General features: G+C 45.2%; 1 protein-coding gene and 1 long non-coding RNA gene across 4 annotated transcripts; both read left to right on the top strand.

The window, feature by feature from the left end:
* The first annotated feature begins 5113 nt into the window (after positions 1-5113).
* On the top strand, positions 5114-35330 carry LOC139357712 (uncharacterized). Of its 2 annotated transcripts, XR_011611318.1 has the most exons (4): positions 5114-5266; positions 6604-6657; positions 34011-34224; positions 35025-35330. It is a non-coding gene; the product is annotated as an uncharacterized lncRNA (long non-coding RNA). The 2 variants fall into 2 exon arrangements; XR_011611317.1 differs by lacking the exon at positions 35025-35330 and having other exon boundaries at positions 34011-34311.
* A 26145-nt stretch (positions 35331-61475) lies between these two features.
* LOC105465311 (hexokinase 2) lies at positions 61476-116715 on the top strand. Of its 2 annotated transcripts, none has more exons than XM_011713717.2 (18): positions 61476-61996; positions 81176-81338; positions 93021-93169; positions 97595-97714; positions 98569-98664; positions 99156-99255; positions 99575-99758; positions 102233-102388; positions 103726-103959; positions 105307-105611; positions 106743-106891; positions 107152-107271; positions 110814-110909; positions 111579-111678; positions 111775-111958; positions 113157-113312; positions 114505-114738; positions 116053-116715. In XM_011713717.2, exons 1-18 carry the CDS (start codon positions 61934-61936, stop codon positions 116195-116197), a joined length of 2754 nt encoding a protein of 917 aa, XP_011712019.1. In that variant the 5' UTR covers positions 61476-61933; the 3' UTR covers positions 116198-116715. The 2 variants fall into 2 exon arrangements, with proteins under 2 accessions (XP_011712019.1, XP_070933069.1); XM_071076968.1 differs by lacking the exon at positions 61476-61996 and adding an exon at positions 62938-62957.
* The last annotated feature ends 27464 nt before the right edge of the window (positions 116716-144179 follow it).

The raw sequence follows: 144179 nt of genomic DNA on the forward strand, positions 1-144179 counted from the left end.
ATTGACATTTATTAAATGGTATTGGAATGATTGACATTTATTAAATGGTATTGGAATGATTGAAAAGCCATTTGGAAATACATGGAGTTGATTTTCATATCGCATTTTACCTTAGTATAAATTTCAGATAAATCAAAGACTTATGAAAGATGAAATCTTAAATATACAAAAACAGGCTGGGCGCGGTGGCTCAAGCCTGTAATCCCAGCACTTTGGGAGGCCGAGACGGGCGGATCACGAGGTCAGGAGTTCGAGACCATCCTGGCTAACACGGTGAAACCCCGTCTCTACTAAAAAAAATACAAAAAACTAGCCGGGCGAGGTGGCGGGCGCCTGTAGTCCCGGCTACTCGGGAGGCTGAGGCAGGAGAATGGCGTAAAAACCCGGGAGGCGGAGCTTGCAGTGAGCTGAGATCCGGCCACTGCACTCCACCCTGGGCGACATAGCGAGACTCCGTCTCAAAAAAAAAAAAAAAAAAAAAAATATATATATATATATATATATATACACACACAAAAACAGTGATTCTCAATGCTGGCTGAGCTTTAGAATCACTGGGGAGTCTATTTAGGAATTACCAGTGTTTAGGCCGGGCGCGGTGGCTCACGCCTGTAATCCCAGCACTTTGGGAGGCCGAGGTGGGCAGATCACCAGGTCAGGAGATTGAGACCATCCTGGCTAACATGGTGAAACCCCGTCTCTACTAAAAATACAAAAAGAAATTAGCCAGGTGTGGTGGCGGGTGCCTGTAGTCCTGGCTACCCGGGAGGCTGAGGCAGGAGAATGGCATGAGTGAACCTGGGAGGTAGAGCTTGCAGTGAGCCGAGATCGTGCCACTGCACTCCAGTCTGGGCAACAGAGCCAGACTCCACCTCAAAAAAAAAGAATTACCAGTGTTTAAGGCTGGGCCCGGTGGCTCACGCCTGTAATCCCAGCACTTTGGGAGGCCAACATGGTGAAACCTCGTCTCTACTAAAAATACAAAACGTAACTGGGCATGGTGGGGCACACCTGTAGTCCCAGCTACTTGGGAAGCTGAGGCAGGAGATTAGCTTGAACCTGGGAAGCGGAGGTTGCAGTGAGCCGAGATCGCACCACTGTACTCTAACCTGGTGACAGAGTGAGACTCCATCTCAAAAAAAAAAAAAAAAAAAAGAATTACCAGTGTTGACCACTGGCCCCTATTTCCCCCCACAGCTATTTAAATCATAATCTCTGGAGGTAAAGCTAGGAATTTGTATTTTTTAAGTATGCATTATGATTTATTTTTTTTTTTAACTTTAAGTTCTGGGATACCTGTGCAGAACGTGCAGGTTTGTTACATAGGTATACATGTGCCATCGTGGTTTGCTGCACCCATCAACCTGTCATCTAGGTTTTAAGCCCCGCAAACATTAGGTATTTGTCCTAATGCTCTCCTTCCCCTGGCCCCCGACCTGCCGACAGGTCCTGGTGTATGGTGTTCCCCTCCCTGTGTCCATGTGTTCTCATTGTTCAACTCCTATCTTGTAAGTGAGAACGTGAAGTGTTTGATTTTCTTTTCCTGTGTTAGTTTGCTGAGGATGATGGCTTCCAACTTCATCCATGTCCCTGCAAAGGACATGATCTCATCATTTTTTATGGCTGCATAGTAGAAATTGGTATTTTTTTTAAGTTTCTGTTGATTGGAATGCAGCCAGGGCTAAGACACAATGACAAAAGGGATAGATTTTTTAAAACCTGAGAAAGGAGAAAGCTTTTTTATGTATGATATAAGCCCCAAAAGTTCTAAAGAAAAAAACTGATACATTCAGTAGTGGAGAATTATTGTTTAATGGGTACAAAGTTTCTGTTTGGGAAGATGAAAAGTCCTGGAGATGCATGGTGGTGATGGCTGCACAGCAACGTGAATGTACTCAATGCCATCAAACTGTACACTCAAAAGTGGTTAAATGGTGTGTTTCATGTTATGTACAGTTTACCACAATAAAAAATGGCATTACAAAAAACATCATAGAGCCGGGCGTGGTGGCTCACGCCTGTAATCCCAGCACTTTGGGAGGCTGAGGTGGACGGATCACAGGGTCAGGAGATCGAGACCATCCTGGCTAACACAGTGAAACCCCGTCTCTACTAAAAATACAAAACAATTAGCCGGGCATGGTGGCAGGCGCCTGTAGTCCCAGCTACTCAGGAGGCTGAGGCAGGAGAACGGTGTGAACCCAGGAGGCGGAGCTTGCAGTGAGACTGCACTCCAGCCTAGGTGACAGAGCAAGACTCCATCTCAAAAAAAAAAAAAAAAAAAATCATCGGCACAGTCCAAATATAAATAACAGATTGGAAAAAACAGGTAACTCACTATAAAAAGAGGCTTATATATAAAGAGCTTGCATGAATCAATAAAAGAGCAACCCAATGTAAAGATGGGTAACAGATACAAACCATTTACAGAAAAGAAAATATAAATGTTTCTTAAACATATGAAAAAAGCCCATTCTCACTAAATGCAGGAGAAAATAAAAATACACTAAAATATCATTGTCACTTAGATTGAGAAGTATAAAAACAGAGTTGGGACCGGGCGCAGGGGCTCATGTCTATAATCCCAACACTTTGGGAGGCTGAGGCAAGTGGATCACTAGAGGTCAGGAGCTGGAGACCAACCTGGCCAACGTGATAAAACCTGTTCTCTACTAAAAATGTAAAAATTAGCTGGGCATGGTGGTGCTTGCCTGTAACCCCAACTACTCGGGAGGCTGAGGCAGGAGAATTGCTTGAATCTGGGAGGGAAGTGGAGGTTGCAGTGAGCAGAGATGACTCCATCTCAAAAAAAAAAAAAAAAAGGTTGGATAACTCAATTGTTGATAAGGGCCTGAGGAAACAGCCATTCTTATTATTTGCTGATAGGAGTATAAATTGGTGCATTTTCTGTGGTGGGCATATTTGGGAATATCAGTAGAAACTTCAAATGCACACACAACTTGGTCTCATAATTCCACATCTAGGAATTTATCATATGAAAATATTCGCATACAAAATGACACATGTACAGGGCGATTAATTGCAATTATTTGAAATAGCAGGCCGGGCGAGGTGGCTCACACCTGTAATCCCTGCACTTTGGGAGGCCAAGGTGGGTGGATCACCTGAGGTCAGAGTATCGAGACCAGCCTGACCAACATGGTGAAACCCCACCTCTACTAAAAATATAAAAAGTTAGCTGGGCATGGTGGCGGGTGCCTGTAATCCCAGCTACTCAGGAGGCTGAGGCAGGAGAATCACTTGAACCTGGGAGGCGGAGATTGCAGTGAGTCGAGACCACACCTATGCACTCCAGCCTGGGCGACAGAGTGAGACTCTGCCTCAAAAAAATAAATAAATAAAAAAAAATAAGTACAATTTGCTGTTTCTGCTGCTGTTTGCTAAATGCCTGGGGGAAAACTTGAGTATGTTCAAGTGATGGAGGGATAACAGCAGTAGAAAGGAAAAGGCTGATGGAGCCAGTTATCTGAGGAGGAGGAGAAGAGGGAAGGCAGGATCAGGAGGAGGCAGGCATTAGCTCTCGGCGGGAGCAGACACACCTCCTTCCCTGAGATGGACGAGATAAGAAGAGGATTCGTTCCTAAAGAGATAAAACCAGGGCCCTGGGTGGGGTTGATGGAGCTCCTGCCTCAAGGCCTCTATTATCTATGGAAAATATTAGATAGGTTATCTGCTACTAGTGAGGCAGGAGATGGTGGCCAAGGGGGCATGAGGACCGTGGTTAAAATGGTAAAGCAGCTATTGTTGAAGGCCCCATAAACCTGGGTGCTGGCAGTCTGTGTGACTGAGAAGCTTTGTCTAGCGGTTTTCACTAACTGGGAGCCTCAGCAGAGGGCCGGAAGGAAGTGAAGAAGGAAGGGGCCAGTGGGTTGAGGATGTTAGACAGTGAGCAAGGTCTGAAACTATGTGGGAAGAGGGTAAGCAGTTCTATCCTATGGTTGCCTGTTTGTCTCCCCAGTGAACTGGAACCCCCTCCTCCTCCTAGGGCGCTTTTCATAGTCCCCAGGGCCTGAGTGGATGCTTGGTCATGGGACACAGTTCAAGGAATGTTTCTCAAATTACTTAATTGACCCTGCAGATACAAAAACAGATGAATAAACGAACCCTAAGTCTTACCACTTCATCAATGCTGTGAGAAGGTCTTTATCCCATCTGGCATTATCCAGCTTATTTACCTACCTTGTTCGCAAGATTTGTTTGCTCTTTCCAAAGATGATAGCTACCCTCAAGGGAAGGAGACACTGGGGTTATGTGTTTAAAGATACCGCAGGCTGCGAGGGCAAATACTTTGGAGGACTCCACTGTATCTCCTCCTCTTTCCTAACATCACTTTCATCACTTGTGTTCGAAATCCCACTCTCAGTGGTCCATGGCTGCATGCCTCTCAAAGTGGGTGTGGGGGGTGGGGCAGGGGGATGTGGAAGGAGGGTTCTGCAGAGGGAGGGGAGCACAGCACCCTGGGAGAGGTGACACTTGGTTACCGATGTCCTAGTATTGGTGGTTTGCAGTTGAAAGGGAGCAGCGGACACTTGATGTGGGAGGAGTTAAGAGGGGAGGCTCTTAAAAGCAATCTGATTATCAATGTGTGCCCTCTATAATTTGGGGGAAGGCCTACCCTTCCTCTACTCCCGGCTCTGCTTTTCTCTCACCTCTATCAGCAGAGGAGCTTACTGTAGTGTGGGAGGGTCTCTCCTTCACTCATTCTTCCCACTGTAGTTGAGCACTTGCTGCAGGCCCGACCTATGGAAGGCAGAGGAATGCAGGGGCCCCTCCTTCGACGGCCCACAGACAGGAGCCTTCAGCTCCAGCTGGTTCAGTGTCCCCTGATTGCCTTTGGACATTATTATCTGAATCCGGGATTAACAGCTCCTGAACCCTGAGCAAGTGAGAGACAGCAGTGCCCTCCAGGGACCTGGCAGAGTGCACATGCCAGGCAGCACGTAGCTGCTACTGCAGGCATGGAGGCGTTGCCGTGGAAACTGCCCAGGCAGCCTTTCCACTCACAACCTTTAGGTTCCTTTGTTTGTGTCATCCGTTTCTAGGAGACACGTGTAAGGCGGTCTCTCCTCCTTTTTCTCATCCCTGGAAAGAGTTGAGAGGAGAAGTTGCTGGTGAATGGGGTGGGAGAAGTCAAGTGCAGCCCGGGTGGGAAAACAGCTGGTGGATACCAGGGTTTCCAGCGACCTGTAGGGCAGTGGCTCACAGCTCTCAGCTCTGCTGCTGTGGTGGGAGAAGCCCCTCATCGGTAATTACATTCCACCAGAGCCGCTGCCCTCTCCTCTCCCTGCACCCACAGGCTGCGAAGTGCTTAGGGTCACGGTCAGGCAGAGCTGGATTTGCTGTATCAGGCTTGGGTACTCCAAGGCAGTGAGGTACAGTTAACAGAGCACTGGAATTGGAGACAGGAGGCCTGAATTTTGGCTCTAATCATGGCACAGCGTAACCTTAGGCAAGTCTTTTCCATCCTCCTGGCTCAGTTTGCTCACCTGGAAAGTGAGGGCTGGAATAGAACAATAATTCCAAAGTGCTGCATCCGAATCATCTGAGAAGCAGATGAAAGCTACATTACACAATGCAGATTTCTAGGCCCAACCCCAGAGATTCCTATTAATTATGTCTGGGTGGGGCCTGGCAATATGTATTAAGGGGAATGTAAATTCATTTCATTATGAGACTCTGTTGACACGCTTGAGATAATAAGAGACACTTGAAAGCAGTCACACCAGAACTGTGAATCACTGAATTAGAAGTAAATGTCAAGTACACTTGAAAAATCGAACAGAATATACTAAGAATATCTGATTATCTGATTAATCTGATTATCTGATTATCTGATTAATTCCAAGGCTTTATGGCAACGATGCCACTTATCTCATTATGAAATGTCTTTTAGTACAAAAAAAATGACCATCATTGAAAACTACTCAAGCACGCATGACCTCACAGTGTCCTTTAGCATCAGGAATAAATGGGCACTCATCCGCCCTCTCTCAGGTGACCGTCACCTACCAAATGCCACACCTATGTTGCAAGAGGTGGGGCAAAGAACAGGACACCCAGCTTTCTTGAAACTTTCCTTCCTTCACTTTAGTAAATCCATTTCCTCTAGGTCTTTCTTGACTCTTCAACTTTTCATTTATTTATTCAGTAACTACTGGTTGTATGAGTACAGTCAGACTCTGTGCTGGGCACTGGGGATACAGTGGAGGGCAGGGTTTGTGGGCCAACTACAAGTTGATGTCATGAGTGCTGTGAAGGTGCCATGGAGTGCCTAGGAGGGGGTCTCAACCCAGGTGGACCCCAAATATCTTCTTGCCCTTCTCCTGCCTCTAAGTATTGTCACTTTCTAAAACTCATTGATATGGTTTGGCTCTCTGTCCCCACCTAGATCTCATCTTGAATTGTACCCCCATAATTCCCATGTGTTGTGGGAGGCACTCAGTGGGAGATAATTGAATCATGGGGGCGGTTTCCCCCTTACTGTTCGCGTGGTAGTGAATAAGTCTCACAAGATATGATGGTTTTATAAGGGGAAACCTTTTCACCTGGTTCTCATTCTCTCTCTTGCTGCCTCCATAAAAGAAGTGACTTTCGCCTTCTGCCGTGATTATGAGACCTCTCTAGCCATGTGGAACCGTAAGTCCATTAAACCTCTTTCTTTTGTAGATTGCCCAGTCTCAGGTATGTCTTTATCAGCAGCATGAAAATGGACTAATACACTTATTTTTGTGCAAACCTAAAATGGCATTTATTGGCAGATTATTGGTGCAGGACAGGGATGGCCATGACCAGCAGACTGGCTGGATTGCAGGTGGCCCCAGCAGGGAGACTCTTAGAGTTGGTGATGAGAAGTTCACACTGTAGGTCCGTCAGTATCAAGAAGGTTCTAGCAGCTGGGAAGAGATGAAAACCCTGGTGGGCAGGTGACAGCTTGATAGGCAGGTGTTCCATGAATCCAGCAGTGGTCACGTGGATTCAGCCTCAGCATTCTGGGCCAGGACTAGGATGGGGCTTTATCCAGAGAGACTGGGAGACTAAGCAGGGGATACAGGCACGGACACAGACATGGGCATGATGGGGAGGGGTGGTGGTCAGTGAAGGATTCCCTGAAGAAAGGACGTCTGAGCTGAAACCTGAAGGCTGACTCAGAAGTAACTAGACAAATAGAGGAGGAAATGATTCCAGGAAGAGGGAGCAGAATGTGAACCTCTAGAGAAGAAGCTACCAATGCCTGCCATCTGAACAGAATCAAGGAGTTCCCTTTCTACGGAGATTGACAGCTCAGAAACCTTACACACCTGGAGAGTTTGGCCAGGCCCTGAAAGACATCAAGAAGTCTGCAAAGGGGACAGAATCCGGGAGTGACGCTCCTTTCTACCCAAAGAGAATATTAATGACCTTTGCATGGTTGACTGGAAGGTTGTGAGGTGGCCAATTTTCAGGCTCTTCTCTCTCTTAGGGATAGCTAAGGTGATAGGAAAGAAAACAAGAGGCTCTTATATATTTTACTTCCACAAAGTAAAAGTGGAATCCCCATGATGGAGTGTTTTTCCTTTAAACAGTCTTTTAGGGGTCTGGCCGGTGGCTCACGCCTGTAATCCCAGCACTTTGGGAGGCAGAGGCGGGAGGATCACAAGGTCAGGAGATCACCATCCTGGCTAACACGGTGAAACCCCGTCTCTACTAAAAATGCTAAAAATTGGCCGGGCGCGGTGGCTCAAGCCTGTAATCCCAGCACTTTGGGAGGCCGAGATGGGCGGATCACGAGGTCAGGAGATCGAGACCATCCTGGCTAACACGGTGAAACCCCGTCTCTACTAAGAAATACAAAAAATAGCCGGGCAAGGTGGCAGCGCCTGTAGTCCCAGCTACTCGGGAGGCTGAGGCCGGAGAATGGCGTGAACCCGGGAGGCGGAGCTTGCAGTGAGCTGAGATCCGGCCACTGCACTCCAGCCTGGGCTACAGAGCGAGACTCCGTCTCAAAAAAAAAAAAAAAAAAAAAAAAAAAAAATGCAAAAAATTAGCCGGGCGTGGCGGGCGCCTGTAGTCCCAGCTATTCTGGAGGCTGAGGCAGGAGAATGGCGTGAACCCAGAAGGCGGAGCTTGCTGTGAGCCGAGATCACGCAACTGCACTACAGCCTGGGCAGAGCAAGACTCCGTCTCAAAAAAAAAAATAGGCCGGGCGCAGTGGCTGGCGCCTGTAATCCCAGCACTCTGGGAGGCCGAGGCGGGCGGATCACGAGGTCAGGAGATCGAGACCATCCTGGCTAACACGGTGAAACCCCGTCTCTACTAAAAAATAGAAAAAATTAGCCGGGTGTGGCGGCGGGCGCCTGTAGTCCCAGCTACAGGCTGGGACTGCCCGGAAGCTGAGGCAGGAGAATGGCATGAACCTGGGAGGCGGAGCTTGCTGTGAGCCGAGGTCGCGCCCCTGCTCTCCAGCCTGGGCGACAAAGCAAGACTCCATCTCAAAAAAATAAAATAAAATAAAAAATAAACAGTATTTTAAAAATTTAAGAAAAGAAAGACAGATATTAAAAGTATTTCCCAGCTCTTTACTATTTTTGATGCTCTTCATTCCTTCCCGTAGATATGAATTTTCATATGGTATCATTTCCTCTCGGCCTGAAGAACTTCCTTTAACATTTCTCTTAGGTGGATTTATTGATGACAATAAATCCAGTTTGTATTTGCCTAAAATATTTTTTACGTTCAATTTTAAAGGAATTTTTACTAGATATAGAATTCTAGTTTGACAGTTATTCTTTCCACACTTTACAGGTGTGGTTCTGTTGTCTCCGGTCTCTCTTGTTTCTGGTGAGAAATGAGTTGTCATTCTTATCACTAGTTCTCTGTATGTAGTGTTTTTCTTCCTTTTGTACTTTTTAAGATTTTGTCTTTCTCTTTTGTTTTCAGAAATTTAACTGATAATATGATTTCCTTTGTATTTATCCCACTTAAGGTTTGATGGACTTCTTAGGTCTGTAAGTTTATGTTTTAAATAAAATTTGGAAAACTTTTTGTCCGTGTTTCTCTAAGCATTCTTTCTGTATAATTTTCTCTCTCATCTCTTTCTGGGATTCCAATTGCTTGTATGTTAGACTTCATCTTGCAAATTGTTGAGAGTCTATTCATTCCTTTAAATTTTTTTCCTTTGTGATTCAATTTGGATAATTTTTATTGACCTGTTGTTAACTTCACCAATTCTTGCTTTTATAATACATTGTTTAATCTTTATTTCATCCAATGAGTTTTTAAAGATTTTACATATTAGAATTTTCAGTTTTGTAAGCCCCATTTGGTTCTTTATTAGCATTTCATTTCTCTCCAGAGGCATCTCATTCTTTCATCTATCACACCCATCCATAGGTGCTTTAATACATTTATTATAGTTATTTTTAAATCCTGTCTGCTGATTCCTGTATATAGGTTGCCAAGATGTCTGTTTCTATTGACTGTTTTCACTTGATTATGGGTGCCAGTTTCCTGCTTCTTCACAAGTTTAGTAAATACTTTTTATCGTATATTCATTATTGTGCATGTTACATTGTAGAGATTCTGAGTTGACCTGTCTTACTCTGAGGAGAACAGAGTTTTGTTCCAGTTGGCAGTTACTGAAGGATCACCTTGTTTATATGAATATTTCATTTAGACTCTGTATGGCAAGTCTATTTTACTCTGAATCCTAGGTTTAGGCCTTAGTCTTGAGATGTGGCTCTTATCCTAAGTTATGGCCCTTCTGGAGTTTCACTGTAAAACTAAGGCCCTCTGAATTAGTGAGAGTTCTTCAAACTCAGTCTCCCCAGCACTAGACAGCAATGGAAATACCTGCACAGACTTTCAGTCTCCCATTTGTTGCTTTCTACTGGATTTCTTGGACCTTTCCCTGAACATGTACAGTTCAGAGTCTTCCAAGGATTTGAGGAGAATTTGCACATAGATTTTGGGCTTCCTCCTTTGAGACTCCTTCCTTTCCAGGATTTCTCTCTCAATATCCAGCTGTTTTGCCAGTCCCAAACTCTGACCTCTGACTCCTTAGCCCAGTAAGACTGGTGGTTTCTGCCTGAGCTCTATTTCCATACACTACACCACACAATCCTTAGGGGAAAATGGGATAAATATGGATCTCATCCGCTGTGTTTTTCTTCTTTTATTTTTATTTTTTTGGAGACAGAGTCTTGCTCTGTCACCCAGGCTGTAGCGCAGTGGCGCAATCTCGGCTCACAGCAAGTTCCACCTCCCGTGTTCACACCATGCTCCTGCCTCAGCCTCCCGAGTAGCTGGGACTACAGGCACTCGCCACCATGCCCGGCTAATTTTTTGTATTTTTAGTAGAGACAGGGTTTCACCATGTTGGCCAGGATGGTCTTGATCTCCTGACCTGGTGATCTGCCCACCTTGGCCTCCCAAAGTGCTGGGATTATAGGTATGAGCCACTGCACCCAGCTTGTTTTTCTTCTTTTAAAGGTCAAATCCTCTTAAATTTCTGTATGTTCTTCACTTCTCTCCAATGCTTTCAAATAATTGTTTTTTTTATTTTTTTAAATTTTGTTTGGAGTTTAAATTATCAACAGGAGAATTAATTCAATATAGAATTACTGGGACAGGGATAGCATGGAAGTTGATTTTATTCTGTGTATCTGACTTAAAAGGCTGTGATTCCAAAGCAAAAGTGGCAAGAATGCTCAAACAACCTTTTTTTTTTTTTTTTTTTTTTTTTTTTGGAGACGAGTCTCGCTCTGTCTCCGAGGCTGGAGTGCAGTGGCGGGATCTCAGCTCACTGCAAGCTCCACCTCCTGGGTTTACTCCATTCTCCTGCCTCAACCTCTCCAGTAGCTGGGACTACAGGCTCCCGCCACCTCGCCCGGCTAGTTTTTTGTATTTTTTTTTAGTAGAGATGGGGTTTCACCGTGTTAGCCAGGATGGTCTCAATTTCCTGACCTCGTGATCCGCCTCCCCAAGTGCAGGGATTACAGGCTTGAGTCACCGCGCCCCGCTCAAACAACTTATTTTCGTAGTAGGGGAGTTTAAGAGCCAAACCCGGCCTTTTCATAGAGTCTGAAATTGGCATTGAGGACAGTGAGCATTGAGAGCAGTTAGGAGGCTGGGGTCTTTGTGTAGGCGTGTGTTGAAGGCTTATTTTAGAGGGGTGGTGATGGTAACAGGGATGGTACAGGAAGGTTCAGCTAGACAAGAAAGACCTGGGTCTCACTGAACAAGGAGGAAAAAGGAGAAGGAAGAGACAGAAATGACTCTTCAGTTTTGATCTTGAAAGACAGAAGGGCACAACTCTTGAGAAAGGCATGGAAATTGGGAAGGGTTTTTACAGGTGAAGGTGATGAATACTTCATGGGGAGGAGGCAGTGTTGAAGGTCAGTTAGGGTGGAGGTAGTGATCTCTTTTTGGGAGAGTGTAGAGAGAGCCATGTGGAGACCTGGGGACTGATCCTGGGCAAATACTGCCATTTAGAGGATGGAAGAAGAAAGTAGAACTTTGAGAGAACCTTCCCTGGAACTAAGCTAGAAGAGGCATCGGAAAGGTAGAAGGGGATCTATAGGAGAATCTGTTAAGAATAAGGAGACCCGGAGAGTGGGGAAAGCTCAGAGGCCTAAAGTGGAGGAGTAGGGACAAGAAAAGACCATTAGAGGCAAGCAGGTGGTTAGCAGTGACAGTGGTGAGAACAGAAGTCACCATAGGTTAAATAGGAAGTGAGATTAATTACTTTAAAAAAATTGTCTGCCTTTAATGCAGCCCTATCCCTCATCCCCCAGCTCTGCCAATCTCAGGTCAGGCTCTTTGTTGCCTCTGGGAGACTGGCAGTTGCAGTGGTTGCCAAGTGGCATTTACAGGCTCAGCTTCCTGAGGATTAACCACCCAGAAGAGGATTCGGCTCTGAGGACAGAGAGATGAGCACACCAGTTGAGCAGCCTAACCTCCCCATGTTTGGAAGATAAATACTTCCCATCCCGGAATTTTAATTTGAGCTTTCCAACCTTTCCTGCTTTCCAAACATTTGGCTAAGATGATGGATAATGTTTAATTGTATACCTGTCTTCCTCAAAGCATTTTAAACAACCTTCTCCCAGGATCCAAATTGGCTGGAGATAAGGCAGAAGGGAGACTTTGTTCCTTAAGCACCATTTTCCCTTTTACAATCTCATCATCAGCTTTTTGGAGCTGGTCTCAGGTGACATTAACGTAGAGCTGGCTGTGGACACAGCAGGTTCTGGGCCCTGATTAGGGTGCCCCTCCCAAGCTAAAAGACTAAGGCATGAGTTAACTGAGAATAAGGAGGAGAAAAGAGGAGCTGGAGATGCTTTCTGGCATCCAGTTTGATGAATGGAGAGGTCATTAAGCAAGATGGAGAATATAGGAGGAATGATGTGTTTGGAGAAGATCATGACCTCAGTTCTGAACTGTTTGGTTGGAGGAGCCTGTGAGATCCAGATGCTACCCAGTAGTCAATGTTATCTATGAGTTAGGGTTCAGAAGAGAGCTCAAGGGTGGGGATAAAGAGTAACTGGGACATAGACTGTTGGGCGTGGTGTCTCTGATGCTTGATTGAGTTGCTCCAGTCTTTCCCATGGATTAAAGAATGCTGTCCTAAACAGCCTGGATGGAGAACCACTCTAAGCAGAATTTTCAGAATTGAAAAAGCCCCCAGTAGAGAGTCAGGATAGATGGGTTCTAATTTCAGCTCCGTTTTAACTTACAGTGTGACCCAAAGCAAATAGCTTCTTGTCTCTGGGACTTGATTTTCTCATTTGTAAAATGAGGGGATCAGCTTTCGTCATCTTCCTCCGCTAGCGCCTAGGCGTCCATAGCAGTATCTTAAAGGGGTCTGCAAATGAGGTAGGTTAGAAGGAATGAGACACCTTGACAGAATACAATCAGGCCTTAGAGCCCTAGAAAGAAACTTGGAGTGGTATCCTTGAGAGCAATGGAAGGAAATAGTACTTTTTACCAACTTGCTGAGTACTTACAATGCGCCAGTCACAGACAAGGGCCCTCTGCATCCATCGTGTTTGGTCCTCACAATGCTGAGCTTCTGTGGCTTAGAGAGTAAAGGAGTTAGAATTCAAATCCAGGGCTTCCTAATTCCACACCAGTGCTGGTCAATACCAGGCATGAAAGAAAGAAAAAGCTGAGAAGAGGGGTGGGAGCCAGAGGATCATTTGGCATAAAACCTGTCTTTTCCTTTGATCCTGTTTATTTTATTTTTTACTTATTTATTTTATTTTATTATTTATTATATTTTATTTTTGGGATGGAGTCTCGCTCTGTTGCCCAGGGCTGGAGTGCAGTGGCACGATCTTGGCTTACTGCAAGCTCCGCCTCCTGGGTTCACGCCATTCTCCTGCCTCAGCCTCCAGAGTAGCTGGACTACAGGTGCCCACCACCATGCCTGGCTAATTTCTTTTTGTGTTTTTAGTAGAGACGGGGTTTCACTGTGTTAGCCAGTGAACTGTGTTAGCCAGATGGTCTCGATCTCCTGACCTCGTGATCCGCCCTCCTTGGCCTCCCAAAGTGCTGGGATTACAGGCATGAGCCACTGTACCCGGCCAATCCTGTAAACATTTTTTGATGTTGTATAGGTAACCAGTAATATAATTTAAAGAATTATAATTTCAATTTTATTTTAGATTCAGGGGCTACATGAGTAGGTTTGTTCCATGGGTATATTGCATGATACAGAGGTTTGGGGGTATGACTGATCCCGTTACCCAGGTGGTGAGCATAGTAGTCGAAAGTTAGTTTTTCAACCCTTTCCTCTCCGACTCTTTCCCCCTCTAGTAGTCCCCAGTGCCTATTGTTGTCATTATGTCCATGTGTACCCAATATTTAGTTCCTTGTTATAAGTGAGAACATATGCTATTTTGTTTTCTGTTCCTGCATTAATTCACTTAGGATAATGACCTCCAGGTGCATCTATGTTGCTGGAAGAGCATAATTTTGTTCTTTTTTTGATGGCTGTGTAGTAGTCTATGATGCATATGTACCACATTATCTTTATCCAGTCCACCATTGATGGACACTCAGGTTGATTCCATGTCTTTACTATTGTGAATAGGGCTGCATGTGTCTTTTGGTAGAGTGGTTTATTTTCCTTTGGATATATACCCACTCTATATATACCTTTGGATATATAGTCATGAGATTTCTGAGTTGAATGGTGGTTATAAGATTTTTGAGAAATCTCCAAACTGCTTTCCACCGTGGCTGAGCTAATTTACATTCCCACCAACAGTGGATACATGGTCCCTTTCTCCATAACCTTGTCAGCATCTGTTTTTTGACTTTTTAATAACAGTCTTCTGCCTGTTGTGAGATGGTATCTCAACTTGATTTTGATTTGCATTTCTCTAATGATTAGTGATACTGAGCATTTTTTTCATATGTTTGTTGGCCACTTACATGTCTTCTTTTGAAAAGTATCTGTTCATGTCTTTTGCCCACTTTTTAAATGGGGTTCTTTTTTACTGGTTGAATTGTCTAAGTTCCTTATAGATTCTGGATGTTAGACCATTGTTGGATGCATAGTTTTGCAAATATTTTCTCCCATTCTGTAGGTTGTCTGTTTACTTTGTTGATAGTTTCTTTTGCTGTGCAGAAGCTCTTTTATTTAATTAGGTCCCGCCTTTCAATTTTTGTTTTTGTTGCAATTGCTTTTGAGGAGTTAGTCATAAATTCTTTCTTAAGACTGATGTCCATAATGGTGTCACCTAGGTTTTTTTCTAGGATTCTTATATTGAAATATTTACATTTAAATCTTTAGTTTTTTACATTTAAATCTTTAATCCATCTTGTGTTAATTTTTGTGTATGGTAAAAGGGGTCTAGTTTCATTCTTCTGCATGACTAGCCAGTTATCCCAGCACCATTTATTGAATGGGGGAGTGCTTTCTCCATTGTTTATTTTCGTTAACTTTGTTGAAGAACAGATGGCTGTAGGTGTGTGGCTTTATTTTTGGGTTCTGTATTTTGTTCCATTGGTTTATGTGTCCTCCTTTCGTACCAGTACCATGTTGTTTTGGTTACTATAGCCTTATAGTATAGTTTGAAGTGGAATAATTGGATGCCTCTGGCTTTGTTCTTTTTGCTTAGGATTGCTTTGGCTATTTGGGCTCCTTTTTAGTTCCACATGAATTTTAGAATAGTTTTTTTCTAATTCTGTAAAAAATGACATTGGTAGTTTGATAGGAATAGCATTGAATCTGTAGATTGCTTTGGGCACTATGGGCATTTTAACAATATTGATTCTTCTAATCCATGAGAATGGAATGTTTTTCCATTTGTATCATCTCTGATTTCTTTCAGCAGTGTTTTGTAGTACTCTTTGTAGAACTATAGATTATTTCAATTCCTTGTTTAAATGTATTCCTAGGTATTTCTTTTTGTTGATTTAGCTCTCAGCTTGAACGTTAATTGGTGTATGGAAATGCTACTAAGTTTTATACATTGATTTTGTATCCTGAAACTTTACTGAAGTCATTTATCAGTTCTAGGAGCCTTTTGGCAGAGTCTTCAGAGTTTTCTAGGTATAGAATCATGTCATCTATGAAGAGAAATAGTTTGACTTCTTTTCCTTTTACTTTTTTCTCTTGCCTAATTGCTCTGGCTAAAACTTCCAGTACTATGTTGAATACAAGTGGTGAGAGTGGGCATCTTTGTCTTGTTCTAATTCTCAAAAGAAATGCTTCCAGCTTTTGCCCATTCAGTATGATGTTAGATATGAGTTTGTCATAGATGGCTCTTACTATTTTGAGACATGTTCCCTTCAATGCCTAATTTGCTGAGGGTTTTTGTCATGAAGTGTTGTTGGATTTTATCAAAAAGATTTTCTGTGTCTATTGAGATGGTCATATAGTTTTTGTTTTTAATCCTACTTATGTGGTGAATCATATTGATTGATTTGCACATGTTGAACTAACTTTGCATTCCAGGAATGAAGCCTATTTGATTGTGGTGACTTAACTATATGATAGCTGCTGGATTCAGTTGCCTAGTATTTTGTTCAGGATTTGTGTCTATGTTCCTCAGGAATATTGGCCTGTAGTTTTCTTTTTTTGTTGTATATCTGCCAGGTTTTGGTATCAGGGTAATGCTGGCTTCCTAGAATCAATGAGTAATTCCTCCTCATCAAGTTTTTGAAATAGTTTTAGTATAATTGGTACCAGCTGTTCTTTGTACCTCTGGTAGAATTTGGCTGTGAATCCATCTGGTCTGGGGATTTTTGTGTGTGGGTAGGTGTTTTCATTACTGATTCAATTTTGGAATTTGATATATTGGTTTATTAAGAACTTCAATTTCTTTCTCATTCAATCTTGGGAAGTTGTATATTTCCAGAAATTTATCCATTTCCTCTAGATTTTCTAGTTTGTGTGCATAGAGGTGGTCATAATAGTTTCTGAGGATATTATGTATTCCTGTAGGATTGTTTGTAATGTCACTTTTGTTGTTTCTGATTGTGCTTATTTGGATCTTCCCTCTTTTTTTCTTTGTTAATCTAGCTAACGGTCTATCAATATTGCTTAACCTTTCAGAGAATCAACTTTTGGTTGTATTGTTTCTTTGTATAAATTTTGGGGTCTCACTTTCACTCAGTTTTGTTATGATTTTAGATATTTCTTTTCTTCTGCTAGCTTTGGGGTTAGTTTGTTCTTGTTTTTCTAGTTCCTCTAGGTGTGATGTTAGAGCATTAATTAGAGAGCTCTCTAAGCTGTTGAGGTAGGCATTTCATGTTATAAACTTTCCTCTTAACACTGCTTTTATTGCATCCCAGAGATTTTGGTATATTGTGTCTGTTTTCATTTATTTCAAATATTTTTAAATCTCTGCCTTAATTTCATTGTTTACCCAAAAGCCATTCAAGAGCAAGGTGTTTAATTTCCATATAATTGTGTGGCTTTGAGAGATCTTCTTGGTATTGATTTCTATTTTCATTCCACTGTGGTCCAAGAGTATGGTTAGCATGATTTCAATTTTTTTGAATTTATTGAGACTTGCTGGCCAAACATGTGGTCAGTCTTGGAGTATGTTCCATCTGCTGATAAGAACAATGCATATTCTGTGATTGATGAATAGAATTGATACTACAGGCCAGGCGCAGTGGCTCATGCCTGTAATCCCAGCACTTTGGGAGGCCAAGGTGGGTCGATCACTTGTGGTCAGGAGTTCGAGACCAGTCTGGCCAACATGGTGAAACCCCATTTCTACTAAAAATACAAAAAAAAAAAAAAATTAGCCGGGCGTGGTGGCGGGTGCCTGTAATCCCAGCTACACAGGAGGCTGAGGCAGGAGGAGAATCACTTGAGCATGGAGGCAGAGGTTGCAGTGAGCCGAGATCACACCATTGTACTCCAACCCAGGCAACAAGGGTGAAACTCCGTCTAAATAAATAAATAAATAAATAATAATGACAAAGATAATACACTTTCTAAAAGGAAGGTCTCTTCGTAGAGATACTCAGGAAATACTTAGAAAACATCCCTCTAAAAAAAACTCTAGTCCTTTTTCAGATAAGGAAAAGATCACCTAACCCAATTCTAGTATAATGACAACTTCTAACTTCTAGGACCATTAGAGGTCCTGCCCCAATGCCTCTCCCGCCTCTAATCCAACAAGACTGAGTACAGAAATTATGGTGGTTCTGAGCTGATCCTGGGCAGGAAGATGGTTAAAGGGCTCCATTAGTGGGCTATGAAAGGCTGGGTGAGATATAAGGTAGTGGAATAAGTTGGTGTTACTGTGTAGGAAACAGGCAGGACATTATAGAAAAAAGCACATTGTGTGGCACATATTTTGCACTTAATAAACGTTAGGGACCATATCCATGAAGGCAGGGTCAATGGGGGTACAGTCACCACCATATTCCTGGGGGCTAGCAAGATACCTAGCACATAATAGTTGCTTAATAAATATTTACTGACTAAATAAATGAATACATAAAGTCAGGCCAAAGCTGTTCATCTCTTCAGAGATACAGCCCAATGAACTGGTTAAAAACACAGACTGTGGAGCTGAACTGCTTGTGTTTATAGCCTGGTATTGACCAGCTGGGAAACCTTGGGAAAACTACTTAACCACTCTGGGCCCCAGTTTCTTCATCTGAAAAACAGAGGTGATAATACAAGTAACTCCCTCAAAAAGTTGTGGTGTGGCTTAGATGAGTTAATATCTGTGATATGCCTAGAATAGTCCCTGGCATATAAGAGCCATACAATGGTTTGCTATTATTACTATCTCTTTGAGGAACATGTGCATTTTAAATGAGATGCAAGGCCAGGCGCTGTGGCTCATGCCTGTAATCCTAGCACTTTGGGAGGCCGAGGCAAATGGCTCACAAGGTCAAGAGATCGAGACCATCCTGGCCAACATGGTGAAACCCTGTCTCTACTAAAAATACAAAAATTAGCTGGACATGGTGGCATGTGCCTGTAGTCCCAGCTACTCAGGAGGCTCAGGCAGGAGAATCACTTGAATCCAGGATGTGGAGGTTGCATTGAGCCAAGATTATACCACTGTACTCCAGCCTGGAGACAGAGCGAGACTCTGTCTTAAAAAAAAAAAAAAAAAAGACTCAAAATGAGACGACTGAGTTCAGCCCAAAGAAGAAATCATTAATGACTGAATTCCAATCTTTCAAAAATATACCAAAAAAGCAATGTCAACCCAAATCCCACTTCAGGTTCTATGTTTCTGGGACTGAGAGAGGATTTAGAAAAATTGGATGAGCAGAGTGGCTCTTGGTCCCAAGCAGCTAGCAAAATGATTGTCTTCTGTTTTCTAGAGAGGAGAAGCTTGAGGGATGACCACACCAAGTCTCGTGTGGAGGGTGGGAGAGAGAAGGTAGCTCAAAGTGATGATTATCCAACTGCCTTGAACACAGTCTGTACCTTCCTGTTGGCCCAAGACTTGAGAGAAATTTTCACAGCAATGGAGCCTTGCATAATTAGATACTCTTCCTCTGCAGATTTTCATTAAATGAGAGGATCATACATGGCTAAGAATAGAAGTTAGGAGTTAGGATAGAGACGTGTTCTTCACCATTAATCCTGTCTATAATAAAGTGTGTTGCACTACTTGTCTCAATCAGGGTTCAATGAGGGAAGCCAAACCACTGTGAGTATTGTGGATTAAGGAATTTGTTAGAGGAACTAGACCTTATGCAATTGTGAGAGAATCTGGGGAAACACAGGTTTGTGAAGGAAGTTGAAGAATCAGAGGAAGAGTCACTGACTGGCCCCTGTGCTGGCAAATGAACTGAAACTTGCAGGGAAATCTGGAAGCCAGGCACGTTCTACCGTTGATGTAGAAGTCAATGGAAGGTGGACTCAGAGTGGCCTCTGTAGATTTGAAGTAAACTGTCTGATAATGGGGCCTGGTCTTACTACTGGTCAGCAAGGTTGGCAATCAGGAAAGAGCTAGAAGGAGAGCTAGCCACAGAGTGGGGTGCCTGCCTGCACCTCTGTGGTGTCTCTCACCTCCTTTGACATATGACAAATGCAGAGCTTGATGACTGTAGCTTCTGTCCCCCACCTCTCATTCAGCTTTTCCTCTGACCCAGGACCATACAGGTTGAGGGGTTTTGTGAGAGAGTTCTCAACGTAGCCAAGTTGATGATAGAACCATTAAGCACATTATTATAGTGATGTAATATAATCGATGGCTGCTTTGGTTTGTTTTTATATTTACTAATTCATATTTTGCCTCATTTCAAAGTAGGATTTTTGAAGCAGCTTAGAGAAACATTAGAAATTGAGCGAAATTGTAAAAGGAAGTGATGGAGGCAGAGAAAAATGTATAGGGCAATAAAATAATTCAAACATGGTGTCAGTATTCAAGAAATCCATTTAAGAGCCTGTTTCATTGCAGATGGGGCGATGGATTGGGCTCAGAGCATCCTCAGAGCCAAAGCAAATATTTTGTGACAAGGATCATCACCAGGGGAGTGGCAAAGATTTTCCTGGTCCTGTGAACTAAGGGAAATATCTCCTACGGGTCCTTAAAAATATCCCTTTATAAGGTGTCTTGGAACCATTCAATGAAATCTGTGCTCTGAGGAATTAAAACAAAGAAGACCTGGCATGTGCTCCAGGCTTTCCTGGCCTCATCCAGACCCTATCCTGCCATAAAGCGGCCAGGAGACAATTTCTAAACATTACAGCTACATGAATGGATGGTTTGTATATTCTTCAAGCTAGGAGTTGATGAGCTTTTTTTTTTTCTTTTCTTTTCTTTTTTTTTGGAGATGGAGTCTCACTCTGTTGCTCAGGCTGGAGTGCAATGGCACGATCTTGGCTCACTGCAACCTCTGCCTCCCAGATTCAAGCAATTCTCCTGCCCGAGTAGCTGAGATTACAGGTGTCCACCACCATGCCTGGCTAATTTTTGTATTTTTAGTAGGGACGGGGTTTCATCATGTTGGCCAGGCTGGTCATGAACTCCTGACCTCAGGAAATCCACCCGCCTTGGCCTCCCAAAGTGCTGGGATTACAGGCGTGAGCCACCGCGTGCAGCCGAAGAGCTTCTTCTGTAAAGGGCCAGATAGTAAATATTTTAGGCTTTGCAGGTCACTAGGTCTCTGTTACAGCTACTTAGCACTGTCATTATAGCATAAATGCAGCCATAGAGAGTCTGTAAACAAATGAGTGTGGCTGGATTCCAATAAAACTTTGTTAAGGAACACTAAAACTTAATTCTAATTTCCAGTGTCGCAAAATATTAATTCTTCTTTTCAGTTATTTCCAGCCATTTAAAATTGTAAAAACCATTCTTAGCTGCAGACGGTAGCCATACAAAAACAGGCAGCAGGGTGAATTTGGCCCATATGCCATGGTTTGCTCACCCCTGTTTCAGGTGGTTCTCCATAACTGATTAACCCATTTCCCGTTTAGAACAAAAAGTGCAGCTTGCAACCAGCGCTCATTTAATTTGACGTAAACATGCTCTTTGATGCTGAAGCAAAGCTGACTGATTTTCATTGTGAAAATAAAATATGAAAACTTGGAGTTATTTCTAAGCAGAACTTGTCTCTAATCCTAATGTAACGGAAATGTATATGATGTTACACTAGGATTAGAGATGAGCATTCTCGGGGCAAATGGAAATGAGTTAAGAAAGTGGGAAGTAAGAGTGTCTTAGTCCATCTGGGCTGCTATAACAAAACACTATAAACTGGGTACCTTATAAACAACAGAAATTTACAACTCAGTTTTACAGGCTGGGAAGTCAAGATCAAGGAGCATTCAGGGTCTGGCAAGGGCCCACACTCTGCTTCATAGATGGCTGCTTCTCACTGCATCTTCATATAGCAGAAGGGGCAAACAAGCTCCCTTGAGCCTCTTTTATAAGGAGCTCTGCCCTCATAACCTAATCACCTGTCAAAGGCCCTACCTCTTAATATCATAACCTTGGGGGTTAGAATTTCTACATATGAATTTGAGGATGGGGCAGAACATAAACATTCTGACCATGGCAGGAAGTTTGAGGTTAGTTTGAGTAACACTAACCACTATATCAGACAAAACTCAAAATTTCAATGACTTCCTGTGAGTCTATTTCTGCTCATGTAAAGTCTGATCAGGTATTTCTGATGAGTGGGCAGCATTCCTCTGAAAGGTGACTTGGGACCTAGGCTCCAATCACCTGTGGCTCCACACCCAGTCAGCAGATGGGGGAAGACAAGGTCATGGTGGGTCTGCTTCTCAACCACATTAGCCCAGAGGTGACACATACAACTGGGCTATATTTAAATGCAAGGAGTGAGAAAGACATTACCTGTCTGGCAAGCCACTTTCTGGTACTGATGCTCCCCTGTGGAAGGGAGCTCATGTCCGTGGTGTTGTTATCTGTCCTTGTCATGGGAGTGTTCTTTAGAAATAACCTGAGTGTAGATAAGGATGCTGATTAAGTGCGGTTCTGTGAGCCAAGCTAAGTGGAGAGAGGACATTCTTTTACGAAAACTAAAGCTACGAACCAGGCTATACACCTGGGATACGTAGAAGGCCAAGATTTCCATTTGAAAATGCTCTTGTTTTGGGTGTGCCCCAGTACAAGTGCCAGCAAGTAGACGGTAGAAGCCTCAGCATTCTCCACTCAAAAGCATGACTGTAACATATTTTGTCTGGAAAAGTTTCAAAGAGTTTGACCAATTGACCAATAGGGCTATAGAAAATCATCAACAAAGAATCCAGGGAACTGATTAAGCAACGTGGCTGGGCGTGGTGGCTCACGCCTATAAATCCCATCACTTTGGGAGGCCGAGGCTAGTGGATCACTTGAGGTCAGGAGTTGGACCAAAAATGTCTCTATGTCTCTAGACGTGGCCAAATGTTTCCTGGGGGAGAAAATTGCCCCAGGTTGAGAATTACTGTGTAATGGAATTATAGAAGCTGTCGAATAAAATTGTTGAATATGAATGCACTAAATATCACAAGACCAAAGCCATAAATGACAATGTTGATTTTACAGGGGTTGGTCCTGGCCTATTCTTTCTGACAATGAGTTGGGCTGGTCTGTTGAGAACCTCTCGATAAAAGGTGCTAACACCCATTCAGCTGCACAGACATGCTAACTGCCTTTAATGCATTGCTTTCAACTTTCAATTGCAGGTCATTCGGCTACACATGCCAAAGTGGTTTCATGTAAATAAATTTAAAGTAACTAAAACAAAGAGATCACTTGACCTCACCCAGCTCAAGGGATCTTCCCATCTCAGCCTCCTATAGCTGGGACTACAGGCACATGCCACCATGCCCAGCTAATTTTTAAATATTTTGTAGAGCCGGGCGCGGTGGCTCAAGCCTGTAATCCCAGCACTTTGGGAGGCCGAGACGGGCGAATCACAAGTTCAGGAGATCGAGACCATCCTGGCTAACACGGTGAAACCCCGTCTCTACTAAAATACAAAAAAAATTAGCCGGGCGAGGTGGCGGGCGCCTGTAGTCCCAGCTACTCGGGAGGCTGAGGCAGGAGAATGGCGTGAACCCGGGAGGCGGGGCTTGCAGTGAGCTGAGATCCGGCCACTGCACTCCAGCCTGGGCGACAGAGCCAGACTCCGTCTCAAAAAAAAAAAAATAATAAATAAATAAATAAATAAATATTTTGTAGAGAAGAGGTTTTGTCAGACGGGGTTTTCTCAGGCTGCACACTGTTAAAAGGGCAAATTATTGTGCTATATTAATTAGATGTGGAAAGTTGGGGAGAGGAGGGAGGGAGGGACGGAGAGACAGAGGCAGAGAGAGAGAGAGAGACCATGAGGAAATGGATATGGTGCTTTATTTGCTTCCCTTTCTAGTTACTGTCTCATGCGTCCATATCAAGAGACCACCAAACAGGCTTTGTGTGAGCAACAAGGCTGTTTATTTCATGGGTGCAGGTGGGCTGAGTTCGAAAAGAGAGTCAGAATTATCATTAGTTCTTACAGGTTTTAGGATAGGCGGTAGAGTTAGGAGCAATGGTTTGCGGGCAGGGGATGGATCTCACAAAGTACATTCTCAAGGGTGGGGAGAATTACAAAGAACCTTCTCAAGGGTGGGGGAGATTACAAAGTACATTGATAAGTTAGAGTGGGGCAGAAACAAATCACATTGGTGGAATGTCATCAGTTAAGGCTATTTTCACTTGATATGTAGATCTTTTTTTTTCTGGAGACGGAATCTCGCTCTGTCACCCAGGCTGGAGTGCTGTGTCGCGATCTCCTCTCACGGCAAGCTCCGCCTCCCGGGTTCACGGCATTCTCCTTCCTCAGCCTCCCGAGTAGCTGGGACTACAGGCGCCCGCCTCCACGCCCGGCTAATATTTTGTATTTTTAGTAGAGACGGTGTTTCACCGTATTAGCCAGGATGGTCTCCATCTCCCGACCTCGTGATCTACCCGCCTCGGCCTCCCAAAGTGCTGGGATTACAGGCTTGAGCCACCAAGCCCGGCCAATATGTGGATCTTCAGTTGCTTCAGGCCATCTGGAGGTATACGTGCAGGTCACAGGAGATATGATGGCTTAGCTTGGGCTCAGAGGCCTGACAGTCACTGGAAGATCACTGAAGATCCCTCCACTGGTTTTGATGGACCCATAGGTTTGGGGCTGCGACCTGTGCTTTGCTGAAAACTTGCCTGGCTCCAAAGTCAGACAGATGCCAAGTGAAGTCAAAAGCAGGTGCTGTATAAACCAGGACTTCCTTTCCATGGATGGCGAGGCTGGCATTGCAATAGCAATGTAGACTGATGCCCTGACTTTCTGAGAGTAGGGGGCAGAGGTAGAAGCCCCAGGAAGGCAGGGCCTAGTAGGCAAAGTGAATAATGAGGTTTCTACTTCAGGAGTACACTCTCCTAAGCAAGAGGGATGGAGGACAAGCTCAAGGCCTGGCTCAGAGCCAGATGCTTGGGAGAGGACTAGAGTCTCATGGGAGTGGTGATGATGGTGTCAGCACTTAAAGTATGATTTTTCTATTGTCAAAATTGCCTTCAGAGGCCCTGAATTTTCCCACAAAGTCTAATGTTTAGGATAACCATATCCCACCCTATTTAGAAATTCTCTTTTGCTCACTAACATTTAAGAGCTACTAATATGGTGGCACAACACTGCAAATGTCAGGTATGCCGCTAAATTTTACTTTTAAAAATAAGTAAAATTTTAAATTACTCATTTTGTAATTTTTATGTTATGTGTATTTTATTACAAGAAAAATGATAAATTGAGGTAAAATATAAAAGTGCATACTAATGTTACATTTATTTTACCACCACCAAAAAAAAAAAAAAAAAAAAAATCACTGAACTGGACTACAGGATGGGAACTCTCTGTGGATGTGGGCATTTAAAGAATTACCCTTTTAGTCTCTAACAGTAGGGTGGGTGGACAATTCCAAAGAGCTTTTTCTTGTCTGCAGGAGTTATTCTATCCTGCTTTTTTTTTTTTTTTTTTTTTTTTGATGGAGTCTGCAACCTCTGCCTCCCAGTTTAAGTGATTCTCGTGATTCAGCCTCCTGAGTAGCTTGGACTACAGACACGCACCACCATGCCTGGCTAATTTTTGTATTTTTAGTAGAGACAGGGTTTCACCATGTTGGCCAGGCTGGTCTTGAACTCTTGACCTCAAGTGGTCCACCCGCCTCAGCCTCCCAAAGTGCTGGGATTACAGGTGTGAGCCACTGCGCCCGGCCCTCATTCTGGCTTTTTTCTCTTTGAACTTTTTACTATGGAAATTAAGAACAAAAACGAAACACTCAAATAGTGAAGAGAATCCAACAATGAACCGTTTTTGAGTCTGGGACCCAGCTTCAACAACCTTTAAGGTGTTTTGTTTTTTTATTTTTTTTGGAGATGGAGTTTCACTCTGCTGCAAAGGCTGGAGTGATCTCGGCTCACTGCAGCCTCTGCCTCCTGGGTTCAAGCGATTCTTCTGCCTCAGCCTCCCTAGTAGCTGGGACTACAGACATATGCCACCACACCCGGATTATTTTGTGTGTTTTTAATAGAGACGGGTTTTCACCATGTTGACCAGGCTGGTCTTGAACTCCCGACCTTAAGTGATCCACCTGCCTTAGCCTCCCAAAGTGCTGGGATTACAGGCATGAGCCACTGCACCTGGCATGTTGTTATTGTTTTTTTTTTTTTTTTTGGAAGGGAGTCTCGCTCTGTCGCCCAGGCTGGAGTGCAGTGGCCAGATCTCAGCTCACTGCAAGCTCCGCCTCCCGGGTTTACGCCATTCTCCTGCCTCAGCCTCCCGAGTAGCTGGGACTACAGGCGCCCGCCACCTCGCCTGGCTAGTTTTTTTTTTGTATTTTTTAGTAGAGATGGGGTTTCACCGTGTTAGCCAGGATGGTCTCGATCTCCTGACCTCGTGATCCGCCCGTCTCGGCCTCCCAAAGTGCTGGGATTACAGGCTTGAGCCACCGCGCCCGGCTGTTATTGTTAATATACCCCTCCAATGTTTTTCAAAATTCTCTCCGTCCATCCAGGGCATGGCAGGAAAAGCTCAAGCCGGGGTCTAAGGCGTGAGCGGGTGAAACCTACTGTGCAGAGAAGTAGATGAAAAATGATCTGAGCTGGGAATAGAGTGAATGCAGGTAGTCACTGGGCAATGGGATGTAGAACCCCAGCTCTCTGTATTACCCAGCTCCTGAATCTAGACACTTTCAACTTAAAGTGTGGTCTTGGGATTGGCAGCATCCATACAACCTGGAAGGTTGCCAGCCTTGCAGAACCTCAACCCCTGCCCAGACCTGCTGAATCGAAAACTCTGCGGGTGGAGCTCAGAAACCTGTTTTCACACACCCTTCTGAGATTCTGTTGCCTGCTCAAATTAGAGAGCATCTTAAACAGCAAGTGAGGTGTATGGGAATGTAGGATGATATCCCCAACTACATGATTCATAACAAGTTGCTGATAGATGAGTAAAGGAAAAGGCAGTTGGAATAAATGAGCAGATGGAGTAAAATTACTGTATTATTGGGAGAATAAATGAGCAGTTGAAGTAAAATTACTGTATTATTTATTCATTTATTTAACACACATTTGTTCAGCCAGGTGTTATTCTGGCACTGTGGATATAACTATAAAGAAAATGGACAAAAACTCTTGGCCTTGTTCTCGTGGGGAAACTTAATAATTGAAATAAAAAAATAAAAGATATGGGCCAGGCACGGTGGCTCATGCCTGTAATCCCAGCACTTTGGGAGGCCGAGGTGGGGGGATCACGAGGTCAAGAGATCAAGACCATCCTGGCCAACATGGTGAAACCCCGTCTCTACTGAAAATACAAAAATAATAATAAAAAAAAGTACAAAAATTAGCTGGTCTTGGTGGTGTGCACCTGTAGTCCCAGCTACTCAGGAGGCTGAGGCAGAAGAATCACTTGAACCTGGGAGACGGAGGTTGCAGTGAGCCGAGATCGCACCATTGCACTCCAGCCTGGTCACAGAGCAAGACTCCATCTCAAAAAATAAATAAATAAATAAATAAAAATAAAAGATGTGGTATGTAAAAGGTGGAAAGTGATAGAGACAAACAAAGCAGGGAAGGGAAATGGGCAGCATGTGGGTGGGGACAGAGAAAGGGTTTGCTGTGTACCAAAAAGTGGCTAAAGAAGGCCTATGGTGGCTGGGCACAGTGGCTCACGCCTGTAATCCCAGCACTTTGGGAGGCTGAGGCGGGCGGATCACCAGGTCAGGAGATTGAGACCATCCTGGCTATCACGGTGAAACCCCATCTCTACTAAAAATACAAAAAATTAGCTGGCTGTGGTAGCGGGTGCCTGTAGTCCCAGCTACTGGGGAGGCTGAGGCAGGAGAATGGCGTGAACCCGGGAGGCAGAGGTTGTAATCCCAGCACTTTGGGAGGCCGAGGTGGGTAGATCACGAGGTCAGGAGTTCAAGACCAGCCTGGCTAACATGGTGAAACCCCAACTCTATTAAATATACAAAAATTAGCAGAGCATGGTGGCATGCGCCTGTAATCCCAGCTGCTGGGGAGGCTAAGGCAGGAGAATCGCTTGAACTCGGTTGGCAGAGGTTGCAGTGAGCTGAGATTGCACCACTGCACTCCAGCCTGGGTGACACAGTGAGACTCTGTCTCAAAAAAAAAAAAGTTCTGAGTGAGAAAATGGCAATTCAATAAAATCCTGAAGGAAGTGAGGGAGGAGCTATATGTGTACCTGGGGAAGCTCATTTCGGGAAGCAAGGGGACAGCCAGTGCTAGAGTCCTGAGGCACAGCACTAAGGAGGGAAGTGTGGCTGGAGCACAGTGAGTAAGTGGGGGAGAACTGCAAGAGGTGTGGCCAGGTTGCTAAGAGCGGACAGGCCATAAAGGGTCTCACAGACGTTAGGAGGACTTTGGCTTTTACACGGTGTGAGATGGGAAGTGTATTCATTTTCTTGTTGCTGCTATAACAAATTACCACAAATTTCATAGCTTAAAGGAATGTAGATTTATTCTCTTTCAGTTCTGGAGGTCAGAAGTCCAAAAATGAGTTTTCTTTTTTTTTTTTTTTTTTGAGACGGAGTCTTGCTCTGTCACCCAGGCTGGAGTGCAGTGGCCGGATCTCAGCTCACTGCAAGCTCCGCCTCCCAGGTTCACGCCATTCTCCTGCCTCAGCCTCCCGAGTAGCTGGGACTATAGGCGCCTGCCACCTCGCCCGGCTAAGTTTTTGTATTTTTAGTAGAGACGGGGTTTCACTGTGTTACCCAGGATAGTCTCGATCTCCTGACCTCGTGATCCGCCCGTCTCGGCCTCCCAAAGTGCTGGGATTACAGGCTTGAGCCACCGCGCCCGGCCCAAAAATGAGTTTTCTAGGGCTAAAAGCAAGGTGTCTTCAGGGCCAGTTCCCTCTGGAGACTTCAGGAAATGATCCAGTCCTTGCACTTTCCAGCTTTGAGAGCCCACTGGCACTCCTTGACTAGTAGCTGCATCACTCCAAACTCGGCTTCTAATGTATCTCCTTCTCTGACTTGGACTCTCCTGTCTTCCTCTTATAAAGACACTCATGATGACATAGGGTTCACCTGGATAACCCAGAATAATCTTTCCATCTCAAGATCCTTAATCACATCTGCAACGTCTCTTTGACTGTGTAAAGTGACATCATCTCAGGTTCTGTGAATTAGGATGTGAAAATATTTGGGGGGAGCATTATTCAGCCTACCAGGAGAAGCCATCAGAGCCGTGACACAGTGTGATGTGTGTTCTAAGAGTCATTACAGATACTGTGTTGAAAATTGTTTTGGGCAGGCAAGAGTGGAAACAGGAAAATTAGTCATTATATCAAAGTCTATCTACTCTTTAACTCCTAAGGACCTTGTAGGCTGTTCCCACACAAATGAGCATGTTATGGGCTAAATTAAATTCTCTACTCCAATCCATATGTTGCAGCCCAATCCCTCAGTACCTCAGAATGACTGTATTTGGAGACTGGGTTTGGAGAGGTAATTGAGTTAAAATGAGGCCATTAGCGAGGGGTTCCTAAAACACTCTGACTAATATCCTTATTAGAAGAGGAAATCCAGATACACAAAGAGACAGCAGGGATATGAGTGCACAGAGAGAAGGCCAAGTGAGGACACGGCGAGAAGGCGGCTGTCTGCAAGCCAAGGAGAGAGGCCTCAGAAGAAACCAAACCTGTCAGCCTACACCTTGATCTCGACTTCCAGCCTCCAGAACTGTGAGAAACAACTTTCTGCTGTTTAAGCCACCCAGTCTGGGTATTTGCTTATGGCAGCCCTAGCAAACTAATACCAATTTTAAATGCTTTCCTGAAACCCAGATACAGACCATCCTCTTAATCCCCTAGTTCAGGATTCCTGTCAGGAAAGGAAGTCACCTAGCTGGCCAGATATTTCTGAAGCAATCCTACCCACATCCCAGGAATGAGCACTTGAAAAGAAAAATCTTTTGCTCTTCAAAAGACACTGTTCAGAAAATGAAGACAAATCACAGACTGGGAGAAAATATTTGCAAAACTCGTATCTGATAAAGGACTTATATCCAAAATACATAAGCCACCTAAATAAAACACCTAGTTAACCAAGTAGGTAAAAGATCTCTACAAGGAGAACTACAAGACAATTCTGAAAGACATCAGAAATGACACAAACAGATGGAAATACATCCCATGCTCATGGATTAGAAGAATCAATATCAAGGCCGGGCGCGGTGGCTCAAGCCTGTAATCCCAGCACTTAGGGAGGCCGAGGCGGGCGGATCACAAGGTCAGGAGATCGAGACCACAGTGAAACCCCGTCTCTACTAAAAATACAAAAAATTAGCCGGGCGCGGTGGCGGGCGCCTGTCAGGAGGCTGAGGCAGGAGAATGGGGTGAACCCAGGAGGCGGAGCTTGCAGTGAGCCGAGATCGCACCACTGCACTCCAGCCTGGGCAACAGCGTGAGACTCCGTCTCAAAAAAAAAAAAAAAAAAAGAATCAATATCATGAAAATGACTGTATAGACCAAAGCATTCTATAGATTCAAAGCAAATTCTATCAAAATGCCAACATCATTTTTCATAGAATTAGAAAGCAATCATAAAATTCATATGAAATAAAAAAAGAAGAGGTTGACTAGCCAAAGTAATCCTAAGCAAACAGAACAAAGCTAGAGGCATCATATTACCTGACTTCAAATTATGTTACAAGGCTATAGTAACCAAAACAATACCATGGTACTGGTATGAAAGTGCATACATAGACCACTGGAACAGAATAGAGAACCCAGAATAAAGCCAAGTGCTTACAACCAACCAATCTTTGACAAAACATACAAAAACATAAACTGGGGAAAGGATACCCTATTCAATAAATGTGCTGGGAAAACAGGATAGCCACATGTAGAAGAATGAAACTGGATTCATATCTCTCACCATATACAAAAATCAATTCAAGATGGATTAAAGACTTAAATCTAAGACTTGAAACCATAAAAATTCTAAAAGAAAATCCAGGAAAAACTCTTCTGGACATTGACCTAGTCAAAGAATCTGTGACAAAGGCCCCAAAAGCAAATGCAACAAAAACAAAAATAAATAAATGAGATCTAATTAAACTAAAATGCGGCTGGGCGCGGTGGCTCAAGCCTGTAATCCCAGCACTTTGGGAGGCTGAGGCGGGTGGATCACGAGGTCAGGAGATCGAGACTATCCTGGCTAACATGGTGAAACCCCGTCTCTACTAAAAATACAAAAAACTAGCTGGGCGTGGTGGCCGGCGCCTGTAGTCTCAGCTACTTGGGAGGCTGAAGCGGGAGAATGGCGTGAACCCGGGAGGCGGAGCTTGCAGTGAGCCGAGATCACGCCACTGCACTCCAGCCTGGGAGACACAGCGAGACTCCGTCTCAAAAAAGAAAAAAATAAATAAATAAAAAAATAAAAATAATTAAACTAAAATGCTTCTGCACAGCAAAAGAAATAATCTTCAGAGTAAACAGACAACCCACAGAATGAGAGAAAATATTTGCAAACTATGCATCTAGCCAAGGACTAATATCCTGAATCTACAAGAAACTCAAACAAATCAGCAAGCAAAAATAAATAATCTCATCAAAAAGTGGGCAAATGACATGAATAGACACTTTTCAAAAGAAGATACACAAATGGCCAACAATATATGAAAGAATGCTCAGCATCACTAATCATGAGGGAAATGCAAATTAAAACCACAATGAGATACCACAGCCAAAATGGCCATTATCAGAAAGTCAAAAAACAGTAGATGTTGGCATGGACATGGTGAAAAGGGAATGTTTATACACTGATGGAATGTAAATTAATACAACCTCTATGCAAAACAGTATGAAGATTTCTCAAATAACTAAAAGTAGATCTATCATTCCATCCAACAATCCCACCACGGTGTATCTACGCAAAGGAAATAAGTCATTATATCAAAAACACGTCTGCACTCATATGTTTATCACAGCACAATTCACAATTGCAAAAATAGGGAACCAACCTAAGTGCTCATCAATCGACGAGTGGATAAAGAAAACATAGTATATATATACACCATGGAATACTACGCAGCCATAAAAAAGAATGAAATCATGTCTCTTGCAGCAACTTGGATGAAGCAGGAGGCCATTATTCTAAGTGAAGTAACTCGGGAATGGAAAGCCAAGTATGGATGTTCTCACTTATGAGTGGGAGCTAAGCTATGGGTACACAAAGGCAATGAGAGTGGTATAATGGACTTTGAAGACTTAGGAGGAGGGAGGGTGGGAAGGGGATAAGGGATTAAAAACTACGTATTGGGTATAGTGTATACTACTCAGGTGATGAGTGTGCTAAAATCTCAGATTTCACCACTACACAATTTATCTATGTAATAAAAAAACCACTTATAGTCCAAAAGCTATTGAAATAAAAAATGCATATTTAAAAATGTGGGCGAAAGATTTGAACAGACACTTCACATTAGAAGAGATATGGATGGCAAATAAGTGCAGAAAAAGATGCTCAGCATCATTAGTAATTAGCAAAATAAAATCGTAATGAGATATCATTACATACCTACTAGAGGACATAAAAAATTCTGATGATATCAAGTGCTGACAGAATGCAGAGGTGCTGGAGCTCTCATGCATTGCTTATGGGAATGCAAAATGGTATAGCCACTTTGGAAAAGCAGTCTGGCAATTTCTTATAAAGTTAAAGATATTCTTTACACATAACCCAGAAATCTCAGTCTTAAATATTAAAGCAAGAGAAATAAAAATATATTTTACTGTATGGGAGTAGCAGCTTTACTCATAATGTCTCAAAACTGGAAACAACCCAGTGTCCCTCAACTGGTTAATAAACAAACCATGGTACATCCACATGATGGAATCCTACTCAGTAATATGAAGGACTGAACTGTCAATAAGTGAACTACATGATCTCGAAAGCAATATGCTAAATGGAAGAAAGCAGACGTAACTGGCAGCATACTGCAGGTCCCATTTATAAGATTTTTTTTAAAAAACAAAACTGTAGGGGCATAGCTCAGGTTATTGGTTGCCAGGGACTGGAACTGGGTAATTACCCTAATTAAGACAAGATAGGTAGCCGGGCGCCGTGGCTCAAGCCTGTAATCCCAGCACTTTGGGAGGCTGAGGTGGGCGGATCACCTGAGGTCAAGAGTTCAAGACCAGCCTAGGCAACATGGAGAAACCCTGTATCTACTGAAAATACAAAAATTAGCTGGGCGTGGTGGCACATGCCCGAGGCTGAGGCCGGAGAATCGCTTGAACCTGGGAGGTAGAGGTTGCAGTGAGCCGAGATCGTGCCATTGCATTCCAGCCTGGGCAACAAAGTGAAACTCTGTCAAAAAAAAAAAAAAAAAAAAAAAAAAAAAAAAGACAACATATGCAAAAGTGTAAAATGCTACATGAGAAGATATTATAGTATTGTGAAACATCGGCAAACCTTCCTCAGGAAGGCAATCCGTGGGAGAGAACGTCTTTTACCGTCTTTCTTGAGGCGATGGTGCCTGCTATCTCACACTTTGGCATTTAAAAGGAGGCTCTTGAGAGATTTATTTGCAACCTTTGTTCCAAAGTGACTTGCTAGCAACTTACAAGGTAGCTTCTTTCACTAAGTTCTTTCTTTCCAGGCACTTAAACGTCAGTGGCAGTTATCCTCCATTTCTGCTCCTCTGACGAGCGGAATTAGAATTCACTCTTATTTTATTTTCTTTTTTCTCCCTGTACTTCAATGGATGCAAATCTTATTTTATTTTTTATATGGCTCTCAATTTAAAAAAACAAAAGCATAGAAGTGCATATAGTTGGGGAGAGTTTTGGAAACCTTAAGAAGTCAAGTGTGGCTAGTAGTTGGATAGATGGGGAAGTGGCAGGAGATAGGGCAGGAGATCCATGATGGCCATGAAGGAGATGGTGTCTGTGGGGTCCTTTTTGCAAAGGTCCTTACAGCCTTTCTGCTCCGGGCTTAAATCAGTGGATCTCAATGTGTTACACCCAGACCAGCAGCACTGACCTTGCCTGAGAGCTTGTTAGAAATGCAAATTCTCAGGCCCCACCTCAAACATTTTGCATCAAAACTCTGAATCGGGCTCAGCTCTGTGTTTTAATTAGCCTGCCAGGTGATTTTTATCCATGTTGAAACCTGAAAACCATTGGTGTAAAGTATTTCCAATTTGAAATTGGAAATCTCCCAATTTGGCTAGCTCCCCAGTGAGCTAGCCAAAAAGCCAGCTGCCTTCCTGATCTCTTAGCCCATCCCCTTGTATGAGGTCCCCTGTCTTGGTTCTCTAAACCCCAGAGAAGCCCTGTTCTCTGAAATAATGGCAAGGAGGTAAGGACTTGCCTCTGAATGAATAGATGGGATTTTATTTACTGGCAAAGAAGCGCCTGGGAGGGCTGCACTTCACAGTGCTTGCCTAAATCCAGATACCACTCTCTTTGGATTGAAAAGACCTGGAAGTAACCCAGAATAGGTGCTCAGGAGGCGCTGGGTCATCTAGTGCTAGGATGTTACAATGTGTTCTCTGCTGTTTCTCCAGATCCTGTGGCTCTTTTCTGTCTGTTCCCATCATCCAAGGACAGAGCATCCCACCCTGACCTCCCTGCAGAACAAGGAGGCCGTGACTGTTTGAAATTGCCGTGAACCCTCAGGGGCAGCTCCAATGCCTTTGACTTTCAGACCCCTCACCTGGAAGCCATCTCTGCTTCACCAGAACTTACTCTACTCCCAAAATCTACCTGGGATTACCGCCTGTATGTCTTGTTTTCCTTACAGTGCTTAGTGCTTAGCATATAGGAAAGAACCCAATAAATGATAATTACTATTTTTGGTGTTTTTCTTTAATTTTTTTTATTAAACAGGGGGAGAAAAGAGGGAGGAAACCCTAAGGAGAGGGACCATTAGAGCCAGCTATATAACTTGCAGGGCCCAGTGCAAAGTGAAAATGTGAAGCTTGGATGCTGGAAAATCACTCTTTCCTTCCCATGGGCCCAACTCTTCCAGGCCATGTCTGATAGGTAACCCCCAAGAGGTTGCAACCTCCTTGCAGGGACATGCTTGGAAACTGAGATGGTTGCGAGGACACACTGAGTCACTTGCCAAACACATCATTACCAGGGCACTTGCAACCCAGGGCAGGGATGGCTGTTACCTTGTCCTGCAAGGAGCATGCCCAAACCCGACCCTCCCCATTTATGCACCCAAGCACTGGCTGGCTGGAGGGCAATGGAGGAATAACATGGTTGTCACTCCGGCAGAGCGTGGCGGCTGTCACAGAACGGGAAGGAAAATATTGGCCTCAGGTTCAAAGATCAGGTGGCTAAGAACTCATCCCAGGGAGGTGCTGGGAGGTGACCACACATGAATCATCTGACCATATCACCTTGTCTCATTAGTGACATCTATGGCTTACCAGACAGACCCACCCTCATGGGCATGTGCCCTGGGTAGTCACACAGGGCCATGCTCAGAAGGGCCCCATGCTTGATGTAATACTCGTCTGTTGCTATCTTGAAATTCTAATGATTTTATCTTTGAACTTGTGTTTATTTAGTGAAGTCCAGCAGGACAATGAAGCACACTTGTAAACAGAGGAGGAATGTGTGTCCGCCGTTCCTTTCTACCCCATTTGCCTGTAGTATTCCCGAGGCCCCCTGAGCACAGAATCTGGTGGATTCACAGCATGTGGGAGTTTAATGAATACAAGGAAGTCACGTGAGTGCAAGTGTGGTATATCTATAACTGAGTAAGTGGGGATATTACAGTCCTAGATGTCACACCTTCTGTTCCAACTAGAACTTGCTTCACATACAAAGAGAAGGCATTTTAAGAAACAAAAACAATTAAGGAACTTATCGTCTTTTCTTGCTGTATCAGTCAACCACTTATGCTAAAGAAGATGACATAGAAGGAGAGGAAAAGATTGCACAACCCATAGTTCCTCTTCTCTTCAGTCCTTCCTTCCTCATCAGTAAGCGTAGGATAGAGAGTATTAGTATAATGTCCGTGTATTGAGAAGTGACATAAAAATAGTTGAGTTCGTTTTGCACAGCGTTTCCACTGTCCTAGTAAGAATGAAATACACATGCACATTTGAGCTTTGAAACACAAACTGTGTAATTTTGATGATTTCAAATATGAGTTAAATGTGCTTGTTTGCGGCCGGGCGCGGTGGCTCAAGCCTGTAATCCCAGCACTTTGGGAGGCCGAGACGGGCGGATCACGAGGTCAGGAGATCGAGACCATCCTGGCTAACACAATGAAACCCCGTCTCTACTAAAAATACAAAAAAATTAGCCGGGCGAGGTGGCGGGCGCCTGTAGTCCCAGCTACTCGGGAGGCTGAGGCAGGAGAATGGCGTAAACCCGGGAGGCGGAGCTTGCAGTGAGCCGAGATAGCGCCACTGCACTCCAGCCTGGGCGACAGAGCGAGACTCCGTCTCAAAAAAAAAAAAAAAAAAAAAAAGTGCTTGTTTGCATTTAAAACTGGCATTGCACAATATGAAGATGAACAGTAAAATTTATGCTAATAATTTAAATTTTCAATTTTCTATACTTAGAATGACACTAGTAGCAAATGAAAAACACCATGACAAGTCAACAGAGAGAAAGCGGAAGAAAGAAAAAAAGTCTTATATTTTAGTATCTTTAATGACCCTTACTCTTTGAAAAAGGGGTCCTACATTTTAATTTTGTACTGGGACCTACAAATTATGTAGCTGACCCTGCCCTAGTCAACCAGGACTTACCCTGTGTCCCACAGGCTTCCTTTGCACCCCAAGACCTGGTATCATGCTCTGCAATTTCAGCATTCATTTGGCTGATCTGTATTCCAGGTACATAATGCTTTGGAAAAGAGAATGTGTTATATTAAGACATAAAGTTGTATATGCATGAAAAACTTATAAAAATGGTCTGATTTTAGACAAGGATGTTTATCTCAACACTTTTTATAATAGCAAAAATTTGGAACAACATATCTGTTGCAATATGGGAGATCAATTTATTAAATGAATTTATGTCCACGAAGTGGAATATTTTGAGCCTTTGAAACTGATGTCAAAGCTACATATTTATTGACGTGGAAAAACATTCTTGCTGTATTAATAAATTTAAAAATTAGATTACAAACCAGTAAGGATAGTGTGCTACAACTGTGGCTGGGTGCGGTGGTTCACGCCTGTAATCCCAAAAATTTGGGAGGCCGAGGTGGGCGGACCACCTGAGGTCAGGAGTTTGAGACTAGCCTGACCAACATGGTGAAACCCTATCTCTATTAAAAATGGAAAAGTTAGCTGGGTGTGGTGACACATGCCTGTAATTCCAGCTACTTGGGAGGCTGAGGCAGGAGAATCACTTGAATCTGGGAGGCAGAGGTTGTGATGAGCTGAGATCGTGCTATTGCACTCCAGTGTGGGTGACAAGAGCAAGACTCTGTTTCGGGAAAAAAAAAAAAAAAGGAAAACTGTAACCATATGCTACATGTACATTTAAAGTATCTGAAAGGACAAATATAAAAATATTTATAGTAATTATTCTAGACTATAAGGTTATAACTTTTAAAAAATCTATGTCTTCTAGCTTTTTCTCAATTAACATGTATTACTTGCATAAATAAATAATATGTTTGCTTTTTGGTTTGAAGTCTATGATGGTTAATTCTTTGTTTCAGCTTCATTAGACTAAAGATGTTTGGACAAACTATTCTTTTAAATGTGATTACCACTTAAATCAGTAGACTTTGAGTAAAGCAGATTACCTTTCATTATGCAGTGGGCTTCATCCAGTTAGATAAAGTCCTTAAAATTTAATAACATAAGGCCAGGCACGGTGGCTCATGCCTGTAATCCTAGCACTTTGGGAGGCTGAGGCGGGTGGATCACGAGGTCAGGAGATCGAGACCATCCTGGCTAACATGGTGAAACCCTGTCTCTACTAAAAAAAATACAAAAAATTAGCCGGGCGTGGTGGTGGGTGCCTGTAGTCACAGCTACTGGAGAGGCTGAGGCAGGAGAATGGCGTGAACCCGGGGGGAGGAGTTTGCAGTGAGCCGAGATCACACCATTGCACTCCAGACTGGGTGACAGAGCAAGACTCTGTCTCAAAAAAAAAAAAAAAAAAAAAAAAAAAAAATTTAATAACATAAAATTAACTATCCTAGTTGAGTAGCTGAAAAAATTCACATTTTCATTCACAAGTATTTATTAAGCGCATAGAATCTGTGATGTGTTGAGATCACAAAGTTAGATAAAACCTAGTCCTTTCCCCCAAGAAACTCCTCCTCTTTTAGAGGAAGCTGGTCAAAGAAGCAGACAATGATAATACAAGGTGATAAGGGCAATGGTGGAAAGGCTCCTGGAGGTGAGTGTGGTATTATCTTTTTTGGGGGGAGGGGGGCTACAAAATGTGATATAAATCTATGAAATGAACCGTAAGATCAAGGAGCTTATGTCTGAATCCAGACGCAGAATGGACCAACCTCATGACTAAAGTTGTCTAGGATGACACAGAACTTGGCTTAGACAAAAAGGTGACACTGAACTTCATCTAAAGAATAAGTAGAAATGCTAACGAAGGGGGAAGACAGTGCATTCCAGGTTGAGAATGGGATGGTGGGGTAGCACACAGCATGAGTCATGAATCAGAGATAGCATGGTGCCTCAGGAATTTGTGTTACTCAAGTGGGAAAAGTGGGGAGAGCCACAGGAAAGGTTCTTGAGATCCACGAAGCAACCTATACTTACTGGGAGTCTGCTATTACCAGGTACTGAGCATGTGTGTGGGTGTTGGAGAGAGGGGATGAAGTATGAAGCAGAGTGTGGTGTTTCTGCCTTCAAGGAGTTAACAGATAGGCTGGACACACACACACACACACACACACACACACACACACACATACACACAGCATTCTCCGTAGGCTGGAGTGATCAGAGATGGTTTTGTCCATTATAGTGATACATGTCTTGTGTCTGGGGTGGAAACTGGGAGTAGACCAGGGTGAAGGGGATGGACAACAGAGAAAGGGTGCAGTCATATGTAAGCAAAGGTTCAAAGAAGGCTCAGAGGAGCCCAGTTTCCACTACCTTGGCAAGAAGTCAAATTTGCTGGATGGAAGAGTTTGCATCAGGAAGGAGGCTAGGGCAGGATGGAGGAGAGTGATAAACACCAGCTGAAGTAACTTGGACTTCATCCTGTGGGGAGTAACACTTGATCAAAACAGGAGTGTGGCAAAATTTTAGGTGTGTAAGATGGTGATGTGGGTGTAGGAAGAGCAACTGAAGTGTAGGGCTCTTGAGGAAGCAAGATCAGGGATGGGGCAATATTATAAAGAGCTTTGAACAATAAACTAAAGGCTTTGAAGTTTATCTTTCAGGCTACTAGTGTTTTTCCAAAAAGTTTTAGAGCAGTGGCACCCTCCCTCCTTTTTTTTTTTTTCAAAATAATCTTAGCAAAAGTTCAATATATCAAACAGAAACTAGCAGCCATCAAGTTTGCTTAGTTCAAAAACTCCTGCTGAAAGCAATGGGGATTCAAGGAAGTTGTAAACTCTGATGGCAGTGTAGGATCTGATTGACAGGAGAGAAGCTGAAAGCTAGAGGCAGGTTAGAAAGAGATGATGAAGGTGTGGATGGTGGAGAAGAAGGGAGCGAGATGGATTTCAAGGGTTTAGGGGGGAGAAGCAACACGGAGGAGAGGGGAAGAGCCCAATCCCAACCAGGAAAGAGAAAGCAGAGCCCTTGACGGTGGTGGTTGTGGGGTGAGGTTCTTGGCTGCCATCAGGGAGGAAAACTTGAAAACATCTGGTCCAGTTGTGTGGCCTCTGCTACGGATGGACAGTACTGCCTGTCCCCTAAACTTTGTTCAGTGCTGAGACTTTTTGGAGGAACTTTTGGAAGAAGATTTGAATTTTGAGTCTTACAAAAAGTACAATACTATGCGTGTGTCCATGCAGTCTGACAATCAGAAGTAAAACACCTCTTCCATCTGGGCTGTCAGAAAAGTTTTGTTTGAAAGTTCCAACACAGGATCTTTTTTTTTTTTTTTTAACTTTTATTTTAAGTTCAGGGGTACATGTGCAAGATGTGCAGGCTTCTTACATAGGTAAATGTGTGTTAAGGAAGTTTGTTGTACAGATTATGTCATCGGCCAGGTATTGAGCCTAGTATCCATTAGCTATTTTTCCTGATCCTCTCCCTTCTCCCACCCACTGTCCTCCAGTAGACCCCAGTGTGTGTTGTTCCCCTCTGTGTGTCCAGGTGTCTATGTGACACAGTTCTTGGAATTGCTAACAACAATAATCTTGAGTCCTGGGCTAAAATTACCTATACAGATCCCTGACTGTCAAGGATTGCGATTGATTTGAGATTTTGCTGTACTTGCATGCTAACAAGCCTGACTCATGAATGCCAACAGAAGACAGAAGACTCCTGGGTCAGAGGCAAAATACGGCTTAGTACTTATAGTAAGAGCAGCAGCCTAGTATCCCTACTTTTGCGTTGGTTTCTCAAACCCCAATTTCCACAGGGTGACGAAAGACCCAGGTAAATCTTTTTTTTTTTTTTTGAGACAGAGTCTGGCTTTGTCGCCCAGGCTGGAGTGCAGTGGGGCGATCTCGGCTCACTGCAAGCTCTGCCTTCCGGGTTCACACCATTCTCCTGCCTCAGCCTCCTGAGTAGCTGGGACTACCGGCGCCCACCACCATGCCTAGTTAATTTTTTGCATTTTTAGTAGAGACGGGGATTCACCATGTTAGCCAGGATGGTCTCGATCTCCTAACCTCACGATCCCCCTGCCTCGGCCTCCCAAAGTGCTGGGATTACAAGCATGAGCCACCGTGCCCGGTAGGCCCAGGTAATTCTTGCACTTGTTGTGGGTTACATTACAAGAGAGGAATTTCAGGCTTAGTGAACTCAAATCTTTTGTGATGGGCCAGGTGCAGTAGCTTACATCTGGAATCCTAGCACTTTGGGAGGCCGAGGTGGGAGAATCACTTGAGCCCAGAAGTTGGAGACCAGCCTGGGCAACATGACGAAACCCCATCTCTACAAAGAATACAAAAGTAGTCAGGGGTGGTAGCATGTTCCTATGGTCCCAGCTACCTGGGAGGCTGAGGTAGGAGGATGGATTGAGCCAGGGAGGTGGAGGTTGCAGTCAGCTGAGATTGCACCACTGCACTCCAGCCTGGGTGACAGGGGAGACCCTGTCTCGGAAAAATGAAATCTTTTGTGACAGACAATAAGCCTATCTGAACTTTGCCCTGAAAAAAGCTACTATCTTTGTTATATTGGGCAGTAAACACACCTGACCCTGTCCTGGAGGGAGACACTATACCTTCCAGGGCTGTTAGCTGCACAGACAGATAGTCTGCAATAAAGGCAGGGAGTGCTCTGACTCTAAGATATGCAGAAATGCCAGAGACCTGTGAAGAATTGTCTCCTAATGTCACAAGGCTCTGATAATGCTGAGCTGAAGAGATGACACATTTCTTTCACTCCTTATCTTTTTCCTCCATGGAATCCATAATAATAGATGACTTTTCCAGTTGACCTAAAAGGTCAAGTCTTCTCTCACACTGGAATTCTTTGAAGTGTCTCAGATGTCTGACCGCTAGGAATCTGAAGTTCTACCCTAAGGGGTAGTTCTGCTTGTCTATGCATGGCTAGTTTAATGATTCTTCACTGACTATGCTTTTAAGTTACTTTGATTCTTCTTACCTCAAAGCTCTCAGATTCTTTAGTAGCTTGAAATTTTGTAAAACTGAGCTGATTCTATTTACTTGGACCAAAATGCTAAACTCAAAATTAAGAGGTCTATGAGGAACATTCAGAAACTCTCCTAAATAATTTTCTCAAGTTTGAAAGAAATAAAAGGCATATGGAGCTTTGCAGAAAGCAGTTGTAAAATAGAGCAGCCAACACACCTTGCTGAAAGATTTAATGAGGCAATTGAAGAAAGTACTTCCATATCTTGTGGGTTCTTCTAAGCTACCAGTCTTGTTACTTTATAATCTCACCACACTGAAGAGTTACACTCTGGCACCTACAGATATGATGAGTTTTGTCAAAACAGCTCTGCAGATGGGACGAGGAACTGTAGTTCCTTTGAGCCAGATCTCTAAAGGGAATCCCCTTACCCACTTCTGAGTCTAGAGGTCTCCAGTAGAGGCTGCATCTCATTGCAGTGGACCAGCCTTATATGTCAAGTGAAACTAACTTTGTTTTTGCTACAATGACTGATTGAACCCAAACCAAAGGCAACTGGGTATAGACTGGATGTAATGGAGCTCAACCCATTGTGAGGTGGCTTGGAGAAAAATTTAGCTCTTAGTGCAGGTGACCCATATTGGATGGGACAGACAAAACCAATCAAATCTTCTCTATAAGGCATATAAATGTCAGATCCACAGAGGGATGTCGGCATAACCTTAGTAAACAAAGCTGTCAGTGGTTCAGTTCTCTTTGAGTCCTAGTCATCAAACCCAGGATACACTGGGACTCAGACAAACAGAAGAGTTAAGAAGAATAAACAGATCCCACATGCTCTCACGTTCCCTTGTATGCTCATCTCTATTTCCAAGCCTTCCTTGAAATCGAAAAACACTATTATGTCCTAAAACAATTTAAGGACCTTTTAATAAATATGTAAACAGACCTAGGATTAGAGTTAAAGAGGTGGAAAGTAAATCCCACTTGCAGAAGATCTGAGACCCCGGAGAACAGGCACTGTGCTCTAGCCCAGCACTCTATAAGCATCAAGTTAGGCAAACATCTGCTGGTGAGGAGAGAAAGTTGGCTTCACCATCGGTACTGCCAAAGACAAAGGTGAAGACTTGCTCCCAGCTGCTGCAGGAAAATATTCTATAGTGACTAAATATTCTATAGAGACTAAAAAAGTTGAAGCACATTAGGAATGAAAGCTTCTTTGTCCACACCCCCTTAATAGAGGATCTCATCCTTTCCCATGCCTCTAAATGTAAGTTAACTTGACAACTCCCAAATTTTACCTGAAGCCAGATTTCTGATATGAACAGAAACTCATGTAACAGTCCACTTGTGATCTCCACCTGAGTTATCACAGGCATTCGAGTTTAGCATGTCCGAAATGGAACTCTGGATCTACCCGTCAAATCCATTCTTCCCCATATTTCTGTCTCAATAAATGGTACTTCCCACTTGCTTAAGTCAGGAACCTGAAGTTGGCTCTTCATCCTTCATATCCAATCCACCAGCAAGTGCTGTCGGTTCTATCTCCAAAACATGTCTTGACTCCACCCGCTTTTCTCCCTCTCTACAGCCATCATCCTTTGCCAGGCCACTGTCATCTTTTGCCTGGTTGGCTCAGTGGCCTCCTAACTGGTTGGCTACTTCCCCTTCTGCTCTTTTTCAATCCATGTTCCAGACAACAGCCTGAGTGATTAAAATATTACCCCTCTGTATCTGCAGATTCTGCAATCAGAAATTCAACCAACTGTGGATCAGAAATATTTGAAAAAAAATTAAAAATAACAATACGACAATAAAAATAATAGAAATTAAAAAACCAATACAGTATAACCATTTGCAGAGCATTAACATTGTATTAGGTATTAGGAGTAATCTAGGGATGATTTAAAGTATATGGGAGGATGTGTGTAGGTTATATGCCAAAACTATGCCATTTTATATCAGGAATTTGAGTATTTTGGTGTCCCTGGGGAGTTCTGGAAACAATTCCTTGAAGATACCTAAGAATGCTGTATATATACACAGTCAATGTATCTCTTAACAATGAAAATATGTCCTGAGAAATGCGTCATTAGGTGATTTTGTCATTATGGGAACATCATAGAGTGTACTTAAACAAACCTAGATGGTAGAGCCTACTCCACACCTAGGCTGTATGGTACAGCCTATTGCTCCTAGACTACAAACCTGTACAGCGTATTACTCTATTGAATACTGTAGGCAATTGGAGTACAATAGTATTTGTGTATCTAAACATAGACAAGGTATAGTAAAAATATGATATGATAATCTTATGAGACTGCTGTTGTATATGCGGTCTGTTGTTGACTGAAATATCATTATGCGGCACATGACACGTATACACACACACACACACACACACACACACTGAACCATGCCACTGATCTGCTTAGTACCCTTTAGAGGGTTCCCATTGAACTTGGAATAAAAATCCCACCTTCCTCTCATAGCCTTTCAGATTCTCTCTGGAGCTGAGGTTCATCTCACGCCCCCTTCATCTATGCTGGTCCCACTCTACTTCTAGCAGTGGCAAGTTCTTGCCAAGATATTTCCTGCTCCAGTGCCTGTGAGCATGTGGTTCCCTCTCCTGCAAGGCTTTTTGGCCCCCACACTGCCTGGCACTGGGGGATGTCATGCACATTGTATTTTCATGAGCAATGTCCCCTAGAGCTGTCCATCAAGGCAGCCCTCTTTCCTGACCACACAACCTGAAATCAGCTGCCGGCTTCTCATACTCAGAGCACTACATTTTTCTCCCTCATAGCCTGTAACACAACTTGTAATACATATTTATTTGGGTTTTTACTTTTTAACTCTCTGAGGCCTGCTTAGACTGTAAGCTTCCTTCAGGTAAGGATCACACTTGACATGTTAACCACTGTATATCTATGGGCTTGATACCGTGCTTGGCATAAATCGGTGTTCTGTAAATTCTTGTGGAATGAATGAATGAAGGAAAACCCAAAGGGCAAGGGGAACAGGGTCTAATAGGGCTGGGTGAGAGTGAATTAAGCAGCAATATGACACCAATACTGAACGAACTCCAGGCTTGAGGGCATGACATGCTGGTGCTTCTCTGAGAGTCCCATCTGCCAAGGCTCTTAGAACTGGGTGCTGATAGCTCTTTAAGTGAGGGTAAATATTAACACACCAGGATTACCCCAACTGTGAACTCAGCCTACGTGGTGGTCCGAGATAAAGGCCTTATCTCTTGCTACGATCACCAGACACAAATGAAGAGAGATCAGTATTCTCTGCTTCTTTCCCTCCTCCCACACTTCCACTCCATATCCTGGTATTCTTTGCCCTTTCAAGCTTCTGTGCTCTGCCTTCATTATTTATTTATTCTTTTGCTTCTCCTTTCTCCATGCCCAGGAGGCTGCCCTTTCTTTTTGGCCCCTGTATTCCAAAGGGATCTCAGGCATTCTGGCCCTTGACTTGGGTCACCACTGCTGAATTAACCGCCCTACTCTCGTGTCTTTCCTTCTGGTCTTTTGGGTAGTCTTGGCTAGAGAGCCCCAGCCACCTGCCTGCCCCTGCTGACCAGCATGGACTCCCACCGATCAGCCTGTTATCTTTGCGCCCTGATCCTCCCTCTCTGAGGCTGCACGTAGCTGTCTCTAGAGGGAGGGAGAGCCATTTCTCATGCTTCTGTGATTTAAAAAGGCAGGCATTACTTTATCAAAAAGTGCACAGGAAAACCATAGCCCAGAATAAAAACAGATCCCTTTCTCTGTGGTTTCTTTCTGCTTCCTTTTTAAACTTCTCTGTTTTTGGTTGTACATATAGTCAACAGAAATTAAAACCATAAGTCAGTGGACATCAAGTTACTATTGGAAAAACTACCAGTAGCATTATGTGTATTTACTTTTATTCAAAATGTCATTACATGTTATCATAATGCACATACGATAAACTTCAGTGGGTGTGAAAGGTAGACACGAAATGTTAAGTGTCCCTCCTGTGTCCACACTGCCCCACTTCCCCTTAGCAAGTTTCTTGCATAATGTTCTGAAGATCCCTGTGTATTTAAAAACATGCATATAGCTGCACTTTCCTTCCCCTCCTCCCACTCTTGCATTGTTCTGCACCTTGCTCGGTTCTCTGAACAATATATTCTGCATCAGGAATCCAAAAGTGTTCTAACCTTTTTTTTTTTCCCAAGATGGAGTCTTGCTCTGTAACCCAGGCTAGAGTGCAGTGGCTCAATCTCGGCTTACTGCAACCTCCGCCTCCCGGGTCCAAGCGATTCTCCTGCCTCAGCCTCCTGAGTAGCACGGGCACGTGCCACCATGCCCAGCTAATTTTTGTATTTTTAGTAGAAATGAAGTTTCACCATGTTGGCCAGGCTGGTCGTGAACTCCTGGACTCAAGTGATCTGCCCGCCTCAGCTTCCCAAAGTGCTGGGATGACAGGCCTGAGCCACTGTGCCTGGCCTCAAAAAAGTGTTCTAACTTTTTATAGCTGCATAGTATTTCATTTTTTGGACAAATCATAATTTACCTTAAGAAAATGACATGAAATTTCACACATATATTACAGTATATTTATGAATAGATTCCTCAAAATCAAGGGGTATAAATACATTCATTTTTAATTTGATAGAGATTGTTGAATTGCCATCTGGAGTAGTTTATGACTGTGCCTACTCTATATATCTTTGTCAGTATAGTTTAAAAATTTTTCTATTTTGCCAATCTGTGAACTGAAAAATGCAGTTATTATAATTTTAATTTGCATTTTCTTTTTTTTTTTTGAGATGGAGTCTGGCTCTGTCTCCCAGGCTAGAGTGCAGTGGTGCGATCTTGGCTCACTGAAAGCTCCGCCTCCTGGGTTCACACCATTCTCCTGCTTCGGCCTCCTGAGTAACTGGGACTACAGGCAACTGCCACCATACCAGGTTAATTTTTTTTGTATTTTTAGTAGAGATGGGGTTTCACCGTGTTAGCCAGGATGATCTCGATCTCCTGACCTTGTGATTCGCCCACCTCGGCCTCCCAAAGTGCTGGTATTACAGGTGAGAGCCACTGCACCTGGCTGCATTTTCTTGTGTGACTTCAAGCATATATGTGTATGTTTAGAGCAGGCGTGTCCAATCTTTTGGCTTCCCTGGGCCACACTGGAAGAAGAAGAATTGTCTTGGGCCACACAGAAAATACACTAACACCAACAATACCTGAGGAACTGAAAAACAAAACAAAACAAAAATCACAAAAAAATCTCATAGTGTTTTAAGAAAGTTTATGAATTTGTGTTGGGCCACATTCAAAGCTGTCCTAGGCTGCATGTGGCTTATGAGCCATGAGTTGGACAAGCTTAATTTTGACCTTTTATATTTCCTTTTCTATAAACACTTCATATTCTGCCTATTTATTCAAATGGAACAATAATTTTTTCCTTATTGAGTTGTAAAAGTTATTTATATTTTCAGGAAGTTTGTTTATGGTGGGCTTGTCTTGAGTAATTAAAAAAATTTTAAAGTAATTCGATTCAGCCTTTTTTTTTTTTTTTTTTTGAGACGGAGTCTTCCTGTGTCGCCCAGGCTGGAGTGCAGTGGTGCGATCTTGGCTCACTGCAAGCTCCGCCTCCCTGGTTCACGCCATTCTCCTGCTTCAGCCTCCTAAGTAGCTGGGACTACAGGCACCCACCACCACGCCCGGTTAATTTTTTTGTATTTTTAGTAGAGGCAGTGTTTCACCGTGTTAGCCAGGATGGTCTCGATCTCCTGACCTGGTGATCAGCCTGCCTCGGCCTCCCAAAGTGCTGGGATTACAGGTGTGAGCCACCGTGCCCGGCCCAATTCAGCTTTCTTTTAAGGCATCTGGGTTTTTGTGTGATACTTAGGAAGGCTTTAATTGGAGGGTATTACATACATTCTCCCATGATTTTTTCTAATAATTTGATTTTTTACACATAAATCTTTGCTCCATCTGTAATTTATCTTGTTGTAACAAATAAGCTAGGAATCCAAAATAAATTTTTCTTCCCAGATGATCACCTTGATGTTCCTGATGTTCCAACACCATTTACTGGTTAATCCATCTTTTCCCTGATGACTTGAAAAACCAAAACTTTATCATATACTAAGCCCCTGCATGGCTCTGGGCTTTTTACTCTGTCCACTAGTCTGTCTAATCATGTCTGGTGTCATGTTTTAAACTCTTTAACCTCTATTATTATGTCAGAGGGGTTACAACAGTTTTTAGGCTAGCGTTGGGGGTGGTGTTGGTATCTGGCAAAGCTAACGGCGGGCTATATGGAGACTGAATCCTTAATTCTGGCCTAAATAACTCTTCATTCAGCTCAGTGCCAACTACTATAAAACAGATCCTGATACTTTCAAGGAACACTGGTCTGAGATGTCTAGACACCACATCCTGCTCTCAGTTAAGCCCCACAACCATCCTATGAGGTAATGTGTTCTTTGGATTATTTTAGTTTCAAGAAACAGACTCAATGAGGCTGGTTCAAATAGTAAGAGACATTATACTGATATGTCTATACGGGAGACACGAATCTCAGCCATTTCATCAGAAACCACGTCACAAGACCTCATAGGAAGGTCTCTCTTTTATTTATTTATTTATTTATTTTATGAGCCTGAATACTTGAATATAGTTTTTTTGTTTGTTTGTTTTTTGAGATGGAGTCTTCCTCTGTCTCCCAGGTTGGAGTGCAGTGGCCTGATCTTGGCTCACTGCAACCTCTGCCTCCAGGTTCAAGCAACTCTCCTGCCTCAGCCTTCCGAGTAGCTGGGATTACAGGCACGCACCACCACACCCAGTTAATTTTTGTATTTTTAGTAGAGACGGGGTTTCACCATGTTGGCCAGGCTGGTCTTGAACTTCTGGCGTCAAGTGATCTGCTCGCCTTGGCCTGCCAGAGTGCTGGGATTACAGGCATGAGCCACCGTGCCCAGCCTTGAATACAGTTTTGAGACAGAGTCTGGCTCTCACCCAGGCTGGAGTGCAGTGGTGTGATCACTTCTCTCTGCAGCCTCGACCTCCCTGGCTCAAGTGGTCCTCCCATCTCAGCCTCCTGAGTATCTGGGATTACAGTCATGCACCACTATATCCTGAGAATTTTTGTATTTTTTGTAGAAGTGGGGTCTCCCTATGTCTCAAACCAGCCTGGGCTCAAGCAATCCACCTACTTCACCCTCCCAAAGTGCTGGGATTACAGGTGTGAGCCACTGCACCCAGCCTGAATAGATGTCATTTAAAGACCTACTTGAAACATATTAGAATTCTAGCCTATGATAAGGGCTGGGAAGAAAAAAGGTACAGGTATCAGGGTTGAAGGGTAAAAAGAAAAAAAAGAAATGAAATGAACTGCAAATAGGGGGGCCTTCCCTTGGCAGATGAAAATGTGCTATGCCTTAAAGAATAGTGAACCACTTACATCTGAGGTCTTTTAAAAAATTAAAAGTCAAAATGTAAAACTCCAAATGTTGGGACATGAAAAGAGAAGTAGGAAATTAGATAGAGGAGAGCAAAAATGGGGCAATATAGGGAGGAGATGTAGAAGAAGGCAGATGACTGGAGGAGAACTAGCATTTCAGGTATTGCATCAGTCAGGATAAAATAGGTTATACTGAGTTAACAAATGACCTCAAATCTCATGGCTTAAAATTAAAAGGATTTCTTGCTACTTGTCCATTGCAGGTGGATGGGGACTCTCTTCCATGTTGTCCTCACTTAGGGATCCAGGATGACAAAGGCTCTGTCTCTGTCCTTCCGTGATAGCCAAAGCTCAACTTTTTGCGTGCCCTTGCTCAATTTTTCATTGGCCAAAGCAAGTCACATGCCTCTATCTAACTATAAAGGGATATGATTATGCAATCCTACCATGAACTTAGAGAGAAAATTAGAAATATTTGGTGAATAGAACTAATGATTACGACAAGTAGTGACTATAGCTTTTAGGGATATGAGACATAGGGTGAATTAATCTGACTTTAAATGTTAGGACAGAACTCTGGGATGAAGTCATGTTGGCTCAGAATCAGCTGATGTCCACTGGGGAGTGGTTGAGTCTTGGTGACACCAGCTGTCTGCACCTGTTCTATAGGCATGAGTTAGTCCTCAAGGCCTTGCCAAAGGCTTAACAATCAGTAATATACACATGCATACATAATTCCTAGGATGGCATGTCAACCTTGATCTTTGCCCTAAAAAGCTGGTCTCTATAATTAATGATTTTGTTTTCAGTCTAAAGAAATAGTGGATAAGTAACTGCTGCAGAAAAAAAGAAAAAAAGAAAAAAGAAAAAAAAGAAAAAAAGAACAGGGACATATTGTTCTTTTGGGTGTTTCAGCTGATACTTTAATCTTAACTCCCTGAGCTCCCGCGCGCGCGCGTTGTCCCCTTGGGATACCAAACAATGTTGCAAATGGGAGCAGCCAACCCCACATTTTCCTTGCTGGCTAAATTCTACCAATAGTGATGTCGTACTTTGCTCTCTGATAAGATTTAGAGAAGCAATTTTGTAATGTTCTCAGACTGACCAATAAGTAAGTGTCTCAAGGCCATTTTGAGTGCCAGCCTTCTCGTTCTGCAGAAGTATAAATATGAAATAAAGAATGTTAGCCTCACTGGGTTCGGGGATGATAGAGTCATATAATCTATTGTAATGAACCACCAATTTCTAAATTGTCTGTCTGGGTTACCCTGAAGGAGGCAGATGCTGAACCTTAGCACCTGTGAGGCACTGACCTGGGGGACATTGCTGGCTGTCTACTACACCCCTTCTTCTCTCTAAAAATCCTAATACTGTTTGGGATCCATCAGTTCACTAAGGGGAAGGTGACCCATCCTCAGCTCTCGCGGTAGGTCCTGATTAGTCTAAGCCAGGGTGTTTCAGTCTCAGCACCATTGACATTCTGAGCTGGATAATTGTTTGTTGTGGGGGCTAGAGTAGGTATTAGAGGATGTTTAACAGCATCCCTGCCAGGGGCATGCCCCAGGGCAGTTTAACAGCCCAAAATGCCTCCAGATATTGTCAAATGTTTCCTGGGAGTCAAACTCTCACCCAGTTGACAGCCACTGGTATAAGCCCACCATGGTAATCCTATTCCTCTTTCCAGGTAACTCGTTTAAGGATTGGCACGTGACAATTTGGCTAATGAGATTGAGGGGAAAGAAAGCTGCTGAGGAGTTTCAGGAAACTTTTTTTTTCCTTTATAAGAAAGAGACTCAGGAGGAGATGGTGTCCTTCTCTTTTTCTGGATCTTGTTGTTTACATTCGAAACCTGGTCACATTACAGTCGTCTTAGCATTGGTTTGAAGATGAAGCCAACTCAGAGGCAGGCAGAGCCAAGAGATTCTCTGAGAAGCAAGGCCAATGCCCCGATGCACCAGTCTGGAGCCCAGCCTGGAGCCTGGCCCACTGCTGGGCAGCTTTTTATTTGAAACAACAAATATCCTTATTGTTAGAGGCCAAGTGTCCTGTTACTTGCATCAGAAGTGACATTCTAACTGAAGTCATTGAAAAAAAGTGTCACAGAGAGAGGTCCTGCTGGAGCTGCCAGAAATAGGACCCTCGCTCATTCCTACTGGGACAAGCGCCCTCCTAATTAGAAGCAATACATTGCCCATCTCTAAAGTGACAGGAGGTTAGGAAATTAACTTGGGTTTTGGCAAGTTCATAAGAAGGAAACTGAGCTCCCACTGTCTGGAGGGGAGGGATGAGGCAGCTACGAAGATAAGAAGCAGATGCTACTTATGCTGGAAGAGATATGGGCTCAGAGAAATACAAAGGGATCAAACTAGTGTTTAGTGGGTAGAGAACTCAGATTTAGATGCTAAGACTGACACTAACTCAACAGATCTCCCAAGCTCTGAAACCAAAGCACTCGCAGTCATGTGAGAGTTCTGGTTTTTACCACTGGCTGCACTTTGGAATTGCCTGGGGAGCTTTAAAAATATTGATGCCTTGGTCCCACCCACAGAGTTACTTAAGTATTGGACTGGAGTGTGGTCTGGATATAATCCTTTTTAATTTTCAAATTACAATTTTTTATGGATTCAGATGTCTTTACTGCTCTTGTCCTTTCTACTCAATTGTGCTGCCTTCACACCAGTAGGTCCTTTTCTTAATTTACTTCAATTTTGTGTGTGTGTATGTGAAGAGATAATACTTGCAACTCGTACAAGACTATACAATAAGATCTCTCTCCCATGCCTGTCTCCCAGTCTCCTAATTCTTCCACCTAGAAGACGGTTGATGAGTATACACAGGTATATGTTTGTTTTATTTTCAGTTACTTTGTGTATACCAATGGTGACTTCCTATGCACATTGTTCTACATCCCACTTTTTAAACTTAATTGTACTTTATAGATCATTCCATATTAATATTTTGAGAGCTTCTTTTTCTTTAATATTGTGGCAAGTTAATTGTGTGAGTATGCTGTAAGTTACCTAACCAGTCCCCAAATGATAGCATTTAGCATGGCCTCAGTCTTTCTATGGCAAAGGATGTTGCAATGAATAACCTTACACAGCGTGTATGGGTGTACCTATAAGAAAAATGGGATTGCTGCGTCAAAGGGCAGGTGTTCTTATAATTGATAGAGTCAAACTGACCTCATGGAGGTTGTGTTCTCCCGCCTACAATGTATTCTTCCATTATAATAGTGAACAAGACACAATGCTTGGGAACTTAAACTGTACAAGGAACTCAGAAGGCTAGAATAAGTAGAGAACGTTAACAGTGCTTCACGAATTTCATTTCCTCTTAGGGAAGTCTGTTTACTTTAGAGTGCCTCTTTCCCTATGGTAAGGTATGTTGTCATTATTTGATTTTTGTTCAGCTGATGGGCAAAAAATGGTATATCAATATAGTTTAAATTTGCATTCATCATTATTCTGGGTGATGTTAATCATCTTTTCATATATCAAATAGCCATTTGTTCCTTTCCTGTTAACTCTAATGTGTCCCTTACTCAAAGATTGGATTTCTTTTTCTTAGTAATTTGAAAAAGCTCTTTTATATAGCAAGAAAATGAGCCTTTTGTTTCTGATATGTATTTTTGTCTAGGTTGTTTTTTGGCTTTGCTTAATAGAGACTCTTTTGTGGGTCTTTTATGACACTTAGGTTTTTAGTCTTAGAAATGGCTTCACCAGTCTAATATTTATTTATTTATTTTTATCACCAGTCTAATATTTAAAAAGCAAATGAACAAGCTTCTTGCCATGGTTTGCAGAAATTCTGGGGGTAGTCCTACTTGTTTACTTTTCCATAGGAACATTATAATCAGCCTGGTTTCTTTTTAAGTTTATTATTTTTATGTGGATTGCATTTAACATTTACAGATTAACCTAAGGTGAAATTCATGAAGTACTGTTGGGACTCCCTATTTGTCCTAGTTTTCTTCTGAGTTCCTTGCACAGTTGAAGTCCCCAGGAATTTAATCTTTTTTTCCCCACTATTGTAATAGAAGAAAAGATGCCATTAACATCTTAAAAAAAATTTTTTTTTAAAGATAGGGTCTCACTCTATCACCCAGTCTGGTGTGCAGTGGTTCGATCATAGCTCACTGTAGCCTTGAACTCCTGGGCTCAAGCGATCCTCCCAGAGGACTCAGCCTCTAGAGTAGCTGGGACTACAGATGCACACTGCCATGCCTGGCTAATTTTTAAATTTTGTGTAGAGATGGGAGTATTGCTATGTTGTCCAGGCTGGTCTTGAACAATTGGCCTCAAGTGGTCCTCCCACCTCGACCTTCCAAAATGCTGAGATTATAGGCATGAGCGACTGTACTCAGCCCTCATTAACATCTTTTGATTATTAATTTGGCATCAGGATTATTAAAAGCTCTTCAGGTGATTCTAATACAGTGAGTGGACAAGGAGCAGGAAGGGAGGGATACTCTGGGTCAGCTGGTTGTAATCCAGGAAGAAGTATTTTGTCACTGATATTGTTTAGAATTGCCAGCCTATGGTGATAATTTAAAAAACCAGACAGGGTAAAGCTTTTATTATTGTTTATAGATTCTCTGCAGCAAGGGACCCCTCACTGCCTGTACCCAGGGCCAATCACTCACTCCCCTTGGTACAGCCTGTTCCAAAGAGCAGTCAAGGTTGAAAAGCATTGTCTTGGAGTCTTTCAACTCTCTCCCACCTCTCTCCACACTGAATCACTTCACATGTTCTGTTCAGGCTGCCAGTTACATTTTCTTCACTTCTTTCCCCTCTTCTCTGTCCTTCTGCCATGAGTCTAGTAGATGCCTCCAGCATCTTTTCTCAGGACTCTGTTTTCACTCCCTATAATCTATCTTCCACATTGCTTCCAGCCCAGATGCTGTGTCTTTAAGCACTGATGGGATTCTATTACCTCTCATCCTTTCAGCTGAGCCTTGTCTATTTGCCCAGCATCCTTCCTGCCATTCCCCCCTAAAATCATCTCTCTAGACCAGAGCACTGCATTTCCATTTGGAACAAACCAGTCTCTTCCATGTCCCTGAGACTCCACATTTGCTAGTCTTGACACCTGGACTTTTTTTCTTCTATTTTTTGAGACAGTCTCCCTCTGTTACCCAGGCTGGAATGCAGTGGCGTGATCTCAGCTCACTGCAATTTCTGCCTCCTGGGTTCAAGCAATTCTCCTGCCTCAGCCTCCCGAGGAGCTGGGATTACAGGCACCCGCCACCATGCCTGGCTAATTTTTGTATTTTTAGTAGAGACGGGGTTTCACCATGTTGGCCAGTCTTAAACTCCTGACCTCAAGTGATCCAGACACTTGGGCTTTTAATCACCGAGTTCTTAGAGAATAGGAGACTTGATATTACAAGCAGTGCGTTTAGAAAACTATATTCTGGATTTACTAGGTATCAGGCTCTGAACTAAAGATTTTGCCCATTCTACATCATGATATCCACTGTGCTGATGAGGAAACTAGGGCTCAGAAAGGTCCAGGACCACAGTGTTTCCAAGCCAGCCTCAGCATGCTACCATGCCCTTCTCATGCGGATTGTTGGAGGGGTATACCTATGGCTTTATGTCCATTAGGATGAGAGGATCAGGCATGACAGCCCTCACATTTGGGATGGCCTTGGATGGAACCCCCTGGCAATATTTCATAGTGACCTTTTCCTTGTCTTCTGTGACACTAATGGCATCTGTGGACAGATGTGGGGTTATACCTTGTGTGTGGAGAGGATAAATCATCCAGTTCCATGTCAATTCATTTATAGTCAGATTTCCTGGTGCTAATTTGCCTCTTGACTACTTTTCCCCTGAATTTAACTCCAATCAAGTACAGATGTCTTATTTTTTAATCTTTCTGATATATTTTGGATGTCAGAAAGCCAGTTTGTCTAAGGGCATTTTAAACTTAGCACATTCAGTGACTGTTGCGAGTGGTGGAGGTTTGTCAGGCTTCGGGACTTGCCAGCCCCTTTGAACATCTTTCTTACGTTTTGGAACTTTTCTGCATTGTGGCTCCTCACCCTCTGAGCCCACTTTCCCAGATTCTCTTGCAGTGAGGGCATGGGAATGTGATCCAATTTCTGCCAATCAGCTGTAAAGTGCCAATTTGGAAATAAATACCATAAAAAAGGAGGTACCATGCAGAATTCCTTTTATCGAGGGTGCTGAGAGACAGATATTCAGCTGTCAAAGGTGGCTGTGGCACCTCCAGGCTAAATAGCATCCCATGTTCAGTGTCAGGAATGTGGGCAGAGATGCTAGCCCAGTAGCCATAGCAATAGCATCTCCCCTGGCAGAGTTTAGTGGTATAACTCGAGCATCATTCTTGGCTGGGTTAGCCTCTGAGCCTGATCCTCTGCCCCCCCTGAAGAGCCTGCAAGGGACTTAAATATTCTTCAATAAACTCCTTTTCTGTGTAAATTAGCTTGAATGGGTTTTGTTTCCAATTGTGACAGATAAAGTTGGGTGTTGTGTGTCCATGTGGCTTCCACTTTTCTATTTTAACTGCTTTCCAATGCCTTTCTTTCCCAATCCCTCAAATACATACATTATAGTTGAACTATGAAACACAGGGCACAGTTTTTTTTTTTTTTTTGAGACGGCGTCTCACTCTGTTGCCCAGGCTGGAGTGCAGTGGTGCGATCTCAGCTCACTGCAACCTCTGCCTCCCAGGTTCAAGTGATTCTCCTGCCTCAGCCTCCCAAGTAGCTGGGACTACAGGAGCCTGCCACCATGCCCGGCTAATTTTTTTGTATTTTTAGTAGAGACTGGGTTTCACTGTGTTAGTCACGATGGTCTCTATCTCCTGACCTCGTGATTCACCTGCCTCGAATTCCCAAGGTGCTGGGATTACAGGCGTGAGCTACCGCGATAGGGCACAGTATTAAATGTAATAAGACGCATAGACTCATGAGTATTTACATGCAGGACAGGCCCACCCTCAGTCTTAAAATTTTCTACTTAATACCATCACTTGTGATATGCTGCAAACTTGATAATTCCTAATTAGAAAAAGGAATATTTGGAAGTTGGAGGTCATTTGGCAAAGTGGTCTCTTCCCAGGACACAGCTCCCTGAAGCCTGATGGCTAGGCTCAGGTCAGTCACATGTGGGACTGGCACCAGCAGTATCCTTGTGTAAGATCAGGAAGCTGCATTTGCATCTGTCAGACCACCCTTGGACAAATCTAGCCTGTCGCTGTGTGTCTTCCTCCTTCAGAACTCCACTATGTATAAAGACAGACACATGTTTGGCTCCGAACGATAGGCTTTTCTATTCTGTAATATTTGTTTCATGCGTTTGTTTATATCTCTGACTTAACAGTTAATCCCACATTTTGTGTTTCTTTTTGTATTTCACTTTGAGGAGAGGGTCCTGAACACTGTAAGGGTTTACTAATCTTTGCTGATAGATTTCCTTCTTAGGAAGGAGACCGTCTGTCTCTTCAATTTTCAGCATCCCTGCGTATGCGTGTGTGTACATGTGCATGAATGTATATGAGAGAGAGAGAGAGGGAGACAGAGAGAGAGAGAGAGATCTGAGATTCAATAAATAATAAACTTGAGGAATGGAGTTTGGAGGCAGAAGAACTACAGAAACAAGTCAGCCTTATGTGGGTAGTCGCCCCTTAGTTTGTCGTGTATCAACTGGAGTTTATAACAATACTTTTTTTTTTTTTTTTTTTGGAGACGGAGTCTTGCTCTGTGCCCCAGGCTGGAGTGCAGTGGCGTGATCTCCGCTCACTGCAAGTTCTGCCTCCCGGGTTCACACCATTCTCCTACCTCAGCCTCCCGAGTAGCTGTGACTACAGGTGCCCACCACCATGCCCGGCTAATTTTTTTGAATTTTTAGTAGAGACAGGGTTTCACCGTGTTAGCCAGGATGGTCCCGATCTCCTGAGCTCGTGATCCGCCTGCCTTGGCCTCCCAAAGTGCTGGGATTACAGGCGTGAGCCACTGCACCTGGCCTATAACAATACTTATTCCAACCACTTCCCAGGATTGAACTTTGTAAGATATAACATGTACTTAAAGTTCCTTATGATTATTATCCGGTTCACATGAAATGGGACCACAGAGGGGAGTGGAGAAGAGGCATTAAAATTAGTGTGTGAAGAAAGGATCATAGCTGACCCAACCCCACTGGCTTTGGTTTTACCCACCTGGAGACAATGCATTTTGTAGCACCAGGCTATCGAATTTCCATCTGATTCTAGGCAGCAGGCATCCTCCTCTTAATTCCCCTTCACCCACCTCAGTCAAATCCATCAGTTCTACCTCTGACTTCACAATACCTAAACCCATAACCTTCCTCCCTGCCCTACTCTCATCTTGGCTTAGGTCCTAGTCTTACCTTATAGCTTCTGCCTCTCCCTGCCTTTGGTCTCTGACCTCTTTCCCTCCCCATCCACATGAACTGCAGTTAAGGCCCTAAAAAAGCAAATGTGATCGTATAATTGTATAATTTCCTGCTTTAAGAATCTTTGGAGCCCGGCGCAGTGGCTCACGCCTGTAATCCCAGCACTTTGGGATGCAGGCGGATCACGAGGTCAGGAGATCAAGACCACCCTGGCTAACACGGTGAAACCCCGTCTCTACTAAAAATACAAAAAAAAATTAGCCGAGCGTGGTGGCGCGGGTGCCTGTGGTCCCAGCTACTTGAGAGGCTGAGGCAGGAGAATGGCGTGAACCTGGGAGGCGGAGCTTGCAGTGAGCCGAGATCGCACCACTGCACTCCAGCCTGGGCAACAGAGCGAGACTCCGTCTCAAAAAAAAAAAAAAAAAAAAAAGAATCTTTGGGCTGGGCTTGGTGGCTTACTTCTATAATCCCAGCACTTTGGGAGGCCGAGGCAGGCAAATCACCTGAGGTCAGGAGTTTGAGACCAGCCTGGCCAACATGGCGAAACCCTGTCTCTATAAGAAATATAAAAATTAGCCGGGCATGGTGATGTGTGCCTGTAATTTCAGCTACTTGGGAGGCTGAGGCAGGAGAATTGCTTGAACCCAGGAGGCGGAGGTTGCAGTGAGCCGAGATTGTGCCATTGCACCCCAGCCTGGGCGATAGAGCAAGATTCCATCTAAACAAACAAACAAACAAACAATGAACAAACAAATGAAGAATCTTTGTTAGACATCTAAGTCTATATATTTATGGTATGTCTGTATCTGAAGAGGGAAGCCCAGTTATGAGGCTGTTCCAGTCAGGTGAGAGATATTGGGTGTGTGATCTAGGGTAGACAGAGAAATGGGAAAAGATTTGGGAAATAATATATAAAACTATGAACTCTATGTGTGTGTGTGTGTGTTGTTACACAACATGTGAACATTAGTCATCTCTAAGATTCTTCTATGAATCCATTCAATAAATGTTTATTGCCTGTCTGCTGTGTGTCAGGAACCATTTTAGGCACTGCAAACATGAAAGAATGACATAGACACAGACCCTGCCCTCTTTTAGCTTATCATCTATTGAGGAGAGGAAGAACATAGCAAAAATAAACAGGAAATCAACCAGGGCCAAGTGATAGTGACTTGGGGAACTATTTGAGATAAACCGGTCTACCCTCTGATGAGGTAGAAGGTGGGGACTTGACTCTGGAGGTGGGAGCTAAGACTCAGGACCAGACTCTAGATTAGAGTTCTAGATTTAACACCTGGAAGTCACTGCCCCTTTCTATGGCAATGACTCAACAACCTGTTACCAACCTTTTTCTAGAAATTTCTGCATAATCTGCCCCTTAATTTGCATGTAACTAAAAGTAGGTAGAAACATGAGTGCAGAACTGCCTCTGAGCTGCTACTCTGGGAACATGGCTTATGGGGTAGCTCTGCTCTGCAAAGACCAGTGCCTCTGCTCCTGATGTACACTGCCACTTCAATATAAGTTGCTGTTTATTTTATTTATTTTTTATTTTTTTTTCTGAGACAGAGTCTCGCTCTGTCGCCCAGGCTGGAGTGCAGTGGCGCGATCTCGGCTCACTGCAAGCTCTGCCTCCCGGGTTCACGCCATTCACCTGCCTCAGCCTCCTGAGTAGCTGGGACTACAGGTGCCCGCCACCGCGCCCGGCTAATTTTTTGTATTTTTAGTAGAGACGGGGTTTCACCGTGGTCTCGATCTCCTGACCTTGTGATCGCCTGCCTCGGCCTCCCAAAGTGCTGGGATTACAGGCGTGAGCCACCGCGCCCGGCCATAAGTTGCTGTTTAATGTCACCCCCTTGCCCTTGAATTCTTTACTGGGTGAAGCCAAGAATCCTCCCAGGCTAAGTCCAAATTTTGGGGCCTGCCTGTCCTGCATTATGAGGAGGTATCTGAGTGGAACCTCAATGAGGAAGAAGAATGAGCTGGAGATCAGCCTGGAGAAGGATATTCTGGATAGAAGGAAAAGAAAGAGCAAAGACCTTTGGGTGAGAAAGAGTTTGCATTTTTGAGGAAAGCATGCTAGTGTGAATGCCAAGCAGTGTTCTAGGGGAAGATCTCAGGAGGTGTCTAAGGGCATGGAGAGAAGTGGTCAGATGCAGGGTCTGTGTTATAGGTGGAATCAACTGCTTGCTGATGGATTGACTGGCTGTGAGGATGAGTGGCAAGAAGGAATCGAAGATGAGTTAGGGTGGATGGTGATGCCATTTGCTGAGGCAACTGGGGAAGAAAAAGATTTGGGAAGAAAAGTTAAGTTCAGCTTTGTACATGTTATGTGTGATATGCTAGTCACTTCAGTGGAGATGACAAATGGCAGCTGGAGAAATAAGCCTGCAACTCCAGGAGAGGTCCTCGCTGTAGATTTACTGTCGTGAGTCATCACCATGTAGATGATATAACAGTCATGGGGCTAGGAAGTTAGTTTCTCCTCAGGGAGTCTGAAACTGTAACTAGTTCAGAGAAGAGGGTGGAGGACAGCCCCGAATGCCCCAGCATTTACCAATAGAGCAAGCAGGGACTGAGGAGCCTGGGGAGTGAGGTTAGCTGGATACCAGCAGAGTGGAGCACTGGTGCTCTTACTAAGTGAGGAAGGTGTGTCCAGAAGGAGGATATGATTAACTGTCCTCAACATCCCTGAAAGGAGGAGTAAGACAAGGGCAGGGAAGAGAATGCAAGATTTGGCAACAGGTAGGTCATTATGATGACTATGACAAAAGCAGTTTGAGCTCAATTCTGTCTGGAGTATAGGAAAGGAGGGCTGAGGACGTGCATTTAGAAGGGTACATAGTTCTCAAGAAATTTTTCTGAGCACATCTGTAATCCCAACTATTTGGGACGCTGAAATGGGAGGACTGCTTGAGCCCAAGAGTTCAAGACCAGCCTGGGCAACATATCGAGGCCCTGCTTTAAAAAAAAAAAAAAGAAGTTTTGTTGAGAGGCTAGATGGATCATGGATATGTTTTTTTCCCCCTGTTCATCCATGTCTTCTTATTTTTCAACAATGAGCATTGATTACTTATATAATAATAATTTTAAGTCTATACACATTGCAGACAGCACGCCACTGTTTGAGAGAAAAACTCCTCCTCAGTAGAACATGGCAGACCTTCATCTTCCTTCACTGAACCTTTTCCAACCTTAGGCTTGCCATTCTCCACCGGCGCTAATGTCATGTCTCTTGAAATCAGTATTGAAGTCAGTATTTCATTCTTGCCAGTTTCCACTGTGTGTTTAAATTTGGAGTCTGGTGTCTAGCATTAGCTGGGGCGGGGGCTTCCACTCCTCTCAGCATTGGTAAGCCCCCTCATCCACCTCATCCCATGTCCAAGATCATCCAGTTACAGACTTACCATCTACCCAGTTCATTCACGGCATCAGTCCCAGAGCTGTAGAGATGCTTTTTTTCCATCTCCTACTTCTCTGGCTTTTAGCAGCACGGGATAATGGAGCAAGCGAATAGGACCTTAAAGTAGAGGGACAGGGGTTCTCTTCCCCATCTGCTACTTATTAGCTATGTGACCTCGTTCAAGTCTCTTTTCTTTTTGAGACAGGGTCTCCCTCTGTCATCTAGGCTGGAGTACAGTGGTATGATCATAGCTCACTGCAGCCTCAAACTCCTGGGCTCAAGCGATCCTTCCACCTCAGCCTTCTGAGCAGCAGGGACTACAGGCACACGCCACCATGTCCGGCAGATTTATTTATTTTTATTTGGGAAGATGGGGGTCTCACTATATCGCCCAGGCTGGTCATGAACTCCTGGTCTCAAGCAACCCTCCAACCTTGGACTCCCAACGTGCTGGGATTACAGGTGTGAGCCCTAGCCTGGCCTCAGTTTCCTTATCTGTAAAATGGGGTTAGTGAAACTCACATCTTATCAGTGGTGTGAAGGATGGGCCGACTCTTGTATTGCCTGCTGTAGTGCAATCAGCCGCTAAGGCGGCTCACTTTCCAGCCGTGCTACAATAGGTAAGAACTAGGATGCTTTAGACGTGTGACTGGGCAATGGGAGCCCCTCACATGATCCCGAGATGCCAGACAGTGTCTCTCCGCACAGGGTGTGCGCTGGTCCAGTGACCCGTTTTTCCAGTCGCCCCACACCTCGGGTCCGCGATCACGCTCCCCCCACCCATAGCCGAGCCTGACGCGGCGGTGGCTCATGCGCCTTTCCGTCCTAGCCTTTAGCCACGGACCACACGTCCCATCTCAGGCGCCCCGCCCCGCCCCCGCCCCCCGCCCCCGGCGCGCCTCCACAGGCAGCCGGCTCGGGTGTCTGAGCGGCCGCGCCCGCGAGCCGTGAGCGCTGATTGGCCGCGACGCTGCGGCGGGAGGCCCGCGGGCGCACACACCCTCCCCGCGCAGCCAATGGGCGTGCGCACGTCACTGACCCGGAGGCCCCCGGGCCGGCAGCCCCTCAATAAGCCACATTGTTGCATGAAACTCCGGCGCAGGAGTCCCGGGCCGCCGCTGGCAACATCGTGTCACCCAGCTAAGAAAATCCGCGGGCCGGAGCCACGCGCCTGTGAACCAGAGAGGTCCCACTGCCGGAGTGGAGCCGGGCTGCGATTCTTCTCAAGTTGAGCCTCAGTGATCCTGTGGCCGAAGTTAGCGCCTTGACGTGGGAAAACCGGACACGCCGCCAGGAGAGAACTGAGGCGCCTGGTAGCAGTTGTGACACCAAAATCCCGTCTCTGGAGACCCGCGCCCTCCGCCAGCCGGGCGCACCCTAGCCGTTAGCCCTCTTTGTGCGTCGTTCGGACTCCCAGCTCCCGGCCCGGCAGCCGAGCCCCAGCACAAAGCAGTCGGACCGCGCCACCCGCCTCCCCGCTTGCGCCCCCGTTTCGGTTTCCCAACTCTGCGCCGTCGGGCCGCGGCAGAATGATTGCCTCGCATCTGCTCGCCTACTTCTTCACGGAGCTCAACCATGACCAAGTGCAGAAGGTAAGTCAGCGCGGGCGGGGCGGCAGGCTGGGCTCCGGCAAAGTGGCGTGGCCTCCAGGAGTCTTTTCCTCGACCCTGCGGGGACCTGCTTCCTCCCTACTCGGGGCCCGGGACGCGGAAAAAGTTTGGGCAGCCGGGACACTCCTGGGCGCCAGGAGCCACGTCCGCTAGGCATGGCCGGCGAGTGCGCCCGGGCGGGGAGCCGGGGTCGCGCTCCGCCTGGCGCTCTCCCTCCCTGCGCTCCCGCACGCGCTCACGCTCTCTCCCTCAACCCCTTTTTCCCTGTTACTGGAGGGGCGGGTAACCCCGCAGGTACTCAGGGATTGCTGCGCCCACGTGGGAGGGAGCCCCCTTCTGCAGCGCGAGTTCCGGCGAGAGCACGTGGAGAGAATCGTGGCTGCTGGAGGCTGCTCCGCTGCCGCGTGGGGCCGCCGGTGGCAGTCTGCGCTCGCGGACCGCCTGTAGGAGACCAGCGGTTCCCTTCTCCTTCCCTGCGGCCCTGCGGGGGTGGGCTTGGGGAGAAGCTGATCCGGGAAGGAGTAGGAAAGGGGCAGAGGAACTCCGCCCGCCGCGCCCCCTCCCCGGAACTGTGGCGCCCGGAACTGAGGCTCGGCGAGGGGCGTCCCCCATCAACCCCCGCCCCCCCAAATCAACCTCGGGACCGCCCAGCCTCGTGTCCTCAGGGCCTGCCTCCGAGTCTCAGGGGAGGACTTTGGTTGTTACTTTCTGGTTTGCCCCAGAAGTTACTCGGAGAGGGCCAACTCTACGCGTTCCTGGATTACTTGAGATTCTTGAGATTTGTGCCTTCCGAAAATGAGCTTTTTTTCCCCTTAGGCCTCGACCTGTCTGTGCCCACCTCGCTCTCTGCAGCTCCCTACGGCTGAACGCTCGTCCTGGCCGGTTCATTTACATAAGAAAGAGCCTCAGGCCAAGCAGAGAATCTCTCATTCCCCGCCTCAGGGTATGGGGGTGGGGATGGGGCCGGGCAGGGCCAGGGGCGCCCTCAGAATTGAGTTTCTGAAATGCCTGGGATTAGGGGATTGGCTCCTGGCCCGGGCCTGGGCTACGATTTGAGGTAGGGGACAAGTTGGGAAGGGATTAGCGGGAGGGAGGTTGTTTTAGAGCTGTGAGGCAACTGTGTGTTGCTCAGTTACATACTTGAAATTTCAATGTCTGACGGGAACATATTTTTGGGAAAATGTCTTGCCTTTATCGTTCTGTGCGACAACCTGCTCATATTCCCATTCTGGCGGTCCCGAGGGCATAGGAGGCATATTAATGTAGCGATGGCGCGTGAACCTCCGAGAAAAGCAGGAGTTACCCAGCCTCAAGTCTGGAGGAGCGAGCAGAGGCGGTTGGTTTACTTGGGTTTTACTGTTTGTAAATGGCTGTTATTCTCTAATTCCTGGGATGTGGCTCTGCACCTTGATTCAGTTTACTTAAAAACGTGCATTTGAGCTGGCAGGATCTTGGTAACTTCTCAACTTCCAAGAACTCTTGGGGAAGGCTATCATCTCTTGGCAAGTCCTAAAATACACAGTGAAGCATCCTTAATCCCAGGGAGTTCTTCTCCTTTGGGGATTACCCCAGGACATTTGAATCCTTGCATAAATGTACTCAAACCAGAGGAGGGCACTAGGACTGGAACCCCGTTGGAGTTATACCACTCTCAATCTTGGAATGGGGGTCATCTGTCTGCTCCCAGAGTGGAACGGGAATTAGCGAGGGTATCTGGAAATAGTTGTAATCCCTGTCTTGTGGTTTATTAACTATAGCACCCTGAGCCTCTTTGGACAGCCCGTTCGTTTCTTTTTGTAAAATGCAATAATAACAGTAGACTTGTCCACTTATGGAGTTGCGATGATTAAGCACTGCAGTGTGCAACTGTCATTCCTGTAGGCTTCTTTTCTCTACCCTTGCAGCCACCTGTCAGTTTCAGAAGTGTCCCTGAGGACCTTTGGGTGTATTTCCTCTAAACTACCAATGGGGGCAGAATTGAATCAGGCCTTTAACTCTGTAGGTGTCAGAACCTGGGATTTGACTCCCAGCTTAGTGGCAGTTACATAGAAAGCAGAGAAAAACTCAGAGAGTATCTTGGAACCATCTTTCTGAGCTGCCGTTGGAAAGAAGAATAAAGAGGGAAGACTGAAAATTTAGTAAAACTTTAGAGTCTTTTGAAAAGACCTTTTGGGCCGGGCGCGGTGGCTCAAGCCTGTAATCCCAGCACTTTGGGAGGCCGAGACGGGCGGATCACGAGGTCAGGAGATCGAGACCATCCTGGCTAACACGGTGAAACCCCGTCTCTACTAAGAAATACAAAAAACTAGCCGGGCGAGGTGGCGGGCGCCTGTAGTCCCAGCTACTCGGGAGGCTGAGGCCGGAGAATGGCGTGAACCCGGGGGGCGGAGCTTGCAGTGAGCTGAGATCCGGCCACTGCACTCCAGCCTGGGCGACAGAGCGAGACTCCGTCTCAAAAAAAAAAAAAAAAAAAAAAAAGAAGGAGATTTCAGAAGGGTCCAAATCAAAAGGTCTGTCACCCAGGCTGGAGTGCAGTGGCCGGATCTCAGCTCACTGCAAGCTCCGCCCCCCGGGTTCACGCCATTCTCCGGCCTCAGCCTCCCGAGTAGCTGGGACTACAGGCGCCCGCCACCTCGCCCGGCTAGTTTTTTGTATTTCTTAGTAGAGACGGGGTTTCACCGTGTTAGCCAGGATGGTCTCGATCTCCTGACCTCGTGATCCGCCCGTCTCGGCCTCCCAAAGTGCTGGGATTACAGGCGTGAGCCACCGCGCCCGGCCAAAATCTCCTTCTGATAAGATATTCTGGGTTGTAGTGTGAGGACAAGGAAGGCTTGGGTTCACCTGCCCAATGAGGTCACTCGTCATATCCTGATGGACAAGCCCAGTGTTTTGGGGCATGAGAGATGAGAATAAGGGTTATTTGCTCACTTTTGCCAGTTGACACTTTGGAACTCAGGAGTGACTGCAGAGCACCTACTATGTACCTGGCACTGTTCTAAGCTCTTTAGGTATGTCAGCTTGTTAACATTCAAGTCAATCCCATGAGGTAAAGACTGATTGTTATTAGCATCCCTGTTTAACTGAGGACAAGGGGTAACTTGCCCAAGGTCACCAGCTTTTCTGTACGAGCTGGGAATTGAAGCCATGCATTTGGCTTTAGAGCACCATGCTCTTGAGCACGTACTCGCCTGTCTCTGGGGAACGTGAGCAGGCTCCTGGCATGGGCCTGTGCCCACGCCCACTCCTGGCTGCTGGTAGCACCCCCACCCATCATGACCACAGGTGGAACTAGCTCTTCTGTTGGTTTGATAAGTGGCACCAGTACCCTCTGGCAATTCCAGCTGAGAGTCCTGGATTCATTTTCATCAACTCTCTTTGTTAACTGGTCTCTGGGTTACCTTGGAGGCCTCCTAAGGGTGTCCCTAAAACTCTGGAGCCAGACTGGATCATTTCAGGAGCCCTCTACAGCTCTTCATTGCCTCTCGCTTCTACCCCCCAGCTCAGCCTCATCTTCCTCTCCATGCTTTCATTCCTCTGTCTTGCCTGTTCACACTGGGTCCTTTTGCCCTTGCCATTTTTGTGGCCCTGAACTCTGCTTGGCTTCTTTCCACTTAACCCCTTCCAGCTCAAATGCGGTTTCCTCTCTTAATTTTCTTTCTGCCTCCTCCCGCTCCTGGGTGCCAACATTAGTGTGTTTGAACCTTGCATGACATTTGTTTCATTCCACCATCTGTTAGAGTCGGTGGTTTTCGGTTCGGGTTCCTTCTTCAGGGCAGGGAGAATCTCGGCTGTTAGGTTTGTTGCTGCCGTTCCTGGCCACTGGTGAGGTGCTCAGTGAGTACAAGAGTAAAGGAGGAGACCTTTCTGGAGAAAGAAGCTAAACCAGGGCTGCAGGAAGTGGAGGAGCTGGGCGCGGGCGGCTAGTCTTAGGCTAAAGGGATGGTATATGGGTGGACACTTAGAGGGAGGGACAGTTCTCAGCTATCTCTTCATCCAAAGCATGACCTGAGTCCAGTTCTGAGGAGGGAGAGAGAAAGGGAGGAGTTTCCTGTCCTTCAGCAATCAAGACTGTGTGTCCTCCCTGTGGACAGATAGAGGATTCTTTCTATTAATTGAGATAAGTTAGTATACAAGATGCAGGATTTTGTCTCTTAAGAATGGAGAATCAGGGTTAACCATAGAGAAAAAATGAAGTATATACTCCTTCTTCTAGCCATTGACCAAATTGTTTTAATACACATAGACTGGTGACATTTGCACTGGAATCCTGTATAGACATAGTTCATGTAGACTCCTTGTTGTATGAGCAAGGGGTGATCTTCAATGCTGGGCTTGAGGAATATCTTGGAAGCGAAAAGATTTAACAGAGACCCCAAGAGTCAAGAAAGCCAAGAATTTTAATGCTTGTACAGTGAGTGCAAGGCCTTCTGAGTGTGATGTGGGAGACAGAAACCCAGACACTTTTCAGTTGTCTAGAGAGATAAAGCTCCAGGAAGAGATAATTTATGGCCGCTAAGTCAAAAGAATGAATTACCATGAGTGGGGTGGGAGTTAGAGGCCTCAAGAAACCTTGGCACATTTTGGGCACCTACTGTGTGCCATGAGTCCGCACGTATGGGATTAGACTATCAAGAGTAAATTGCTGATTAAAACTTTAATATTTTTGTCTACGTTAACTTTGATTGGGCAAACTGACATTGACAGGTACAATTCACTCTATTTGTTCCATTTGTAACATCTTGTTAACCTAACTCTGTCCCTTTCTCTGCTCAGAAGACAACTGATGATAGTAGGAATACTTTGTAGCTTTCGTTAACCATCCATTTGTTTATATTGCCAAACTTCTATGTCAGAGAGAGCTAAGAAGCACTTTTTGTGTGTGTGTGTGTGAGACAGAGTTTCACTCTGCCACCAGGCTGGAGTGCAGTGGTGCAATCTCAGATCACTGCAACCACCAGCTCCTGGGTTCAAGTGATTCTCCTGCCTCAGCCTCCTGAGTAGCTGGGACTACAGGTGCGCACCACCACACTCAGCTAATTTTTGTATTTTTAGTAGAGATGGGGTTTCACCATGTTGACCAGGATGGTCTCGATCTCTTGACCTCATGATCTGCCCACCTTGGCCTCCCAAAGTGCTGGGATTACAGGCATGAGCCACCGCGCCTGGCATTTTTTTTCTTTTGAGATGGAGTCTTGCTCTGTTGCCCAGGCTGGAGTGCAGTGACGTGATCTCAGTTCACTGCAACCTCCACCTCCCAGGTTCACACCATTGTCCTGCCTCAGCCTCCTGAGTAGCTGGCGCCCGCCACCACGCCCGGTTAATTTTTTAAATATTTTTAGTAGAGACGGGGTTTTTCACTGTGTTAGCCAGGATGGTCCCAATCTCCTGACCTCGTGATCTGCCCACCTCAGCCTCCCAAAGTGCTGGGATTACAGGCGTGAGCCACTGTGCCCAGGCTTTTTTTAAACATCACTTTTCAAAGATGAACTTTTCCAGTACCCAGGGGAGTTTGGGGCAATTGGAAGTCTTTTTCCAGGGGGAATCAGAGCAACACAAACCACAGTTGGCAGTGGGAGTAAGGAGATCTGATAATTGAAAGACCTTGGAGCCCCAGAAAACTGGCTTCCTTTGTTCAGATACTTCCGGTTTAAAAAACCAAATCTTGATAAGAGGTTCCTCATTATCTATCGTCGTTGAGCTTTGAAGTCAGCAGGTTTGGTTTGTTTTCCAACACTGTATGTTGACGGTCTTTGCCTTTTCAAAGCTGTGGGGGTTGGGGTGTGGCAAATTAAATCCCATAGCTCACTGGACACGTCTTCATATCACACTCTGTGGATCACACATCATTCTTCTTTGCGCTGGAGTGGCTCTTTCTGCTTATCTCTAAAACAGTTTTCTCAGCCTTGGTGCTATTGACATTTTGGGACAGATACTTTTTTTGGTGAGGGGCTATCCCAGCCTATCATAAAGAGCAAGAATGTCCACCTTACTCAGATTTCCAGAGACAAAGCCTATCTTTTAAAAATTCTTCATTTAGAGCAGTAGTTTTCAACTAGGAGTGATTTTGCCCCCAGTGGACTTTGGCAGTGTCTGGAGACATTTTTGGTTGTCAAAACGGTTTGGGTGAGTGTGTGTTACATCTAGTAAGCAGAGGCAGGTTTGGATGAGTGTGTGTTACTGATATCTAGTAAGAGAGGCTAGGAATGTTGCTGAATATCCCACCATGCACAAGATAGCTCCCCACAACAAAAAATTACCTGGCCCAAAATGTCTACAGTGTCAAGTTTGAGAAACTGCTTTAGAAGAACATGGTCCATACCCCCCACCCCCTTCAGTTTTCAGGTGTATTGCTGATGGTCATACAGCAAGTTAGTAGCCCTAGTTGGGACCAGAGCCCTGAGTTCTCAACAGTGTGCCATGTCATGGGATGGTCATAGTGGGAAATGGGCTTCTACAAAAGATGAACTTAAGATGAGGTCTACAGTTCACAGCAGTCTGCAGATGCCCACAGTCCCTTGCTGGGGGGCAGGTTTTCAGGGGACAGGAGCTAGTTGCTGTTTCTGTATTTTCAACCCGAGAAATGTGGGCAATACAAGTGCTCCAGAAAGCCAGCAAAGCCAGCAAGAGAAGTCTGCTCAATTGTCCTTGGGAGATGCTCACCCTGGTGCTGCTGGAGTTTCCATGGAGGCTGGGCATGAGCCAGGCTTCCCAACAAGGCAGACATGTGAGCTGGTGTAGTGGGAGCTCAGAAGGCACTTGAGCCGGGGAGTAGAGGAGAGACGTCAGTGACAGTTACTGGGAGAGGCTGTTTGATGAGCTGGAGTCAGGCTCCCTGGGGTTGAACTCTGGCTGTCTGCATAACATGCAGTGTGAGCTTGGGTCAGTTATTCAACCTCTCTAGGCCTCAGTTTCTTTTCCTGATAAAATGTAAAGATTGTTTGGATAACACTTTAATATAGTATTTGTAAGAATGAAAGAGAAAGAGGGTTAAAAAGTGTGAAGCTCTGAGAACTGTGCCTGACATATAGTCAATGCTTTACGTATTAAGTATTGGTACTTAACAATGGTTCAACTTAATGATTTTTTTGACTTTACAGTAGTGCAAAAGTGATACGCATTCAGTAGAACTTGTACTTTCGTGTTCATATAACCATTGTTTTGCACTTTCAGTACAGTATTCAGTAAATTACATGAGATATTCAGCACTTTCTTGTAAAATAAGCTTTGTGTTTGATGGTAGGTTAGGTGTATGAAATGCATTTTTGACTTACTAATCGGGACATAACCTCATTGTAAGTCGGAGCGTCTGTACATAATGAGAGACACAGTCTTAGATGTCCCACTGCACTGTCCGCCTGGACAGGAGCAAAAAGAGGCCCTGCTTTACCCTGGATAATTCTCAATAGCTTCTTTTAGAGTAAGTGGTTTCAGGTCCATTTGAGTCTCTGTCTGACATTGGATTGAATCAGAGGACAGAGAAGTCAGAAGGATGGAAAGTTCCTGAAGCCAGGGAAGAAGGATGCACCCACCCTGCTTCTTTGTAGAGGTTTCTAAAACCTTCTTTTTCCTGGGCTTAGGAGATCCATCCTTAAGCTCTTCCTCTAAATTGCTTTTCTTCTGGTCTTCTACGGAGGTGGCACCCCCATTCGAGGTCTCTGGGATGCCTGGGACATTGCGCCTCAGGTTGAAGCATCCTTGCGATGCCGCAGGAGACACAGCTGTGCTGAATGATCAGTGTTAGTTCCAGCTCCTTTTCACTGGAGAAGCCTAACCTCTCTCTCCCCAGTAACTAACCCAGAGAAGAGCAGAGGCTTCAGAGGGCAGTTGTGGAGGCTGCTTACTTGGGATTTCGTATTCTTGTGCTGTGGAGTTTGTCATTAAATACTTGTTCACTCATCCTCACATCTCTCCCAGACCCCAGCTTTCCACAGGGGAAATCATTTGCAGTGCCCTGTGCTGAAGAGTCACAGGACCCGCTATGATAGGTTTGGCCCCACCGACCCCTGGAATTTCACAGAAGGGAATGGCCATTCTCACATTCTTTCAGCAGATTGGGTGAGGTTCCCTGGGCATCCTGGGCTTTGGCAGACAGCTCTTTGCCTCTCATACAGCTGTTGAGCTGAGCCCAGGGTGCCCTGGGTTCTTGATGAAGCCCAGGGGGATTCTGCATGTGGAACCCATATCCTCCATCCCACCTCTTGAACAGCCGTTGCCTTATCCACGTCAGGAGTCAGGAGTCTTGGCCCTGTTCCAGTGAACAGAGAATCTCATTTCCCCTAAAATGCTGCCCTCTTTTAGGGGTGGTCACTCATTTTGTTTGCAGATGATCTCTAAGCATTTCCCGGACATTCTTTCCCGCCTTGGTTAAACCTTATCTCAGCATTAACCAGGAGAGTGAGTCAGGCTCTCAGAACCTGGCTCTGGAAGCCCTTGGGGCCCACCCACCTCCCGCCCACCCAGCCTTCCTGCCTTTCCACCATTTCTGCCCTGGATGCTTGGAGGTGGTCCATGTTCTTAAAAGGCCTTTTCCCAATCCCTTCCTTCTGGCATCTCCATATTGTCTGAAGGAATAAAGCCAGATGAACCATCTGACAGCTTTAATTAGGGTTAAATGAGGGCATTCGAAGCTGCCACTTTTCCTTCTTTCCCATTTGAGGGACTTCCTCTTCCTGCTTCCTGTTTCCTCCCAAATTTTTCTGTCTCAGTCCCCTCCACGAAGTCCTGTAGCCTCTTCCCATCAGCTCTATGTATAGTAACACAGGCCACCCTCAAGCTGCCCTCCAGGTAGGTCCTGTTATTATCTATTATTCAGATGAGGAGACCAGGCACAGAATAGGATAGTACCTTGCCCCATGGCAAGTCAGAATCCAGACCCACACAGTCTGACTCCAGAGCCAGTGCCCTTAACCCCCAGCACAAAGCTGCAGGGACAACTAGAGACAGTCATTTATGTTTCAGTTTCATGGGATATGAGTCAGGTATCAGCTGGGAAGGGACCTTTGGGACCACATAGTCTAAACAAACCCTTCATTTTCCAGTTAAGGAAACCAGATATTGTGTACTAAGGGACCAGCCCAAGCTCACATAGGATAAGCCCCAGATCTGGAACCCAGTTTCTTGATCCCCATCATGTTTTTTTAAAACACCATTTGTGCAGCATGAACGCTTATCATTTTAGGTGTCAGTTTCCCAAGCTCAAAGGCAGGATTTACTTAGCTGTGTCTAGGGGGCTGCCCTAATTGATTGTCCAAACTGAGCCGCTTTTTAGAATGGAAGAAAGCACTGTCAGTAGTAGTTATGCCGTGGGCACAGGTGTAAACTGAGATTGTCCTGGGTAAACAGGGAAGTGTGGGTACCTTGCCTGTGGTGGGTGCGATCTTGGGGTGGATGGGGCAGACTGGGACAGACCCAGAGGCATTTGGTCCAGCAAGTGGACCGCTGGCAGCAGACAGGAGTGGGGAGTTCAGATGCCACTGTGGGGCAAGAGGCTCAGAGGCAGATTCTCGCCCCTGGCCTGGGGCTGTCGAGGGGTAGGCGGAGTCTGACTTCTAGGGGACCTAGCATCCTAGGCAGGGCAGACAGGTAGACTGGGAGGAAACCATGCTGCTGCGGGGATCCCATGCAGTGTGGCACAGGCCTGAAGAGCAAGGTCCGACATAGAGCACCTGGTCAGTCAGGAGCAGCCAGCTCTTCCCCTTCACCAAGTTACTTTTCCAACTTTTCTCTTTGGTGTTCCCATAGCCCCTTGTGTATAACTATAACAAAGGTTTCTCGAGCACCTATTATATCTCTAGTATTGAGATAGCTGCTGCTATGACTGGAGAGAGGCCATTTGTGCTGGGCTATGGAGGGTAAGTGGGAGTTTGTTAGACAAGGGGAGGGGACATTCTGGGCAGTGAGGCCAACACACACACATTTCTAACCAAGACAAACACTCCTCAGATTCACATTGATGTATGTGATTTAAGTGATTGTAAATCCATGTTTTATTACTGTAAAAGAAGCTGCCCATTGCTCTGCCCTTCCCGTCAGTTTGTAATTACTTATTAATGTATCTGTCTCCTGCCAATAGACTGAGCCCCTTGCTGGCAGAGGCCGGTGTCTCCTTTATACCAGTATCCTCAGTGCCCAGCCCTGGCACGCTGAACTTGGCGCTCAGTCAGTATCTGTTGGCAGGTGAACTGTGCCAGGGTCACGTGCATCTGGGACATAAGCCCCCTGCTGCCCCGCAGTTGGAGCAGAATGTCTGAGGACAGGAGGACCCCGGACTGGGTGTCCCAAATGTCCATCTCCTAGACCCTGGACAGGTGCTGCTGCTTAAGGTCTGTCTGGCTGTAACTTGATGCAGCTGAGAGTGAGTGAGAACTGGAAGAACAGGAAGTCCTGTGACTCACAACACTGCAACAGGATCCTGGAGGAGTGGCCCGTATGCCTCCCTGGTCAGCTCTGCGCTTACCCGCCGCCCCGGGCTTGTGAGTCTGCAGTGTGTCACAGCTGGCATTGGCCTGAGGTGGCATGGCTGCCCTGGCGAGGATAAGTTCCTTGTCCCATCTGAAGAAGTGGCATAGCAGATCTGTCAGTTTCGGTCAGTGGGCTTTCAGAGACTTACAGAATCCATGTTCTGCCGTGTGTCTTCCCCCGGCTCATCTTTTTGTTTCTTTTTATCAGAAACATCTCGCCCTGCTCTGGCAACTTTGTAGAATAAACTTGCTGCTCTTTGTACAGCCTCAGCCTTTCCAGGAGGAGTCTGTGAGGGCATTATTATTAATGAGGTCACTGACAGCAGTTGCCTGGCTTTCCCAGGATGGGCGCACCTGTGCCCTAGGTTAGGGAAATCAGCTGGTCACTGGATGCTATAGGCCTTACAGGGACTAGGCCTGTGATTTGGGGACGCTTCTCCAAGCCTTGGTTTCCTTGTCAGAGATTTGTGGTAAAACACTGGCAAAGGAATAATGCAAAAATATGAAATTCTTTTGAAATTTAGTTGCAAGCATGTGTCAGCACGGGGTCACTGGAAGTGTTTGCGTGGCCAGATTTAAATGATGGGTCTCTCTTTGTTTGGCCTCTTTTGACCTCTTTAATCTTCTTTGGCTCGTTGACCGTGTATAATGGGTAAACTAGGGCCAAGTCAGTGCCACCTGCCTTTTTTTCTTCCAGCGTCTTTTGAATTGAAGTATAATGCACATGGGAAACTGAACGTAGCGGGTAACCACATCCAGATCCAGTAACAGATCATTACCCGAACCAGCCCCACATTGTCCTACCCACCACCACCAAGTGTAATCACCATTCTGACTAACAGCATAGGTCTGTTTTTGTACTTATTATAAATAGACTCATGCAGGATGTAAAAGATGCCTTTTGTGTCTGGCATTTTTCACCCAGCATTTTACTGTATTTTGAGATTCACCTATGTGGTTGCATATGGTGGTAGGTGGTGTATTCTTGTTGCTGTATACTATCTCTTGCACCACTCTGGCTTGTTTGTTTGTTTTTAAGAGACAGGGTCTTGCACTGTTGCCCAGGCCTGGAGTGCAGTGGTGTGATCATGACTCACTACAGCTTTGGCCTCCTGGCTTCAAATGATCCTCCCGCCTCAGCCTCCCAAAGAGTTAGGATTACTGGTGTGAGCCACTGTGCCCATCCCACCACCCTGTTTCAACTGTGGTTGGTTTAAAGCAGACGAAAGTAGTCATAATAAGGCCCCTGACTTCCAGAAGGTATGGTCCTTTCTAAGTTTCTGTCAAAGGGGCCAAATAGGAGTGTTGACCTAATATATAGATGACCTGATTGTATCTTCAGGACAAGAACATGCATGTTAAGAAAGGTGAAGTTCAATCAATTGGTCTTCTAGGGTCTAGAAGCTAAAAGGTAGGATTTTTAGCTGTGGTCATCTAGGGCTACCTGGAGAGAGGGTTCTAGATAATCAATTAGAAATATCCCAAGACCGAAGAGTTGAAGTTCAGCTGTGCCACAGCCATCCTGCATCCTTTGCTGTGATGCTTCTATGCTTGCGGAGTAACTTCCTTATCCTATTTGATCACTTGAATTCAGCCCTCTACCTAGAGGGTGTGCCCTGTAGACACAAGTGATGAACATTTGCTTATTCATGTATTATGTATTTTCCGCTTGCTTACTAAAAGGATTTGGTGATTTGGTTCAGCTTTCAGTAAAAAGATTTCTAGAACAAGAGTCATCAAACTGGCAGAGATGATTACTGAAAAACTTGACAGGCCTGGTGTGGTGGCTCATGCTTGTAATCCCAGCACTTTGGGAGGCCAAGGTGGAAGGATTGTTTAAGGCCAGGAGTTTGAGACCTGTCTGGACAACACAGTGAGACTCTGTATCTACAGAAAAAATAAAATTAAAAAATCAGCTGGGTACAAGGGTGCATACCTACAGTCTTAGCTACTTGGGAAGCTGCAGTGGAAGGATCACGAGCCCAGGAGTTTGAGGCTGCAGCCTAGGAGTTTGAGGCTGCAGTGAACCATGATTGCATCACTGCACTCCAGCCTGGGCAACAGAGCAAGACTCTGTCTCTAAAGTTAAACAAACTTGACGGAGCTCCAAGCTTCCTGACAGTCAAGGCAAAAAGGATAGCTCTCTTTGAGTCAGTCATTTTCATCCCATCGGCCTATAACAGGAAGCACAGTGTGTCTAGGCAGCCAGACTTTCTCCTGACACTAAACCCTACTGGGGACTGAATGGCTAGGGAAGCGTTAGTGAAAGACACAGCAGCTTTACACGGTGCAGTGGTCTGTATAGTCTTTCCTGTGAGCCCTTGATTAAAAGTGATAGAATTAAACCTGTGAAGCATTTCCTGGGGAGCTAATATAAGGTTGTAAAGGTGAGGAGCTTTCTGTTCTTGGAATTGGTAATTTCCCAGGGTCTTGGGGGCTTGTCCATGCCTCCTGAGCCTTTTCACACTGCTGTCGCTAAGTCAGCATTTATCTGCTGAGATGGCTGAGCTCCAAAACTATCCGCTTTGATTGCCCGTCTCTCAGGCCACTTAAATCTGTGACCCTTCCCATGGGCTGCCTTGTATTGTGCCTGACATTCTTATCTGACAAGATTTATCTCTCCACGCATTCTAGAGACACTCATTGGTCTATAATATGAGCCAACTTCTTTGGTATAAAGTCCTAGAGAGCAGAGCTGTTGATTTCTTAAAATTTTTAAAAATTATAAAAAAAATTAATCACAAAATTTGCCATTTTAACCATTTTAAGTGTATAATTTAGTGGCATTAAGTGTATCATTCACATTGCTGTGCAACTACCACCACTATTCATTTCCAGAATTTCTTATAAAATTATGTTTCTGTACACTGTAGTGCTTTGTATATAACAGCTGTTCCATAAATGCCATAACATGGAAGATGTTAGGTTTGCAACAGTAGTCAGATTCAGGGATTGAATGATATGGATCTTACAGACTCAGACATTGAAATTTAAGGTTTCGTTTCTTCTACACTTCCCTTTTAAACCCCTTAAGGCACTCAAGGTAGGATCTGTAGTACTTTATATGAAAACTGTCAAAATTGGAATATTGCTGTCTTCTGGATGTAAATAATATGATCAAGGCCAGGTTCCCACAGGGACCAGATGGGGTGGGCTCAGGATCCAGGCAATGGCACCAATATTTTGTTGCATTGGGCCTGCAGAATGAGATGGGTGCTTCTGGACCAGAAGGGTTGACATTCATCCGGGTGATCCATATTCTAGTTTCAACTGTGTGACCTGGGTTGAGGCTACTCCCCGATGGGCCTTGGTTTCTCTGAGATCCCTTCCTTGCACTCACCTCCAGGCCATTCCTGAGCTCCTCCATACCTGGCCAGGACTGTGTCTGGCCCACCCTGCCCACTGCATACTTCGAAGTGGAGCCTCCATGAGTGTCCTCTTTTGTTCTCTCCATTCCTTGCTTTCTGACAGTGACACAATTTCCTCTCCTTTTTTAAGTGCTGGTCTGGAAGAAAATGTAGGTACTTAAGGGGATGGGTGTTAATGGCTTCCCATTTTGGATATTATCTTAATTCCTAGAGAGTATGGGGTTAATTTCTCTTTAGGGCTTACCCTGACACCATCCCCAATTCTGTAGAGGAAGCGGGCATGTTAGACTGGTATGTTATGGGAAAAACTGAAACTGACCAAAATTACCCAATGAGGAAGCTCTAATCTAACCCTTGCTGAAGAGATATCAACTAACAGTGCTATCTCTTTCTGTCTAACACACGCCCTCTCTTCCTGGGCTGGCAGGTTGGCAGACGGGAAGGTAACCCGTTCCTCAGCCAGGCTTTGCTCTGGCCTGCCTCTGATTCCCCAGCCTGGAATGCCCCCTCTCCCTTTCCTTCTCTCTCCCAGATAGAGATTTAAAGAGAAACAGCCTTGTCCACGCCTATCACAGAAAGAGAAGGAATAGTTTGGGGAAACAGCCTCTGCTTTGTGACTAAGGAGGGTTGAGAAATGTCTGATTGCCTGAAGGTGCCCCTGGGTGGAGAGAAGCCTTAGAAGGAAGAAGGGGTGGAAGGAAAGGGGAGGGTGATAGAGAACTCGTTTGTCCCCACAGTTATGCTTATGACTATCGTGTGGGGCTTTGTGGAGAGGAAACTGAGGTTCAGATTAAGAGTGAGTCCTCTAATGTCGCACAACCTCTAATGAACGCCACCACTAGGATTTGCATACTGGTGTTTCTGATGCCAGAACACTCCCGTCACCACCACAAGCTACGAATCGAGGGTTGACCTGAATGAGTCTGCTTTGATAGTTTCCAGAAACTTACATCTCTTAACAACAAATGTAGGGTTTGTCTTCCCAACTCCCAGCAGTCTGGATCAACACAGGATTACTTCACAGGGACACAGCTGGCCTAATATCTTAACCACTGATTCTCAAAGATCCCAGGTAGAAAAGTGGTATGCAGAGTTGATCAGAACAGGGCCAACCACGAGCACATTATTGGCATATTGGAAACCCGCCAGAAGAGAGGGGAAAGTGTTTGAGCCCCAGCCCTCGCGGTGTCATTTGGTTAGTCTGGAATGGATCCTTGGAATTCTTACTGTTTTTTTTGAAAGCTCCTCTTGTGATTCTGATGTGCCGCAAGTTTGGAAACTCTTATCACAAGTGACAGGATGGAGATTAGGCAGAAGTATCAGAAAGCAGATTTATCTTTGATTGAGGAAACTTTGAAACAAGTAGAGCTGTTCAATAATGGAATTTAGAGAAATAGTGCGCCTCTCAGGATTGGAAGTATTCAAACCTCGGCTGGATGACTAGGTGGAGAGAGACAAACTAGATAAACTCGAATACTATGTTTAGTGGGATTTTTGAACTAGTTACCCTAAGGGCCTTTCCTTTCTAAGGGTGAATACTTTTAAGCTGCATTCCCACTGCTGTGTGTACATCTGCTATCACCTGCTTGGCTTTCTCCCTTGACATTGGGCCTGGTGCTCCTTCCAATGATGGCACTGTGGGTGAAAGTTGGCAAGATTCTGAAAATTGCATTAATCTCCTTCCCAATCCAGGAAAATCATCTTTGTATGGTGGCTGCTTCTTGTTTCTGACTTCCACTTCCCTTGGCTACCAACACAGCAGTGCCCACCAACACAGCAATGCCTACCAGGGCTGGGTGGGCTCCACTGGTGTGTTTAGGAAGCTGTGACATTAAGTGATTAATTATTAATTATCCCTTCCTGAGTGGCCCCAATAAGCTGAGTGAACACATCATCATGCCCTGGTGCCATCTATTCTCAAGTTTTGATAGTTCAAAGAGCTCTGATGTGAAAGAGGGAAAGTTTGGGCCAAGCTACTGGCCTGGACATTTTTCACTGTTTCATATCCTCTCTCTTAGTCTCCTCATGCGATGGAGAGGAAACTAAGGTCCCAGGGTCATCCGAGAAACCACAGGGCAGGCAGGGAGTGCCCATCTACACTAAGAGGGGCCCACAGGACAGGCGAGGGTGGCTGTCCTGAGGGCCTGGCATTGGGGCCAGAGAGACCTCTGTGAAATCCCAGTTCTGCCCCTCATCACCCAAGTGATCTATAAAATGGGGGTACAGAAGTTTTACAAAGATAATGGAGAACAGGTCAGTAAAGCCAGAGGATGGTGCCTGACAGGTGAGAAATGCTTGAGGAATGTTTAGCCGCTGTAACTATCATCACTACTGTTTTCATCTGTCATTGAACACGTGGAAGATGGTTATCTATGGGACAAAAAAGGCAAGGTGGATAAAGGGTGACCATTTAATTTGATTCTTCGAGGGTTAAGGATGAGAAGTGTCTGACTGGATTTCCAACAAGTCTTGAAGCAGTTTAAACATCGAAGATAAACTAAGATTGGCTGCTATAGAATTAACTCTTGTGTGTGCACAACCTCATGCTTCTGGACATGATGATGGGACCTTTTAATGAGGTGGTACAGGCTCAGCTTCTCAGTGCAGGAGCTCCTGCGCCCTTTGCAAACATCTGAAGCCTTCTATAGAGGGTGGAGTTGGCGGGGAGGTGGGGAGCATCAGTGAGGCTTCTGGGCCTTTCTTCTCTTTGGGAAAGTAGTGAGGTGGGAGCGTCTTTGTCACGTGTCGCCCTCATGACAATGTTCAGAGACATGTCTGCTGCCCTCAACCTGCTCGGTCACCCCTGTGGGCCTCACTCTCCACTGTCTGCCGTTCAGGCCTGCATTGGGAGATGACTGGAATAGAAGATGGCCTTTTAATGGATATGGCCAGCCTGTATTCACTGCAATGCTGTTTGACCTGCATAGACCCTGCTGTATCCAGGCAGGTAGGAGGCAGTCATCTAGCAGAGTGGACAAAAGCACAGGCCAGCCAGACTGCTCTATCAAGCCAAGCATGGCCCCTCGTGTCTGTGTGACTTCCCCTTTCTGTAGAATAGAGGTGCTGACACTTCCTACCTCAGAGGGCTGTTCTAAGGATGAAATGAATAATGGGAGCAAACGTGGAGAATAGGATCTGGCGCAAAGCAGGAGCCACATGAGGGCTTGCCATTATTACAGTTGCCCATGAGTGCATCTCAGGCTTTTCCTGGATGTGGCCTCCCATTGGCCTCTGGTCTGGGTAGCCCCAGACTTTGTACATTAGCCCTGAGATGTGAAAGTTGTGAAGTAGCATTCCTGGGCCAGTCAATGTGTCACTGGATCTGGAGTGGGAGGACTCTGGGGTGGTCAGAGTTGCCCTTAAACTAGGGTCACTGGAGATGGCTAGAGACTTGTCTGACACTTCACCAAAAAGAAGGGGGCTTGTCTAGTGTCAGGCCGAAGCTGCACCCTTTGTCTTCCTGGGGAGCCTCAAATGTCCTTGTGGGGGAGGTCCAGGCCTCCTCAGGAGCACCTTGGCTCCCAGATATTGTAGGAACTAGCGGTCAGGGACCCAGCTTGTGGGATGGAGGGTGGGGGGCTAGTGGCCCACAGCCCTGGAGGCTGAGGTAGATTCCAGGAGTTGGAAACAAGCTGGGCAATATAGCAAGACCCTGTCTCAATATAGCAAGACCCTGCCCCAATAATAAATTAATAAATAAAAGATTAAACAAAACAAACAAACAAGTGAGACTTATCTGATGCTTCTCATTCTCCTGGTTTAAATCTGGGAAAAGTTCATGGGAATTTATGTGGGAAACAGATTCAGTGAAAGAACTAGGGAGAGTTGCCTCCACCTGAGCACAGAGGGTGCATTATCATTTACATAGAGCCTCTCCATTGTGCCAGGTACTGTGCCAGCCTCCAGGTATGCAAAGGTGAACAAATAGACATTGTTTTTCTAGCCTTTGGTGCTTATGATTTGGACCCTAATAAATATTTAGTTCCAAATTGTGGATAGTCTTGTGAAGGGAAAAGCTCAAGTTCTTAGAATAACAGGGAGCCTGACTATTGTGATCTGGAGGATGAGAAGAGGCCTCTATGGAGAGAGGCCTGAAGGACTGGTAGCAGATTGGCAGGGCATATACCTGGAGGGCCTGTGTGCATGAGCTCCAAGGCAGGGATGGGCAAGTTGGGGAAGTTGGGGAACTGAACCAGGGAGAGAATCTACACAAAGAGTGCAGACCTTACCATAAGGTTAGGAGGTGGGGCCAGGCGCGGTGGCTCACCCCTTTGATCCCAGCACTTTGGGAGGCCGAGGCAGGTGGATTGCTTGAGTCCAGGAGTTTGAGACCAGCCTAGACAACATGGTGAAACCTTGTCTCTGCTGAAAAAAACAAAACAAAACAAAACAAAACAAAAAATTAGCTGGGTGTGGTGGCACACTGCTGTAATCCCAGCTACTTGGGAGGCTGAGGCACTAGAATTGCTTGAACTCGGGAGGCAGAGGTTGCAGTGAGCCGAGATTGCACCATTGCATTCCAGCCTGGGTAACAGGGTGAGACTCAGCCTCAAAAAAAAAAAAAAAAAAAAAAAAAGAAAAATCACACACACACAACAACAACAAAATTAGCCAGACAAGGTGGCACGTGCCTGAAAGTCCCAGCTACTCAGGAGGCTGAGGTGGGAGGATCACCTGAAGCTGGCTGAGATCTCATCACTGCACTCCAGCCTGGACAACTGGAGCGATACCCTGTTAAAAAAAAAAAAAAAAAAGATTAGGAGGTGGCTAGAGGCCCGATTAGGAGGTGGGGCCCTGAAAGGATTTTGAGCTTTGTTCCAACGGAAAGCCCTGAAAGCCAGGGATCAGCTGGCTTTCAGGGTGAGTCTGGCTGGGCATGGAAAGTGGATGGAAGAGGTAAAAGCCGAACTGGGGATTGTAGGAGTCCAGGAAAAAGGTGATGGCTACCCGGCCTAGGGTGAGGGGCAATGGGATTGATGTGACTGGCCGTGTTAGGTACTGGGGGAACAAGAGATGAGGGTAATGAACCCTGGCTCCAGTGATGTTGTCACAGGCCTTCCGACTCAACCATTCTGAAAATAACTCTCCTCTGCCCTAATAGGCCTTTCCTCTGGTATGCACCAGTTCTCCAAAAATTAGGTCTATTTTTATAATTTTAATTTTTTTTTAAGACAAAGTCCTGTCAAATCGTTTGCTACTAATGGTCTTTAATAATAACTTTCTGTACATAACAGATTTTGTTCTTTTGAAGGGCTGAGTAGTGTTCCACGACATAGACCTATGCCATAATTTATTTAACCAATGGCTTTGCTCTTGTCTTCCTCCCCTTTCAGGTTGACCAGTATCTCTACCACATGCGCCTCTCTGATGAGACCCTCTTGGAGATCTCTAAGCGGTTCCGCAAGGAGATGGAGAAAGGGCTTGGAGCCACCACCCACCCCACTGCAGCAGTGAAGATGCTGCCCACCTTTGTGAGGTCCACTCCAGATGGGACAGGTGCGGCACCTGGGGGATGGCTCTAGCTGCTGCGTTACTCGGGGGTGATTTAGTTGGCTTTATTCAGGACCCAAATAACTCAAAAGCCTCAGAAACCAACCGTGGCTAAGGGAAACATCCAGGGAATTGAATGGAAGGCTGTGTGACGGATGGACAGGAAGCTTGGGAAAAACCTTGTTTAATCACCTTATTTGGATACAGAATCCTTTTTTTTTTGAGACAGAGTCTCACTCTGTCACCCAGGCTGGAGCTCAGTGGTTCGATCTCCATTAGCTAGGATGATCTTAATCTCCTGACCTCGTGATCCGCCCGCCTCGGCCTCCCAAAGTGCTGGGATTACAGGCGTGAGCCACCGCACCCAGCCCAGAATCCTTATTTTATGGTGCACCACCCAGCAAGTGATTTAATCAGGTAGGGGAAAAAGGATCATGGTGGAGATTCAAGTTGGAAAGGTTGGAAAGGTCCAGTGGATTAGGGCTAGATCACTGAAGGCCTTGGATGCAAGCCTAAAACGTTTAGTCTCTGCAGTAGCCTTGAGTAAGTTTTTCAGGAGTGTCTTGGTAACGTTATGTCTTTGGCAGTATAGGTAGAGTGGAGGGGGAGCGAGGCCCGACTGGTAGAACACAAGACATGGCCCTGGTGGGTGGTGGTGGGTGGGCAGAAAGAGGATTCAAGGGTGGGGCCTGGGTGTGGAGCCCAGCTGCCTGGGAATGGCAGCATCCCAGAGAAGGGGACAGAACAAAGTCGTGTCAGAGCTTTTATTTAATCCTCATAATAGGTGTCTCCATTTTAGAGATGAGGTGCTTGTGAGGCCCATGAGGGGTGGAGGGTGGCGGGTAGGTACTCACATCTGGAGGGCAGGAGAGAGAGCCCAAGGGGCAGCTGCCAGGGCAGAGGAAGAAGCAGGAAGCACAGTGTCCGAAAACCTAAGGGGGACGAGATCTCCAGGAAGCTGACAGGTCGCTGGTGAGGCATCTGCAGGGGCGTTGTTGGGAGGGGAGTTAGGGGCAGGGTGTGGGTCAGGGCCTGTGAATGCCAAGTGCCTGTGCTATTTCCAGCACACGTGTGTCCTTGAGGCTCATCTCCCTTAGTGCCTCTAGGGACCTGGTTTGTCTAATGAGACTGTATGGTTCCCAAAATAAGTGTTTGCTGAAGCCTTGGGACCCAGCCTGGACCCAGTGCTGAGGGTATGACCTTGTTTAGGATTGTTTCCTGAGTGTGTTTCTTGGCCCTTCAAAGAGACCCTCGAGGTGAGGGGCCTCTTATCTCTTCCATGTCCTCTAGATTGGCATGTTTACCTACCACTCCCTCTGACTGGAAACCACACCCATTTCTGAGATTGTTGTTTGACATTCAGATAAATGTACTCCTGAAGGCCAAGGCCTTGTCTTTATTTCACCCAGCACTAGCACTAAGTAAGTACCCTAAATCTTTTCTAAATACATATGGGCTAAGGACTCTTCTGGGCACCTCAATGTATTAACTCATTTACTTTTCAGAAACCTTTATGGTAAGTACAAATTTTATCCACAATTTATAGATGAGGAATTTGAGGCTCGAATGTCAAAAAGTCGTCCAAAATCATACAGCCAGTGAGAGGCCGAGTTAGGAATCAAGCTTGCGGAAGCCGAAGTTCAGGCGTCGGTACTACACGTGATGCATTCTATGTGTTCATGTATGTGTTAGCCTGTGCACTTGGTGCTGGAGCACACTGCAAATGCTCAACTAAAATTTTTTGGAATGGAGTTGGGACTGATTGTTTAGCCTGTATTATAGGCAGGTGAATTAAGTTTGTTGGGGAGAACTAATTATGGGGCAAGCTTTCAAAATTCTCATTGCTTTCCTGAAGCTGGAGGCACCAAGACCTCCCATGCACTTTGAAGCTTGCACTGTTTGCAGCACATACTGAAATGTCTTACTCACTGAAACAAAGGAAGTGGCTCCTGGAATAATGGAGACCAGATTGCAGGAAACCCATACCTAATCCCTCCCTCCCCATCTGCAGGGAGTCCATAGGTTAGCTCCTCACCTCCATACTCTCTGGGACTCAGCCTTTGTTTTTGTAAAGTAAAGAGGTTGGACCCAGCAGTTCCAGTCTGTTCTGCACATCTACTAGAACTAGTATGCTAGTCTATTTACACAAACACATCTGAGATCCTGTAATGGGAGATAAACCCTTGGTGTTCATTGGATGGTGTCTTAGTTCATTTTTGTGTTGCTGTAAAGTGGAACATATGTATATATAACAACTCAGCAATTCCACTTCCAACTATATGCTCACTGCAGCCTCTGCCCAGGTTCAATCGATTCTCCTGTCTCAGCCTCCTGAGTAGCTGGGATTACAGGCACCCACCACCACACCCGGTTTCACATAGTGAAACACCGTCTCTACTATAATCCCACCTACTATAATCGTACCTATAATCCCAGCTGCTTGGGAGGCTGAGGCAGACAGAATTGCCTGAACCCGGGAGATGGAGGTTGCAGTGAGCTGAGTTTGCGTCACTGCACTCCAGCCTGGGTGACAGAATGAGACTGTGTCTCAAAAAACAAACAAAAATAGATAAATTAAAAAAAAATAAAGTGGTCAGCATCAGGGCTTTCAAGTTTTGTTTTGTCAGTTGGGGGTATGAGTTATGGATTATGGCAGTGAAAATAGGTGACTCCTAAGTTGATACAGACTATCAAAAATGAAAATTCTCTGTTGTAAGCACCCTAGTGAAGTGCTGAGAGGAAAGGCCGAGGTGAAGTTGTGTTAGTGATTCCCTCCTATGTGGTCGCACACAGCCTGGGTGCCTGCCATTGCTGCGGGGGTGAAACTGCATCCCTCTTCCACAGAAGGCTCGAGGCATTTGCTCCAGGGACACCTGTTCAGTGCCACCTTTCTCAGAACCTTCGTTTCTCAGCCTGTTCATGACTAGTATTACTTTTCAAATCTGAAAAATCAAACCCCAGATCTAGAGGAAGCCAATCTTTAAATCCATAGCTTTCTAACTTTTCTGGACTATATCTTCACATCAAGAAACACATGCATATAAATATTTATATGAAAGGAAATAAATTTGGGGACCAGAATTTATTCTGAAACATGATGAAGTTGGGTTTGTCTTCTAGTCTTTAAGAAGGTTGCTAGTCGGAACCTACTAAATGTTTTTTACCTTGCAGTTTGAAAGCCACTGCCTTAAATGATCCTTGGCTCAGTTTGGTTCTAGATTAGCATTTCATTTCTCGCTGGCATGAAATGTGTAGTTTCAGGACAGTGTGGGGTGAGAGGTGAGAATCAGAATTATACGTTCAAATGGGTTTGAATTCAAGCTGTGTGCTCCAGAGCAATTTATGCTGTGATCCTCTATTTCCCTATTTGTGAAAAGGGGAAACTTCATGGGGATTGGTTTTCTGAGAATTAAGGGAGAATCAGATATGTGACTTTCTCACATACGCTACAAACACTCCTGCAGCCACAAACCACCACTGCAAAAGGCACGCTCATTGCCAAATTTACTAAGAAAAGGTATGTGAGTTAACCATCCTGGCTAACACAGTGAAACCCCATCTCTACTAAAAATACAAAAAATTAGCCAGGCATGGTGGTGGGCGGCTGAAGCAGGAAGAATGGTGTGAACCCGGGAGGCAGAGCTTGCAGTGAGCCGAGATCACGCCACTGCATTCCAGCCTGGGCCACAGAGCGAGTCTCCGTCTCAAAAAAAAAAAAAAGAATTTATCTGATGAATTGACAAATACACCTGTTTAATACAACCTCCATCAGAAAAGGGAATGCTTATACACTGTTGGTGGGAATGTAAATAAGTACAGCCTCTATGGAAAACAGTATTGACGTTTCTCAAAGAACTGAGAATAGAACTACCATTCCATCCAGCAATCTCACTATTGAGTATCTACCCAAAGGAAAAGAAATCATACCAAAAAGACGCCTGCACTTGTATGTTTATTACAGCACCATTCACAATAGCAAAGATGTGGAGTCAATGCCCATCAATGGACAGATGATGGGATAAAGAAAATGTGGTATATATACATAACAGAATACTGTTCAGTCTTAAAATAGAATGAAATAATGTGTTTTGCAGCATCATGGATGGAACTGGAGGCTGTTATTTTAAGTGAAACAGCTCCAAAGCAGACAAATACTGCATGTTTTCACTTATAAGTGGGAGCTAAAAATGTCTCCACATGGACATAGAAAGTGGAATGATAGACAACGGAGACTTGGAAGGGTGAGGGTAGGAGGGTGGGGGCATGAGGGTAGGAGGGTGGGGGGCGGTGTGGATGATGAGAAATTACTTAACGGATACAGTGGGTGTTGGATACACTGAAAGCCCTAACTTCACCATTGTGCAGTATATCCATGTAACAAAATTAGACTTGTATCTCATAAATGTATACAACTAAAAAAAAACCTCCATCAAGATAGAGAACATTACCATTACCTCAGAAAGTTACCTTGAGCCCCTTCCCAGTCAGTCCCTGTTCCTGACCCCCCAGAGGCAATCACATTCTATTTTCCACATATATCAGTGTTGCCTGTTCCAGAACTTCACATAAATCGACTCATACAGTATCTGTTTTTTATGCAAGTCTTCTTTTACTTTTCATAATGTGGGATTTATCTGTGTTGTGTCTATCAGTGTCTCGTTCCTTTTGGTTGCTGATTTCATAGTATGATTAGAATCTATGATATGAATATTGATGGACATCTGGGCAGTTTCCCCTTTTTGACTATTTGAGTAAAGCTGCTATGGACATTATTGTACGAGCCTTTTTGTGGACACGTTTTTAGTTTCTTGTATAATCAACTAGGAGTGGAATTACTGGATCATTCATAGAGTTTGGTATACGTTTAATTTTTAGAAAATTGCCAGACCTTTTCCCCAAATTGTTGAACCATTTATACTCCCACCAATAATGTATGAGAGCTCTGCCTGCTCCATATCCTCAACAGCATTTGTTGTCTGTATGCCCTTGTTTCTTTTTTTCAGTGGAGAGTTGATTAAAGAAAGCATTCATTTGTATTTGCCAGGAATCACACCATCTTGACCTCTCTGTAGGCAGCCCTAATCTATGCCACGACCCTGCGTGGGACTGTGGTACCAGTCCTAACACAGTTCTGTCAGGGGCCCCACCACACATAGGGGCTACAGATAAGGGCCTGGCTTTCAGAGGACATTTCCGTCTTAAAAGGGAATGCAGGGGCTGGGCACAGTGGCTTACACCTGTAATCCTAGCACTTTGGGAGGCCAAGGTGGGTGGATCACTTGAGGTCAGGACCAGCCTGGCCAACATGGTGAAACCTCCATCTCTACTGAAAATGCAAAAAATTAGCCAGTTGTGGTGGCGTGGGCCTGTAGTCCCAGCTACTCGGGGGGCTGAGGCAGGAGAATCTGGGAGGCAGAGGTTGCAGTGAGCTGAGATCATGCCGCTGCACTCCAGCCTGGGCGACAGAGTGAGACTCCGAAAAAAAAAAAAAGGGAATGCAGGAAGAATTGATAGCATTTAATGAGCACCCATGGTGTCTGTACTAGGCCATTTACATAAATCTATTTTACTCTCTACAAAAACTTTACAAGAGAGTCATTCTCACTTTAAAAATGAGGCAACCAAGGCTAAAAAAGGATTGATGGTTGCCAAGGTCACCTGTGGTCAGACGGTGACAGTTGGGATGTAAGCATAGATAGTCCTGACTCCATGGCCATAAGATTCACAGTTTACATTGGCTTGTGCCGCTGAACAAAAGTTTCTAGGGAAAATCAGATGATGATCTTTTTAAATGGATCCTAAATGCGAGTTGGCTTTGTATCATTCAAATAAGAAGCTCAAGTACAACCCAACTGAAAATGTGCCAGCCGCATGGTCTAACTTAGAAAAGAAGTATCTTTGTGGTGTCTTTATCACCCTTGTCTTGGCAAGATCGTTTGGATATAACTATGCCTCATGAGACAGAGCGAGGGTAAAGGCAGTGTCAAATCGATCATGTGACTCTTCTTCACCTCTGAATTGTGAATTATTTTCACAGGTAAGTATACCTCCATCCTCTAGCCAGACTTAACCCCTCTAGAGAGCAGGGAACCATGATGCCGATGGTAACGGTGATGATGGTGATGATAAAAATTGTAGACATCGTAAGTGCCAGGTACTGTGCTAAACGCTGTGTTTGAGCTATCTCATTTCTTACAGTCATCCAATGGTAGGTATGCTGAACTCTACTTCACAGAAAAAGAAAATAGATTTGGAGCAGTTAGGCAACTTGCCCAAAGTCACATAGTGAGCAAGTGGCAGCATTGGGATTGGAACTCGGCCAGCCGAATTGCTAATGCCTGGGCTTTTAAGCACGCCACCAGCGGCACATTTTATGTACCTTCCATGCTGCTAGCACAATGTATGGATTCTTCTCTTACTAACCCAGGCCTAGCTGTTCAGTTCATTCAACAGTCCTCTCCGAGTCTTGGTCCGCTGTGCAGCAGCAGTGTGCTACGCTGCCTCGTGCCCTGCCTTTGAAGAGTGAAAGTTGTGCTGGGGAGATAAGGCCCATGTAGACAAAACAATTAGAGATATCGGGCCATATAATGCAAGCACATGATATGATAAAGGGAGACTGGGCTGGTGATACGTTGCATGGAAGCTGGTTAAACCCGAAAGAAGCCCTTATCTTGGTTGCTCTGCATTATATTAACTACTGTACAGCGGAGACATACATCCAGAGCTAGCACACAGCAAGTTAATTAGTGGACTTACGTAGTCCAGGCAATATAAATTGAAGATTGTACTGATAGATAGCCTCAGTACAGCAGACGGCACTTAACATTGTCAGGCGTTGTGCCAAATGCCTTACACTTCCTTGCACTGAATCTTGACAAGGTGTGTGTGTGTATGTGTACATGTATATGTGTGTGTTTTCCTGTGTTCTCGTTCTGGGTTGTGGAGGGAGGTACTGACTAGAAGGAGGTTATCATAACCCTTTTAAAACAGATGATGAAATCTGAGTGTCAGATTTCTAATAAATTGCCAAAAGCTACATGGCTAATACATGTTAGAGTGGGATTTGACCCCAGGTCTGCCTGCCTAAAAAGCTGAACATGCTCAAAGCCTACACAATATTGAAACGTAATCGTGTTTTAACCCTTTGAAGAGTGGTTTCACATCTGTGGGGCTAATTACACCTCTCTGTGACTGGCGCCTATTTTGAACTTAAGAAACACTTCCTGGGTAAAAAGAGCACCAGAGTGATGCTTTCCAAGAGGTGTCCTAGGAGCTTTGGGGTGCTAGTCATGTGTTTTACATGTTCCACGCCTCTCCCTTCAGTTGGAGCAGCTCTGTTTTTCTCTATTTTACGTTGTGGTATTTGGTCCACCAATTTTATTTGGAAATAAGCATTCTGTTGCGTTTGAAAACAAATGATGTAGAAGATCAGCTCACTCCATTCCTAGTCTGTACCAGACACCAGCATTAACTGTGATTCAATGCCTTTAATGACACGGAGTATTGAATACTTCTGTATGGCTGAGCTCTTGAATGGTGGCCGGCATTGCATTGTAATGGAGTAACTGGAATCCTGGGGGTTAAAAAGAGGCTGCCAGGTGTGGTAGTGATCATGGCGATTCTGGGTACATGGAAAATACATGCCTTGAGACCTGTGTCTTGCCTCATTACCTGCTTAGGACTTGGAGATGTATCTTTTTGGTCCTCGTTTCATTTGGAGTATATGCCATACATTCTCAGAGCAGTCCACTGTTGTGTGCTAGCAGGTGCTTGAAAACTAAAGGAAGAAAACAAGATCCCCTCAACCCAGAGTCACCCCATAGAGAATGATTGGATGTTCAGTGCAGTTACCTGGGGCCACTGGAAGTGCTATTGTAGGGCAGGAAGGGCAGGTCCCTTTAGGGGCATTAAGTTATAAATATAGGACTGGTTCAGGAACTGAATGTGAAAGTATGCGTGTGTGTCTTTGACCCACTCCAAGTTTATGGCTGCGTGCCTCAGGCATTGAGTGACAAGGAAGAGCTGGAGGCTGTATGGTTGGATCAAATACAGTCCAGCATTCTGATTCCTGAGCCTCTCCCAGTTTTGGCATTGAAAGTCCCATGTCATAGGAAACCCCTCCATCCTGGGCAAACTGGGATGGTTGGCCACCCTCCATGGCCCTGGAGCCCATGCCCTCACTGCTGCTCAGCTCAACTATGGCAGCAGCCCCTGAGCTGCCTCCCTTGTGCTGCTAGCCCTGCCCTCCACAGTGCCGTTAGTCACTAGAGCCCTTTTGGAAACAGATTTGACCTTCTTAAGAATGAAAGAAAGTCCTTGGCAATGGTATTTGCTGTGCGCTTATAGCCATGTCACGTGAGCCCTATGTTGTAGACACTCTGGACATGCCATTTTTTGGCACCCACAAATTAGTGCCAATCGTAGTTATACCAAACCTCTGTCCTGCCTTGCTGGACACCAGAGCATGCCACAAACCTCCACGGCCTTGACGGGGAGAAAGGGAACAAGTACCTTGATAAGATCTATTAACGGAGGAATAATTACTGTGTTTCTTCTTTGGGTTTTTTTTTTTTCTTTCTTTTGAGACAGAGTCCGGCTCTATCGCCCAGGCTGGGATACAGTGGCGAGATCTCAGTTCACTGCAACCTCCACCTCCTGAGTTCAAGTGATTCTCTTGTCTCAGCCTCCTGAGTAGCTGGGATTACAGGGCCACGCCACGATGCCCGACAAATTTTTGTATTAGTAGAGACATTAGTAGAGACATGACCACCATGTTGGCCAGGCTGGTCTCAAACTCCTGACCTCACTAATCTGCCCGCCTTGGCCTCCCAAAGTGCTGGGATTACCAGCATGAGCCACCGCATCCGGCCTGTGTGTTTCTGTATGTTCACATACAACATAGTCCATGTTTCATGTAAGCGTCACAACCGCTGTAGAATCCTGTTCTACAGGTGAGGTGAGAGAGCCCTGCGATGTGCCCACACCACACAGGTAGTGAAACCGCTGAGCTGGAATTCAAAACGAGGCCTGCCCACCTGTCTGAGGTCCAGTGCCTCACCACTGCTCTGTGGGAGCCTCTCATGTGTGGGCATTAGGAGAGGGTCCATCTCAGGATTGCCGAGTCACAGTGGTAGGCCTGCCTCACATTCCGGGCTTGGAAGGAATGCAGTCCTTGGCTATGGTGGTTGTGGCTTCCTGTGTGTGTGGAGGAGAGCCGCAGGGAGGAGAGGTGTCAGGGAATGTGTGTTCCAGAGGAGTCCTGTAAGCAAAGCAAGAGAGGACCTCCCTCCTGGGAACAGGGTTATCAGCAATACTTTATTATTTGTGTTTTCCCTTCAGTCCATCAGAAAATCCTGCACACCACCCGTTCTTGCTGGAGCGGTGGCCTCTGGTGAGTCCAGCTGGGCTGGCCTCGGATGACGACCCACCGGGGCAGCCTCGCTGCCTCAGTCCCCTGTGGTCACTGATTCAGCGGATCGCGTGTATCCTGGACTTGAGAGTGCTGATGAGGCAGTTCATCTTTGATATCCCTTTCATCCCTCATGACAGCCACCACATTGCGTTTCCTAGAATTTGGCTGAGTTCCCACTACCGGGGAAGGCTCAGAGCTGGAGTGTCTGGAAAAGTCAACCATGGCCATGAGGCAGGCAGGCTAACCCCAGATGAGGGCGATGTTGCTGTAGTTAGCCCGCAGCTGTAGCTAGGGGTGGGGCCACCTCTAGTCACTGGGCAGGAAATGGAAAAGTAGTGCCCCTAAGGAGGAATGCTGTAGTCACTGGAGCTGATTCCAGTGACTTTTCTTGGACAGGTTTCTGCAATCCCTTCTGCTGTCGTTGGCCTGGGACACTCAAGTGAGGCTGTGGGACAGGGCTTGCCGAGAGCCCGGAGAGAGAGTACCTAGTACTTAGTGAGTATGTCCTGAGTTCTTGGTCCTGCACCACAATTGTCTAATTTTTCCCCTCACAGCAACCCAGTGAGACGCGATGTTCCCATTTTAGAGATGAGGCAGCTGAGGCTCAGAGGCTCAGGAACTTGCCTCTGCTGGAAAGTGGCCGGGGTTCTGGAGCAGGTGATTGGACTCCAGATCCAGAGCCAGTCTCCGTGTGTCACGCTGCCTGACACACTTCTGCCTGTGTGGTCTCTGGTGGATGATATCTACCCTTTTTCCCCTTGGGACCCTGGGGACTGTGGGTGATGCTCTCAGGGAGCTGGGCAGATGTGGCTTTTCTCAGGGCCTAAGTGCTGGAGGTGCTGAGTGGAGCTGGGTATAAAACAAACATTCTTGGGTTACTGAGTCAGAGCCCCTCCCTGACCTCTGACCTGTTCCGCTTCACTTCATTGCTGTTCTCCCACCGGGAAAGGGGTTGAGTGTTGACAAACATGCCAATAAGTGAACCCCTGGGGAAATTAATTGCCTTGCATCCTTTGAGAAGGTCGTGGCAGGGCAGCAGAAGACTGGCGGTGCTGCTCGCGGTTGGCAGTCACCTGGGGATGCGCCTTGCCTGCTCCACCAGCCCCTGTCCCGCTGCAGGCTCCGCGCCTCTTCAGCGCTTTCATTCTGTGCCACACAATGGGGCCCTTCCCCAGAGTCGGTGGTGTTATTACCCAGGATCTGGATGTTTCCTGTCTACACTGCTGTTTCCTGGAGGGTAGGAACTGCACCTTCCCAGTGACGCATGACAGTCTTCACCCATCTGTGTCTGTGGCTCCTTTCTGGAGTCTCACTTGGCCTCTCTCCTGCTCTCTCAGAGCTTTTCTGTGGCATGAGTGACCTGACTGTTGTCGTACATACACGCTCTGGGGTCAGCATTCTCTTGCATTCTAATAAGCCTGAGATCCTTTGAGGGGCCACTTGCTTGGCTTATTCACCAGGCCTCTTAGTTTGTAGTGAATTGGACCTCATTCCACTCCATTGCTTGACCCCTTTGATCTTGCTGCAGGACATGGGCCTCACAATATGCAAACATTAGAAAGTAAATTTAGTACTGCAATTGCAGTACGCAAACATTATATGCAAACATGATATACAAACATCAGAAAGTAAATTTAATACTGTGATCGCAGCTCGGTGTTCTGGGGGTAGGAGGAACAGGATGGAGCATGGACCCCTGGCATGGGGCTTGCTGAAAGCACTGAGGAGATAGTCAGCTCTCAGGAGGGGTGAGCACATCGTTGGATGTAACTGTCTTATTGTTGATTGAATTATAAAAGTAATGTATATGTGATGGAATACTACTCAGCCATAAAAAGGAACAAATTAATGGCATTCGTAGCAACCTGGATAGGATTGGAGACCGTTATTCTAAGTGAAGTAACTCAGAAATGGAAAACCAAACATCAAATGTTCTCACTCATAATTGGGAACTAAGCTATGAGGATGCAAAGGCATAAGAATAATACAATGGACTTTGGAGACTCAGAGGAAAGGATGGGAAGGGAGGGAGGGGTTTAAAAAAAACTACCCCGTGAGTTTCTGGTTTTAATAAAGCTCTTGAGAATTAAAAAAATAACAATAATGTAAAGGTGTATGGCATGAAATTAGACTATATGTAATGTCTGTAGAGATAAGTGAATCCCACTGGCCACCCCTTACCCACAGATATTCCTGGAGGGACTTGGAGTTTTCAGTCTTGGTGGTTCTGGAAGAATTTTGCCCAAAATTAATAGTGACCTTTCCTTTCTCTGCAGAACACGGAGAGTTCCTGGCTCTGGACCTTGGAGGGACCAACTTCCGTGTGCTTTGGGTGAAAGTAACGGACAATGGGCTTCAGAAGGTGGAGATGGAGAACCAGATCTATGCCATCCCCGAGGACATCATGCGAGGCAGTGGCACCCAGGTATGACCCTTCTCTCAGGGCGGCCCCTGGTGACAAAAACTTCCTTGGGATGTTCTTTCTGCAGTTTCTCCAGCCGCTCCCAGTGTTTGGATAGGCAGTCATCCAAGACACTTGTGGATGCCAGCACAGCTGTAAGGGCTCCCTCTCGGCCCGAGCTCAGGCTGTTCTGGTTGTATTTTATACCCAACATGTATTAAAAGGAGTGACTAGAGAAGAAGCATTAAATCCAAGTAAGGCGCTGTTCAGTGTTGTCACATCTTGGGCCTCAGGACTTGGAAGAGTTCAAGCCCTCTGACTCCTGGTCTGCTGTTCTCTCTCCCACACAAGGCTCCCTCCTGGGAAAGGAATTTCTGACCATGAGTAGAACACGCGGGGGAGATATTTTTAGACTCATTTTGTCTTTGGGGTGGCCTTGAGGTAAACCTGCTTTCCTCGTTATCATGCTGGGGTTGGAGAAGGGAGGCTGCTTCCCTAGGGCTGTGGGCATTTGAGCTTTACCGAAGTTGTCACGTGTCTCCAGTATAACATCAGGAGGGACACAAAGGGTAGAGGCCCTTCCACTGCCTCTCCTATGCCTGCACCAAGCTGAGGTAGTAAAGAGGTTGGGCCCTGTATTCAGGCACTCTAGCTATGTGATTCTGGGCAGATGATAGGGCTTGGCAGAGCCTCAGTTTATTCATCTGTAAAAAGGGATGATAGTATACAGATTGGGGTGTAGATTAGAGGAGATGATACCTGTTAAGTATTTGCTTAGTGCTGGTGCATAATCTAGTGCCCTGTTTTTTCACAGGGGTTTTTTTTGTCTCTTTATCTAATAGCTTCTTGTGCTATCACTCTCTGTGGCTAGTAATTGCATTGTTCCCTATTGGGGGATATGGTTGCCTTTTTTTCCCATTGCCTCAATCTCCTGCCTTGGGCCACATCCCCCAGATGATAAATATAAATATTTAAGAAACAAGACAAGACAAAACCAACAAACAAAATAACACCTGAAGTTTGGCTGTGATTATGTAAAAGACTTGTAACTTGACAGTGATGTGTTAGGTGGATTTTTAAGTTTTACGAGAACAACACCCTCCCTGTTGCTTGTACCCTGACAACATGCAGGGCCCAGGCACCTTGCAGTCCCTGCAGCACCATCCTTAGAGCCTGGCAAGGACAATGAAGTGCATCTCTGCCAATTGAGAAAAAGAATCCATTTTAAACATTCAAGATGCGAGTGAAGTTTTTCTTGAAAAATTTAACCTTAAATTTGCTCAGACCACCTAGTTAGAGAGTATCAAGAAAATCTACTCTCCATGCAATATATAAGCAAAACATTTTAGTCCGGATTAAAAACAAAAAACAACTATGAGACCCACCTTGAAGAACATTAAAACTGCTGGGATATTAGAAAGATTTTGAGTAAGTGGAAAAAATGCTATCTAAAAATGAAACAGAAAGAAAACTAGAAGAAAATATAGGTATCTTTGACCCTAAGGAATAGAAAGACTACTATGTACCTAAAAGCAGCAGAAAACGCTTGGAAAAAAGGCTGAAAGGAAGTTCACTGTGGCTATTTTAGTGATGGAATTACTGGTGCTATATTTTCCCCATATTTCCCCCCCTTTTTTGGTATTCGGTATCAGTATTTTACTTAAAGGAAAATAAATGGATTGTAAAAATACAATTTAGTTGAAACCAAGAACAAATGTTGAAATCCCAAACTTGCAAAGGTTTTTGAAGAATTGTGAACCTGGGCAATGGGGGTCCCTGGGTAAAGTCTGTCGTCCGGCACATTAACTTCTCCTGAAGATCAGTGGATTGCAAACCTGAATATCAGCCACTTAAGATTTTAAAAGTATATCTTGTGGAAAGGGAAGTGAGCAGGTTTTCAGACCAGTAAGGAAAAGGAAACCATTTTAACTTCATAAAATGATGCCCTTTGAGCCTTTTTATGACAGGAAGGTGTTAACTCTTTCTCTGCATCTCACCCTTAGATCCTCCTCAAAGAGGATGAGATAGTCTTTCAATTCAAGGAAGCAGAAGGTCTCCTCTTCTCACCTGAGAAAAGATGTAGGTTCTTTGAACCCAACACTAGCCAGTGGAACTTCTTGCAGCAATGGAACTGTCTCCTGCCTTCCCTGTGCAATGTGATGGGCACTGACCCTGTGACATCGAGCCCTTGAAGTGTGGCTGGTGTGACTGAGGAACTGAATTTTTAAGGTCTTTTATTTTTTTGAAACAGTCTCACTCTGTCACCTAAGCTGGAGTGCAGTGGCACCATCCTGGCTCACTGCAACTTCCGCCCCCCAGGTTCAAGCAATTCTCCTTCCTCAGCCTCCCGGGTAGCTGGGACTACAGGTGTGCACCACCAGGCCCAGCTAGTAGAGACAGCTAATTTTTTGAATCACCATGTTGGCTTTGAACTTCTGACCTCAAGTGATCCACCCGCCTTGGCCTCCTAAAGTGCTGGGATTATAGGCAGGAGCCACCACACCGGCCTGTTTTAAAAATTCTAATTAATTGACATAGCCACAGAAGGCCAGTGGCTACTGTATTGGGCAGAGCAGTATTTAATGCTTCTTTGTGGCCTATTTTTCTCTACCTTCCTATATTAGGAGCGCAATTGGAAAGAAAGCAGTGATCAGAGCTGGGGGAGGAGAAACCCTTTTGCTTTTCCCCCTTCTAACCCCCTCTCTTTGCACAACTTCTGCAACTCTCTCTCTCTCTCTTTTTTTTTTTTTTGGATAAAAACTATTTGTACTAAAGATCATTTTGACCAGAGTACCAGGAAGAAGGTGCTGGAAATTTGTTTAATATACGTATCATATAATTCAACTCCAGTCACCTTCCCGACAGAACAGAATTTGCTGAATATTTCCCTATTTTCATGTTAAAATACTTGAACTCTGTTCAAGGGAGTTGGCTCACCTGCACTGGTGATCCCCATGGCAAGAGAGCCTTGTCCTCCCCAGCCTTTGCTCTTGAAAATGTTTTGGTTTGGAGGTCGAAGGTTCATCCTCAGCTGTTGTTAACTTTGCATGGGATCAGACAGAGGGACAGACAGAATGGATGCGGGAAGTTTAGTTAGATCTGGCCATCTTCCAGATTGTGGTGGCCTTGTCTTCCTGGGTCCCTCCTGCTGACCATACCCTAGGCATCAGGAGAGCCAACAGGTCTGTCAACTTCCCTCTCCCAACCTCTCAGTTCCTTTATAAATGTAAATACTTTCTGTGGTTTGGCATAGTGGTTCTCAAACTACTGTTCCAGGATCACCTGGAGGACGGAAGCCTTGCTAACAGATGAGTGGGTCCCGCCCCCAGAATTTCTGCTACAGCCGGTCTAGGATGGGCCCTAGACCCTAGAATTTCTAACATGTTCCCAGGTGATGGGGCTGAGGTTGCTGTTCCAGGAGCACACTTTGAAAAGCCATGGTTTAGTCGAATCTAAAGGATAGCTGTCCTCTTACCCACCTTGGCTTTTAGATTTTGCCATGTAGTCAACCTGGCCCTTGGAATCTGCCCAGCCTCTTTGGCTTGTGCTTACTTTTTACACCAGAATGCCTCTGGTCTCAGCCCTCAAACACCTAGAGGGGTCAGCAGCTTCTCTTTGAGGGTGTAGGCGGGGGCAAGAAGGAAGTCAGGAGAGTGTGGGCTTTGGAGCTGATTGAAAGCCTGGTTTATTGTGAATACTGCTTTTCTAAGGCTTAGGAGCTCTGGGTCCTACACAGTGAGTGTATGTGGTCATGGTTGTGAGGCTGCTCACCCACAAAACGCTATTTATTTCTCAGCGCTCTTCATGAACTTACTGGATGTTCTGTTTAGAAAGTTAGAAAACAAAGATAACTTCTTTGAATTGCCCTCAGATTAGTTTTCTAGAATGGAGAAGAAAATGTAAAAATTGCTTGTTTTTGTTAGGTTGGTTCATAGAATGCCAACAGACAATGTTGTCCCCGCAAACCACCCCCCACCCCATCACCAGAGACAGGGATACTAAAATACTTCTTGGCAGCAAGATAGGCTGGCCTTTCTGGTACGGTCATCAACTGGGCATCCATGTCAATGGGTTTCTGACAGGGCCACCAAAGAATGTTCTGTTCCCAGGCAGGCAGTGACTTTCTGATTAATGTTGGCCATGATTTCCCCTACCTCACAGGGTTATCTGGACAGCAGTTTAGATAAATGGCTTAAGGAGAGGACAATATTTAGTGGGCAAAAACTAATGTTAAGGCTTTATATGTATTGCCTCATGTACTCCTTTTCATAACTCCATGAGGACAGGTCCAGTTATAATTCCCCTTTTGGTAGATGAGCAAATGAAGATATCAGAGGAGATAATGGGTTTTGCACACATTCAGCTAGTTACTTGCTGAGCCAGAAGTGCACGCCCTTAATCTCTATGCTGTTTGACCTCTCTGCTTACCACCCTGTCATGTGTCCTTAGCTGTTTGACCACATTGCCGAATGCCTGGCTAACTTCATGGATAAACTACAAATCAAAGACAAGAAGCTCCCATTGGGTTTCACCTTCTCGTTTCCCTGCCACCAGACTAAACTAGACGAGGTAAGATGGGCTCTTTGGACACTTTTGTTGCTTCACTCTTGGGGCTGGGAGGGCCGAGAGGGACTTCTGAGCCACCTGCTGTGGTGTTGGTGGTAGCACTGGAGGATTGTGGAGATGAAGTTCTGCCTTTCTGGGTGACTGTGTATGTCAGTGTGGGGGCTGGTGAAGAAATATTTGGGGGGTTGGGAGTGCTCTTTATCACTCTGTCTCCCACACACATTGCACAGTATCCTTATCCCATCCACAGTGAGAACTCAGGAACTCCCCAGTCTAAAGTGTTGTGATAAAGACCCTCGGAAGAAAGATGCTTGGAGAGTTACTGATGTAAGGAAACTAGTACAGTCATGTATTGCTTAACAATGGGGATATGTGCTGAGAAATGCTTTATTAGGTGATTTCACTTATGTGTAAACATCATAGAGTGCACTTACACAAACCGAGATGGTACAGACTACTACTACACACCTAGGCTGTATGGGACAGCCTCTTGCTCCTAGGCCACAAATCTGTATAGCATGCTACTGTACTGAATGCTATAGGCAATTGTGACACAGTGATATCTGTGTATCTAAACTAGGCAATAGTAACTATCGAGCTCTATTATAATCTTGTTACCACCACAGTATACACAATCGGTCATTGACTGAAACATAGTTATGGGGCACATGACTGTGTCTTATAGTGACGGTTGTCCTGAGTTTCTTTTTCCTAGGCTAGCCAGGAAGTAATACAAATATTCAACCACGACTTTACCCCAGTGGCAGAGGTCTCTGCCAATGACGGAGGTTTGAGGGGTATGGTGTGAGTTTCAGTTTTAGTGGGAAATCAGTATTCACTCCTTGCTCCTTTTCCAGAGTTTCCTGGTCTCATGGACCAAGGGATTCAAGTCCAGTGGAGTGGAAGGCAGAGACGTTGTGACTTTGATCCGGAAGGCCATCCAGCGGAGAGGGGTGAGTGGGGTGGCAGGAGCTTGGGGTCTGTGGGCTTTTCTGGGTCCACCCTGAAGACTCCTTGAATGTCCTTGACTCATCATGATCTGCTTTTGTGGAGCTTAAGAAGAGGTTCTCATTTCCCTGACACAAGTACTCAATAATTTTGCATATGATCTGCTGCTTTGGGGGTTTTTAGATTATTGCAATGGATAAATAATCTTAGCCTTGGCACAAGAAAAACTCTTTAGTTCTTAACCTGAAGAAGACTTGAATATCATTTCTAAGTAAGAAAGTTGGAATGATGTTGACATGGGAGTGGAATGGTGCAGAGAGAGAATCAGTTAAAAGTCTTATTACAGGAGGAGTTCTGGGGAGGGAAGGGGAAAGAGAGAGTGAGAGGGAGAGGGAGAGAAGGAGGAGGTGAAAGAGGAGGAGTGATGTACAGCTGGTGTTAGGAAAGTTGCCCTCTGTGATTATGAAGGTCAGAGCCCTCCCTTTTATCTCCATAGGACTTTGATATCGACATTGTGGCTGTGGTGAATGACACAGTTGGGACCATGATGACCTGTGGTTATGATGACCACAACTGTGAGATTGGTCTCATTGTGGGTAAGCGAATACTGGGCATGAGGGCCGGTGCTGGCCAAGAGATGGGGGTGTGGGCCGGAAAGGGAGAAGGGGCCCATGGGTTGGTTGTTCCTTTGGTTCATATTAGAAGATAATGGTCCAATCACTTTGGAGAGCTGAACAGGGACTCATGGAGTTGGGGGTGGCAGAAGATTAGACCATGTATTGTGATGACCCCAGAGTCTGCAGTGAGAAATCCCAGCCACCCTGGCTGGGCAGTCTCGGGACAGTAGTGTAAGAGGGAAGAGGGATGGGAAGGGGCTGGAGCAGGTGTGTGCATAGCCATCCCTTGTTTTGGCAGGCACGGGCAGCAACGCCTGCTACATGGAAGAGATGCGCCACATCGACATGGTGGAAGGTGACGAGGGGCGGATGTGTATCAATATGGAGTGGGGGGCCTTCGGGGACGATGGCTCGCTCAACGACATTCGCACTGAGTTTGACCAGGAGATTGACATGGGCTCGCTGAACCCAGGGAAGCAACTGTGAGTGGGCCTTTCCTGTGCGAGTGGCTTGGAGGGGGCCTGGAGCTGAGTTTGGGGCTGGTCGGGGCCAGGGGGTTGTTTCTTTACAGTCTTACATCCCCAGAGGTGGCCAAGGCGGCCACTGGTCATAGGAATGTCTGTGACTATAAATTGCTGAGAGGATCTAAAACAGAGAGCAAGCGGATACACCAGATTATAGCTAATAATGTGTGTCCTTCACAGGAGTCATTTTAGAAGGTTCTATTCTGAGTGTAAGTGGGTGGCCCTGTTCTTTCTTTCCACCTTCTATTTGTAAATTGTCCATGGGGACTGTGAGCCACCTAAGAAAAGTTGTGTTGAGGTGGCCAAGATTGGGGTCTCTGAAAGCTCCTTTTTCGTAGCTCCAACTCCATCACTGCCCAGAGGACAGGCTGACAGCTGGCTGCTCATTGCTGGTCTCTGGGGTCCCAGGGCCTCCTGCTGCAGCTGCAGGCAGACCCATGGCCTCGGGAGACATTGGCTGAGGAGCTTCCTTGGCCTCTTTCCTTTGGACATTGGATGGACTGGAGGAGGGGCTTCTAGCATTTTAGATCCTGAATATTGTATTCTCCAGCCTGGCCTGCCTTTGTTTTTAGTCACTTTTATCTCTTACAAAACCTTATTTCACTTTCACAAACATTTGCCAAATGTACGTGTGAAGGTCTTGAAACAGGAAGGTCTGAAGCAGTTGCAAAATATTTTGAGCAATACAGATCATCGTTTGTCTTGTGATTGTTGTAGAAAAGCTTTTCCTGCAGATCTCTACCTGGAGAGGAAAATTGAACCCTATAAACCAAGTCAGTGGTGGGTAACCTTTTTCTTTCCAGGAGAGTGCTTGCTTTCTCAAAGCATGGTTTATTTATCTAAGTCACAAGCTTCTTTCACATGTTGAAATGAGTCCTTTACTCGGACTTTCTGAGGAACATACTGGTTGTGTCTGCCACGGCTGATGAGAGGTTTATGAGCTGAAAAATCACTCGGTGTCTGCCTCCGCGAATGAGGCACACCCAAGTCATTCCGAGGAACTATAGGCCCTTTCAAGTGTCAACAGACAAATTTGCCAGCCAGACCATGACAACACACCCCCGGCTTATCCTCAGACACCCACCAAATTGTCATCCATGGCAGCCCTGAAGTCACCGTAGGCAATTTTTGCCCCCTGTAATGTATTTCCAAGTAAGTATCTTCCAAATGTTGACTGGAACAAAGTGTTTTTAAAAACTAGAATAAAAACTTATAAAAAATCACCCATTATAAAAAACCACCCACACTTGGGAGCCCCACCGGGCCCAGCGCACCCCCCACCTCACTCCCCACAGCTCCCGTAGAACCAGCTGTGTGGGAGAAGATGTTGGGGCCGACATGGAGTTCCTTACTGTTGAAGCCAGGCTCGCATCCACGCTGGTTTCCTTCTCCTGAAGTTCTGCCTGTGTGGGTGCACTAACATCTTGCGCGCTGTCATCTTCGCAATTTTGCCGGCTCTCAGCTAGCCGCCATGCTGCTGTACTTGGTCCTGGGTCTTGAGCAGGCTGCTTCCTGGAGGCCTGGGTTTCCTCTCCGAAAGGTAACCTTGGAATCCCTTTCACATCTCAGTCCTGGGCCCCCTCCTCGCCGGGGCTCATCCTAGTTAGTGGCAGCAGGCCCAGGTGCCTTCTCTAAGACAGGTTCTTTCTCAAACACCCAGAAATGGGCCTTTTGCCAAAAAGAATCACCAGGGCTTGGTTTCCTCTCAGTTCTAGCCAGAAAGTCCAATTACCAAAGAAAACAGTGCCACCTAGTGTTGAAAAATTAAATCACCCGACAGCGCTGCCGGTTTGGGGGCCGGCCCCTGCCTTTTTAAAACATGCCTTTATCTTGTCACCTGCCTGCTCAGAAGCGTGTTTCACTCCCAGACCCCTGAGACCTGTCATTCAGAGCTCTTAGCCCAGTGCGGATTTCTCTGTCCCAACCTGCCTTTATAATGTTGCCCCATCATCCCCTGGCCCGGGTGGTTTTCACACCATTTTCCTTGGAGCCCATGAACATCTTGCAGGGGTGGACAGTATGAGTTGATGAATTTCTAGGCCTGTGCCACATATTTAATCAGATTGCCATTTTCTCTTGTAAATAAATATTGGGCTATGTAAGATTTTAATTTTAAAAATTATTTCCTGGCTAGAGAAGATTTTTAAAGATTACCACCCTATGCATAACTTTACTTAAATACAGGCTGTTCCAGAATGTTCCATACTCCCTGGGTGTTTCATTTGGCTGTTTAAGGCTCATTTATTCTTCTCCATAGGTCAAGGCCCACCAGCCTGCAGGGACAGCCCAAGTCAGCCACCCTGAGCTGTCACCTCTCCACATATCTTACTCCTGGGCCATGCAGCACACATTAACCCTTAGTTGTAAAGTTTCACACGTGCACATCTTGCTTCAACAGGGACTTTATGTTTTTGGTTTGTATCTTCCGGCAGGTTTGAGAAGATGATCAGTGGGATGTACATGGGGGAGCTGGTGAGGCTTATCCTGGTGAAGATGGCCAAGGAGGAGCTGCTCTTTGGGGGGAAGCTCAGCCCAGAGCTCCTCAACACCGGTCGCTTTGAGACCAAAGACATCTCAGATATCGAAGGGTGAGCGTCTGGCCAGCCCCCTCTATTCACTGGGTCACCACAAGAGTGGACGGGTAGTTGGGGAATGAGGAGGGGGCACTACCTTTTGACTCTTCAAGTGTAGACTGCAAGAGGGTCTCACACGACATGGACCATGGCAGGCCTATGGCTTCACTTCACTTACCAGTCTCCACTCTTGTCGATTTCGAATGTGATTGCTACCAGTGACGCATGGTGCTGGGAACGGTGGTTGGCCTCCATATGCAGGGACTTGGGCTGTTGCACTGGGTTTAAAGCTGTAGGATCCCAGAGGGCCCCTGAACGACTTCCCTGCATCTGCCTCCTTTTCCTTCTCCTGAAGCTCTGACATCTGATTCCCTATTGGCATTTCTCAAAAAGGACTCTATCATGACCCCTGCTTCATAATAGAAAGCTAGGTCTTTGGATGGGCCAGAGATATAGCTACCCAATTAATTCTAATAAGCAGAGCTGGGGCCTGCATTTTCACAGCCCAGCAGGGGCGAGAGTGAGGATGGCTTGATTTTTGTTTTTTTTTTTTGTTAACAATATCCCAAGAGTTGGGCGGGCCTCGTTTGCTGTTCTTGAGATTTCCACTTGTAGACTGAAGAAGTCCTGGTGTTTCAGGGACCAGATGGTGGAGAGGAGGTGTCTTTGGAGCCAAATGGAGCAGTGGAACAGTTCGAATGACTTTGTTTTAAGGGGAAACTCTTGAAGGAATGGGGCCTACTTTTTGCTATACCCCAAGGTGATGCAAGTACCCCCAGGTGATACAAGATTTAGTTCCCTTGAGAAGGGTGCTAAGGTTATAGCACTAGCCCCTTACCAACTGTCTTTAGACACAAGCTAAAGCAGTGCCAAGTCCATGGTGAAATGCAATAGACTCCGACTGCTTTAAGAGAGAGAAACCAGGTGGGCATCACAGCAGGGTTCACATGTAGAGAGTGGCTGACAGCAGAGACACTGTCTGTCTCCCCTAACACAAGCAAATGTAGCACAAACTCTCACACAACTCGGTGGTAAAGCACCAAGAACAGGGCCTTGTTTTTACACAGCACATGCATAAGAAATACTTGTTTTTCTCAACTCGCTGTGTCTCTGTGTGCGTGTGCGTGTGTGTGGGGCCTCTGGGAGAGGAGCCTCAGGGTGGCTGTACTGTATTTTGCACCCTCTTCCTCCTCCTCCTGCCCCGCGCAGGTAGACTGAGCAATGCAGAGGGATTCTGTCCCCACTGGGCAGTGAATTTGCTGGAGCTAAAGGGCTTCCTTACCACTCTGCAACACACACGCTGGCCACAGTGGGTCAGACGTGGGCCTACATGCTGTCTTTCTGTTTCCCAGGGAGAAGGATGGCATCCGGAAGGCCCGTGAGGTCCTGATGCGGTTGGGCCTGGACCCGACTCAGGAGGACTGCGTGGCCACTCACCGAATCTGCCAGATTGTGTCCACACGCTCCGCCAGCCTGTGCGCAGCCACCCTGGCCGCCGTGCTGCAGCGCATCAAGGAGAACAAAGGCGAGGAGCGGCTGCGCTCTACTGTTGGGGTTGACGGCTCCGTCTACAAGAAACACCCCCAGTGAGTCAGTGTGCAGGGCCTGGAGACGCAGAGTTCCTGGAGCACCTGGGGCTGAGTGACTCCTCATGCCAGCTCCATTTTGCATTTCAGGGGCGGTGTGGCGGGACCATGGAGCTGAGGGTCTTGGAATAAAAGTTCTCGCCTGGGCAAGGGGGAATGGGAGGGAGTCATATCTGGCACGGGTGGAGGTGATTTCTGAAGGCTACCAATGACTCGGGCTCTCCGCAGAGCTCCTCTGGCTGCTGGGCACTCTCTTTGCCATCCTCTTTTTTATGCGTTATTGTTCCTGTCTTTACTCTTAGAATTCTTGGTGATTCCTGCAGGTGCTATGTCCTCTGCCAGGGGCCACCCCAGCCCAGTGGGGGTTACCAGCTTCTCTGGCTGACCTTGGTATTAAATTGATCCTGCCCTGTCCACATTTTGATCCCTCAGGTCATAGGTACCAGAATGTTCACATTTCAGCTGAGACCTAGAAGATGGCTCTCTTTTGTGCCCTACTTATTTCCCCATCATTTTCACCTCATAAGAATGCCAGGTCAATGTGCCTTCGTTTTCTTAACTGGTTGGTGCAGGAGGACTCAGCCCTGAGATTCCCTGTTCCTACTCAGTGATGCAAAAACTTGAGTGTGCACGTGAGTCATGTGGGGACCTTGTTAGCAGGCAGATTCTGATCGGAAGGTCTGGGGTGAGCCTGAGATCCCGCATCTCTCACAGCCCCCAGTGAGGCTGCAGCCCACAGATCACACTTGGAGTAGGAAGGCCCTGGAGACCATGACTCCAAGTGGCCACTACCCAGAGAGTTCCTGGCTGAACACACCCATTGTCTTTAGCTGTGCAGACACCTTTGGGATCATTGGCAGAAACTGGCTAAAGAGAAGCTAAAGTCCAGAAGAGCATCTCTAGCTTTTAATTTTGGGTCTTTCCCAGACAGCAGCTAGTGAAATAGTGATGGAACAAGACAAGTAGGTGGCATCAGAACCACCTCATACCACAGGGCTACTCCAGCAAAGAGGCTGATGGTACCATGTTGGGCAGAGGAGCAGTGGCCAGGGGGCCTTCTTCAGTGAGGAAGAGGAGGTCTTGTGTGACTGCATGTAGGGGACAGTGGCTTATTAGAAGGTCTTTTCCTTTCAGTGGTGGGGGTGAACCAATCCCAGTGGTCATAGTTGATATGTTTTTCTAGTGGTTCCTAACTTGGGAGAGTGGAGAGAGGATATTTAGGGCAGCACCCACTCCTGCAGGTGCTTTTTGGCATTTGGGCTAAGGCGGTGGGCAACTGTCTAACCATTTGCACCATTGACCCTAACCATGGACACCTGTCTCTTTATCCGCCCTGGGGAACTACAGTTTTGCTAAGTGTCTACATAAGACCGTGCGGCGGCTGGTGCCCGACTGCGATGTCCGCTTCCTCCGCTCCGAGGATGGCAGTGGCAAAGGTGCAGCCATGGTGACAGCAGTGGCTTACCGGCTGGCCGATCAACACCGAGCCCGCCAGAAGACACTGGAGCCTCTGCAGCTGAGCCATGACCAGCTGTTGGAGGTCAAGAGAAGAATGAAGGTGGAAATGGAGCGAGGTCTAAGCAAGGAGACTCATGCCATTGCCCCCGTCAAGATGCTGCCCACCTACGTGTGTGCCACCCCTGATGGCACAGGTATGCGGCAGGGTTGCCACCTGGCTCACATGGTGGGCCTTTGTCCTAGTGTTGATGCCCTGGGAGGACTCCCTTAGCATTAGCATTGGACATTTGAACCAGAACACATTTCTTCAGCTGTATTACTAGGGAGTTCTGATCTTTGATAAACTCAGACAAGGTGCTCCTCTGCAAATAGTAATAATAGTCAATACTTATTCAATACTAACTGTGTGTCGAAGCACTTTATGTGTATGAATTCATGTAATCTTTGTTAACTTAAAAAATATTAGCAGTTAATTTTATGTATTGACCTGTGTTTGACAGAAAACTGAGGCGCAGAGAAGTTAAGACACCTGCCTAAATTCACGCAACTAGAAAATGTCAGAGCTGGGATTCAAACCCAGGAGTTCAGGTTCTAGAATCTGCTCCTGCAATCACCATGTTGGTCTGAGTCAGGGTTGGCAAACTATGGCCCATGGTCTGAATGTGGCCCACCACCTGTTTTTGTACATAAGGTTTTATTATTACACAGCCATGCCCATCTTACCGTTGTTTTACACTGTCTTGGCAAAGTTGAGTGGCGGCAGGAAAGACTGCGTGACCCACAGAGCCTGAACTGTTTGCTGTCCAGGCCTTTACAGAAGAAGATTTCTGACCCCTGCTGTAACTCTCGTAACCTCAGAAATGGTGGTCTTATTCCAATTCAGAGAAGATAGTCGATGAGCAGGCCAGCATAGCACAGTTGGTAGAGGTTCCAGAGACAGAGACTGGGATTTGGTCCCTGCTCTACCCTGTCCTGGTTGTATGGCCCTGGGCAAGTGATTTAACCTATCAGCTGGATCCCAATCATCCTTAAGAGAGGAATGCAGTGTCTTCCTCTCAGGGCTTCCTAAGGATTGAATCAGGACTGTGTGTGAGGCATGTGGCACATTGTAATTGTCCAACAAGGGAGGGTTTTCTCATTTTAAAAGATTTCCCTTCAGCTTCCTTCACGGAGCTGGACTCTTCTGTTCCTTCTGTATTCTAGAATGTAATATAAGCTGGCATTTGATGAAACAGGAATGGTGTATTTGGATAGTTTTAAGTGTACTGTCTCAGCATTCCCCATGTTCTGTCCCAACTTATCACCTCCCTGGGCTTACTTTCCAGAGAAAGGGGACTTCTTGGCCTTGGACCTTGGAGGAACAAATTTCCGGGTCCTGCTGGTGCGTGTTCGGAATGGGAAGTGGGGTGGAGTGGAGATGCACAACAAGATCTACGCCATCCCGCAGGAGGTCATGCATGGTACCGGGGACGAGGTGAGCAGGGCGGCGCCTCCAGGAGGGGGCCCCTGGTGGATGTCACCTCTTGCCTTCGAGAACAGTGCTTTCTCTGCTTATCTGTGACCCTGGGGAGGGCTAGTTGGACCCAGGGCTCCAGCCTGGTCTTGACTCAGGTTTGTGCCTGAGCTTGCATTTCTTCTGGGTGGAAAGAAACATTGAGGTCTTGCGTGGGCCCTGCTGGGGGCAGCCTGCCCTGCCCAGGGCCCCTCCCTCAGTGTCCTAACTTCTCCCTGCAGCTCTTTGACCACATTGTCCAGTGCATCGCAGACTTCCTTGAGTACATGGGCATGAAGGGCGTGTCCCTGCCTCTGGGTTTTACCTTCTCCTTCCCCTGCCAGCAGAACAGCCTGGACGAGGTAATAACACCTTCCTGGAGGGCTCCCCTGAGGGCTTTATTGACTCTAAACCAGCCAGGTATGGAGCAGGGGAGAAAGTTGAGCTAAGACTAAGGAAAGAAGGACGTGAGTGACTAGTAGTGGGGAGGGACCCCTCGATGGGAATGAGTAGGTTGAGGCTGGTGGAGGTTAAGTAGGTGAGCTCAGTTGTGACAGCCTTTGGGGCAATGATGATGATGTTACTCAATGTTAACAACTGCCCGGCATGGTGACTCACACCTGTAATCTCAGCACTTTGGGAGGCTGAGACAGGAGGATTGCTTGAGGCCAGGATTTCAAGACCGGCCTAGGCAACATAGGAAGACCCCATCTCTACTGAATATATCATTTTTAAGCACTTACTTTATGCCAGGTACTATGTTAGACTTCTTATGTGCATTATCTCATTTAACCCTCACAGCAACCATGTAAGAGACGTGTTTGAATACCCATTCTACAGAAAGGAAAATAAGCCCTACAGAGGTGCTGGCTATCTTGCTCCAGGTCATAATAGCTTGGGACTGGCCAAGTCAAGATTTGGATTCTGGGTTCCTGATGTCTGAGGCTGTGCTCTCAGTTATGCTGTGGGGCTCCTGAGGCCCTTGTTATGGGATCAGGGCATTTTCATGCCATCTCCTGCTGTTTGGATACCCAGGCTCTTCTCCGGTCTCATCTTTGCTTCTCACTCCTCTTCAACTTACCTTGGGTGTGAAGTAGGTGCGTGAGGATCTGGCACTCCCGGATATTCTGGACATGAGTGCCCCGAGAAGTGGAGAACTGAGTAGGCAGTGCTGGATCTGCTGCTGATGACTGGTAGACCTGAGCATTAGGTATCAGGAGACTGTTTTTAAGCAGTTGTGTCTCCGTCTCAGTCATGAAGAAGCGCATGTGCACGCTGCCGGTGTGTGGTATGTTGCACATGCCACTGCTAGGCATAAAAGGCATGGCTCCTACCTTTAGATGCTTACAAACAAGCTGGACTGACGAAGCAAGCTCAGAAAAGGAAGAGCTGCTGTTTGGAATGTGGCCCTAATGGGATGGATACTGAAGCCCCCAGGACAGGTAGTGAGACAGATGTTGTTAATCTGAGTGCACACCTGGGGGACATCAGGACTTGGAACAAGTCAGAAGAATGAGTTGGTGGGAAAGAAAAGCGAGCAGGCTGCCCAGTGTGGACAGGGGCATGTAGGTGGGAGCAAGTGACAGAAAGAGCTGGGCCAGCACAGAAAAGCCTACCCCAGTGACAAGGAAAGACCAGCATTTCCCATAGGGTCCCTGCAACAGTGGCCCTCTACTTGCTTCACTGAGTTCTGTAAATGCTTCCTTCTCCTCCTTATCTGAGAGAATTCCCCATGTGCACTAGTGTAATTAAGGTTTTAAGAAGTTCTGCAATAAAAACTCTGCTTAGTCTGGTATTTCTCAACACCTATTAATATTCATCTAGTGTTAACCAGACCAGCATTGCTTTATGCCTCATGTGGACAAATACTTCTGTACTATTTAATGGACCATTACTTTATGATAACACATATTAGAAACAAACTTGTTCAATAGTGAGATAATAGTTAAATAAATTCTGACCCACTTATTGCCTAGTATCAGCCACTAGTTATTTGTAAGAAATTTCAATCACATGAAAAAATACTGGTATGACTAAAAAGTTTTAAAACTATTTTTCTTTAGAAATGGTAATCTCGCCGGGCGCGGTGGCTCAAGCCTGTAATCCCAGCACTTTGGGAGGCCGAGACGGGCGGATCACGAGGTCAGGAGATCGAGACCATCCTGGCTAACACGGTGAAACCCCGTCTTTACTAAGAAATACAAAAAACTAGCCGGGCGAGGTGGCGGGCGCCTGTAGTCCCAGCTACTCTGGAGGCTGAGGCCGGAGAATGGCGTGAACCCGGGAGGCGGAGCTTGCAGTGAGCTGAGATCCGGCCACTGCACTCCAGCCTGGGCTACAGAGCGAGACTCCGTCTCAAAAAAAAAAAAAAAAAAGAAATGGTAATCTCTTTATGATATAGAAAAATATAAAATACAATTAACGGGATGATAAAAGCTTAACACTCCAGTGTATATCCTCTTCTAGACTTCCTACCGAAATATTTTCTAGTAGATACTATCTTAACTTTTCATGCCAACAGGGTATATATTTATTTACATATTTGCCAGGGAAACCGGAAGGTGTGTTAACTGTTTCTGAATTGTGAGATTCCAGGCCATTGGATTAGGTTTTATTCTGTGTTCCAGGTTTCTGTGAGGAGCACTTGTTAGGTCTAGAGCCGTAAAAATTAAGAGCAAATAAAGCAGAAATCATTTCTGCCTGTGGGCTCTGGCAAGATCCTTCTATGACTGGGAAATCCCGCCAGTGCAGAGGCCCCCGGGCTTAGAGGCCCTAGGGCTCAGTGGCCCCCCAGCTGTGTTTCCCAGCTGCTGGCCTGGGGTGAGCCTCCCCAGCTGTTGGAGCTCCACTTGCCTTATCAATAAGGATCACCTGAAATAATGTTATTTGAACATTCTTTAAATACAAACTTTCGTCAGAGATATGAAGCTAACTTGTGGAGAGCTGGGTAGAGATAAGCACACACTTGTCTGGTCGTGGGTGTGCCAGCCAGGTCTCTGAGGGTATGCGCTTTGTTTTCTGAATCTTCTGGGATCTAAACACAGTGTGACACCTCCAGGTTGATGTGAATGAAATGCCAAGCTGATGGGCTGAATCCCTTAGCAGGGCCTGAAGAAATCATGCAAATGGGTGGGTTATGACCACACAGCTCATTTATGGAAGCCGAGCTCTTGGGTAAGGGGTCTGAAGCCCTGAGGCTTGTTTCCTGGTGGGCTGTGGCAGCAGAGAGGGCATCAGGGAATAAAACCCAAAGCATTTTCCCCAGGTTCAAAGCCATCATGCATCTGCTCCCAGAGGACCATATTGAAGGCAAGGGGCCACTGAGGATGCTGAGGAGGAGCCCGGAGTTGTTTTTCTCAGTGAAAGACATGGGGTGGTGGTGAAGCCTAGCTGTCACCCAGCTGTGGGCGAAGCACTTGTTCGCCAGATGGTGGAGTTTGAAATTAGGAGAGGTACACCGACCCTTCTGATGTAAAGGATAGGGACAGAGCAAACTGCTTTGCCCAGTGAGCAAAGCAAGCACACAGGAAGAAGTTGCACAGCAGGGGCAGCTGCATGGTGCTTATGAGCCCATTCATTGGGGTCGGAGGGCCTCAGGGTGCATCCTGCTTCTCTCTTCCAAGCTGTAGGCCTTGAGCAAATCACTCCAGAGCCTCAGGTTCTTATAAAGTGGCCATAAACATGACAGATGTTCCACAAGGGTGCTGTGAGGATTATATGATGTAATACATGATCTGTGCTTAGCCCAGTACCTGCTACACAGTAGGTGCTTAATAAATCCAAGTAAGTACCTTAGGAACAGTTTAGACTAATTTGTGGGTGAGATGATTGGTGACACTGGAGGATCCGTCTGACCTGGGAGCCCTTCCCTGATGTCCTCTCCATGCTAATGTGTGACTTTTAGAGCATCCTCCTCAAGTGGACAAAAGGCTTCAAGGCATCTGGCTGTGAGGGCGAGGATGTGGTGACCCTGCTGAAGGAAGCGATCCACCGGCGAGAGGTAGGAGACACATGGCACGAGGCCTGATGTGTCAGCTCCTCGATGATTGACCTGGTCTGTGTGTTCAGAAAGTGAGGGCAGCGTTAAGTGTGGCTGCATGGGTTGTTGAGTGTGCACTGTGTGTCAAGCCATGCTCTCAGCACTGGCGGTTCAGGAGTGACCACAGCAAAGCTTTGTTCTATAAACAAATAAGCCCATGACCTAGTGGCAGGTGCTGTTAAGAGCTGTGAAACACACACACACACACACACACACACACAACACAAGTAAAGGAGTAAAAGAATGGCTACTCCATAAGCAGAGCAGCCATGAGGGCTGCTGGTTGCCCATTTTTATGGTTATTTCTTGATTATATGCTAAACAAGGGTGTATTATTCATGCCTTCCCTTTTTAGACCATATAGAGTTAAAAAAAAAAAAAAAGAAAAGGAGTGAAGTGGAGTGAGGAGAGCAGTTGGAGCAAGTGTGCTGGCAAGGGGCACTGTTAAATAGCACAAGCGGGGAGGGTCTCTCCAAAGCGGTGACATTTAAGCACAGACCTGAATGGAATGAGAGAGCCAGCCATGGTGTATGAGATATATTTTATATACCTATAAATCTCCCACGCAAATGTCTGAAAGGAGAATATTGGGTTCACCTGTGAACGGGGCATCTGCTTCTGCCCTCTCAGGAGTTTGACCTGGATGTGGTTGCCGTGGTGAACGACACAGTTGGAACTATGATGACCTGTGGCTTTGAAGACCCTCACTGTGAAGTTGGCCTCATCGTTGGTAAGGACCCAGACTGTCCTTTCCACATGGGGCTGCACGGCCTCGGGTGTGGGAGGGATGGTGCTGAGCAAGGCCCTGGTATCCTGTGATTGGCAGGCACGGGCAGCAATGCCTGCTACATGGAGGAGATGCGCAATGTGGAACTGGTGGAAGGAGAAGAGGGGCGGATGTGTGTGAACATGGAATGGGGGGCCTTCGGGGACAATGGATGCCTAGATGACTTCTGCACGGAATTTGATGTGGCTGTGGATGAGCTTTCACTCAACCCCGGCAAGCAGAGGTAGGCACCCAGCTGGGGCCCTGTTAAGTGTGTCCCAGGACTGGATGGCAACAAGTGATCGGAGCTTCCACAATAGCATCTCCCAGGATGCTTGTTATCATGAGATGTTAATAAAGGAGGTTTCCTTGGAAAGGGTTTCTTGTCAAATGCACCTGGAAAGTTCTGAGTTAGTAAACGTAAGAAGCATCTCCCACCCCAAAGCCTAGGAGAACAGGGAACAGGTGGGAGAATACTGGAGCCTAGGTCTGGCACTCTAAGGAGAAACAAATAGTTGAAGCACCTGCTGCTGCCAGACTGCAGAGCATCTCTGGGGTGATGCAGACAGGAACAAATCCTCTCCCTCCTCCATCTTCCAGTGCCGAGCACTGGGTCAGCCCCAGTGTCACAAGACCCTGTGCGTGGTAGGGGAGCAGGGTCTGAGCTGAGAGACAATACACTTCTCATTAAGATGTTGTCTGTAGTGTTTCCTAACTAGATTAATCAAACACCCTCGTTCTACAGAATAAACTTTGCAAAACATGTCTAGAATAGAAGTTACAGACTAAAATGCCTCTAGGGGCCAGGTAGGCAGCATTAATGAAGGAGGCAGGCTGGGCCAAGCCAAGATGGGGTGGCGATGGGGTATTGGTTGAAACTGGGGACATGGATTTTTTTTTTTCAAGGCAGGGTTCATGGACCAAAAGACCCTCAAGTCACTGCATAATCATGTTTAGTTCCAGTGGCCAGGACGGGGGGCCCTACAGCTGGCAGTAGTTACTTGAGTAATGATGATTAGGTCCAAGAGAAGGCACGCTGAATGCCTAGTGAGGTTAAAGATTAAGACTCAGCATTCTCCCCTGCTCCGAGAAGTCTGGTAGGGTTATGGTGTGTGTTCCTTCTTGAGTTGCTTCATGAGGTTTCAAAATAAGCCTTGGAAAGGAAATGAGTTCCTTTCCCTGTGGGTTCCTTTCCGAGGCTTATTTCCCCAGGAGCCCCACTGGCCTCGGGCACTGTGGTCAGTGTTGCTGAAGTTGTGAATTAGCATGCAGAGACACCAGGGATCCTGCCCAGGTGAATCAAGTAGCAATTCCTTTTCCATCAGGGGAGTCTGCCTGTCTGCCACTTCTGATGCACTGGGGGTGACTAAGCTGGCCTGTCCTGTCTCAACACATCCCTCTCCCTTCCTACTTAACCTCCATGAATGTTACTCGCATTGCAGGTTCGAGAAAATGATCAGTGGAATGTACCTAGGTGAGATTGTCCGTAACATTCTCATCGATTTCACCAAGCGTGGGCTGCTCTTCCGAGGTCGCATCTCAGAGCGGCTCAAGACAAGGGGCATCTTCGAAACCAAGTTCTTGTCTCAGATTGAGAGGTGAGAGCTTAGGGATCAGGGTAGCAGGGGGCAATGTCCTTCTTTTTTCTCACTGGCAGATAAACTGAAGGATTTTCACAGCTCAGGGCATGACTCATACAAAAGTCAGTTTAGTGGCAAACACATTCGTGTCTATAGTGTTTACTAAAAGCGTATTATGGACAGTTGTCATTTTAAGGGCAAACATAGAGCATTCTCATGAAAGTTTGTGCTAAGCCTGACCTGAGGTCGTGTAAAGTGGTATTGTTGGGTTTTAGACCATATATCAAAGGTAGAAAGATACCTGCTCATAGCATGTAAATTGAAATGCACAGAGAAAGATAACCTATTAAAGCATCCACACTCGGCTTGAAAGCCCTTCCTAACTGCTGGCTGCAGTAATCAGGCAGCCAGGATTGAGTAAATGTTGCAACGTCAGGCAGTGCAGACATATGCCACACAGTGGCTCATTAGAGCAAAGCCGCCTTCCTACAGTCAAATGGTGGAAAATCTGCTCCAAATTAGAACAGTGAATTTCAGAGCCCTTTAAAAATTAATGCTATGCCATTACTCTCAGGGCAGAGAAGAACAGGAACTAGATAACTGACGTGAGTAGACCCCTCGGGCATCTGCACCAGTGAATAGAAAGATATGTTCTAGCTTACAGGTCTGTTATGTTCAAGGTGATTCCAGGCTTTTAAAATAGCTCTCTTTATATAGGAGGGTTTATTTTCTTTCTATAACTTTATTTACACTTCCTTTGTAAATAGCGTACAAATACAGTTCAGGCCACCCAGAGCAGCAGAGCAGAAAGAAAGCATGAGTCTAATGCTGCTTGGTTAATTCCTGCCTTGCAGACCCATGACCAGCAGCGAGAGAATTGACATGAAAGAGCTTTGTAACTGACCACTGTGATCGACAGTGAATTTGCTTTGTTTTGAGTATCCACTTTGGAGTAGTAATGCTCTACCTCGAGAATGGAGAGTGGAATGAGGAGCTCTTTGTATTCCTGTCACCCTCAAGAAGAGTCATTGTAGTCCAGTAGGATGAGCAGTGCTCTGAATTTAGAAATGGGAACCACATTTCAGGGGCCAGCTCCTGGAGAGCCAGACCCCCACAGAGCCTCCCCTATAAAGGACTCAGGCCCTGGTGTGGTAGGCTACTAGCCCTCTTGGTGCATAACTGAACACTTGCTGTCTCCCTCTCACCCCAGTGACTGCCTGGCCCTGCTGCAAGTCCGTGCCATCCTGCAACACTTAGGGCTTGAGAGCACCTGTGATGACAGCATCATTGTTAAGGAGGTGTGCACTGTGGTGGCCAGACGCGCAGCCCAGCTCTGTGGCGCAGGCATGGCCGCTGTGGTGGACAAGATACGAGAAAACCGTGGGCTGGACGCTCTCAAAGTGACAGTGGGTGTGGATGGGACTCTCTACAAGCTACATCCTCAGTGAGTGCCTGAGCCCAGCCCTCCCTGCCCACCTTCTTTCTGTCTCTTTTTGTTCTTTCTCCCTTTTCTCTCTTTCCTTTGTTACTTGATAGTGAATTATCAGCCATTCCAAACAGTGTATATAATACATGTATTATAGTTTAAAGATTCACAACCAGAAATAGGCCTGTGTTTCACCCCCCATCGTGGGAAGCCCCCTCTGAGCCCTTCCACAATTGTGTCCTCACACTCCCGTACCACGGGTAAGCATTGTGCTGAATCAGTCCCTTGCTTTTCTTTTCCGCCCGCATATATCTAGGTATGCATCCATATTGTTTAGTTTTACTTATTTTTGAACCTGCCACAAATGGAATCATATGGTATCTCTTCTATGGCTGGCTTTTCTCACACAGCGTTTGTTTAGAGATGCATCCGCATTGAAGTATACAGTTGTAGTTCATTAATTTTCAGAGCTGTATAGCGTACCTTTGAGTATATTGTGGTTTTTTCTATCATTGATGTGATATTTAGGTTACTTCTAGATTTTGAGCGTTACAAACAGTGCTACTGTGAACGTTCTGGCAAATGTAATGCTAGAACTCTGAAGCAAGATTTTTTTCAACATTCTAGAGCAGGGGTTGACAGGCAACAGTCACAGACTGTTATTGTACATAAAGTTTCCTGAGGATTGGGAGGGGGACAGAAGCCCGGCCACCAACCCTGGGACATGGCATCTTTAGCTTTGTAGATGGGGAGGGTGTCCTGACCCTGTTGTATTGGGACAGATCACAGCTCTCTTTCTCTGGTCCATATAGGAAGGATCTGTGATCACTGTGATACCCTAGCAGTGACTCTGTAAGTCTGCTTCTTTTGCCTCCAATGGCATTTTGGAGCAGATGTGGCTCTGATACGAGGCTATGCTCCTGGAAGATAGAAAATCACATTCATGAGTCCTGGTCTCCTCCTCCAGAGTTTGTGAACAGATTGTGCTCCTCTGTTAGGCACACTTGTGGCTTCCATGGCTGTCGAACTTCTCTTTTACTGATTATTAGTTTTAAGAACACAATTTGCTGGGATCTCAGACATTTGTCCCAGAATTGAATCCCAGCTCTCCAATGGCTGATGTGATATGGAAATTGTTTTCAATAAGCCACAGTTTTCTGGTACTTAATAATATATAGTAAATGTTTAATACATTATAGCTGTCATCCTTCTCCTCTCCTTAATTATTTCTGGGTTTCCAGCATCGCTTCTTAGCTTTCCATTTCTAAGTGCAAATATAAACCAATCATGACTAAGATGGTTTTTCCTGTGTCTTCCTCCCACCTTTTCCAGCTTTGCCAAAGTCATGCATGAGACAGTGAAGGACCTGGCTCCAAAATGTGATGTGTCTTTCCTGCAGTCAGAGGATGGCAGCGGAAAGGGGGCTGCGCTCATCACTGCTGTGGCCTGCCGCATCCGTGAGGCTGGACAGCGATAGAACCCCTGAAATCGGAAGGAACTTCCTCTTTCTCTCCCTCTTCCCTGTTTTAAATTATGTCATCCCCTTGTGTCAGAGACAGACCCCTTGGCTTTTCCTTGGCAGAGAGGACCCCACTGGACTGGGTTTTGTCTCTGCATCTCATCATAGAGCTTGGTGGCCGAACTTGGCCCTATTAAGATAAATACAGTTCCAAATAAGGATTTGTTCACATGCATCACAACCATTCCCATTGGTTCTCTTAAAACACGAAAATTGTCACCCTTAGTAATCCCCCTTTCCAAATTCCATGTCCCTGTATAATTCTACAGGATGGGGACACTAATGAAGATATGGTTGCTTCACCTTGAAGCCTGAACATGACATTTCTAGGTGGGGTGTATCCCCCAGCTCTGATGTTGTTACTGATTCTCCTGTCAGAGATCTGGGAGGTCTCCACTGAGGATGTGAGCCTGATTGTCCTACAGGCAGATGTGGGGAGGGTGGAGGGGCGACAATGGAGGGAAATCCATGGATATCCATGCAGCAGCCCCTCTTTAACTTCATCTACAAGCATTTGTCCTGTGGATTCCAGCATTTGCTATTCCTGGAATCAAGGAATCCCGAGTCTGGGCAGTGAAACCAAAGCCAGAAGTTGACGCATCCTGCAGTTGGGCCAGCCGTCGCATCTCAGCGGGGTGCACACATGATCCACAAGTGATGGACTTTTGGGGAAGGGGGAGTTTTTGGTTTGTTTTACAAATTTTTCCTGCAAAAGTGGAAACACTGTATTTTCATTTTAATTTATATTTGAAATTTTATTTAGTTCTTGAAGTAGATCTGCTCCTTCATCTTGACATGTAATGGTCAGTTGTACGTAATGTATTTATATGTTAATTTGTTGTGTATATAGATATGCAAGTCTTGTCAGAATTGGCCTCAGTGTAGTTAAAGGGCGGAAGGGGAAGATACTGACTAGTCATAGAAATACCTCATTCGCCTGTGGGAAGAGAAGGGAAGCCTCTTCAGGGTGAGTGAGTGGCAAAGCAGTTGCTTCTGGCTCCTCCTTCCCCTGTGGTCTTGGAAGTGTGGAAGGCAGGGACAGAGATGGAGGCTGAGCCAATGGACTGAAGAGACCACAGCAATTGGTTCCTCCATCTAGAGATTTTCTTGGGGCAATATTCCATGGGATGTTAAGCAAAGGAAACCAAAGGAATCATTTCAAATGGACTCATGGCTTAGAAATCTTTATTCTTAGGGCAGTCAGTAGTATTCTAAAGCTTTCTGACAAGATAAAGGAAGTCACCAAAAAAAAAAAATGTTTTTAAAATTGTATCTAATCCTCAACAACAAACCAAAACAGAACAATTAAACAACCAAATAAAACCTCAGGGACAACATTTTTGGTGTTTTTGTGCCCTCCCAGCAAGTTTCACCTTGGGTTTGTATTTTAAATGTTTTACAAGAATTGTTGTCCATGTGCTTCCCTAGGCTGAGCTGGCATTGGTCTGCTGACCTGTTTTTGTGGGGGGTTTTTTATACACACTATTCATTTCAAACCATTGGGAGGGATGAGAGTGGCTTAAAAACTTCCGTCCCTACTTTTCAAGAGTGCAGTTGATTCTGAATCTGAAAGCCCACCTCTGCTCTAAAATACACACAAGCACAGACGTTAAACCTGGATACTATATAATAAAGAGGGATGTAACTCCATTGAATTGGATACAAGGATCAGAATGGAAAGATGGAAAGAAACTCATGATGAAGTTGCACCCGGTTTTTGTATATTTATCAAATTTGTGCTGAGAATAGTGTCTGATTGCACGACTTTTAAGCAAAGTTGGGTGTTATTGGGTGAAAATGGCCCAGCTCCTCCTGGGAGCACAGAGCGGCAAAGGGCTGATCCTCTTGCTCTAGTCTCTTTGCTGTCTGGTGTAGCTCTTCTGCTGCTCCCATCTGCACTAATTGACCCAAAATGTGGGTGTTTCCTGCTACACAAAAGCCAAAAGCTTTCACGTAGATTTTAGGTTCACTAAAGGGTGCCCACAAACTAGAGATGAATTTTAACTTAAATTTTAAGCTTGAAGATTAGGTACTATCTATGAAGTTACACTTTTTTTTTTTTTTTTTAAGGTAGAGATGTGTGTGTGTGTGTGGGTATTAAAAATGTGTTGTTGGTTTCCAAAAAGGAACACTGGAAAATAAATTTTGAATGTTTGTGTTCTCAGAATTAGGTTGACAGTCCTTTGCTGACGTGGCTTTGCTTTGTGTAATATACATGGGATCTCAATCTTCGGGGTGTGATGAATAGCGAATCATCTCAAATCCTTGAGCACTCAGTCTAGTGAAGATGTTGTCATTATGTACAATAACTAGTTTAATTAACTATGTGATGTTAACTATTAATAAATTTTAACATTTTCCAAAATAATCAAATGTGTGATTCATGAGTGTTTAAGAGTGTAGTCATCTTCCGGTCATATCAGTACTTACTGGCCAGCCTGATGAGTAATCTATGGGTGTCTTGATTTTGAATGTGTGTATTTGAGAGGCATGTGGCCTTTCTGGAAACTCAGTTCCAGTGGAACTAGAAGGCAGCTTTTCCTGGGTTGCCTTTGACCCTTTAGATTTCAAGCCACTGAAGAGCTATGGCTAGTCCTGCGGTCTACTGTTTAAATAGCTTGGCTGAAATTAGCACCACCCTCAGGGCCTCTGACTGGTCTTGGTTGGCAAATGTGATTCATATTCAGGATATATAGCTCTCATGTGAACATCCAAAAAGCACTTGCTTCTGTCCCCTCCCTACCAAGCTTTCCCCTCTCCCCAATTAGCAGAACACAGGTCTGGAGAGTAAATTCATCAAAAGTCCCCAGTGATACCCATTGACATTCACATGGCCCTGTTTGACAATAACTGAGGGAAGAGGATGACCACGGCTAAGAGGATAATGGAAATAGCCAATGGGTGAGGGAAAGATGAAAATTAGACCCTATTTTTTTCTGATATCAAATTGGTGAGATTATGGGAGCATTCTCATACACTGTTGGTGGAAGTATGATTGGTATAGCCCTTCTGTGGGGAAAATAGGCAATATGCCTCACAGCAGGTTTTGTATAATTTTCTAGAAATTTGTGCTAAGGAAATACATATAGTTGAAGACTAAGATTTAACTTTAAGGATATTGACTGTCATATGGCTTATAATAGCTAAAAAGAGAAACTGTCTCTATATAATGGATCCACTCACGCTTTATCAGGGTACAGTCAGGAAAACAATCCATTCCAGTCATTGCAAACATTTTAATACTGTGACTTGGTTACACAGGTGATGGGAATGCTGAGAAGCCAAGCAGTAGAGAAGCAACCCAGGGATTAGCAACATCAAGAAAAGTAGCTTCAATCCCACTGGCTGGATCGGAGTCACAAAGCAAGGACTGGGACCCTGGAATGGAGTGGGAGATGAAGAAATTCTCTGCCTTCTCTCCCACCCACTCATTTTCTGCAGTGTTTCCATTGGCTGAACCTAGCAGGAAGTGTGTTGGCATAGGGAGCCTGGGAAATGGAGCCTCCTGTGATATGGGGCAATTAGGAAAGTAACTGGCATGCAACTTACAAAACCACTGTGTGGTTTTGTAGAATACTATTGAGCAGGGTTATAGGATAATATTTAGTAACATAGAAAACATTACCAGTATGCTGCTTCATGCCAAAGAATATTTCAGAACAGTGTATTATGATCCTGTTTTTGTTTAAAAAATACTTTTTGTTAGAAATTACGATATATGACGTAAGAGTTGTAATGGGTTTCCCTGAGTGCCTCCTCTGCCTCGCTGAACTCTGGTAGGGGCCTCAGCCCCCTTCCTCAGCAGCTCTCCCTCAAATGACTCACCCGTCTGGGGTCTGTGTGCTGCAGTTCAGCTTGGTGGTGTCCACCAGCCTTAGCCAGGCTGCTGCTCAGTGCAGTTTTGGTGCCACCTACCCTCCCTAGGCCACTGCTGCCCCCACTTCACAGCCTCAGGGAAGAGCTGCACTCCCATTTCCCACTGGGGGCTCGAAGTGGACACAGACACTTATTCTCCACAGACCATAATACTGGACAAAACATTCAGAAGATACTTTTTGAGATGGTTTGGCTCTCTCTCCCTACCCACATCTCATGTCAAATTGTAATTCCCAGTGTTGGAGGAGGGGTCTGGTGGGGGGGGTGATTGAATCATGGGGGCAGACTTCCCCCTTGCTGTTCTCATGATACAGTTCTTAGGAGACCTGGTTGTTTGAAGCTGTATAGCACCTCCCCCTTCTCTCTCTTCCTCCTGTTGGCCATGTGAAGATGTGTTTGCTCCCCCTTACCTTCTGCTATGATTGCAAGTTTCCTGAGGCCTCCCCAGCCATGCTTCCTGTGCATCTTGCAGAACTGTTAGTCAATTAAACCTCTTTTCTTATAAATTACCCAATCTCAGGTAGTTCTTTGCAGCAATGGAAGGATGGATGAACACACTTTTTTTTATTGTATAATTTAACACAGGTATTTGCACTAGAATGCCTTCCAGGCCCTGGATTCCCCATGCTCATGGCTTCCCTTGGGCTGCCCTCCTGCCCAACTCCCACCTGCTCTGTGGGGTTCCTCACCACAGGAGAAAGCCGTGCCATTTACTGGGACTCAGAAAACGATATTCCAAAAGAATGGTGCTTTGACATGCTGAATAAAGAAGCAACCTCGGCCGGGCGTGGTGGCTCACGCCTGTAATCCCAGCACTTTGGGAGGCCGAGGCGGGTGGATCACAAGGTCAGGAGATCGAGACCATCCTGGCTAACACTGTGAAACCCCGTCTCTACTAAAAATGCAAAAAATTAGCCGGGCGAGGCGGCGGGCGCCTGTAGTCCCAGCTACTCGGGAGGCTGAGGCAGGAGAATGGCGTGAACCTGGGAGGCGGAGCTTGCAGTGAGCCGAGATCGCGCCACTGCACTCCAGCCTGGGCGACTAAGCGAGACTCTGTCTCAAAAAAAAAAAAAAAAAAAAAAAAGAAGCAACCTCAAGGTCTTTCCTCCTGCCCCACCCTCAACTCTCTGTTTCTCCCAAAGTGTGCACAGGATAAGGCTTTTATCTGATATTCCCTGATCTGCATAAAGACTGAACCCCCTCCTCACAAGGAGAACACAAGTGCCTTCTGTCCTTTCCCTGAAATCTCTTAAGGACTGGACCCACCTAGGAGAACACAATTGTCCTCTATCGTCTCTCTGAAATTTTATTATCTATTGCAGAAAGGAAGACTGAGGAATGCAACCACACTTAGATGGATTTTTTCACAAGATAATGTTTGTGGATTCCAGCATTTCATTCAAATTCCAAAGAGAATCATTTACAAGTTAATTTCTGTCTACCTGGCACATTCATTCTCTCTAATAAACATTTACCGCCACTTGAAAAAGTTATCACATTTCCTCTCTCTCTCCTTCCCCTATGAAGAAGGGTATATAAGCATGTGGACTTCACTGTGTTATTGGGTAATCATTCTGTGATTCTTCCGTGTTATGTATGTTAAAATAAATTTGTACACAAAATAAAATTGCAATAGGAGAACAATCCTATTCATCTGCCTTTTGTCAGTTCATCTTCAGAAAACCTTCAGAGGGTGGAGGGGGAAGCTTTCTCTCTTTGTTTCTACAGATTTGAGGCTGTGAACAGGATAAACCAAATCTACTCTGCTCTTCTGGGAACCACAGTCAAGAGAATCTAGGACCTGACAAACTGGCAAAAAGGGTAAGAATTTCTCACCAGTCAGATTCCTAGGTGTCTGTCTGTGGAACCCAATAGAGCAGATGGTGAAAATCACTGTCTCTGTTTCCTTTCCAAATTCAGGTTAGTGGGGAGAAAAACATTTGTATAGACTAGCCTTAGGTTTAGTGACCATGGTATATTTTTATCATGGGGGCTGCATTTTTTGCACCCATTTAAAAAATGCCCCATGTTATTGTAAATCTAGAAAGTTACCTTTGGGACTTTCCATAAAGAGGGCTTATTGGTTTGAGTCACTTATGGGATAAATAAATCAGCCATACTTAAACAACTGTTTTGCCAGTTTGTCAAGTCCTAGGTTCCCTTGACTGTCTTGTTAGTACCCATGAAAAGACACAAAAGAAATATAGCCTTGAAGACTTATTTGACAAGAATAAAAGAAAAACAGACATTAGGTTTAAAACAAAGTTAAAAATCCTTCAAATGCTCAAACTGTCTGCTTTGGATTTTATAAGCAAGGCACTCTAACCTGTGGTCTAGTGCTTAGAATTCAGTGTTTTCAGTGCTCCAGTCCAGGTTCAATTCCTGGTTAGGGGAACCAGTTCCTTGGAAATAAAAGTCCTTTGACTCAGGAGAGGGGGAAAAAAGCATTTATGAGAGTTTAAATTATTTGTCTTGAATTTACATTTGTATGACTCTTGACTTTTGGAGGTATCCAGTCATTTGTAATCCTTTCTTCCCTCATGAACAGCAGCAGATTTCCTGTTTCTATTTTCCATCCATTGGGTCACATGTGTTGTTGGGTCTTTGATGCAGATGACCAGCTGAGAGGTTAGGACCCTGGAGAATATGTTCAGATGGAGGTGTGAGTTGCATCCCATTTGCAACTAGTGAAACTTTCCTTTTTTTTAAGTTGTTGTTGGGAGTAGTCTGGATCTTGGAAATGTTGCAGCTTTTCGCTCCCCTTTTGGAGACCTTGGTTAAAGCCATAAAGGGCTTCATGGTTTTAGTCTCGTATGTGCTAATTTGTTTCAGTTTTGAGTCATTTGAAGTTATCCCTTTGGTTTAAAACTTTGGTTTGTATTTAGAGCGTGATGGCAACTCCCCCCGCAACCCCTCACGCCCCATTTATTTTACTTTCTGGGCAGGAGAGCCAGAGCCATGAGCAATTATGGTGCCTCTCCCAGGCAGAAGGGGGAGATACTGCTCTCACAGCCACTGCTGCCACAACTACCACCATTCCTCAGCTCCAGGGAAGGTCGGTTGCTCACAGGGGAGAAAGTTTACCACTTGTATATTTAAAAGGATTTTTGTTAAGACCTATATGGTCAGAAGTCAGCTTAATTAAAAACTGATATTCAGGTATTTTTGTAAAAGTTATCTTTTAGGTCCTATTTCTCCTATGGGAACTTCTTAGTCAACGAGGCCTCTTTTTCTGGGACCCCTGATAACTACAACTTCATTGGCCTTCTGGGAAACTTAAAAACTCCCCAAACTGGCTCTTCTAAGACCTGTTCTTACACTTACTTAAGTCCAAATGCTTTTCAAGTTCATGTCACTTCAATAAATCTTTGGTAAATAAAGTTAGTTCAAAAATTGTTGGTAAAATAAGCCTGTCTATCCCAGGCAAACAGAATTAATGTTGACAATTTTGAAATGTCATTTCAACATTCATTCTGACATTTTTGCCTGGGTCTACTGCTTAGACAGGTTTATGCTGTCTCTGTTGATGTATTAAGGTCATACAACTTGCTTCTGTGATATTTTTGATACTTGCTTGATTTGTTGGTTAGCTAAAGCTGTCAGGGCTGGCATCTGGACTTCCCCAAAACCCTACACACATCTTGCTGCAAGCTTATATCTTTGGTTTTGAGCCCCTGAATTCTGGGGTCTGGATAGGTGGCCATAGTGAGTACTTGAGATACGTGTGTGCACAACACAGGGGAGAGCCAAGCCCAAGATGACCACATCTTCCTTGGCTCAGCTCTACCTCCTGGCCATGCATTGTCTTCACAGCTCCATCCTCTGTCCCGGGCTCTGCACTTGCTATGTAAATCCAGGTCACAAATAGGCCCTACCCTTCATAACTCCTCTGGGTACCACATTGGTATTTGGGACCTAGGATGACTGGGGCTGAGGGGTACATTGAGGAGGGTACTTGTGTCCAGTATCTTAAAGACCTTGGTTAAGATGAGATTGGCTAATACAGGGTTTGCTTTTTCAGAAGAAAAAATAACATAAATGGCTAACTTTTACATTCAAATATAACTTGAGCAATTCAAATATAATTGTTAAGAATGAGTAAATTAAATGGTAAGTGTAAATGGGATAAATGCTTTTATAAGCTTGCCATCATTTCAAAAATCTTTTTGGTAACTTAAAATCTTAAAGTCAAGTCATGTTCAATTAAGTAATAGATAATCATAAAATGTCTCACTCATTTCTCAGTAAGTTAAAATACAGAAATATTAATTATTAAACATAAATTTCTGTTTACATATTTTGACATATTATTGTACATGGTATAGAAAAGCTAAACATATCTGAATCTGTTAATAAACAACAGAAAAAAAAATGGAGGGAACATTTATTTCTCAAGCCCCTGGCCTCAAGCACTCCTGCCTCAGCCTCCCAAAATGATGGGATTACAGGTGTGAGCCACGGTGTCTGGCCAGGAACATATATTTCTAAAAAATATAAAAAGGTTTTCATCCACAAATACTTATATAAAACAATTCAAAATAACTTACTTCCTAAGTTTTTAATAGAAATTATGGCTACCAAGAGGTAAAGTTATAATTAATATGTGTAATTAAAACTACTATCTATAAGAAAAAATTCTGTATACAGAGTATATGAGGAAAGTAGGATGTCATAAGGTATGAAGATAGGTTTTTTGTTGTGGAAAGAAATATTTTTGTCTAGGGAGAAGTTATTTAAAGTTCATTTTATAATAAATGAATAAAGGAAGAAATGATAATAGATAAAACTAAATGAATATAAAAAGTTGGGGGAAGAGAATAAAAAAGTTGTAAGAGATTATAAAAGGTTTATGAAAATGTTATTTTGTGTGGTCAAAACTGAGATTGAATGGATTTATTAGGCTTCATTAAAATTAGCTTTAATACTGATGATACAAAAGTAAAATTTGTTTTTCCCTTTTAAATAAGATTTTCTTGCATTGATATGTGATAATAAAAGACTTTGTTCACTTTTATCACAAAGTACAAAAGAAATTTTAAAATGGAAGAGAGAGAGAAACAGATTCTGTATGCCTCATGCTGTCTTTCTTAGTTCTTTTGATTACTTGAAAAACTAAGTCTCTATTAAAGAGTAAAGATTTTTGCCTATTGAATTTTTTTTTTTTTTTTTTTTTTGAGACAGAGTCTTGCTCTGTCGCACAGGCTGGAGTGCAATGGTGCAATCTCGGCTCACTGCAACCTCCGCCTCCCGGGTTCAAGCAATTCTCCTGCCTCAGCCTCCTGAGTAGCTGAGATTACAGGCACCTGCCACTATACCCAGCTTATTTTTGTATTTTTAGTACAGATGGGGTTTCACTATGTTGGTCAGGCTGGTCTCAAACTCCTGACTTCAGGTGATCCACCCGCCTTGGCCTCCCAAAGTGCTGGTATTACAGGCGTGAGACACTATGCCTGGCTCTATTTCTTGATTATATACTAAACAAAGGGGTGAATTATTCATGAGTTTTCTAGAAAAGGGGTAAGCAATTCCTGGAACTGAGGATTCCTCTTCCTTTTAGACCATATAGGGTAACTTCCTGATGTTGCCATGGCATTTATTTTTTATTTTTTATTTTTTTTTCGAGACGGAGTCTCGCTCTGTCACCCAGGCTGGAGTGCAGTGGCCGAATCTCAGCTCACTGCAAGCTCCACCTCCCGGGTTTACGCCATTCTCCTGCCTCAGCCTCCCGAGTACCTGGGACTATAGGCGCCTGCCACCTCGCCCGGCTATTTTTTTGTATTTTTTAGTAGAGACAGGGTTTCATCATGTTAGCCAGGATGGTCTCGATCTCCTGACCTCGTGATCCTCCCGTCTCGGCCTCCCAAAGTGCTGGGATTACAGGCTTGAGCCACCGCGCCCGGCCTGCCATGGCATTTTTAAACTGTCATGGCACTGGCAGGAGTGTCTGTTAGCATGTGAATACATTATTATTAGCGTATAATGAGCAATAAGGATGACCAGAGGTCATTTTCATCGCCATCTTGGTTTGGGTGGGTTTTGGCCAGCTTCTTTACCACTTGCTGTTTTATCAGCAAGGTCTTTGTGACCTGTATCTTGTGCTGACCTCCTATCTCATCCTGTCTCTAAGAATGCCTCGCCTCCTGGGAATGCAGCCCATTAGGTCTCAGCCTTATTTCATCCAGCCTGTATTCAAGATGAAGTTGCTCTGGTTCAAATGCCTCTGACACTTATATTTGGACAAACTTTGTGCATGGAAACTACAAACCAAAAATAATCTGTCAGATTACCACTAATCTTCTCAACTGACTGCCTTCTAGACTCGAAAGAAACCAGTTTACAGACTACTCCAGACACTTGTTTTTCTTATTTCCATAGAAATGCCTCTTATGAAGGATCTTTTTGCTAAATCATATATGGAGGCCTACCTTTGAGATCCCATCTGCAATGCCAACCATTTATTGAACTGGTCTATTCCCAAGAGTGCAAGGCTGGTTGAATGGGACCCATTGCCATTCAGCTACTAACTTGATTTTTCTCTCCACAGCTACTCACTAAATTTTTATTTTTATTTTTATTTATTTATTTATTTTTTTGAGATGGAGTCTTACTCTGTCCCCCAGGCTGGAGTACAGTGGCACAATCTCGGCTCACTGCAACTTCTGCCTCCCGGGTTCAGGCGATTCTCCTGCCTCAGCCTCCTGAGTACCTGGGATTACAGGTGCACACCACTATGCCCAGCTAACTTTTTTTTTTTGTATTTGTAGTAGCGATAGGGTTTCACCATGTTGGCCAGGCTGGTCTCAAACTCCTGACCTTGTGATCCACCCACCTCAGCCTCCCAAAGTGCTGTGATTACAGGCGTGAGCCACTGCGCCCGGCCTAAATTTTTAATATATAAACCTTCTAGGAAAGTTTCAGACAGGGAATGTTGGGTCTCAGAAAATAATACCCCAAAATAAGGTGTGTGGACATGCCAAATAAAACAGCAGCTTCAGGAGCTCTCTATAATCCCATCCCGCCCTAAGCCTCTGTCTGTCCAAAGCATAGGATGAGGCTTTTCTCTAGTACCCCTTTATCTGCATGAGGACTGGACCCACCTGGGAGAGCACAACTGTCCTCTAACCTCTCCCTGATATTTCATTATCTATTTCAGAAAAGAAGCCTGAGGAATGCAACCACACCTAGACAGACTTTTTCACAAAATAATGTCTGCCTCTTAGGCTCATTCAATTTCAAAGAGAATTATTTACAAGTTAATTTCTGTCTTTTGAGTCCACTCATTCTCCCTAATACCCATTTACTATCCCTCAAAAAAAATTGCCACATTTTCCCCATCTCTTCTTCCTTTATGAAGAAGGGTATATACGCATCTGGACCTCACTGGGTTATTGGGTAATACTCTTATGATTATCCTGTACTTATGCATGTTAAAATAAATTTGTATGCATTTTATCTTCAATTAATCTGCCTTTTGTCAGTTCATCTTCGCAAACCTTCAGAGAGTGAAGGGGAAAGCTTTTTCTCTTTATCCTAAACCTTCAAATAAATGGGTGGTCTGCGCTCAAGTTGTTTGTGGCTTGGAAATTGCTTTTCCATCTTGTTCCAAGCCTGTTGGGTCCTTTTCTTTCTTTCTTTCCTTTCCACTTTGTTTTCTTTAGTTTGGGCCTCAGATGCAGAAGGCTAAATTACTTATACTTCTGCTTTATTCAGGGCATTTTCTTTTTTTTTTTTTTTTTTTTTGAGACGGAGTCTCGCTCTGTCGCCCAGGCTGGAGTGCAGTGGCCGGATCTCAGCTCACTGCTAGCTCCGCCTCCCGGGTTCACGCCATTCTCCGGCCTCAGCCTCCCGAGTAGCTGGGACTACAGGCGCCCGCCACCTCGCCCGGCTAGTTTTTTGTATTTCTTAATAGAGACGGGGTTTCACCGTGTTAGCCAGGATGGTCTCGATCTCCTGACCTCGTGATCCGCCCGTCTCGGCCTCCCAAAGTGCTGGGATTACAGGCTTGAGCCACCGCGCCCGGCTTTTTTTTTTTTTTTTTTGAGACGGAGTCTCGCTCTGCCGCCCAGGCTGGAGTGCAATGGCCGGATATCAGCTCACTGCAAGCTCCGCCTCCCGGGTTCACGCCATTCTCCTGCCTCAGCCTCCCGAGTAGTTGGGACTACAGGCGCCCGCCACCTCGCCCGGCTAATTTTTTGTATTTTTAGTAGAGACGGGGTTTCACCGTATTAGCCAGGATGGTCTCGATCTCCTGACCTCGTGATCCGCCCGTCTTGGCCTCCCAAAGTGCTGGGATTACAGGCTTGAGCCACCGCGCCCGGCCTATTCAGGGCATTTTCTAGTCTTTGCATAAATCTTTCTGGCTTTTTCATTTTCTTATTCCCTTTTATCCTCATTTTCCATTCTCTACTTACAATCAATAACTGTGTTATTGTATTTGATGTGCAACTTATTTTTGTATGTTTTTTTTTTTTTTTTTTTTGAGACGGAGTCTCGCTCTGTCACCCAGGCTGGAGTGCAGTGGCCGGATCTCAGCTCACTGCAAGCTCTGCCTCCCGGGTTTATGCCATTCTCCTGCCTCAGCCTCCCGAGTAGCTGGGACTACAGGCGCCCACCACCTCGCCTGGCTAGTTTTTTGTATTTTTTTTTAGTAGAGACGGGGTTTCACCGGGTTAGCCAGGATGGTCTCGATCTCCTGACTTTTTACATGCACACAAAATTTACAAAATTCTATTGGCTAAAATCTCTTTTTTTCCATCCACTAAGCACCATACTTCTAAAGATCCACAGATGCTTCTATGTGTATGTCTCACGTGTCTGTGTGAAGAGACCACCAAACGGGCTTTGTGTGAGCAACAAGGCTGTTTATTTCACCTGGATGCAGGTGGGCTGAGTCCGAAAAGAGAGTCAGCAAAGGGTGGTGGGATTATCATTAGTTCTTATAGGTTTGGGGATAGGCGATGGAGTTTGGAGCAATGTTTTGCGGGCAGGGAGTGGATCTCACAAGGTACATTCTCAAGGGGGGGGAGAATTACAAAGAACCTACTTAAGGGTGGGGAAATTATAAAGACCTTCTTAAGGGTGGGGGAGATTACAAAGTAAATTGATCAGTTAGGGTGGGGAAGAAACAAATCACAATGGTGGAATGTCATCAGTTAAGGCTATTTTCACTTCTTTTGTGGAACTTCAGTTGCTTCAGGCCATCTGGATGTATACGTGCAGGTCACAAGGGATATGCTGGCTTAGCTTGGGCTCAGAGGCCTGACAGTGTACATCTAACTCATTACTTCCAGTTGCTGCACAAAGTCCCATTGTGTGGATGCACTGTGTGTTCCTACTCACTCCCTCAGTGCTAAATATGTGCATTGTCTCAACTTTAGTTACGCAAACATCATTGTAAAAAGCATCTTTGCACATGTTCTCTTAATTGTCTTTGTGATAATCTCGCTGGGCATCTACACAGGAGTACGATAAGGGGGATCACAGTGTGTACGTTTGTTTCTTTTGACCCTGAACTACCAGATTATTCTTCTGAAAGTCTGCCCTCCCCAGCCCCTAATCCCACTAGCAGCAAATCTCCACTAACACTGGCATTATCCACTTTCTAATTGTTAATCTGTTGAGTGGAAAGTGAGATCTTTTAGTTGTTTTAATTTACTTTTCTCTAATTACTATGAACTTGAGCATCTCTTCACATGTTTCTTAGGCTTTTGGATTTTTCTTAATTGCCTTTTCATATTTACTGCTAATTTTTCAACCAGGGTGCTTTCTTTTTCCTTCCTGATTTTCTGGAGTTTTTTGTTTAATCTAGATTAGTCCCTTGTTGGCTTTAGATATTGCGTGTATCTTCTCCTAACCTGTTGTCCATGGTGTCATTTAATGACCAGGAATCCTTTCTTCCGGTGTAATTTGTTTGGGTGAGGGAGAAAGGACAAGATGGAGGAAGGTGAACAAGAAGGCACAATCCATGTTGCTTCTGGGTTCTTCCTCACCAACTTTCCTGTGCCTGGGAAAATGCAGCCCGCGCCCGGGAAGATGCAGATCAACCGAGCAGGTGCCAGGTGATGTCAATCTGAAGAGATGGAAACTTACCCGGCCACGCCTATGGAGACGCCCCTATCATGCCCTCATCCCGCCCACTGCCCTCCCCCTTCCAGTACCAATGCATAAAAGTCCGCTGCCGGCAGGAGCCGGCTGACTTCTTCAGCCCCGCATTCGTGGACTGGAGAACCTCACCTGAGAGTGCCAGCGCGACTTCCCAGGCCCCCCCGCCTTCCCCCACCCCAACACCTGAGGACCAGAGAACCTCGCCTGAGAGTGTGCGCATATTTGCAATAAAAGACTGCCACTTTCTTATGTACTTTGGCCTCAAGTTTAATTATTTAGCTCTCCTAAATTAACTTACATTAAACAAAACATAATTAATTCCACCAGTCTTTTTTTGCTTTATGGCTTGTACTTTGGACCTTTCTCAGTCTTAGACCACTAACATGGTCTTCTATTAATTGTATTTGTAGGTTTACTTTTTACCTTAAAGGTCCTGTTTCCAATCAAGTAAATGATTAATAAAACCCTCAGAGAATCCATCTTTTTTTTTTTTTTTGAGACGGAGTCTGGCTCTGTCACCCAGGCTGGAGTGCAGTGGCGCGATCTCGGCTCACTGCAAGCTCCGCCTCCTGGGTTTACGCCATTCTCCTGCCTCAGCCTCCCGAGTAGCTGGGACTACAGGCGCCCGCCACCTCGCCCGGCTAGTTTTTTGTATTTTTTAGTAGAGACGGGGTTTCACCGTGTTAGCCAGGATGGTCTCGATCTCCTGACCTCGTGATCCGCCCGTCTCGGCCTCCCAAAGTGCTGGGATTACAGGCTTGAGCCACCGCGCCCGGCCGAGAATCCATCTTTTTATGTAACATTAAGTAGCTTCTTGTTTTTTTTTTTTTTCACATGATTAGTGAGTTATTATATCTTTTATTACTGATTTTGGACATTTTTTCTTAAATAGTCTAAGTTTGCAAGGGTCTGTTTCTGAGTGTTTTATTCTGTCTCATTGATCTGTTTTGCTTGTTCTTGGGCCAGTAAGATACTGTTTCTGTTACCAGGGCTTGATAGCGTGCCCTAATATCTAGCAGGGCTAGATTCCCCTCTTTTTCAAAGTTGACCTTTGCTATTCATGGCTCTTTATTCTTCCAAGCAAATTTTAGAATAAATTTATCCAGTCTCTGAAAAAATTCAGTTCAAGTTTTGATTAGAGGTGTAATGGATGTACTGATCTGGGGATAGAATTGACTTTTACAATATTTGCAAGAGCATAGAATATCTCTCTGTATATTTACAAAATCTTTTCTGACTTTTTAGCAGAGTTTCAAAGTTTTCTCTATAGTTTTGTGAATTATTTAAGTTATTACACAGACAGTTCATAGTTGCTGTGCATGGTCCTTGATTTTTATTGTTTTTTTCTGGTTGGTTATTGCAGATTACAACACAATTTTTCAACCTCAGCATTATTAACATTTCAGGCCAGGTAATTCTTTGTTGGGGTGGGAAGGAGGATCTGTCCTGTGCACGGTAGGATGTTTAGTAGCATTCTTAGCTTATATCCAGTGGATGCCAGTAGTTGTGGCAACCCCAACCCTAGTTGTGACAAAATGTCTTCAGATGTCAAATGTTCCCATAGGATTGATAGATAAAATACAGGATATCCAGTGTTTTGTCTCAAACATTGCATGGGACAAAAATCATACTAAATAATTACTCATGGTTTATCTGAAATTAAAATTTAACCAGATATCCTATATTTTTATTTACTAAATATGTCAACTGTACCTGAGGAGCAAAATCATTCCTGGTTGAGAACAACTGGTGTAGAGAAATGTCAGACTTTTTTTTTTTGTTTTTATGTTAGACATTTCTATAAGTTGATCTTATTCCTGAGAACCTTGCTGAATTTTACTATTAATTATAATGGGTTCTTTGCTCTGTTGGTTTTTCTATGTAGATAATCCTACAATAATGGCAGTTTCATCTCTTCTTTTCCCTTCAAGTAGCTAAACCTGCTTTTTTTCTTTTCTTTAAATATTTTCTTTTCTTACAGTAATGGTTAGGATCTCCAGTTCCAAGTCATACAATAGAAGTCACAGGACATTTTGGTCCCATTTCCAATCTTAAAGGGAATGTGCCTAAATTTTCTCTATAAGAAAAACGTTTGCTATAGGTTTTTTTTTTTGTAGCAATTTAAGGGTTGTTTTCCATTTTTAGTATCTTAGCCTGTTCAGGTTGCTCCAACAAAATGCCACATATCTGTAACTTATAAATAGCAGAAATTTATTTCTCAAAGCTCTGGAGGCTGGGAAATCCAAGATCAAGACACTGGCAGATTTGGTGCTTGTTCATAGAAGGCATCTTCTCCCTTCATCCTTACATGTTGGATGAAGAAACTGTGGTCTTTTCAGCCCCTTATAAGGGCACTAATCCCATGTATGAGGGTTTCACCTCATAACTTAATCACTTCCAAAAGAACCTACTTCCTAAAACCATCACATTGGAAATTAGGTTTCAATCTATGAATTTTGGGGAACATTCATTCTATGGAACTCGGTTTGCTAAGATTTTTAATTATAAAAAAATAGCTGTTGAACTTTATTAAATTGTTTTTCTGCATCTATTGAAATAAACGTACATTTTTCCTTGTTTACTCTTTACTGTGATGAATAGTATGAATGCATTCTCTGATAAGTCTTATTTATTTTTTTTATTTTTTATTTTTTTGAGACAGAGTTTCACTTATTGCCCAGGCTGGAATGCAATGGTGTGATCTCGGCTCACCGCAACCTCTGCCTCCCAGGTTCAAGTGATCCTCCTGCCTCTGCCTCCCTAGTAGCTGGGATTACAGGCATGTGCCACCACGCCCAGCTAATTTTGTATTTTTAGTAGAGGCGGGGTTTCTCCATGTTGGTCAGGCAGGTCTCAAACTCCGACCTCAGGTGATCCGCCCGCCTTGGCCTTCCATAGTGCTGGGATTACAGGCATGAGCCATTGCACCCGGCCGATAAGTCTTCCTTATATTGCTGGGATAAACCATATCTATTGTTTACCACATTGTTGGATTAGTTCAGTTAATATTTTATTTGTTATTTTTGCAGACTTATTAGTCTGTTTTCATGCTGCTGATAAAGACATACCCGAGACTGGGAAGACAAAGAGGTTTAATTGGACTTACAGTTTCACATGGCTGGGGAGGCCTCAGAATCATGGCGGGAGGCAAAAGGCACTTCTTACATGGTGGCAGCAAGAGAAAATGAAGAAGAAGCAAAAGTGGAAAACCCTGATAAACCCATCACATCTGGTGAGACTTATTCACTATATTCACTAGCACAAGAATAGCATGAGAAAGACTGGCCCCATGATTCAATTATCTCCCCTGAGTCCCTCCCACAACATGTGGGAATTCTGGGAGATACAATTCAAGTTGAGATTTGGGTGGGGACGCAGCCAAACCATATCATTTTGTCCCTGGACCCTCCAAATCCCATGTCCTAACTTTTCAAAACCAATCATGCCTTCCCAACAGTCCCCCAAAGTCTTAACTCAAAAGTCCACAGTCCAAAGTCTCATCTGAGACAAGGCAAGTCCCTGCTGTCTATGAGGTGTAATCAAAAGCAAGTGAGTTACTTCCTAGATACAATAGGGGTACAGGTATTGGGTAAATATAGCCTTTCTAAATGGGAGAAATTGTCCAAAACAAAGGGGTTACAGGGCCCATGCAAGTCCAAAATCCAGTGGGGCAGTCAAATTTTAAAGCTCCAAAATGATCTTCTTTGACTCCACGTCTCACATCCAGGTTATGGTGATGCAAGAGATGGGCTCCTATGGTCTTGGGTAGCTCCACCCCCGTGGCTTTTCAGGGCACAGTCTCCCTCCTGGCTGCTTTCATGGGCTGGCGTTGAGTGTCTGTGGCTTTTCCAGGTGCATGGTGCAAGCTGTTGGTACATCTACTATTCTGGGGTCTGGAGGATAGTGGCCCTCTTCTCACAGCTCCACTAGGCAGTGCCCCAACAGGGACTCTGTGTGGGGGCTCTGACCCCACATTTCCCTTCCACACTGCCCTAGCAGAGGTTCTCCATGAGGGCACTGCCTCTGCAGCAAAACTTTTGCCTGGCATCCAGGCATTTCCATACATCTTCTGAAATCTAGGCAGAGGTTCCTAAACCTCAATTCTTGGACTTCTGCGCACCTGCAGGCTCAACACCACATGGAAGCTGCCAAGGCTTGGGGCTTCCACCCTCTGAAGCCACAGCCCAAGCTGTATGTTGGCCACTTTCAGCCACGGCTGGAGCGGCTGGGACACAGGGCACCAAGTACTAGGCTGCACACAGTATGGAGACACTTGGCCCAGTCTCTGAAACCACTTTTTCCTCCAGGGCCTCCGGGCCTGTGGGAGGGGCTGCCATGAAGTTCTCTGACATGGCCTGGAAACATTTTTCTCCATGGTCTTGGGGATTAACATTAGGTTCCTTGCTACTTATGCAAATTTCTGCAGCTGGTTTGAATTTCTCCCCAGAAAAAATGGGTTTTTCTTTTCTATCGCATAGTCAGGTTGCAAATTTTCCAAACTCTTATGCTCTGTTTCCCTTATAAAACTGAATGTGTTTAACATTACCCAAGTCACATCTAGAATTCTGCTTAGAAATTTCTCCCGCCAGGTACCCTAAATCATCTTTCTCAAGTTCAAAGTTTCACAAATCTCTAGGGCAGGGGCAAAATGCCACCAGTCTCTTTGCTAAAACATAACAAAAGTCACCTTTACTCCAGTTCCCAACAAGTTCCTCATCTCCATCTGAGACCACCTCAGCTTGGACCTTACTATCCATATTGCTATCAGCATTTTGGGCAATGCCCTTCAACAAGTCTCTAGGAAGTCCCAAACTTTTCCACTTTTCCTTGTCTTCTTCTGAGCCCTTCAAACTGTTCTAATCTCTGCCTGTTACCCAGTTCCAAAGTGACTTCCACATTTTCAGGTATCTTTTCAGCAATACCCCACTCCTGGTATTTCTTCCCCACTGGGAAGAAAAAGTGGTTTAATCGGACTTACAGTTTCACATGGCTGGGGAGGCCTCAGAATCATGGCAGGAGGCAAAAGGCACTTCTTACATGGCAAGAAAAAATGAGGAAGAAGTGCCTGGGTGCAGTGGCTCACGCCTGTAATCCCAACACTTCAACACTTTGGGAGGCCAAGGTGACTGGATCATGAGGTCAGGAGTTTGAGACCAGCCTGGCCAATATGATGAAACCCTGTCTCTACTAAAAATACAAAAATCAGCTGGGCATAGTGGTGGGTGCCTGTAATCCTAGCTACTCAGGAGGCTGAGGCAGGACAATTGCTTGAACCTGGGAGGCAGAGGTTGCAGAGAGCTGAGATTGAGCCACTGTACTCCAGCCTGTGTGACAAAGCAAGACTCTTTCTCAAAAAAAAAAAAAAAAAAAAAAAAAGGAAGAAGCAAAAGCAGAAATTCCTGATAAGCCCATCAGATCTTGTGAGACTTATTCACCATCATGAGAATAGCACAGGAAAGACTGACCCCCATGATTTAATTACCTCTCCCTGGGGCCCTCCCACAACACGTGGGAATTCTAGGAGATACAATTCAATTTGAGATTTGGGTGGGGACACAGTCAAACCATATCACTTATTCAGAAATACAATGAGCCTGTAATTTTTGTGTGTGTATGTATTGGCCCAATCCAGTTTTGAATCAAGATTACATTAGCTTCATTAAAAAGGCTGGACAATTTTCTCTTTTTTCACTTGTTGGAAAAATTTGTGAGATAAAAAAAATCTGTCTCTTGAAAGTTGGGTAGAGCACATTTGTAAAGCTATCTGGGCTTTAGGGAGAGGAGCTATGATTAGCATTTCAGTTTCTTTAATGCTTGTTAGTCTATTCAAGTATACTATCTCTTGGCATTTCATATTTCCCCACAAAGTTGTCTATAGTATCTCAAGTTTCACATTGTTCAGTATACAGTTGTCCATAATACTCTAAAAACTTTTTTTTTTTTTTCTAGAAAATTTCAAATACATTCAAAAGTGGATTAATACACCTCTGGTGCTTCAGCAGTTACCAATTCACGGCCAATCTTGTTTCATCTAGAGCTCCACCTGCATCCCCTCATAATTCTTTCAAGCAAATCTCCGACATTGTATAATGACACCTGAAAATGCTCCGGTAAAAATCTTCAAAAGACAAAGACTCTTTTTCAACCTGTTCACAATGTCATTACCTCCTTCCCAGATAATAATTTATCAACATCAAGAAACTCCCAATTAGTGTTTAAACTTCCAATTTTCTCATGAATGTCTTTTTTCTTTTTTTTTTTTTGGCGGGGGAGATAACTTTGTCATTTGAATCAGAATCCAAAGTTTACACATTGCACTTGGCAGACCAGCCCTTTATTTTCTCATAACTTCTGTTTCTCTTCAGCTTTCCGTTTTCCTCCCAGTTTCCCATGATTGCATCTCTAGTTTGACACGTTCCCTTGTCGTCTGTATTCCCGTAAGTTGGTAGTTAAATCTCAATCTGATACAGAAGGACTGGGCTCCCAGCTAAACCTCACCCCTAAGCCAGGAACCACGGCCCTAAGTGAAAACAGGTGATCCTGTTTTTCCATGCAAATGTTGCCTTTTTGGCCTGCCCCGCCCCTATCCTGTGCCCGTAAAAGACTTCAGCTGGCAGAGCAACGCAAGCGCAAGCGACTGAGCGGCGGGCAGAGAAGCAACTGAGTATCAGAGACAATGGATAGATGCGGCTAACCAGACGGTGCAGCTTTGGAGAGGGACCTGGCCGGAGACTGCCGGGCTTCAGGGAAAGATCACCTTCCCATCTCCTTTCCAGCCTTCCTTTCCGCTGAGAGCCACCCACCGCTCAATACAGTCTTCCGCATTCATCACCTTTCAAACAGTTCGTGTGAGCTGATTCTTCCTGGACGCCAGACGAGAACCCAGGTGCCAAGAGGGCAGGGGCTACCACCCTGACTCTCCACTGAGCTGGTTGGCACTTGGCCTCCCAGGACAGCAGAGCTGAAAGAGAGCTGGTTGTAACATGCTTGCACACTGCTGTGTAGCATGCATAGAGCCTGATCCCTCCAGAAAGGAGCGACCGGTGGGTTCTAGGGTTCGTTTGCTCAGGTTCCTGCACCCGCTTGCTCTTACGTTCCCTCATGTGAGGAGTGGCCAGTGACGGGCTGAGTGAAACGAGCCACTCCAGTTTCTGCCCATGAAGGGGTCAAAGGAACTGTCCCATCTGAAATCCATGATCAGGTTTAGGTTTGATAATTTGACAACGCCGCTTCAGAAGAGTTACTGCAATTACATTATTCTTGCATCTTTGTTGTGCCTGTAATTATTTTCCTCCCTTTTTCATTGTAGGTTCCATCTATTTGCAATTTCATTTTCTCTTTTTCTTTTCTTTTTTTTTTCTTTTTTTTTTTTTGAGACAGAGTCTCACTCTATTGCCCAGGCTGGAGTGCAATGGTGCGATCTCGGCTCACTCTAACCTCCCCCTCCCAGGTTCAAGCGATTCTCCCGCCTCAGCCTCTGGAGTAGCTGGGATTACAGGTGCGCACAACCACGCCCAGCTGGTTTCACCATATTGGACAGGCTGGTCTTGAACTTCTGACCTTGTGATCCGCCTGCCTTGGCCTCCCAAAGCTGAGATTACAGGCGTGAGCCACCGTGCCTGGCCTTTCTCACTTTTTCTTGATCAGTCTTGCCAGAATTTTATTTCATTAATCTTTTCAAATAATTAGCTTTTGATTTGGTCATTTTTTCTGTTTTTTCCTTCTCCACTTTGATTTTTGTCTTTCTTGGCTTATTTTTCCTTCTTTTTCCTTGGATCTGTTGCTCTTATTCCAACTTCTTGAATTTACAGTTTTACTTGTGTTTGAAGTTGTGATTTCCCTTTATCTACTGCTGTAAGTCCTACACATTTTGATACATTGCCATTTCATTGACACTCTGAGTAACTAGCAATTTGCTATACTATTTTTTTTTTACCTTTTAAAATATATTCTCTTAGTTTCCAGTAATATGTTTTTATAAATTATCCCTCTGTTATTTCTAAGTTTTTGGCATTCTGGTCTGAACATGATCTGTATGACATTGATTCTTTGGAACTTATCAAGTAATCCTCTGTGACCTGTATATGGACAATGTCATAACCCTTATATATGTGCTTGAAAACTGCTTTCTGTGGTGTTGAGCATAGAATTAGACAGAAGGCGAGGGGGAGAGACAAGCACAGAGGCAGATATATTCCACAGCATTCACAGATGTTATTTCTGGGATGGGAAAATTACAGGTGATTTTTATTTTCTTCTTGGACAGCAGTAGTCTTTACTTGCCTATGATTCCAAACATGCTTGAAAACAATGTCAGATTTCACAGGCCTCCTACTGCCTTGGGTGGGTAAGAGCAATGGTGTGGACAAGAGGGAACATTTGCCATTGCCCATCATCTGGGTGGTTCACCTGACGTTCTGGGCCTCCCATCCTGCTCTATGAAATAAGGATATTTGGCTGGGTGCGGTGGCTCACACCTGTAATCCCAGCACTTTGGGAGGCTGAGGTGGGTGGATCACTTAGGGCCAGGAGTTTGAGACCAGCCTGGCCAACATGGTGAAACCCCGTCTCTATTAAAAGTACAAAAAATGGCTGGACATGGTGATACACGCCTGTAATCCCAGCTACTCAGGAGACTGAGGCAGGAGAATCGCTTAAACCCAGGAGATAGAGGTTGCGGTGGGCCGAGATCGTGCCACTGCACTCCAGCCTGGGTGACTGAGCAAGACTCCATCTCAAAAATAAAAATAATAATAAAAAAGGATATTTAAGCACCCACTCAACTTGAACATTTGTATTCTGTTATTTATAAGCTCCATCTGCTGCTGGCATGAATACCTGAAAATCCTGGGACTGTGGGATGTGGTCCAGGCTCTCAGGGGTCAGCATTGCAGGGAATCCCACACACATCTCTGGAGGGAGTGCAGAATCTCATGCATGAAGGGGCTGGAGTGAGGCCTTTGTCATAGTATTATCTAGAGAGGGTGTGGCCTTTCCCCTTCTTTCATTTTGGGATAAGCGTGTTTTTTTCTCCCACTGCGTTCTGTTTTCCAGGCTGCAAGCCCATTTCCAGGGAAAGCAGACAAGAAGTGCCTATCAGAGCATTGACATAAATGGGAATCAGTATCCTTGGCAGTGTCTGGACTTCGAGCCTGCTGAGCGACAAGTGTGTGTTTTGTTTTATTAAGTGTTTTCCTTTTTAAAGCAGTGGGAAATGTCAGGAACAGCTGCCTGCTGACCCTGGGACTGGGGTAGGGGATGCAGCACTCAGCCTCCAATTGTGTTTTTCTTCTCTGATAGCTCAGTTGTGCCAGGAATGTACTTGCTTTGGTGCTCCAGGATCAACCTAGGGAACCAGCTCTGCCTTCTATACAAGCAGAATTCTACCTCTAACAGGACCAGGTGACCCCTTCTTTGGCAACTTTCTATACATTTTTAAGCCCCTGATGTTGCCCTAAGGCCATTTACCTATGCTCCACAGGATGAAAATATCAGGAAAATGTTTTTTGCATGTTTATTATTCAGTTTATATACATTATGCATGAAGCAAGTATGGAATTGCTGCACAGACACTGGGATGCAAGAAATGTCATACTACTGAAATCAGATTAGATCTAGTTGTGAGCCCTCTCTCACCAGGGGATCAGATGTTCCAAATCAGGTATTCCCCAGAATGGAGCAAGAGTCCCTGGGGGATGACACAGGCCAGAGCCACCTGAGAAAGAGCCTCCAGTCTTCAGCCTATTGTGGTCCCCTGATTTCTGAGCCCAAGTGGCCTCTTGGAGGGCTCCCAGTGACTGCCAGTCAGCTGCGACCCCTGTGCTAGGGTATCTACCCCACTTCGCACCAGACGCTGACCCAGACCCTGATGAGAGATAGCACCCCTGGAGGCCACACTGGGCACTACACGTGGCAAATGACCATCTCTGAGTCATCAGCAGCTCTGAGTCTGGAACAGGGGAGGGCTCCATAATATTTCCCGTTGGTAATGCCTCACCAGGCAGAGTGAACTCAGGGGTCAACACCACCTCCTCCAAAGGCTAAATAAGAGGTCTGTAGGCTGCTCACCATCCTAAGCCAGGTGCCTAAAGTCCACTGTTTCTGGGCAGAGGCCACCGTAAACAGGAAGTGCCCAGTCCCTTGTCTTTTAGCTCTGGTATCTGCCCTATTTAAGGCCAATGGGAAGCTCACCTCACATGACACGTGACTTCATTAGTTAGTGCTGCAAGCACCCCTCCCTGGAGGACCTAACCTTTTACTCCTCTCTTCCTCTCAACCCTTCCCTCGTGCCTCCTAGAACTCCACCATTAGCAAATTACCCCAGATGTTCAACCTTCTCTCCACATGTACCCTTTTCTCTCTTGCCTGAATTCACTCATTCATGCAGTTATTTAACAAACATTGGATGAACCCTTACTGGACCACTGTTTTTAGATGCTGGGGATACAGCAGTGAACAAAACACACAAGCCTCTGCCCTGCATCCTAGTAGTGAGAGAATGAACATGTAACGTGTGTTATGTCACGTGTGCTTAGTGCTATAAAGAACAATATAGCAGGGTAAGTGGCTAGAGAATGATGGTGTGGGGCAGTGTGGCTATCCCATACAAAGTGAAGAAAGGTCTTTCTGAAAAAGTGAAAATGGAACCGAAACCTTAGGAGGTGAGGGAGAGCCACGTGGCTATGTGGGGGAGGAGAGCTTTTGCGGCAGAGGGAGTGGCAAGGCCTGTTGAGGAACAGAAAGGGCCAGTGTGGTGGGGCACAGTGAGCACATGGGAGAGTGAGGAAAATGGGCAGGAAGAGAGAGAAAGGCCTTATAAACCGCTGGGACATGTTTGGAGTTTTTTTTTTTCTTTTTTCTTTTTTTTGAGACAGGGTCTCACTCTGTTGCTTAGGCTGCAGTGCAGTGATGCAAACATGGCTCACTACAGCCTTGACCTCCCAGGCTGAGGCAATCCTCCCGCCCCAGCCTCCCATGTAGCTGGGACTACAAGCGTGTAAAACTATACCCAACTGATCTTTTGGTACTTTGTAGAGATGGGATTTTGCATGTTGCCTAAGCTGGTCTCGAACTTCTGGGCTGAAGGGTTCTGCTTCCCTTGGCCTCCCAAAGTGCTGGGATTACGGGGGTGAGCCACTATGCCTGGCCAACTTTTGGATTTTAAGTGAAATGAGTAGTCACTGGAAATGGTTTGGAGCAAAAGAGTGCCAAGGTCTGAGTTAAATTTTAAAAAGTGCACATTAGCTGCCATGGAGACAACAGGGAGACACAGAAAAACCAGTCATGAGGCGACTGTGAAGGCCAGGTGAGAGGTGATAGACCAGCGAGTGGTGGCATCAGCTGTAAGAAGTGGTCAGGGTCTGGGTGTGTTTTGAAGATGAAACCAATAGATTTGCTGATAGAATGGATATATGTGTGAAGGAAAGAGAGACTCAAGGCTAACTCTGAGGTTTTTGTCTCCATTCCATGACAGAATGGAGCTGCCATCTACAGACATGGGGAAAACTGAAGGAAGTGTAAGTTCTGAGAGGAAAATCCAGAGACTTCTTTTGAACCAACCCGGGAGCAGCAGTGACCCGAGCACCCAGTTGTGGGCTTGAACACCGTTTGCCAGGTTTGCGGATCCACGGTCTGGGGCAGAACATGGACCAGATGTCCTGGAGCTTCTTGAAGTACCAGAGAGCAAGGAAACCATCAAAGACGATTAGGGTCCTGTCAACTGGACTAAGTAGCCAACTAGGAGGGGCTCCCGCTTGCTGAAAATGGGATAATGCAAGCATCAAAAGGATAAAACCACAGTGGATGGATACATCATCGAATGTGTTTGGTCTGTGAATTTATGGTGATACTAACATTGGTCTCATAATTGATATCTTTTGGAGAATGACAGGGAATCAATTCATTTTAAAAACTAGTTAAAAATGGAAAGAACAACCTTTTTGTACTGCCTTTCCTGTACAAACTTTACCTCAGGGTAACCAAATAGCAGATGAGGGGACATTTCTTTGCATGAAAGGATCCCAGTTAATGAATGAAGAAGAATGATAGGTTTTGAATGTCACCATCTGGCAATCTTCATGAGGTAATAGGTCCAGGCACTAAACGTAAACTGCTCTAAATATGGCAAAAAGAGAGAAAAGCAGACAATATATGCCTCTTGATGGGAGACCACACCACCACCTCTAGAATCCAAACACCAGTTTGCAGATACTAGAGCAGGGGGTGGGACATGTTAGACTATAGCATGGGGTGCATTCAGCAAAATCCGAGGCAAGGAAAAGTCTCTAGATCCTTGTTTCAACAAACAAATTGAAAAGAAAAAAGAGATGGAGGGAGAATCTATAGATTAAAAGAGATGTAAAAGATATAACATGCATTACACTGGGTGGGCCTTATTTGGATTCTCAATCAAGCTTACAAAAAATTATGAGACAATGAGAAATTTGAACACTGACTGTGGATATCAGAGATGTTAAGATTTTTTAAATGAATGTAATAATGGTATGATAATTATGTTTTGAAACGAGGCCTTATCTTTTTGAGATGCAAACTGAAATATATACAGATAAAATGATGCAACATCTATAGGACTGGCTTCAAAATAATTCAGGCCAAAGGGAAAAGAGACAAGATTGACCATGAGTTAGCAGTTGCTGAACCTGTGTGATGAGTATGTGGGGAATCACTATACCAGTCTGGCTTTCTATTTTTGTGGATGATAGAAATTCCCTATCATAAGAAGCAAAAAAAAAAAAAAAAAAAAAAAAAAAAGGATAAAAAAGGAAAAGAAAGAAAAAAAGGAGGAAGGAAGAAAGGAAAGCAAGGAGAAATTTTGTGTGTGTTAAGTTTGTGCTGCTAATTTCATGTTCACACAGAGGTATTGCATAGGTAGTTGAGTCATGGAGGGACTAAAGTTCAGGAGAGTATTAAGGTAGAGTTGAAAATTACGGAGTCTTAAATTGATAAATGTATTAAAATCACAGAACTGTGTGAGATCACCTTAAAAATGAATATGAGTAAGAGAAAGAGATTTAGTATGGCTAAATCTTGGAGATTTTGGGGATTTCCAAAATTAAGAGGTACGAAAGAAGAGGCAGAAAAGGCGCCATGCAGATGCAGCTAGAATGGGAGGAGAGAAGAAAGGGGTTTTTTGGGGACAGATATGTCGGACACCATGTCATCAAGGAGAGGGGCACTCGTCACCATCTGTGTCAAATGTGGGCAGGGTGGAGTGGATGTGGCTGAGGGCTGACCAGGGCATTAGGCAGAGAGGAGGTAAGTGTTGACCTGGACCAGGGGAGTTTTGGGGAATTGCGGGGAGAAACCCTGGTGTGGATTCCTGAAGGCAGAGATGGAGATGAGAGCCATGAGCATTGTTGGGGCTTTAGGGGTGTTTGGAATAAAGATCGGCAGAGAAATGAGATAGAGGTGTGGGTGGGATGTGAGGCCAATGGGTTTTTTTTTTTTTCTTTAAAGAGATGAGGGAAATTACAGCATGTTTTATTCTGATGGAAGTGATGAAGGTAGAGGGAGAGAAGAAGAGAGACACAGCGCGAGAGAGAGGGAGCAAGAGAGAGACTGAGAACAGCGATCAGTGATGATGTGAGAGGTGGACAATTGCTAGCCAGATATCCAGGATCACCCAGTGGACCTGAAACAAGTTTGCAATCAGGTCAACTCTGATGCATTTGATGTTAGGACACATGTATTTCATGGTCAGAGGCCTGAATACCATGCCCAGGGTCCCCCTAGGGACTTCGTGGATGTGCTGATGCAGCCTTGATGCTCATGTGGCTATTCTGAATCCGTGTCCACAGTGAGGGGATGGGTTGGGCCCCCAGGTGTGTGGCTCACAAGCCAGCACAGGCGGTGTCAGCCCAGCTGAGCTCGCTTGGAGCCATTGTCTTGAGCAACTTGTACATGTTCTTAGTAAATCCCTCACCTTTCACTCACTGGGTGG

This window comes from Macaca nemestrina, chromosome 13 (assembly GCF_043159975.1).
Source record: "Macaca nemestrina isolate mMacNem1 chromosome 13, mMacNem.hap1, whole genome shotgun sequence".
Lineage (NCBI taxonomy): Eukaryota > Metazoa > Chordata > Mammalia > Primates > Cercopithecidae > Macaca > Macaca nemestrina.

Coding starts and splice junctions, on each gene's coding strand:
- LOC105465311 (XM_011713717.2), top strand. CDS start 61,934: ATGATTGCCTCGCATCTGCTCGCCTACTTCTTCACGGAGCTCAACCAT. Junction 105,612..106,742: donor TGCCACCCCTGATGGCACAG/GTATGCGGCAGG, acceptor CTTACTTTCCAG/AGAAAGGGGACTTCTTGGCC. Junction 111,959..113,156: donor CTCAACCCCGGCAAGCAGAG/GTAGGCACCCAG, acceptor CTCGCATTGCAG/GTTCGAGAAAATGATCAGTG.